The sequence below is a fragment of the Vitis vinifera genome, chromosome 10, assembly GCF_030704535.1.
Source record: "Vitis vinifera cultivar Pinot Noir 40024 chromosome 10, ASM3070453v1".
Lineage (NCBI taxonomy): Eukaryota > Viridiplantae > Streptophyta > Magnoliopsida > Vitales > Vitaceae > Vitis > Vitis vinifera.
In genome coordinates, this window is record NC_081814.1 from 3046629 (window position 1) to 3183522 (window position 136894).

The following is a 136894-nucleotide window of genomic DNA, read 5'->3' on the forward strand; positions in this document are numbered from 1 at the left end:
GACAATCGTCCGATAGGGGCAGATGCGGTAACAAAGAAAAATGCAAGCACCAAGTGTACGTTTAACAACATACAACTTATGGTTTTTCGATCTAAAGTTAAACTACAGTTCAACAATATCCTATCTGAAATATGAATTTCATATGGCAATCATGATTAATGCAGATAGATAGATTTGTTTACATATTTTCTTTTTTTCTTGTGATAAATTTTCTAGTTGGAGGTACTGATCCAGGTTCACCAAAAAGATTGCGCTTAAATCATGTTAAACGTCTTGCAAGGGCAGTACATTCTACAGTGAAGGAGAGTGCTAGTCACAAAAGCAAAGAGTGAAAAAGAAGGTACAGATTGGTCATCTGTGAAACTATGTTAACTTTCAACAATTGTGTATGCATTTAATGGTAACATTGAGAATAGTTTGGACAACTCTGGATTTATTTTAGCTACTACTTGCAACTTATGATTCCATTATGTGTTGCTTTTATGAACAACTCTGGATGTTCATTATTATTATTTTTATTTTTTTTCATTTTGTATATTTCAGGATGAACCAACCTCTCGTGCTAATGTAAAAAAAGACAGCCTTTTAGGGCTTACACATCATGAATGACATTCTTCATATCTTATTCCAATAAATGTTGGGTTCAAGGTATGTAGGTTACAAAAAGGTTTGTCTGATTTCCCCAGAATTATCTATGCTTGTCATCCTTTGCATATCTTTATCTCTTTCTTTATATTGCATTTCTGAAATGCGAAATCAGAACCGCAAATTATTATTATTTCTTTTATTCCATATACCATCGTGCTGTTGTTTCAGATAAACTAGACCTGTGCTGCTGAAATCTTTAAGCAAAATTAAGATTGCTGAAATTTATTAATAAAAGATATAAAGTTATGTAATCTCATTCTTGCATTCAAAATGTTTTTTGAAGTTATCTTTTAGTTTGGATGCATTGAATTTGTTAATATAACACCAAATTTTAGGCATGATACTTGATCAAATGAATGAATCTTTTAAAAAGTTTCAATGGAAACCATTGACTGCATGAAGACTTGTATGGTTCAAGTTGAAGGTGTTACAAAGCACAACCCTGAATGGTTGGGAAAAGATTTATCTGAGTTGCAGTTTATGATAAAATAGCATAACAGTAGGTTGGTCTTTCTGCATGGCATCTCTTTACCTTTGATCCATAACAATAGCTAACTACTATCTGCATTTGATGTCTCTTGCTGCACTTTGTGAGCTCTGATACTACTTTGGTTTGTAATATATCTACCCTATATCATGCATTTTTCTTTTCCTTTTCCTTTCTCTGGAAAGCAAGAAAATTTGACTTGCAAAATGGTCAGTGATTACCCCCTTTTTATAAACACTGTACCTAAACTCTTTCTGTGGACTAATCCTCTTTTCCCTCTTATGTTTGAAGATGTAGGATGGAGAAAGCTACGGTTACTAGCAAAGGGGACGAGGCTGATGAAGATAAAAACAATAGTTGAGACTCGATTACATTTAGGACTTCACATGATACTGGACAAATCTAAACTGAAAGTGTCCCCCAAGATGCGATGTGTTTGATATTGGTTTTGCTGGAACCTGCATGCATTGTTAATTCAAATTTTAAATTGATACAGAGGGACTCCCAACTGACAGTTGGGATGAATACTTGGAAGATGTTGATTGATAGAGAGTGTGAATTTTTACTGATTTGTTGATGATTGCTGTTCAGCACATTCTCTTGCTTTGGGTGGAGACATCAATGGTAGGGCTTTTTTCAATGGAGCCCACACTCATTCCTACATATGCTGAGCCATTGTGGTCGCCTGGCCCAAAATCCTGGGCTTCCTCCGGGCCCGCATTAAATCATTCAACCGAAGGTATTCATGCAGGATACTATTGGTCTCCGGAAAATTCAGAGGAAAATGTGAAAATAAATAAAGAGGAGAAGGAAAATTAAGAAAAGATAAAAAATAAAAAAATAAAAAAAGGAAAAATTTTAAAATAGATTTAAAGATTATGTGCTACTTTAAAGGAGAAATTAAAAGGAATGAAAAAAACAAACAAAAATAAAAAAGTAGATTTAATGTTGCTTCAAACTTATTTTACTTTCCTTTTTAACAAAAATTAAATAAGTCTCACTTAATTTTAATTATATTTGATTTGATTTGATTTTATATTTTTTATAAAAAAATTATTATTTTTAATATTTATTTTCTTTCCTCGAGAGAAGGTTAGAACTTATATTTTTTAGGCAATTTATTTGGAATTTTGGATAAGTAGGAGACTATGTGCTTGTTTGGCAATGTTTTTCTAAAAAACTTAGGCTCGTTTGACTATGTTTTTAAAATTATTTTTAAGCCAAAGAAAAAAAAAATTAAGTTTTTTAGTATTTTCTTACACTTTTTTTCAAAGAACAAAAATCCAGAAAATTTTCAATAAATAAATTTTAATTGTTTTTAAAAAATAAATTTTTCATTTTGATTTTATAAATTCAATTCATTCAATATTAATTAAATATAATTCAAAGTCTTATTAAAGTTGGAACATAATTTTGTTTGCACATAAATTAAAAAATGATAGTAATCATTTTTAATAAAATATGAATACTAATATAATAATAAAATTATAAATTATAATTTTATTAAAAATCATACTATTTATATATATATATATATATATATATTAAAAGTGAAACTCATAGATCAATTAAAATAGATTCTTTTTAGAATTTGATTTTATTGTATTAAGGAATTAATAATAAAGTGTTTTAATTTAAAAGAAATTAAATTTTATAATAAAAAAAGTTCAACAATAAAAATTATTATCTTATAAAAAAAATATAAAGGTGGAATAAAAAAAATATCATAAGAATTTATAATTCATTGACCGTGTTTTACTATAAGTGATTAGTTAGATCTCTATTACTAAATTAATTGAGCAGATTTTAATTTTAAATAGTTTGCAATTTGTGTTATAAAACACACTTAAAAAATAGAATTTAGAATTTACTAAGTTACTAGGTTTTATAATGAATCCAATATATGAATAAGTCTTATTTGATGTAGAATTTATTTACCTAATTTGGAGGAAACTATAATTTTGAGGAAACTATAATTTTATATAATAAAATAAGAAACTTACAAAATCATTAAAAATAAGTTTTCATCGATAGTTAATTCAACGACTTTGAGTTTACTGATTTTTTAGTTACCAATTGGATTAGTTTTTGAATTTCAAATTATTTTTAAAAATTAAAAATTCAATATCAATAAGATAAGATAAATTATATTTGAAGATTTTTTGTAGTGGGTGCTGAAGAGAGATGAAAAATAGTATGTTTGGTTATGTGATTTGAAAAACAGTTTTCTAATTTTAAAAATAGAAAACTGTTTTTAAAAATTCCTTAACATTAAAATAGAAAACTGTTTTTAAAAAATTTCTCAATATTGTTTGATCCTTATTCTTTGAAATTAATTTTTAAAAATAAAGTGAAATAGAAATCAATTTTTTTAGAATAATTAAAAGTTGTTTTCACCAATTTTTTTTTTTAAAATATAAACATATTTGACCATATTTTTTTAAACTTGTTTTTAAAATCATGGTCAAACAAACCCAAAATTTTCTTTTCGTTTTTATAACAACTTAAAACTTTTATTTATTCTTCAAAACAATTTTCTACTTCACTTCGTTTTTAAAAACGATTTATAAAATAATAATAATAATAACTACCAAAGAGTATAATAAATTTTTAAAAATAACAAATTATTTTTACATCACACCTGGAAGTAATACTATGCACTTATGTACCAAACAAATATAATTCTTAAAAAAAAATTGATTAAAATTTAAAATAAAAATATTTTTAACTGGATAAAGATTAAAAATATATATATTTTTTTAAATATAATTTTTAAACTATATAAAATCATTATTACAATCCTAATTACAATGAATCACTTACATGATTTGAAGCAGCGGCCTGATACAAGGTTTCCTAATCCGACCAGGAGGCTTCTTGGGCTTTCCTATTTCAAAACAAGTTACTATTTTTCAAAAGCAATCAAAATTCTGATTTATTGTGGATTCTCTTCAATTTCTCTTTATATATGTATATGTATCCTTGTACTACCCATGGAAGGATCCATGCAAAAAACTCCATCTTCTTCTTCTTCTTCTTCTGTGAGCGGTTGCTCTTCTTCAAGTTATTGCTGCAGCATGAGCGGTTCAAGGAATACTGTGAACGCAGTACTTTTGGCTGGTTTCCGAGAACTTTTCAATAGAACTGAAGATCAGAGTGGTGACGACTCTGCAAGTTCGTCTCAGAATCAACCAGTGCTCCCAACTGGATTGGAGCAGTCTGCAGTGCCTGACGCGCAATTCTCCACATCATTCAGTCCAAATAATATATGGGCATGGCCTGGTTTAAGGAATGAAGGTATAACTCTTTTAAACTTTCTCTGATAATTTTCATGTTAACAAGTTTCCATTGAAACAAACAGATATGGGTTACGTTTCTGGGTCTGGCTAAGATTGTGTGTTCTTAACATCTATAGGAAGTTATCCGGGGCCAAACGGACAAAGCTTTGTTACTGGAAATCCTGATTCTTCTGCAGCACCAGCCACCACTAATTGGGGGAATCAGTCTGAAGCAAGGACTGACACGGGTAGTAGCCAAGACAATGTACTACCACAGTCTTTGATGATGGTTCACCATAACTTGAACCCTACTCTACCACGTGAAGACTCTCCGCCTGACCCTCATCCCCCAGAAACTGGAACGGATTATTCTGCACAGATTCAGTCGATGCAACCTTGTCAAATAATTGAAATGGCTCTGAACTTCTCTGGTTCATTCTTATTGCGCAGTGCCTTAGCGGAGAAGAAGCCAGAGTCTAAAAGTACTATTTTTGAAGGGCTTATTGCACACATTGTTACTCTGGCGGTTCACCCATCTGGATGTAATGTATTTATAAGGCTAACTGAAGCATGCGATGCCAACCAGTTAAGCCAAATTCTAAGCAAGTTGATTCTGCCACCGTCAACAATTATTAGAGTATCACACGACCCAATTGGGTAAAATCTTTAATATCCCAAACAATGATCAATTAACTTATTTTTTTGGTCCGTGTTCTTTGATTAATCTGTAATGTGATTATGCTGGTAGCGCAGCTTGTTTGATGGGCATTCCTGTTTGTGCAGCTCAAAATCGATTCAGAGGCTAATCCAGGTGCTAAGGAGATCACCCTTGGTTGTCCCTGTGGTGACAGCTCTAGCTGCTGGATTCTACGAACTGATGAAAGATCAACAAGGAGCCATGGTAATCTCCCGGTGTTTAGCCCTACTAAGCAGTGAACAGAATGAGGTAATTCTCTTGTTTCCTCTTAATACAGCAGCCTGGTTTACAGTTTATGCCAACCCCTTTCTGTTTGATCTTTCCATTATTGTCGTATAGAATCTATCAGTAAAATCGCTTCTCAAAGCTTTTCAGGATAGTTTGATGACAATTCAGTATTTGAACTCTACAGGAATTATATAGAGCAGCAATACTCCCCTGTGTGGCATTGGCCACGCATGCAAAAGGATGTATAGCATTGAATAGTTTCATCAACAACGTAATAGGTCCATACAGAGACCTTCTCCTGCATAAAATCACAGACAACACGGTGTTTCTCTCACAAGACCCAAGAGGGTACCAACCACGTTTCCTAATTCTATGTACATGTCATTCTGATTTTATGAAGACTTGGTTGCTGAATTCATCTTCTTTTCAGGAACTTTGTTGTCCAGCACATCCTTGAACTTCATCACCCTGTTTTCACAAGCAAGATATGCCATCTTCTCCAAGGGTACTATGTACGACTCTCGGTTCAGAAGAGTGGCAGCCATATTGTGGAGAAGTGCTTGAAGTCTCATTGGATGAGTTTTGCAGTTAAAGAGCTTACAACAAGTGGGAGACTTCCACAACTTGCCCACGATCAGTTTGGCAATTATGTGATCCAAACAGCCCTGAGGGTCACAAAGGTAATTTGATTTACTCAACTGGATGCAAATGAAGACTGCACATATAAACATATTACAGAGATTTAACTCACTGTTTGACAATGATTGCATTATTCAAACAAACTTACACCAATATCATTTTTTTTCCCACAGGATGCTAACATACAGTTGTATAGATCTCTTCTGGAGGCACTTGAACCATATTTGCCAAGTCTAGCATCCCATCTGCATGGCAAGAACTTGTTTAGATTGATCAACAATAGAACTCCCATATAGACAGCTCAAACTTGTTGTCTTACCTTGTTTGTGAATCGCATCTCTGTAAGTAGTAGCTGCTGTTTAGTGAATGAGTTGTAGTAAAAAAATTTATAAATACAAGGGGTGCAAGCTTTCTGTACAAGTCTGGTGGACGGTTTTAGGATTATAGGGGTCTTTTTTCTCTTCTATGTTACCATAATCTGGGATGATTATTGTTGTTTTCCTCTCAATTTGTGTGATAAATTTCAGTAACTACAATTTTGCTTAGTGTTCTGTATTTTGACAAATTACATGCTTATCATTTTCTGAGCATGATTCACATTATATTACCATACCAGTAATTGTGACTTTGATGATTATCTTATGTATACTCAATAAAACAACACAATTACACAACGGAAGATCATGCATGAAAATTGAAACTACTATAATTAATACTTTTTCAAGCCCAGTGTAAATGAAATTAACATTTATTTGAACACAAACTTGAAAAACATGCATCTGGAATTAGATATAGGAAGCATACACAGCCAAGATTCAAAAAGGACGAAAAAAGAAAAGTAAAGTCAATAAACTAATTGTAAGATATGTTACCACAAGTTTGGACAATGGGAATTTTTCTTCTCAGCATATGTCTTCAACATCTTCTAATTCAACCAACTTTAAGATTCATTTGAGTTGATGAATATCGGCTATGGAAGTTTTTTCCAAGCATTCGGACCCAGTATTTCAAAGAGGTGTAAGCTTGGGTACAAATCTCTTAAAATGGCAGCAATGCAATCAACACCACAAACTACTTTGAAGTGTCTATTCCCCTAAAAGAAATCTCAGCTACAACTGCTTTTAGAACTCCTCCAGTCCGCATCAGCACACTTCCTCTGAGATAACAAGCATTTTCATGCAACAAATTCCTAGTAACCAATGACCGATCCAATTAATGTGCACTCGGGAGCATCAGAAAATGAAACAATCAAAGGTTAATTGATTCATATTTGGTTGAAAGAATTCTTAACTTCAGGTATCAGCAAAAATGATTGGCCAAGCAACTTTTTATAAAGCTAAACTAAACCAAAAGATAACTTGTCATTCTTCAAAAGCCTACACTTCCTTTCAGTGACTGACTTAGCTTGCGATAAGGTCTAGAACTCTTGGTCACCTTCTTTAATGAAATTGCTGACTAATATATACCATGTCACTTCATTAGGTATGAACCCACTGTCCACGCCTCTGCTTAGAAGCAAATGGGCATCATCAAACATGCCTTCTTTGCAATGCCAACTAATCAAAGTATTGTAAGTGATAGCATCAGGACAAATTCCTTCAACTTGTAATTTGTCAAAGAGGTTCAAAGCCTCTTGAGCACGCCCTGTCTTGCATAGACCATTTATCAGGCTGTTATAAGTTACTATGTCCGGAGTCAAACCACGATGAATCATATCCCTCAGAAACTCAAGTGCATGTTGTATATTCCCTGTTCTACAGAGGCCATTGATCAAAATATTGCAAGAAATATTATTGGGATTAAGTCCCTTACTCATCATATCTTCAAACAATGCCAGTCCTTTCTCAATATTCCCAGCTCTGCAGAGTGCCTTTATTAGGCCATTATAAGTGATGTCATCAAGAGGGCAGCCTCTAAACAACATATCGTTCACAAGCTTAAGGGCTTCTTGCATTGCACCTCTCCTCAGGAACGCATGAATCAATGTATTGTAAGTTATAGTGTTGGCAATAACACCTTCCAACAACATGTCTTGATATAATCCCAAGGCCTCCTCAAACTTATTAACCTTGCATAGCCCAAATATTAAAGAATTAAATGTGAAGATATCTGGCTTGCATCCTTTACTCGACATGTCACCAAACATATTTAGAGCATCCTGGACCTTCTCATCCTTGCATAAAGCAGATATTAGACAATTGTAACCCACTGCATTTAGAGCAAGTCCTTTTCCTGACATCTCATCTAAAACATTCCTAGCTTCCTCTAGTCGGCCTTCCTTACAGAACCGATCAATCAAAATCGTGTAGGTAATCACATTGGGCTCACAACCCTTGATTTGCATCTCATTCATCAATTCACGAGCTGAAACCAAATACCCCTTCTTGCAAAGACCAAGGATCAGTGTGTTATAAGTAAAAATATCAGGGCCACATCCAACGCTTAACATGCTTTCATGCATAACAGCCTTGGCTTCATCCAACCGGCCTCTTGACACGTAACCGTTTATCAATGTATTAAACAGCACAACATTCGGGTTGGGCACCTTGTTCAATAACATCCTTGCTTCATCAACTTTTCCCATTCTACATAAACCATGCATCAAAACTCCATAAGTAAAAGAATTAGGGGTAAATCCCCGGAGAAGCATCCGATCAACCAGTTTTGCAGCCTCATGAATCCGCAGCATCTTACAAAGGCCATGGATAGCATCATTGAAGGTGTTCACATCTGGGATGCAACCCATCAAAAGCATTTCTTCCAAGAGTTTCAGCACTTCATTCACTCTGCCTACCTTCGACAGGGCATGTATTAGAGTTTGATAAACTATTGCATTCGGGACACACCCATGCCTCGTCATATCCTTAAGGAGTGCACATGCAGAATCCACCTCGTTAACCAAACAAAGGGCTTTCATCACCACACCAAATGTATAAACAGTAGGAGAAATTCCTTTACTCAACATCTCATAGAAAACATTGGGAACAACCTTAGGGCAATTCCCAGCCAACAGAACATCCAATACAACATTATAAGATCTAAAAGTAGGTTCACAAGAATAAACACCTCTCATATCCAACAACAATCTAGTGGCTTGCCCGGGCAAACCAGCTCTGCCATAGTGTTTCATAATCAAGATGAAAAGGGATTCTCTAAAAACAATTCCTTCTTGTTTCATCTGCATTAACAGCGCATCTGTGGTTTTGAACTCCCCAGCCGCCCCAAGCTTATCGATTAGCATATAGTAAACATCAAACATATGGCAATACCCCTTCTGGGTGCCTGCCCACTGGAATAGCTCCATGGAAGTGGGCACGTCCAGAGGAAGCTCAAGCAATTTACAGAGCTGATAAGGCGTAATTCGGGTGAGTGAAGTTCGTAGCTCGGGGAGGTCGAATGGTTTGAGCAGCCGCTCCCACTCGGTCCCCGAATCCAATCCATTTGTATTGTTGAAGACAGTATCATTATAAAATCTGTTAAACCCAGATGGGGAAATTGAAAAACTAGGGGTTTTGAAAAAATATTGCAGATTTTTGGTGAATTTGGGTATTTTAAGCATAACTGTAAACGGGTAGTTCAGGAGCATGGGAAACTAACCAAACAATCAGAGAGTTGGCTAATCTGAGTAGCAAAAATGCCATCAGTCCTTGCTGACCACATCATCCCTGTAAAATACCCACCAATCGGTCTGTTCTGAGCTTTAAGATTCGCAGCTTCAGCTTCGCCTCCTCTTCCAAAACCTCTGTAGCCGTTTTGGAGGCAAAACCCCCTTATTTTCTTGATAGAAGTTGATAGGTATTCATCTAGGATTCAGGGGGATGATTCTTACTCCACGCCCATCACAATTACAATCATTTTTGCAACTTTTTTTTTTTTTTAAATAAAAACTTATTAAAAAATAATAAAAATTTTAAAATTATGAGAGGGTATTTGGTTCAAGGGTCTCCAATGGGCCGGGCCGGGCTCGGCGGGCGGGCGCTTAGATAAAAATTAAAATGCCTTTTAAGTTTTAAAGAGAGGGAGATTCAAACCCCTTCCCTTATAGATTTCAAGGAGAGTCAACTACCAACTGAGCTAACCCATTTTTATGTAACTATTTTGCATTAGTTATATATATATATTAGAAATATTGTATGATTTTTGAAAAAAAATAAAAGTGAGTTGACTGTTCACTGGTCACATGACCGTTGAACAGGCCACTCACTTCAAATGTTAAATTTCAAAGTATATGATTGTTAAACAGTCATCTTGACATTTAAAAAAAGAAATTAAATCCTAACGGTCACATATCTCCCTATAAATATTAAATACCCTCAATTTATTCTATTCTTTCAACTCTCAAGCTCTCTTCCATTCTACAACATTTTTAATTATTGCATTTTGTCTCAAATTATTCAATATTATTAGTGGTAAAAAATAAACATTGGTGGCTCAAAGAGTTCGAATTTGAAGGAATTTCTACTTCGGTTCTCCAATTTAATAACTTCACCTTTTCTTTTATTTATTTGTTACATTTTAATTTTACATTTATCATTTTTAGCATAATATTTTATCAATAATTATAATTATGGCAAGTGGTTCTTGTTCTTCATCGAATGCATGTGATAGCAAAAAAATTACTTCAAATATATGGAATTTTTTTGATAGAATAGAAATAAATTTAGAAAATAATAAAAAAGAAATAAAAGCAAAATGTAAAATTTGTAACAAATTTCTTAGTGGTGGCTCAAATGCAGATACAAGTCATTTAAAAAGACATCATGAAAATTGTAAAACTAAAAATAATATAGATATTAGAAATTATATGCAATTAGGTAAAGATGAAAGTGAAAATTTAAAAATATTTTCTTATGATGAATCTTATTGTCGTGAAGAAATTATTGGTTATATAATAAGAGCAGAACAACCTTTCAATTTTATGGAAACTCATGATTATACGGGAACAATGCAACGAGTTGTTAATCCTCAGTTTTAAGGTTGCTCTGGAAATACAGTTAAAAAAAGTCTTATAAAAAATTTTGAAACACAAAAAAAAAATTAAAAATTTTTTTTTTGCAAATTTTGAAGGAAGAATTTGTTTAACATATGATATTTGGACATCTTTAACTCACAGTGGTTTTTTATGTATAACTGCCCATTATATTGATAATAAATGGAAATTAAATAAAAAAAATATTTCATTTAAAATAATAAATGCTCCACATAATGGTAAAAATATAGCATCTTTAATAAACTTGCCCAAGTTACAACCCTAAGCAAAATCAACTTAACTTGAGATTAAATTAGGAATTTTTAATTTGATTGAACTTAAAGGGTAACTTAGGTTCCTAGGGTTGCCAATCATTATCAATTTGGTTTCGTTTTCTTGTTGCAAAATGTTTGTAAATAGTTCAAAAACGAATTTTCTCAACAAATGAAACAACTATTTCAAACCTATAATATAAGATTAAAATTTAAACATGTCTCAATATCATAAAATTTAGGTGCTTTTAATTACTAATTCAATAAACGTGATAGTCCTCGAACTAAAGTTTTAAACATTTAAGGATGCTTTAACAATATCTCATATTAAATAATAATAATAATAATAAATAGATAAATAATAGCATAGAGGGTGGAGTTGGATGGATTCTGTACACCCTAAACCTATGCCAACCAAATTTTGTTAAGTTCACGTTTTTCTACCCTAAACTCGAACTTATTTCTTTTATACCTTGCTCATGCCAACCCTAACCACTCAAAGGGTTCGATTTGAACCTTTTAACTTGCATTTGAATCCTCTGTATAAAGTTATATCATCTATGTGCTTTGATCGAGTTGACCTAGAAAAATTGGAAAATATTTAAATATCATCAATTTTTCGGCGATTTTTTATCGAATTGATTTTGTATCGACCACTCCCAAATTTTGTTGATATTTCAATAAAATTTTCCAACATCTTCATCCATACCTCAATTTAGGCGTGGGTTTAGCTTAACTCAAGTTGTAGTCCTAAGGTTTAATAATTCAACTTAATAATTTAAAATAACTAAATGACTTAATTTAAGTTATTATATAAATTAAATATATTTGGTAAAATAATTTAATAATATTCAAGAAATAAATAAAAATAAATTATTTTTTATAGAAAAAATAAGCCTTATTTGAAAATTTTACCTAAAATTTTTCTTTCTTAGGTTCTATCTTTACCAATATTCCATATGATCTTTTCCAAGTGTAATCATTAAGGGAGCTAATTGTTAGCTCCTTAACATGGAGCAAGCGAACACTAAGGCCTCATGGGGCAATACCTTGGCCTTATGAGTGACCTATGACAACAAGAAAGTGGCACAAAGGTACAATATCTTGTGTAAGGAAATGACTTGGTAAACCATAAGTGTAATGTCATGGCACCTTACAGTACCAAGAGTGACTTGGACAAAGCATATTGATGCAACAACAACGATGTGAACTTAGATACAATGCCTAATATAAGGCCATAATGCTTATGCATGGGAGAGTAGTGGGCACAATGTCATAACATGTTGTTGCATCAAGAAGAGGGTTCGAGCAAGGCATGGAACCACAACAACAACAAGATGAATGTATGAGCATGTTGCCTCAACATGGATCGATCTAGATGTGTAGGCCAACAGAAGGTTTGGTATGCACACGAGCCACATAGATAAGTAAACAGAAGCAACACAAAGAGTTTGATTCAAAGCAAAATTGCAATTTTATGTAAGTAGGAGCTTAGATTCCTATGATAATTATAGTTTTTAAGTAAGACTATAATTATTTGTCCTTACTCCAAATAGGAGCGGTTGGTATCATGCTGTGAATAAGAGTTTGAGTAGAACTAGTATTGTATACTCTTAATTTAATAAGAAGTGGATGACAGCATACCTATAAAAAGGACAATTGAAGAGCCTTCTAGCAAAGAGTTTTAGAGTAAGCATGAAGCCACCAAAGAAATTAGGAGAGTTTTATTGAAAGTCATGTCTTGTATTAATATTTAGGTAGAAAATAAAATACAAGTTAGGGATTGGGACCTTGTAAGCCTTGTGGGTTATTCTTTATTACCATCTCGCGTGGGATGGTATGGAGTAACTTAGGGGGCTTCTAAGCTTCGTACCAACGCGAAAAATATTGTGGGAATTTCGTGCCCATGATACTAGCCGCCTAGGTCTCTCAAATAATTTACAGAATTAGAACCTTATGTCTTGGTTAGACAACATCACCACTTGAAGCTGACCATCATTGCCCGGTATACTAATTTTGTACAAAACAACAAGACAAACACAACTGACCTCCAACTTCACCCAATAAGTTAATAGAACTACCACCTTGACAAGGGGACACTGTCGGCCACCTCGCCACATTATGGAATTGCTTACCTAACCAGAATGTTCTACCTATCTAATGCAGGTGATCTAGGTAGTACTATTCCTAAGCTACCCCTCCGAGGATACCATATAAGGGAACAAAAAAATGAGAAATAACGGTATAACCTCTCCCCTCTAAAAAGGCTCTCTTTTTTACTTCATTTTCTACTCATTCCTTCTTTCTGCTTGAAGCTTAATTTGACCATTGGAGTGGCATTTTCGAGGTCCTCTCAGATCGTCCTCACGTGATAGGTGATCCTCAACAACTAAGTAAAGCAACCTAAGAGTAAGGGTTCAACCAAAACCCGTGTATTCGAATCAACCCAACTAAAGTTGTCTAAATACTCAGCAGCAGAACCACTAAGAAGCAAAGGTTTGCCAGGTGCACAAATGAGTAAACTCATCCAATTAGACTTTTCAATGGCAGAACCACCAAAGAACATAAGTTCAGACAACATCCAGTGTCTAAATCCAACAAATAATCATTGTCCCAACAAGTTGTGCCATCTATGGGAACCACAACAAAAAGCCTTAAGTAGCATCGTCATGGTCACAACCTATTCCAATCTTAACATTGTGAAATTCAATGATCCTCCAATCCTAACGATTGAGGCGCAATTTATGACCTTGCATTTTAAGCTGGAAGCCCAGCAGGCAAAGCATTACAAGTAATTGGAAGGGTTGTTCCACATACTCGGAGCAACTATGGAGGAAGAACGAGGTGCTTTGAACCCAGATGATGATCATCCCTTAATCCAACCGTAGGGAATAAAAGATTGTTAAGCATGCTTTGCACAAGGCAAACTAGCAATTGGTAAAGGCTTGCACAAGACATGTACCCGATAGAGCCATGTCACCCACCCTATCATTCAACTGCACTAAATACATTCACAATCACCCGCGTCATGTCGTGCTAGTTCGGGTATGAGCTACAAAACATCCCCTGAACATGTAAAGATGAGGTCTCAATTGGCTTAGTCCAAGTAAGACCTTCAAAACGCTCCTCAGGCATGTAAAGATATGGTGTTAATTGGTTTAGTTCGATTAGGAACTTTAAGCACCCCCCAAGCAACTAAAGATAAGGCCTTAAGTAGCCTAGTCTGGGTAAGAGCTTCAATCTCCTCTCCGACATATAAAGATGTGGCCTCTAGTGGCCCAATCCGAGTAGAAGTTTCAAACCTCCGGTCCCATCCTCCCTCCCTCCACCCCTCCCCATTCTTGGGAACATAAAGATAAGGCCTCAGTTGGACTATTATGGGTAAGAGCTTTTGAAGCCCTCCGAACATGTAAAGATCTCTAAGTGGCCCAGAATGGGTTGTGGCTCAATCTAGGTAGAATCTTCAAACACATCCTGCATCCCCCCCTTCCCCCGCCCCCTACCCAAGTGCCCCAGTTTGGGTAGGAACTTCAAATGCTCCCTGACCAAACACATAAAGATAAGGCATTAATTGGTATAGTCTAGGTAAGACCTTCAAGACGCCTGTTAAACATTTAAGCCTTAATTGGCCTAATCCAAATATGAGCTTTAAACGCCCCTCAAACACATAAAGATGATGCCTCAATTAGCCTGGTTCGGCTAGGAGCTTCAAACACCCCTTGGGCGCATAAAGATAAGGCTTCAAGTGACCCAATTTAGGTAGCATCCAAAGTATTAAGAGTGCTAATAAAAAGAAAATGATTCAAAGCATTTTTTTTTCTTGCCCATTGCTCCTCCATCATGGGCATTGCACAGAAAAAAAAAATGAAACAAGCAATTGAGGGAGCTGACCACCTATGTCTTCAGAACAACTATAAGGGAGCTGACACCTAGGTCTTCCATGAGCCGACCACCCAAGTCTTTCGAGCAACTATGGGGGAGCAAACCACCAAGGTCTTCTAGACAATTTCCAAAATCTGAACCATATGTCTTAGTTGGACAACATGATCAGGAATGACTAGTCGAAGTTGACCATCATTGCCTGGTGAATTGACCTATACAAAAATGTCAAGGCAAACACATATGCCCTCCAGCTCCTTCTGATAAGGCAATAGAACGGTCGTAAGGGTGTCCCCAAGTAGGAATTGTCGACCACCTCTCTCTTTACTTCACTTTTGATTCCTTCTCTCAACCTAAAGCTTAACTTGACCATTGAAGGGTAATTTCCAAGGTCCCCTCCGATCTTCCTTTGTGGCAGGTGATCATAAATAGCCAACTGGAGCAACCTAAAAGCAAAGGTTTGGCCAGCAACTAGTGTTTGAAACCAATAAACAATTGGTTTCTTCAATCCTTTGAATTTTGAGGTCGTAGCCATATTCTTAGGAAAATTATGCAAGTGACATTGGTGGGCCTTTAAAAAATAAAAAAATAAAAATAAAAACCTCAAAATCTCATCCTTCACATGATTAGAGTCACCCAAATAATAATAATAAAAGACCCGTGCAACTCAAATGACCAGCATGACCCACTATAAGAGCACCAAGGGGGGAGTGCATTGAAGTTGAAAAGAAGCAAGACTGTTCCAAGGGTTGAAAAACAACAAATCCAATTTTTGCAAGGTAAAGTGGGTAACTTTTATGAGAATTTTAAGGCTTAAAATTTTCAGAGCACTCATGATATGAGGACATTGTTGAAGGTCAAAGTGAATACTCCTGTTAGAACTTGATAGTCAAGTGGATGATATGTGTGATCTATTATTTTAGTTTCTTATGTAAGGTAGGGCAGTTCATGTCACACCACAACGTCTGAAAACCATGGCTAAGAACAATCCACAATCGCAGATCTTGAAGTGTGAATAACGTCTGAAAACATTATCAGTGCTTAACCACACGTCGTTTCTAGAACTATGTTCATCCCATGATTCTCGACCATACATGTATATACTCATAAAAACTGGAGTGATTGAGTAACAAAAGGTCATGAGTATCTTGGAAATTGACACAATTTCGTAGACATTCTTGATGAGATATCACAAGTTCTTGAAGCCAGCATTGCCATGTTCTGCAGGACAAACAAATCTCTAACAGACTAGCTTAAAGTAGATCAGGAAAAGCCAGATATCCTACTACCAGTGTAAGAGGAGGTACTATTTTTCGCCACACTGGACCTTCTGAGATTCAAGGACAATTCTTGTAGCTTCTTCTATGACCACTTGTCCACTGACATAATGTTGTCGACACACAGGCATGTACACATCAGCCCCGCCAATCAGTTCTGTCTTTTTCTCCGCTGTCTTCCTTAGGGTAAAGAAAGCCCGTTTCCCACAAATCTCACATCGTGCAGTTAGCTTAGTAACAGAATCAGCAAGGGGAATAATATCGAGCACAGAACCAAAGCTCCTTCTGCAAACAGTGGTTGAATTAGAAATCAAAATGGATTTCATAAAACTTATGGGTGGATTAAGAGGTGATATATTTCAAATGAATGCAGTACAGGATGCCGTGTTTCTTAAAATTAAATCATATTAATGAACAAGAAGAAAATTTCACAATGATAAGCAGGTAACCAAGAAGAAAATCTTGATATGAATGAATAGCCAGGTGGAGTGAACCTCAAATAGTCGCCATCCAGGCCAGCAACTATAACAGTTTTGCCATCATGATCAGCAGCTTTACAGCAAAATTCATAGAGGTCGCCAAAGAATTGAGCTTCATCAATACCAATCACATCAAGCTGTTGAGAAAATATCATAGAAGATGTATTCAACAAACTGAGAAGGCATATACCTAGAAGGTTTGCCAGCATAAGAAAAACACAGACAAAAGTAAGATGCTTTACAGCACTTCTCCTAAACATACATGAATTGGTTCTGGTTTGCAGTGCAAATTGGTGACTACTTATTTTCATAGAGATAAAAGCATAGTAATTCAATATTTTAATAAAGCATTGATGATCATCATGCATATCAAATTTTGGCAGTGAAATACCTCATCATAAGCATCGGAACCAAGCTTTTCCCTGAAAGATGACAAATCTGCCAATGCCCAACATGGCAACTTCACTCCATCATGAGTCACAATGGAATCCAATCCATATCTTGTGTCCTTGTTTGATTTTATTATTGCTACCTTTCTGCATTTCATTGACATACAAAAAGGAAAAACTCAATATTAAGAACAATTCCAATAATGCTTTATTTTTGTTCAAAGTCCAACATGATTCTACATGCTCCTATGCAATTAACAGCACAAGATTAATTGGTGCAATAATTGTGTAATCCCTGATACCATACAGAAGATACAGAGTACATGCAAATGAAAGATACAGAAGATAGGGTAAACATAGGAGAACTATATTGAGATCTCAGGATGTGGGTTCTGAAAGAAAAGACACTTGTCAAAAGTCAGCACTAGATCAAGAGTGGACCTGAAGTCAACCATAGCACAGGTACTTAATCCTAAAATGCCCAAATCTACCATTCTTCTGGAGTTGGCATGCAAAGAGAGATATCATGCCAGCAAATTTTGGGTCAAGGATTCAATGACTTTGACTGAAGAGAGTCAAAACTCCTTTTGCAGGTTACAACCCTTACCCTGAGGCCTTAGTTGAGTTTTATGAAATTGAGAATATAAGGGAAGGCCTGATGAATTTCAGATGCAGACAAATAGGGTTGGAAGGGGAAAAAAAACCAATGCAGAGAGTAACTAGAGAGATTTGGAAAGAAGGAGAAGAAACAGTTCTGAGGAAGATGTAGAGGGAAGGTTGAAAATCTGGGTTGGGATCCAGGGAAATTAGGGTCATGCAACTTTATTCCCTATAAATCTTGCTCAAATCAAATAATCACATAACCATGTTCAGAATCTGATTGTACATGTATCTTCCCAGCCTTCAGATTTGCCACTAAGCTGAAAATGAAACATTACCTGCCTTCTAAACATCTGATCAACAGCCTGGCAACAGATGCAGATACAAAGCTTAATGCACATTCTTCAAACTTCAACTTGGAGCAGCCATCCATTTAGTGATACACTGTAAGTTTCCCATCACCCCAACAATATTATAATCCATGCAAAGCCCAACATATGGGAAAGAATAGATTGCAACCAGCCCAATTGAGTCACTATTCCTGAACTAGAATCTTGCTGTCACCCTAGAAGATAGTCCAACAATTCTAGTTGGAAAACTTTTTACCTTTCTTGCTTATGATGCCTTCAGTGCTTGGAATACAAGGCAAAGGGGGGACTTAGCTTGAAGCATTCATATGCCCATGGCATGTATTTTTCTGCGATATTTCTGGCACATATTTATAGTTAAAGCAGATTTTCTCTTTCTGTCAGCAACATTAAAATTGAAGTTTGACAAATCCAAGACTTGCACAAAATTTTCAATAAATGAAAAATATCAGAAATATGAGCCACTTTCTGGAAAAAGAATTAGCAGCCACTTAAATCAGGAACATAGCCAGCATCTTTCAGAATGCAAGTCACTTCTTTGATCACCTCGTATATCTGCTCAGTCTGTTTGTGGGATTTATCCCCCATAAGGAAGAAGTGCACCTCCCTTTGGACCTCAATCCTGCTATATCCAGGATCCTTTCTCATCCCTGATTCCCTCATCACTCCTCTAACCTCAGCAACATTGTCCCACAATCCAAAAGTGGCATAAGCATTAGACAAGACAACATACTTTCCAGCATTTTCTGGCTCCAAATCAAAATATTTCTTTGCTGCAAACCTCAACATGTCTATGTTTCCATGCACCCTACATGCCCCAAGCAGAGCACCCCATATCACTGAGTGTTCCCCAAAAGGTGAGTTCTGAACAAACTCAAAAGCCTCGTGTAACCTCCCAGCGCGTCCTAAAAGGTCAACCATGGCAGCATAATGTTGCCCTCTGGGCTGAATACCATAATCTCTCGTCATTGACATGAAATATTCCCAACCTTCATTGACCAGACCTCCATGACTACAAGCAGAAATCACTGCCAGAAAAGTAACATAATTTGGCCTAAAACCTTCAGTTTTCATCTTACTAAAAAACACCAAAACCTCTGCAACTCTTCCATGTTGACCATACCCAGATATCAAAGCCGTCCAAGTGATAACATTCCTATTCAATGATTTATTGAATACCCGATGCCCATCATAGAGGCTGCTGCATTTAAAGTACATATCCATGAGGGCACTATTAACTACAACATTTTCTTTAATTTGGCTCTTTATCATGACACAATGGGCTTGCTTACCCTTTTCAAGGGTCGCTAAAGTAGCACAGGCTCTGAATACTGAAGCAAATGTGTATTGGTCCGGTGTTAAACCACTTTGCCTCATCTCATCATAAAGATTCAAGCCCTCCTCTTCAAGGCCCTTTTGCACATATCCAGCAATCATTGCATTCCATGAAATCAAGCTTTTCTTTGACAAATCATCAAAAAGAATGTGGGAAGTGTCTAGATCCCCTGTTTTTGCATGTAAAATCAATAACTTAGTCTTAAGATATTCATCAGGATAATATCCAACAACAATCATTTGTGCATGGATTCTTCTTCCTGTCTTAAATTCTTTCTTGAATATGCATTCTTGCAATAGAAGAGCATATGTTGCAGGTTCAACTAGCAATCCTGTTCGACACAATAGCCCAACTGCTTCCATCACTCTTCCAGAAAAACAAAGACCTTTTAATGTTTCATCCAAATGGAAGGAGTTTCTTGGGGGCTTCACCTGAAAACTGGGAATATCTGTTCGGTGATAATCGCATTTGATCAATGGAACAGAAACATCGGGAAATTGAACCCATTAAATATAGATGAAGATGGAGCTCAAACTTGAAATTGAAAATTGAGATGGCCTGATACAATTATGATTATATTCATCTGGAAAACTGTGCAACCAATCACAGACTCAAGGTCACAGGAAATATTTGAAACTGTTCCATTAAAACATGTCATCACAAAGACCAAGACTAAATTTTGTTCTTAATGATGAGAATTTCCATCTTGCGAGCAAAAGAAAATTTCCATCCCCTCATGTGCCACACTAGAATCTAAGCCTGAATCATTATCTTGTATCCCTATTTGAGTACCAGTTTGTTGCAATTCCATGTAGGGTTGACATGATATAGTAAAAATAGCAAACCATTTCCTCACTTTTTTTTTTTTTTGGTTTTAATTCAAATTTCAATTTAGTCATATGCCTCTCCAATATGATCAAACACGATATTAGCATAAACAAGTATTGAAAGTCAACTTCATTCTGATCTCTACACCTTTTAAAAAAAAATAGAAAATGGGGATAAATATAAGTAGCTTCAATCCTCAAAGAATGTCCAGCTTAGCCCATTTCCAACACTGAACCCTATGCTCCACTTGGTTGCAGGAAAAAAATGTAAGATAATTGGAAAAATAAAATCTCATTATTTAGGGCTGGAGGGGAAAAAAATTTCACCCAATTGAACTTTGCTTACTTGAGTTCTATATTTCAATTATCATTATTTTTTTTTTTTCCAGAAACAAAAACCACAGAAAACACGACTCAATTTCTTTTTCTCTTTTCCTACATTTTCCCCGCAGTCAAATGGAGATTAGATTAATATCCAAACCCACAATGTAACAAAAAGTACGAACTTTACAAAAACAACATCAAGCCTAAAAAGTATCATATTATAAGCAAAAAACCTAAATCATATATTCATACAACGTAAGGGGCAAATGACGTCAAAAAAAGCTCCAAACCTGCCATTACTGGTTTCGAATTGGATTCGCCGAAGGAGAGTGGTGGTCTTGCCGGCAAACATGGGCCCGACAATCACGTGAATTTCTCCGGAAGAAGACTGGGACGCCTCAATCTGAACCCTACGGCTTTGAATGGAGTTTGAAGACATTAAGGGTTTCATGGAAGATATTGTGGATTTTATGTGGAGACAGTCAGGGTTTTTGAGAACTTGGGAGTTGCAGTGAATGGATTTTGAAGCCAGAAAATATAGAGAGAAAGGAGTGGTTTTGGTGATATGTGGAGAGAGGGTTGAGAAACTTGGAGAAAGAAGCGATTTCATTCTTAACATGTATTACAGTTTGTGTCAATCTTGGGTTTAGGGTTCTGTTCGGCTCGGAGGAAAAAACGTAGGAAAATTTGGCGGAACAACTGTTCAAGGGTTTTGTTTGGAGGGAAAACCAGGTCAGATAGCACTATAGCAGTGTAAACCCTCACCCAAAAAGTCATGTACACGCGACCCAGGCTTTTACACTGCACATGCATGATCAGGACCGTCGAAATCTCACCCCACCTTTTGATTACTCATTTAATCAAATCAAAATCCTCTGGACAAGATCAAGGGCCATCTTTGAAGCATGGATGGACCCGCATGTCGACGACGAACCAGCCGTCCAATGAAGGCGGTCCGCCAATCTGCCTATGGTTCAAAGAATATATGATAAAATCATAGTTGTCCCCATTTAATGAATTGTCACATGATTGGCTCCTTCTTCTTCCCATCATCCAGCTTCTTAATTTGGTGGTTTAGCTATTCTCACTGCCAAACACCTTTTTCATGGTTTGATTCGTAATCGTGTATTTATGGGCCGCTTCCCCAAAAATGTATCCAATCACAAACCATCACCTCCCATATTTTTATTTTTATTTTATAATAATCATTTTATTTTATTTTTGTAAACTTATGTGGTTACTTTATATTTATATCTTTATCCATAAATCCATACTTATTCATAAATTTCAATAATTTCAATTCGAGAGTTCCGTGTTGCTTCTTATTCATATCTGCATTCAATCTAAGTTGATACGTGTAAAATAAAAATATAATAAATACATAAAAAATATAAACATAGACACGAAAAAATACAATATGCAAAATAAAAATATAAGAAATACATAAAGAACATAAACATGGGTACGAAAAATATAATTACAAATCCAAAATGACGAAGAATTATAATTATAAATACAATATGAAAAATTAATTCCGATCAAGTTACCAAACTTTAAGGTGAAAAGTGTAATAACCATGCCCACCTCAAAATAGGGCCATCCTCAAGTTGTGAGTGTTGAAATTTTTCCATGAGGTTTTTTTCCCTAGTCGGTATATGTTGAAGTTGGTGGGCAGTGGGGGCCCTTTTCTTTTATAGATTTTGGGGTTGATCACTTTCAATGTTCCAAGTAAAGAAGCTTAACGTGCAGGGAGAGAAAAGGTGTACATAATTGAAGATTAGGAGGGGTGTGATTATTAATTGTGAAGAGGGCGGTTTAGCCAAAAAAGAAGGGAAAAAATCGGCATGCTTTGGTCATGGAACACTAAGGCAAGCAACGTCACACATGTGATGTGACCATGGACCATGTTTAAATAAATTGCATTCTTCGTATTCTATTCCATTCTTTGGATTAGATGAGTGGCTGCACAAGCAATCCCTTCTGTCCTTCACACATCTCCCACTTTTTTTCTCATTTTTATATTGGAAAGTTGCACAAAAAGTTATATTTTTGCAATAAGTTAGTAACCATCTTATCTATTCAAACATTAATCCCTGTATCTAAACCACTTGCTATTGTATTTTGCAGTTTCACCTATCCACTTCTACACATTCTGCAAATGGCACCAAACCCATTCACAAATCTGAAAATCCCCCCATCCTTTGCCTCCACAGGAAGCAATCATGTGGTGGGTTTGTGAATAAAAAATCTAGCTCGACTGTCCACCATATCATTATTTGAAAGTACCCCCTACTTAATTGGATTCTTTAATCTCAATACAACATAGCCCATCAAGGGTTGACATTGTTTTTACATTTGTTTAGTCTCTAAGAGAAAGGGTTTTTAAAGAAAAATGGATGGAGATTTAGATGATTTGATTGTGATGAGGATGACCCACAAGGTGTAGAGAGGAAGAAAAGATTGTTTGGGTGGAGGTAAATACACTCATACGAATACTTTTTGTTAATGCTGTCAATCTAATGGTAGAACAGTGAAATGAGGTGGTTGTGGAAGCAAGTTTGGCCATCAATATAAATTGACAAATTTTTTATGATGACACCAAATAATATGATCACCCAACCACATACTCATTTCATAAGCTTCACAAAAATGTTTGTAATTTTTGTAAAATCTGGTGTATGACATTGGAAACCAGACAAATATTCTCCATCTAAAATTAAAAACCCCTAATCATTGAAATTGCTTCATTTTCTGTCCCAATTGGATGGATCTTGAGGGGATGACACCCAGCTTCAAATTCATACTATGCCTATCTATATATCAACATTTCATAGGTTAATTTTCTCTACTTGAATCAAGGCATGTGGGCACAGTTGTTTCTTTTGTTTTTGTTCAAAAGTTGGAGAAACCAGTAGCTTCACCTGCATTAATCCATGAAAAACCAAAAGTTTTGGCCCCAACCCATGAAAATGAAACATTCTAAGTCAATGGAGGTGATTAGAATATACAAAACAAAAGGGGCATTTGGAAATAATCTAAGGTGAAAAGTAGAGTTTACAGAGAAAAAAGGTGGAGAATGCTATAATTTTATTTTATTTAAAAAAAAAAAATCAAACTTAGGAACTGGCAAGTCACCATCTTCCTTGGTCTCCTCTTGTAAATTTCTCAAACAAGAGGATAGCCAAAGCCTCTCTCTCTAAGCTATTTATATATATATATATAAAATATTTATATAAGTTTTACCTATATGCAGATGCAAATCCATCTCTTCTTGCACATCTCTTCATCTTCATCTGTCTTTCATACATAAACATCCATTCATTACATAAAATATTTACATATATAGATATTCTTTTTTTTAATAGAACCAAAACACTGATTGTAAGAAGAAAGAGAGAGGAAAAAGGAGGGCCTTTTGCCCTCTCTTCTCACCATGCCTCCTCTCAGATCTTAGAGTCTCTCAATTTTCCATCTGCCTTCCCTTCATTTGGTATCATTTCCATCACAAATTCTTTGTTTTTCCATCTCTGCCCACTGTAATTCATTTTGGGTTAGCTTTCATTCCAGATTTTTTTATTTAATTCTATTGGGTTTTCAGGAATCTTGGATTGTTGGTCTGTCAATAATTGATCGGTAAAGATCAATCTGAGAATACCCATTTGTCACCTAATCAAAAACCTATCCGGGTTTCGTGTAAATTCTTTGATAAGGTATGCTTCTTATTGTTCAATCCACATTATGATGGTTCGTATTGGTTATCCACGAAAGACTGGATTTTTTTATCTGATGAAATATGAGAAAATTGAGGATTGAATCGTGGAATTATTTATTTTCGGCCAACTCTGTGTTGCCGATTAGATCCGGTTTATTCTTTTAATTGTTGAGTGATTAGTTTGATTGATGGCAGAAGGGATTGATTTGTCTTCTGAAAGCTGAATTTTGTTGATTTTAATTTTTCTATTTTATTTTGATGGATGGGAATTTACGTGATGGATTCTTGGAAATGGAATTTGTAGAATGGAAATGGAGCTTGGCAAGCTATTCATTGGCGGGATTTCTTGGGACACGAATGAAGAACGTCTCAGAGAGTATTTCCAAACTTTTGGTGAAGTTGTGGAAGCTGTGATAATGAAGGATCGGACCACTGGACGAGCCCGGGGTTTCGGTTTTGTTGTTTTTGCTGACCCTGCTGTTGCAGAAAGAGTTGTTATGGAGAAGCATATGATAGATGGTAGAACTGTAAGTCTAATGTTTCAAGGCAAAATTTCTTTTTAACACTACGGATTTATAGAAATTTTTATGGTAGGCATGATGGATATATCCAAATCGCTTTGAAATGAGGATGCTTTGACATTATCAATTAACTTAATGAAATTTAGGTTAGCAGCTTTGTCATTTGATATCTGTGCATTATGTCTGTATTTCTATATAGAATTGGATTGTCAGAAAGTTTATAAACAAAACATTTACCCATGTTGATTTGAGAAATAAAATGATGCCACTTTTGTTCTCTTGGAACCTCATTCAATGTAGTTGGTATGTCTTAATTAGTAGCATGTCACAGTTGAGTAAGAATGAGTCCAGTAACTGTGGGTTATATTTTCATAACAATTAATCTTGATGTATAGAAGGTGGTTGAAGTACTGTCAGCATTAATGTGCTGTCTTAAGCAACTTTAAGCGCCCTTAGGAAAATGATGAATCTGTGAGAAAGAATTCAGCTATGATTGGTGCCCATAAAATCCTGAAAAAAACAACACACTAGAAGAAAAATAATGGTCTCAAAATATAGGACAAATGGTCCCTGGAAAGTAAATGGTTTGGAAGGCTACGTTGGGGATCACAGAAAAGGACACTATATAGTTATTGACTTTAAATATGGAAACCATTTCCACAGAGATCAAACCTATTGGAAAAATAAAGGAGGGGAGCATTAGGGCCTTGAACAGGAATTTTAGCATCCTGAGTAGCTATTCATTTGATGATTTACGATGGTTTTTCAACTGGTCCAATGTTGTTTGTTGTTCTAGATACCACATGAATTATTAGAACCTTTTATAAATGGTGATGTCAGAAGTAGCAGAAACCAAAATGTTTTAGAAAGAACGGAGCTTTATCAAAATTCCTTTTTAGTTTTTCTCATAAGTTAATGAACTCCTGCTTTCCAAGTTTTTCAAATCTCTAGAAAAACTCATAATAAGAAAAAAAAAAAGGCACAGAAGATCAGACTTCTGTTAGACTTCATTGGTTGTTGATTTCAATTTTTAAGGTTCTCAAATTCATATTTACAAACATAAGATATTTTATTTAGTCTCTGGTTTTATTATACTTTACATGAGATTTAAAGTTTTGAAATTTTAATACTTGTTTTTATTGTAAATGTAAAATTGTCTCGAGTCCATTTTTTAAATTATTTGGATCTCTATTCGCAGGTTGAGGCAAAGAAAGCTGTTCCTAGGGATGACCAAAATATTCTCAACAGAAGCAATAGCAGCATTCATGGGTCACCTGGTCCTGCCCGCACAAAAAAAATATTTGTTGGAGGTTTAGCATCAACAGTCACAGAGAGTGACTTTAAGAAGTACTTCAATCAATTTGGGACAATCACGGACGTTGTGGTGATGTATGATCACAACACACAAAGGCCAAGAGGCTTTGGATTCATTACTTATGAATCAGAGGAAGCAGTGGACAAAGTATTGCTCAAAACTTTTCATGAACTCAATGGTAAAATGGTTGAGGTAAAGCGGGCAGTCCCCAAAGAATCATCTCCAGGACCAAGTCGGAACCAAGTGGGTGGGTATAACTTTGGTCTAAATAGAGTCAATAGCTTCTTAAATGGCTACATTCAGGGTTTTAATCAAAGTTCGGTTGGAGGATATGGAGTTAGAACAGATGGTAGATTTAGTCCAGCTACAGTTGCTCGGGGTGGATTTCCTCCATTTAGTCCTTCTGGTTATGGTATGGGATTGAATATGGAGCCAGGGTTGAGCCCAAACTATGGGGGAAGCACAAACTTGAGCTCTAATCTTGGCTATCGACAGGGATTGAACCCTTTGTATAGTGGAAATGCAAACAGGTATGGCAACCCTGTTGGATATGGTGGGGGTAATGGAGGAAGTGGTTCAATTTTAAGTTCTACAAATAGGAATTTGTGGGGAAATGAGAGTCTTAATTTTGCCACAAACTCTTCAAACTCTAATGCTTTCATGGGATCTGGAATTGGAAGTAGTGGGGTGGGTGCTTTTGGCAATACTGGAGCAATTTGGGGCTCCTCTCCTATTTCTGGTCAAGGTGGTGGAATTGGTTCTACCTATAGTAGTGGCAATCTTAGTTACAGCACCGGTGATGTCAATTTCGGGTCAGGAGGGGGTGGACTTGGGAGAAACATTGGAAATAATGTGGCACCAGCATCACCATATGCTGCATCAGATGGTGGCTATGATGGGGCTTATGGAGACCTTTATGAAGGTAGTTCAGTATATGGGGATCCCACTTGGCAATCATCATCTTCAGAGTTAGAGGGGTCTGGCTCATTTGGTTATGGGCTTGGGAATGTGGCTTCAGATGTTGCAACAAAAAACTCTGCCAGTTATGTCGGTGGTTATGGTGTTACCAATAGACAATCTAATAGAGGTAAGATGTTTCTCCTCTTCCATTTTTTTTTTTTTTTCATTTTTGGCATTTTAATATCCTCAAGAACCTCAATGTTGTTGAAACTAATTTGTGTAGATAAGCTGTCACCACAAACCTAGGCTTCCTATGTGCATAAAGATTGATGACTTTGGCTTTGTACCTGCTCTTATCCTGCACATCCAATAGATGTTCTTTTGTATCTTATCATCAATATCATGCCACGATCAAGTCCCATATGTGTGACAACCTTATCTAAATGTCATTTGCCAACTGCATGTCGGCCATCCTCAGATGGCCAGGTTGAGCACATTGGTTTGGAGGTTTTGCACCTGACATGACCACCAAAAATGGCCAGGTTAAGCATTGGTTTTGATGTACATTCAACATGAGATTATAATTTTACTACATCAGCCATTCGATAATTAATACTGGGGTTTAGGATGTAGTTTAATAATTTACTTTCTGGCAATTAAGTGCAAGTTTATGAGACAAACTTTAATTAAATTCTGGGTTCAAGTTTATAAGATAAACATATGCTAAACTTTTCCTTTGTTGCTCGCCATGAGAACTAAAGTGAAAAGAAAAAGAACTTGAAGAATACTAGATCAATCTATAAGTGGTTTTGTATATCTGATTCAAAATTTCTTTACAGCCATGCATGTAGTGCCATCTGGTAATTAAGCTATTGGAAAAATGCAACAATTGGACCTCATATTGCAATATCTATTAGACTTCAAAATGAATCTGTGTTATTGGATTAATTTTATCTGCAACACACACTTGAGATATGCAAGTTGTACTTTGCATATGCAGGCAAATTGTATATTAGAAGGCACCATCCTGTTTTGTCATAATCTCTCATTGTAATGTTGAGAAATATTGCTTATTATCCTTCTATAATGTTAGTTTTTATAAATGATGACACAAGAATGATCAGATTCTTGAGATATAGACATACCCCACAGCGATTTTACTCTGGACTTATCAATCCAACTAACTTGAAGAAACACCTGGAAGAAGCCCTGGTTTTATTGAAGATACGCATTTTTCCTAATTTGATCATGCCACTGACCAGGGACATAGAGAAGGAAGAAAGAGAGATTAGGTTGGCTGTTCTAGGAGTGTCTGGAAGTTGGAGCTAGCATGTCGAATATGTGTCCTACAACGATTTTTCATAATTTGACCCATTTTTAATTAGTTGCTTTGGTCGTGAAATAGTTTGATAGTGTTAGCTAAAATGCTACATTGTGGTACTTACATGCTTTTGGTCATTATGTGCTGCAGGAATTGCTGCCTAGGAAGATGCTTATATGGATTTCAGAAGGTTATTGTAGGTGGAGAACACACTGTATCAAGTGAACGACTGTGAATTCATACGTTTCCCCCATTGAGATAATTTCAGTTTAAAAGAGAATTTGATTAGAGTTAATGGAGCGCCTGTTTTGAAGAGCTCATCACAAAGAGCAGTTACAAGGTATTTTGTGTAAGGTGAACATGAGTTTTTTAATATAGGTTTTCATTATTGGGATTTGATTAAGATGTAAAATCAGATCGCGGGATATATCAAGCAATACTATTATCATGCATCTCTGGGGACATGGCGACACATAAGGAAAAAAAATGTGGACTATTTTTTTACTTCTTCTATTCCGCTGTAATGTCCAGCAAAGTTGCTAGTTCTTGTCAGGCATGTTGTTTTACGTTTCTTCCCTTTTCTGGGATTTGTTCTCTGCAGATTGTACCAAATGTCTGGTTGATTTACTTAGTGTGAAACTCTTGAGGGATGCTCATCTGGGGTCCCGAGAATAAGTTACAAAATATTGATTCATTTTCCATGACAATTTTTTCTCTTTTTCTAGCAAAGTTAAAGCTTTAAATGTGTAAGGTTGTGTGTCTCTATGACCATCCTGTAAACTCAAAATCTGCAAAACTCTTGTTAGTCTTGACCAGATGTGAACCGCTTATCCTCATTTCTGGCTTTAGAACAGTTTTAGAGTCTGATTTTGAAGTTTGTTTGAAAGGGCGGATAATGGGAATGAGTTAATCTGTGGATCATTGGGAGCAAGCAGTAGGGATTATTTGGCTGAAATTCTAAACTATGTTTTGTTAGGAGGGTGCTCCGCAGACGCTAATAGATTTTTGATCAATGAAGAAATTACATGTGGTGTGTTCCCGATTCATCTGTATTTAGTTTAGTGTTCTGAGGTTGAAACGTTTTCTTGCACAAAACTCTCTCCAACTAGCTAGGACAGCGGAGGGCATTGTCAAAAATGGGGCCAGCCATATTTGGGAGAAGATTTGTTGTAATGATGAGGGTGGGTACCAAATGGAACATAGTGGCCAGACTCACACAGCAATACATAGCATGAGGCTTGGTATGGGATGAATGGCTCCAAATTTCCGAATGTGTGGTCGGTTTGACTCTTATCCAAACTTCCATCAAGGATAGGGTCCCGTACCAGCTTTCATGTCGTAATCACTTTCATGGGTTTTTGTTGCTCCATCTATGTCCAAATTTGGAATATCGTGGGGAGAATCTGGGTGGTCCAATCTCCCTTTCCCTCTTTCCCAATGGGTCAACCTTTCCTTGCCCATTGGGATCATCTCCATTCTAATCAATTTATATATCTATATATTTTTTTGTTTTCTTTATATCCCTGCGGTCATCCTGAACACAGCCCCTCCTTTTATTTTTCTATCTTTCCTTCCCTGTTTATAACCAGGAAAACTTTGCCACCATTATTATGAAAAACAAGATTGGAACCATGTGTTGACAGTGTGTGAAGAGCATTAAAGAAACGTACACAAGGATAAGGGGACAATGGGCAGTTGGAAAACTAATAAGCAGGCAAAACACAGGATAGGCCCAGCAACTAAGATTCCAATTTGAGATCAGCTGTTTACCCATAAAAAAAAAAAAAATGTAGTGTTTCAGACCTATTCCAGTGGGCCATTCAAAGCCAATTCTTCTTGAATTTGGCTCCCAATGTGGCCCATGACTAATGTTGTATGCAGCAGTATCACAAATGACAAGAAAACCACCACCAGCATTTGAGCTTGTCTGTAAAATGTAGTCTTTTTTCATTACCATAAAATTGGCCAAACCTGGTGTGACTCCATGTGATGGCAACTAGTTTCTTCAGAATTGCAAAAAAAATTCAATGCCAAGAAAGAAAAAACTAAAATATAGAAGGTCCTAATATACATTCAGTATCATGCAAAGGTTGCATGAGCTACTAACATGGCAGTCTTCATTACTTCCTTATCCAATTTATTGTTTGGTAACCAAAAGGATGTCCTTAGCCAAGGTTGCACCAGCTGCGACAAAGCACCTCCATTCTCTTCCTTTTCCACATGAATACATGTTCAAAGCATCACCAACCCTCCTTCAACATCCGCTCCTTCTCAAGGATGAACAGACCTTCCTTATATTTTTCGCTCTCCTCATAAGCCTTCTCCTAAGATGACAATCACAAAAAAATTACACAAAAAGAGTTAGTGCTGAAGCCAGTTTTTATCTTTATATCCATATAGATCACAACAACATTCAACTCAAGAATTAACCAACAAGATCAGAAATGGGGCAATTCTCTTTGTCCTGTATCCAGTAACAGGAGGGGGATTCATTCACCAACAGGAACCAATACTTAAGTAAATATTGTTAGGTATCATTCTGTGATTTATCAGTACTCAATTGGTTGAGAAATTAACCAGAGAATAAAAATATACTGTTTCAGTATGAAATGACACTTGCCCTAGGGCAGCCGGGTTTCATGAGCGAATGACATTTCCAACATGACAAATCTGTTTCCTGGTCACACACAACCAGGCCACAGATGGGATCAGTAATATATGGAGATCCAAATCTACATACGCACTCTGTAAAAGCACATGAACTTGCAACCAACACAATGAGTATAAAATATGATCAAACTTACATATCTCCAGCCCAGTATCTGCTGGCAAGAGCTGCAATAAATGTCATTCACAGTGTGTAACCCACTCATAAGATGCCGGTCTTCATTCGGCCCCAGAGATATGTTCACCCTGAAATGCAACCATGGAAATTTTAATAAGCTCTCACATAACCAACAGTTTTTCCGGGCATGTGGCACCATATGAGGTCCTCAAGAAAAGGCCATGGCAAAACAAAGATTCTCTATGATCATGCGAAACTGAAATCAATAAGATATCACCATACCATCTCTACAATGGAACACACAATTTCCTTTTCTTTACAATACAAAAGAGGTCAAAATCTTATAGATGCAGAATGTTACCAGATTAGAGTCAGAAAGGTTGTACTTTCAAAGTTTATTAAGCAGCTGGGGAAAAACAATGCAGCAACTATCTTTGAATTCATTCCATGTGATTATCACTTGGAAAAATAATTCACAACCAAATTATCCAACAGCAAGTCTGTAATTCAAGCCAGAAACATCAAACATGCAATTCCAAATCGACCGACTGTTAGAAGCTAGCATATGGGAAGAAAAGTAAGGCGATGAATACATGGTGGGATGCTTATATGTGACAAATAAAACTTCAGAATCACCAGAAATCCACGTACTGAAGTGATGGGGGAAGGGGCAAAAACTGAATCCTAATCGAAGGAAATTCAAAATTAGAGAGAGAATCAGTGTAAGGTGAGAGAAAAGAGAAAAAGGGATAGAGAAGAGAAGGAGGAAGGGAGAAAGAGCGTACACGTTCTTAAAGAGATAAGCACGGCCGTAGCGGCCCTGAAAATCCTTGGAAATGATGTCGTCGTGAGAAGCGGAATCAACCTTGCAGCACTTGCATTTGAAGATCTTAGGACCATTCAGAGACTCTATGAACAGGCGACCCATCAGATTCTACACTCTTTGTCACCCTGCAACTCAAATCAAACACACAGAAAATGCCCTAACTGGGATTTGGGGATATGCCTTTGTCTTCTATACTCATTGCCACAGGAGTAACCGAAACCATGCTAACCGATTGACCTGGCGCCACGTCATGGCATCCAGGGGTATTTCCGTATTTATGTCATTGTGCTCATCAGTGAAAATTGACGGAAAATGTATATATTATTTTTAAAATATTATTTTCAACTTATTTCATTTTTTTTTCTCCTCTTCAAATATCAAACTGAATTACCAAAAAATTTGGAGGGAAATAAATTTGTTTTGCATTTATTTTTTTTCTCTTTTAGAAAAAAATTAAATAATTTAAAAAATAAATGAAAATTTTACAAATTTCATTTTCTAAAAACAAATTTTCACTTTTCTTAAACAAAACCCATCAAAAATAGATAGCATCCAAAATTTTTCATGCCGTTGTTTCCATTAAAAAAAATAATTAATAAATAAATAAATAAATTTAATTAAAAATTTACATATTTTAAAATTATTTAATTTTTATAAAAGAGGAAAAATAAGTAAAACATATTTGAAGTAACATTTAAACTAATTTTTTATTATTATTATTATTATTATTTATTTCAGGACCAAAATTCTTAAAAAGGATTGTTTGAAAACCAACATTTAAGGAGATTGCCTGAAAACCAACTTCATATGATGCATGTAAAAAATAAAATTCAGCAATCACAACTAAAAGTTAAAATGGTCTCTCAAGAGGAGACTTATATCTGAATTCCTCTGGTGGACTCAATTTATCAAATTAAACACATGGGGTTGGGAGCTCCTTCACCCATGTACCCAATGTGTTGAACTTCAATGAAGGTAAGAATCAATACATATCTTCTGATAAGAACAATGCACAAAAAAACAAAGAGAAAAAAAAAAAAAAAATTCAGACGCATACAGTTGCCAAGCAAAATTTTCAACATTATATATATATCATAATCTTTTTTCCTTAAAAATTCCCATCAAGTCATTTACACTTTCTACTCCAGTTTCTCTTCTCCAACCACCATTATCCCAGAAAGTCGACAAACAAATGTAATTTCAAATCCACATTTCAACAATGGCAAGAAATTCAATGCATGGGGAAGGAAGATATATCTGGACTTCGTTTGGGAAAACAGCAAGGATATGATCGACCCAGGCTTTAAGACGAACAGCACCAACCCTTACTAGGTTCCACATCTGCTTCACGGTTGCCCTCTCCCTGTATAACCACAGTCTTTCCATTCCCCAACGACACAGTATCATGCTTTCTGAGTTCTTGAGATTGCATAACTTTCCGGCTTAATATATTGTAAATCTCCCGAACAACTGTCTGAAAGGCAGCAGATACATTGGATGAATCAAGAGCTGAGGTTTCCATGAAGAACAAACCCTGTGCCTCTGCTAAAGCCTTGCCTTCAGCTGTGGTCACCTCCCTGGCATCCTTGAGATCAGACTTGTTGCCAACAAGGATTGTAACCACATTCATGTCCGAATGAGCTGTTCAACAAATAACCCATGAAAAACTAAGCCCCATTTGATGTTGGAAAACTACATTGCACATCAATTTCCTACAACTAGTATCATTCTAATAGGATAAATACACATTTCAATGTCTGATGGACCTGAAATCACATTATTTCTTTTAATAACCAAGATATATTAATCTTGAAACAACAAATATGATGTTAATAATAATATAATTATCAGAACTAGGAGTGTTCATTAAGCTGCCATCATTCACAACCCATCAAAATTATGTTGATAAAAACAGATCACTTGCTTACCGACAGGAGTTAGCATGAAAACAAACATCAAGCAAAATTGTTAGTGTCTTACTGTGGAGTTCATTAAGCCATCTGCCAATGCTATCGAATGTCTGCCGTCTACTGATGTCATACACCAGAAGAGCTCCAACTGCTCCCCTGTAATAGGCAGATGTCACAGCCCTGAACCGCTCCTGACCTGCAGTGTCCCAGATCTGTGCTTTAACTTCCTTCCCATTGATATCCATCTTCTGGGTTTGGAACTCTACTCCTATAGTTGATTTGGAATTAGGGTAAAACTCATCTCTCGCAAATCTTGCAAGCAAGTTTGATTTCCCAACTGCTGAATCGCCAATTAAGACAATCTTAAAAAGATAATCTTCAGTTTGTTCATCCTCAGAATAAAATGCCATCTTCCAGCCTTTGCAGAAATTGTCACTCTATAGAACCATGTTAAAATGATTGATAGCCTTCTGGTTTGTTGGCCTTTTAAAAAGTTACCTAAGAAACATCAGATTTTTCAATATTCAAGATGAGAAAATGAAATTAGAGGATACAAGAAAAGGACAACTTGGAAGGCAGGGCAGGAATAAAAGGACAAAAGCAGCAGTTCATTGATAAGCTAAACGCAGCATAAACAGAATCTGAGAAAATACCTAATATGCTTCAGTGTGATCAGAGATAGTAGGTTAGCCAAGTCCACCCCCTCCTTCCTGCCACTTCTGCAAGCTCTCCAGAATTTTCTATGTCAAATGCCAGTCTGGCCTTCCAAAAAAGTGAAACAGGTTAAGGTACCTGCAGCATCAAGAAAGCATCAGAATCCAGACATCTCTACTGAACGACTTAATATGTTATGATATTACTTCATTAGATTAATAAAATCATATTACAAATCCTGTAGGGAAAATTGTATTTAGAAAAATGGGTATAATATCATGTGGAGTGACTGTACTAAGATCTGAAACACCTAAAATCAAAATAATGAAACTGTTCAAAAGTTATCACCAGGTGTAGAACTTATTCTTACACCCTTCAAATCCAGACTTCCAAAGCATACCGTTAGGTAAGGTGAGGTGCTACTCTTCAGCGTTCAGCCTTACTTCCACCCTGCTCCTGCCTCTGCTCTTGCTTGGTACTTCTGAGCTCAACTCTGGAAATAATAATTAGTTAGATACTCGTTGGAAAAATTCGTATCATAAGCAAGTAGTGAAAAATATAAAAAGCCTTAAAATTTAAATTCAAGCATAAATTAGAAGTCTCATGTAAAACCAGATTGCATGATTAGATGAGAAAAAGGTCCAATGTGCATCAAGTTTCCTGCATAGTTAAATACATCCCAGATGGAAATAATTCAACACTTATGCATTCTAGACTGGTTAAGATGGCCATGTGAAATACTATAACCATTTTCATGTCAAGTACAACTCCACATTACACTTATCAAAAGTGGCACTTAACAACCTCGCTCTCATGGTTGATCCAACATTTGTTGCTCATTCCAAAATGTGTAAAAGGAAAAAGCTTTGAAGCAAAAAGTATGGGAAACAAATCCCTTAAAGCATATGAGCAAATGAAAATCAGGAATTCGTTAATGGCAACAGAACATAAATCTCTCTACTCTGACAACCTGAAAACATGCAATTCAACCAAATGATCATTGAACTTGACTTTATATGTGCATGTGTGAGTGAGTGAGAGAGACAGAAAGACAGAGAGATTCAAAATGAGCTTTGCTCTCTCATTGACTGTCCAGGGATTCACAATCATGTAACTTAAAAGAACTCAACAAAGCATTAATCCTAACTAATTGCTGAGAAATTCATAATCGTACAAGTATAGAATAAATTAGTATGGTATGTATAGTTATTTCCATCTCATGTATTATGATATTCAGTGCAAGAGAGTGGCATTGGCCACCCCTTTAAGAGAAAATCAATCTTCATATGACTAACCATCTTAATAAAAAGAAAGCGGAAGAGAATTAAACATGTTATGCAACTCTCTGCAAGCTTAGATCTGAATTGTTGGCCTTTTGCAAATATATGTTTGAAACATCCTCCAGCTTTGTTCGTCTGGAGGCCCAAACCGCCCATAGAAGTGCCAACCCAACCTATGATTAGCATTGAACTATGCCAAGAATTCACAAATGAGTACTACCTATTTCAGTACATATCAGGCATATCTAACCCGACATGTCCACTTCTTTCCTGGAATGGAATTCATGCTCCCAAGTGTCAAACTAAAACAAGTCAAAGTACTCTAAAACCCCCATTTCATAAATGAATCTGCCATATGCACCTCAATTTTTTTTTTCCTTTTTTTTTGTTAAAAGGATTACAAACCCTAATAACACTTCAGCAGACATGAAGTAATGCATGCAAATGCGAACATGTATATTTAACCTAATCAATTTCAAAGGCGAGTATAATAGAGCAAGACTAAAAGAGAGCATGTAAAGAACCTAAATTGGGACTTAATCTACAATTAAATTAACTATATAAGTTAGCCGAGGCACCTCCTAATTGAAGTAAAAGGAGCCCCATGATCGGGGTGTGAGTTTTCAGCCTGTCTCCAAAAAAGTCCAATGATTGCCTTTGGAAGAAGATGGGGATGATAATTCCCCTCTCAGTCTGCCAATCAAGGAGTAGAAGTGAATGGGAGCCGTTTCCCATGACTTTAGCACTAAGCCTCTAAAGATTGATGGGTCAATCCACTAATTTACGTACAGATATTAAGAAAACATTCCACATTAAACATATTTAAAATCCAGAAATCCCAAGATGACCCAAAGCGCCAAGACCCTATTTTGTCTCCATTTGCAGAGAGTTAAACATCATGGCTTTACACGTCTAATCAATGTGCTTGAATCACAATAACAGATGCCAAACGTCTCAATCCCTAGTTTTTACATCAGGGTCAATGCTGGAAGAAAGAAGATCCACGGATGTCCCCATACAACAAAGGCATTCGCTCAGAGTTGTATGCGTGCGCATGAAAGGAAGATCATAAGATTCCTATAGGACAAATCATTCAGACCCACGTATTAACCAACAAAAAACTTGAACCAACACAAGCATAAGAAGCTAATTCTCGGGTTTGAATCTGTACCAAGAAAAAAAAAAAAAACCAAATAAAACTAGAATCTCCCCAAACAAAAACCAAAACAATAATGTACCCCTTCCTGAAATCCGTAAACCAACCCATTTTCAAAAGGCATTGCCTAAAATCTTGATTTCCCAAATCATTAAAAAAAAAAAAAAAAACATTTCAAATAAGAACCCTAATTTCTTCAAGCAAAGGCATAATAAGACAGAAGAAGAGGAAGAGAAGCAGAAATACGAAATGAAAAAAAATATATAGAATTAAATTGTCAACGTACCGACTTTTTCTATCATGGAAGGTGTCCTTTTGCGATCAAATCAGGGACGAATAGTGGATCGAAGAAAAGAAAATACACAATTGAAAATGCATTAATTCGACAATGCATTCAAGACCAGACCCAAACCCACAAATGTAACGCTCCTTCTGAGGAATTAGGGTTAGAAGAGAGAGAAAGTGAGAAAGAAAGAGCGATCTAGATACACAAAGCCCGAGCCAAACGGGCTGGCTAGTGATGATTGGGCCTCATCCGAAAGCCTATTAGGGCCCAACGGCCCCTACCGCTACAAGTGAATGTGTGTTTAGACCCATCATACCATGCTTTGAAAATACCTTAAACCCTAAATCCTAAATCTCAAAATCAAGATATTTCTGGATTTGAACTCATTTTGGACCGAGTAAGATAAAAATATGACTAAGGTATTAAAAATATAGCGAATGTACGAAACTTGAGGTTATGTTTGACTCACCAAAAAAGTTTTAAAAAAAGAAGAAAAATGATTTTATTGTGTTTAATTGTATTATGAAAAATATCAAATAAAATCAAATATAATTAAAATTAATAAAAAGTTTAGAATTTATTTGACCATGTGATTTAAAAATAATTTTTTGTTTTTAAAAATTTATAACACTATTTGACCACTATTTTGATGAAAATAATAAAACAATTTTTAGAAAATAAATAAAAATTATTTTTCATTGGTTTTAAAAACAAAAGAAAAACATGAATCCATTTGATCATATTTATTAAAACTTGTTTTTAAAAATTATTTTTAAATTAAAGAATAAAAAGCAGCTTTTAAAAACATATTTCAGACTACATAATCAAACCACCCTTATTTCAAAAAATATGGTAAAAAAGCTTTTATATATCTTCAAATTATTTTATTTTTATATAATAATATTAAAATAAGTTAGATGAGTTTGAAATAGTATATAAACATAATTTATTGAATTTAAATCTTTTTATTTTTCTCTTTTATTTTCTTTTCCCATGCTCCCTCGTATTTTCCAAGAAACAAACATAGCCTTAGAGTTATTACCCGAGCCTTCCATTTAGATATAGTTCCCTCTTAATACGGGCTTTTCATATATTGTGTTAGTTTAAGAAAGAGAAAGATGAAGGATGTGAGTAGTGAGGAAGGGAATGATATGAATGGCATAGACCGCAGGGATAATGGAACATTTATCAAAATGCAGAGAAGGGGGTTAGTGCAGACTGCAGACCCTTTTCCGGATAACAAGGAGGGGTGACGGTGACACTCACCAAGGCTAAATGAAGCAATGGGGGAGTGGGGGGGGGCCTGGGGGGAAGGTGGTCATGGGATGTGAGCATTGATTTGGATGATGAAGTTTGTCTGCATTTATACACACAGCAGACACATACAATCCCTTTGTTTGTTAGGTGAGGCAGTGGTGGTCTAGACCTCCAACCCCACCATATCCATGTCCTTCCTTCACCGCTCTAAACCTTGGCTCTGGAGCCGCCTGTACCCATATTCAGACTCTTTAATCCATCTCTTTTCTCTCTTATTTCAAAGTCTGGTCTGGAATAGAAATTAAAGTGAATGTACTTGATAGTTGGTGTAATTTAGTTTTCCCAAAAAAAAAAAAAACACACAAGAATCTTTGTCCTTCCGAACACAAATAATAAAAGTTGTATCTGGCTGATCCGATATACTATGAAATAACAATAACAAAAGCGTAAGATACCATGAAATAACAAAAGCATAAAATCGAATTTGGATGATCAGATTTACCATGAAATAAGATAAGAGAATGGATTACATATCTCATATCATGTTTAATTAATGATGGAATTTATCATATATTCTACTTTTTGATTGAATATAAGATATGAAATAACAAAAGCGTAAGATTAAATTTGAATGATCAGATATACTATGAAATAAGTTAAATTTGTAGTTAAAAATAACTAAAAATAATATATATATATATATATATATATATATATATATATATATATATATTTTAATTGAATAATATAATATAATTTTTTTCATTTATATTTTTAAAATATTCTAAACATGAATATTTTTAATAGATAAAATATAATTATTTACCTGATTTTAAATTATTGAACAACTCGAAATATTCCATATTTTAAAAAAAAGTATTATAATACAAGATAATTTTTATTTTAATCAAATATCGTACATTGAAAAATAATATAATTTTTTTTTATTTTACAAATTAAATATAAATATGATATAACATATCTCAATAAATACAATATCTCGAAATATCATATTTATTAAATATAATATCTTAAGAGTTTCATATCTAATTGGATACTTATCTTAAATATAATATTTTAAAAGTCTCATATCTGATCGAATACATATTTTATCTTATCGACTAAATATAGTTTAAGGGTTAATTTTATTTGCATCCATTGCATGCCTTCAAATTTGTAAACATATTATATTGTATCTTGTTCCATCAATCAAATATAGTTTAAAAATTAATTTTATTTGCATTCCTTAATGTTTACCATAAATATATCGAGTCATTATAACTTTCAATTTAGTATTTGTGTAAATTTTTTTAGAGAATAAAATATTAATTTATCAAATGAGTCAACACAATGTCAAGATGGCCGAGTTGGTCTAAGGCGCCAGTTTCAGGTACTGGTCCGAAAGGGCATGGGTTCGAATCCCATTCTTGACATTTTGATTTTTTTTCCTTGGCAAAAATTTAAATTTATATATTTATTCTTTTTATATGTTATTTTTTTTAGAAAAATTATATATGCATGCAATTTCTTATTTGTTTCCTTTTTTTTCTTCTTTCCTTAAAAATGGCATAATTTAACCTATTTGTTTTATATTAATATTTATTAATTATGGGTTTTTAAAATTCAAATTAGATTCTTGAGATTCAATTTTTCTTTTTTCATTGAACAAAATGGAAAAAAATTAATTAATTAATTAATTAATTTTGTATTAATTATGTGTTTTTAACCTATGTTATTCTAATGTATCCCTTATTCTAGAAGATTTATTTTTCCTTTTTTTCATATTTCTTTAAAAAATTGTAAAATTTTATTTATTTATGTATTTTTGTATTAATATTTATCAATTACAAGCTTTTCCACATAAAATTTTATTTATTTATTCATTTTACCTATGTTATTTGTCTTTTAGAAAAAAATTATATTTATAGGTGATGTTATTTTTTATTTTATCTCTTTAACTAAAAATAACGTGTTAATATAAACTAATATAACTAAATTGAATATACTTATAACAAGTTATTTTAATTAGATAGATTGATATCAATGAATTACTTTTAACTTAATAAAAAAAGTCAAATATTTTAGTTTTTTTTTATTCAACCAAAATCACCATATTTTTTTTCCCTTTTTTCCTATTTGCTTAAAAAAAATGGCAAATTTTTATTATTTGGTTTGTTATATTTATTAATTATACTTTTTTTTTCACAAAAATGTATTAATTTATTCCTTTTACTCATGCAATCCTAATATATTCCTTGTTTTAAATTTTAGAAAAATTGTATATGTAGCCAAATTGAATTATGGCTAAATTTGTTTTTTATTTTTTGCATGACGTGTACCTTACATTTGTATTATTTGAAATAAAAATATTTTATTAAAACTAATTTATTTATTTTTAGAATGTAAGTTGGATGCAAAATATTTAATAATAATAATAATAATAATAATAATAATAATAATTTTTATTAAAAATTTTAAAATATTTAAATTATTTATCGAATATTCACATTTATCCTCTTTTCTTGTGTTGATGTCTGAATTTATCAAAAAAACCATATAAACTCTTATCCTAATTTTTCTTTTTTTGGTATAATAGATAAACAGAAACAACTAAATAATACATTAACAAATCATTTTATAGCCCTAATGAGATGGCATTTTAGGTATGATTTATCAACAAAAAAACAAATTTTGGTTTTTTGGTTTTTTGTTTTAAAACCAATAAGAGTTAGCCATATTTAGCTAAAACTTTAAGAGAAAGAGTAAAATTAACTTAAGTGATCAGTGAGATGAGCCCTTACATTTATTTATTTTTATTGCAAAAAAATGGGGGATTAATTTTATTTTATTTTTATCTTTTTGTTGTGGGGTTCAAATCAAAATGTGGCAAATTATTTTGAGCTTTGACTGAAAAATATGTAATTTAGGAAGGAAGGGTGGAACTTTTCCCTTTTTTTAAGCAGATAACTTATGATAATGAGTCCAAAACAGATAGAAATTGGATCAAATGGAGGGAGAGAGAGAGAGATAAGAATTCCAACTCACAAAGGAGATGGGAAGGCTTTTGCATGGGCATCCTTGATTGAAGTCTGAAAATATTTGGATGCCTCTGAATATGACACCCGAAAAAAAAAAAACAGAGGTGTCGTAAAACTCGGACGTTTTGTTAGGAGATGTGATCTGGAGATTCAGTGTAATTTCCCAATTAAGATAAAGCTCTTTCCTTTTTCTTTTCTTTTCCAGGATTTGGCTCCCGAAGGATTCGGTTTCCAAAGTGAAAATTGGTGGATGGTTTTCTATATAAGTGTTGCCTTGGGCTGCCTCTTCTATCTATCTTTCTTGTCTTTTGTGGTTAAGGTTGCCTTGCCCCAGAACTTGGTAATGTTTCTTAGTCCTTAATCTCCATCATCTTGGAATATTCTCATGCCAATTCTTTTATTTGTCTCAGTGGTCGTGTAGAACAAGGTTATAGGTGACTGAGAATGTTACAATGCTTTTAGGTTTTGATAATTTTGAAGTATGGATTTGATTTCAATCCTTTCTCTGATGGGTTTTAAGACCAACCCATTTTTTGTTTTGTTTTGTTTTTGTTTTTGGTTGTGTCTGGATTTGAAAATAACAGAGGGGAAGGGAAAAGGGTAAAGGTTGGAGAAAAAAAAATGTTCGTCTGAGGAAATTTCTGTTTGACATGCAGAAAAAATGGGCAAAATTTGTTCTTTTTTCTTTTCTTCACTTTCTTTTATCCTCTACCCACAATTTATGTGGAAAAAAAACTGAGAATCCTTTCAGAGTCTTATATCATATGAGTCGATCTTGGATTTTATTTCAGAGTCTTAGATATAGACAGTCATGGATTATAGACTTGTTAATCAGTATTTTTTAAATGGTTCAGGGAACTCCCACCTCACTCTCAGCTTTGTTCTCAAATCCAAATGCAAATCTTTAGTAATTATCCACTGGGTTTTTGGTGATGTCCTTGTTCATAAACATTTTGAAATTTTGTTTGGAAAGCAATGGACTGATTGAATTCTTGTGGGGCTTCTGAAGAATGCCATTCTGCTACTATCCTGTGGTTTTCAAAATAAAACCTGCTGGCCATTATGAGATATGATCAGGGAGGACCTAGTGATCTTTTCTATTGATCAGTAGCAGTCACATGAACATTGGGAAATTCTATTGTTTTGATTCTGTAACTTTTGTTTTATAACTCTTACGTTTCTATGGCGGTTCGCCTGCCAGATATTATGAGATTCTAACCAAAGTGTCTTGTTCAGTTTCTTCTCTTTGCAGAGAGACATTTAGTCTTCCAATTTGGACAAAATGGTGGAGGGGGGCATCATAAAAGCCGATAAAGTTGAGTTTACAGAATGCTGGCAAACAATTTGGAAAACGCCATACATTATGCGTCTAGCTCTATCAGCTGGCATTGGAGGTCTCCTATTCGGCTACGATACAGGTAGCACAACAGTTAATACATTCCTGTTCACTACTTTGTACAGATATGTATGATGCAGTTACAAAATATGTTCATAATTGGCTTTGTTGGTGGGGTGTAGGAGTTATTTCTGGGGCCTTGCTTTACATTAGAGAGGACTTTGATGTTGTTGATAGGAAAACATGGTTACAGGTATGCTATTCTCATTTGCTTTCTTTATGTTTAAATGAAAATCTTGATGTCTGTATCCTGGACTTATGAGTTGAGTTGATTCTTCATTTCATCAATCAATCTGCAGGAAACCATAGTGAGTATGGCTGTAGCAGGAGCAATTGTGGGTGCTGCAGTGGGAGGATGGGCAAACGACAGGTTTGGGCGGAAAATGTCAATTTTAGCAGCTGATGTATTATTCTTTGCTGGGGCAATTGTCATGGCTGTTGCTCCAGCTCCCTGGGTGATAATCCTGGGAAGAATATTGGTGGGATTCGGAGTGGGAATGGCTTCTATGACTTCGCCTCTTTACATTTCAGAAGCTTCTCCTGCTAGAATCAGAGGCGCTCTTGTTAGTTCAAATGGTCTGCTGATTACAGGAGGGCAATTCTTGTCTTACCTTATCAATCTAGCCTTTACCCATGTATGTTGTAAGCTTTAACTGTTTGAAGTTTTGAGAGGAAAAGAACAACATAGTCTTGTCAGAATCAATTTTGTTAACAAGGTTTGCTTTTAGGCACCTGGAACGTGGCGATGGATGCTCGGGGTAGCTGGACTTCCTGCTGTTGTTCAGTTTGTATTAATGTTGTCGCTTCCTGAGTCTCCTAGATGGCTCTACAGACAGGTAAACATTAAACAATTTCGCCCATCAACTTACCTATGAACTTGTTCAAAGCAGACAATCATATCTAATAGTGTTAACCAATTGATATTTGTTGATATCAATCAGAATAGGGAAGACGAAGCCAGGGCCGTACTGGAAAAAATCTATCCAAGTGACAAAGTTGAAGAAGAGATGAATGCCTTGCAGTCATCAGTTGAAGCTGAAAAGGCTGACCTAGAAGCCCTGGGAAGCAATATTTTCCAACGAGTAAAGCAAGCTGTAAAAAATGATGTCGTCCGGAGAGGGCTATATGCAGGGGTCACAGTTCAAGTGGTTCAGCAGTTTGTGGGCATAAACACTGTCATGTATTATAGTCCCACCATAGTTCAGTTGGCTGGATTTGCTTCTAATAAGACCGCTTTAGCACTTTCTCTCATCACTTCCGGTCTAAATGCTGTTGGCTCCATAATCAGTATGATGTTTGTTGATAGAAAGGGAAGGAGGACATTGATGATTATTTCCCTGTTTGGGATCATCACTTGCCTTGTGGCATTATCTATCATTTTCTTCCAAGCTGCCGCGCACTCTCCATTAGTTGGTAGAGTCGAATCCAATAGCTATGGAGGAAATTCTACGTGCTCAGCTTATCTGAGAGAGCAACATTCATCGTCATGGAACTGCATGGATTGCTTGAAAGCAACTGACTGTGCATTTTGTACTAATTCAGCAGGCAAAGTATGCTTTTTTTTTTTTCTTTTTTCCACTTGTTCTACTAACTCAATTCTCAAGGCGGCTGAGCTTCTAAGTTCTAACAATTTAATTTACTTTTCATTTCACTCAGTATCTACCTGGAGCCTGCCTAGCTTCAACAGAAGCTGTGAAAGATACTCTGAGAGCCGAATGCCGTGCACATCATGGGACATGGTACACCAATGGATGCCCGACCAAATTCGGAGTTGTGGCAATTTTGCTGCTGGGAGCATACATCATAGCGTACTCACCTGGGATGGGGACAGTGCCATGGATTGTGAACTCCGAGATATATCCATTGAGGTACAGAGGCATTGGTGGAGGAATTGCTGCAGTTGCTAACTGGGTATCAAATCTTCTAGTGAGTGAAACATTCTTAACATTGACTGAGCATCTGGGGTCTGCTGGGACATTTCTCCTGTTTGCTGGATTTTCCCTCATTGGACTTGTGGCCATTTACTTTGTTGTGCCTGAAACCAAAGGGTTGGCCTTTGAGGAGGTGGAGAAGATGCTTCAGAAAGGAATCCGTTCCAAAAAGAGGAAGGGCTCTGCTGATGCTTCTTCTACAAAAGATCAGGACACACAATGACTGACTTGAAGACAAGCTTACCTATAGAAATTGCTTCTTCTGTGTTTTCTGTTCAAATAAACTTTCCTCCCTAGTTTCATGTCATACTAATAGCAATCATTTGTTCCAGACTCATGGGAATACATTGAAAATTATTTATAAATTGCACCTTCTCAGAAGTGGAACATTCTTTATTTGAATCTGGTGTCAAATAGTGAAATCCTCAGTCATTTTCTAAAGCTGTTACTCACTAGTCAACTGATCAGACTCAGGGATATTGAAAAAAGGGTACAACAGAGAAGGGCCCCTTTAAATCATTATTACTCCATGCATACAAAACTATGATGGGAAACAGTAGTATGGAAGTGGAGACCAGGCCCCTCTAAAATACTGGCATTTCTACAATAATGGTAGCACACTACTCATTTCTTCCTTTATTCCGTCCCCATACACCTTGCAATGGGATTTTCAGGGGTGGCAATTTTTACAAATGAGGCATTATGGTATTCATAGAGTTTTCCTTTTCATCAAAACAAAAAACATCTTAGTCTTAGTCAAAAACTTATGTTCGAATTAACCTTTTTGGTTGCAGGTAAGAGCCATGTAACATGATGACTAATTTATTTTGTTTAAATTTATAAAAATTTAAAATATTTTTAAATTATGAATACCATATAATTAAAAAATTAAATAAATTTTTAAATATGGATACATCATACACTTGGAAGACACCTTTTAGGGTTTCAATTCACTTCATCCTCATGAGAAAATCAGTGATTCCTAGTTTACATGCATTTGCTTGGAGGAATGATGAACCCTAAAATTGAAGGGGTCGGAATTACCAACTATAAAAGGGGTGGATGTGCATTACCGACACCTTGTTGAGAGAGGGGCTCAAGGCTCCTGCAAAGTTCGCAGGGAGCCTGCAACCATCCAAAATACAAAGCTATAGGCACCTGCTCTCTGCCAGCTATTGCATTATTAATAACGACAAGTTAGGATAAAGAAAGATACTGTACCAGTTACCAAATCTTTGGTGGGGCTGCCCCTGGTTGGTGGGTGGCCAGTGGGGCTGCAACTGGCGTCTATGGTATTGGTATCACACTGTTGATGAGACCTACTTTACACCAGCCGCAACGTGATTCGGTAACCAACCCATACACCAGATTCACCCACCCTACAACCCAACTGCAACTTGTTTGAGAAGCCCACCCTTTCTTGCTTGCCAATCATCCACACTCCATTATCAGACGGACAATGGACCCTTGCGAAGTTGGGAAGTTCATGCCATTGTTCATTAGCAGTCTCTCTCTGTCTCTCATGATCTCATCCCATCACCCCCAACACAGGAACAATAATATCATTGCTGTGTACAAAAATCTACAAGCAAAGGTAGCTTTCTGATTTTTACATCAAACCCAACAGAAACCCACCATCATACCATACATTAAAAATTTCAAGCCACATACCATACAAATGATAGTAGTATTCTAATGGCAATTGATTGCAAAACCTTACATTTTATGGCTTAAAAATGGTAATATATTAATGTCAAATGCTGCCATTTGGATGGAGGTGCAGTAAACTAACTGAGACTTGCCACCTGAGTCACTATCTGAAAGGCAGGAGATGTTAGGAGCATCATGTTCATGTCTCTCTGGGCTCAAACTGTGAAGGGGAATTTTGGGTTGTCAAGTTTTCCACACTGATTTTCAAATCCTTTCTTTTGGTTTAAGATGCTCTTCTTCTTTATCCAACAAAAAGAAAAGAAGAAAAAGGAAAAACAATCAAGCCATAATCTATATTTTTCACATATAGAAACCAGACAGACAATTATGTAAAACTTTTAACAGAATTTGGATCACCCAAACAAATATAAGGATTATAACCCAAATCCTCATCAAAATAAAACCCACAAAGGCAAACACGTCTTACCCCCTGCAATAAAAAAAAGGGAAGAAAAAAAGAAAAAAAAAAGCCCCAAAACCTAGTCAAAATCATACATCTAAAAAGTCAGATGCTAACACTAGCTTCATCTAATTTTCTCCCTTTTTATCATTCATTCTCAAGATCTCTCAGCCACACTGTACAAATCATCAAAGCACTCCCTATATACAGTCATGAACCAACCACTAGGTGATACTAACACCTCTCAAAATAGTAGGACTAGGAAGAGTAAAAAAAAAAAATACTAATAATACCACTCTTAAGGACTTGAAGTGGAAGCTTCCTGTCTTGGCTCTCTCAAATACCCCAGAAGCGTTTCAGCCTGCAAATGCACCCACAGATACAACAAGATTAAAATTCGGCCATAAATGATCCATGCATTCACACTTATTATTCGTACTACTCAGACTGGGATCCTAATTAGCAGCCACTAAAAAGTGAAAACTACAGTGTGGAACAGGCGACATACGGTTGTAAGTTGTAGTCCATTCCTTGATGGATATTGTTACAAGTCACAAGCATAATGCAAGATAGTGGCTGGACTCTAAGACTCTATATGGAAGAACCCATAACCAAATCAAAGGTTTTGGCCGTGTGTAACCATCACTCAGATGCCCAGAAGACTGATTAAGCTGCTAAGGCGCTATTCAATCAGATAACAAGGAAATTTTTTTTATGGCAAACAATTTATAAGTGGAAAGCAGAGACCTTAGGATTAGAAATGACTCAAATGAGTGAGGTAGAACAGCAGAATCAACTCCCTATGAGAAGTCTATTCAGCTCAAAAAATGGCTCACCTTGTGCTTGGCTCGAGCAGTTCCAGTCTGGGAAAGCGCAACAAGAGGAGGTATGCCACCCTCCCTCACCAGCAAACCCCTGTTCCGCACACTATCGGCACACAATAGCAGAAGGGTCAACACTGCAAACTCCTTCCCTTTCACCGACCCGTCCTCGATGGCTTCAACGAGTGCCGGAATACCCCCTTCCTCCACAATTGCTGTTCTTCCCTCGGGTATAGCAGCCAAACTGCTCAGTATCACCATCGCCTTCTCTGCCAAGCCGGTTCCCTGCTCCGCGACCAATTCCACCAACAGTTTCACCGCTCCAGCGCTCACAGCCCTTTCTTTGTTCTGCTTCATCGAGCAGAGCTTGTAGAGAGTGGTGAGTGCGTCTTTTTTGCCTCTATTTGATCCGTTCAGGAGAAGCGAAACCAACGGCGGGATCGCACCGCAGGCGCCGATCGAGATCTTGTTGTCGTCGATCAGCGAGAGGTTCAGTAGAGCACAAGCTGCGTTTTGCTTCGAAGTCTCCGTCCCCGTTTTGAGGACATAAACCAGAGATTTGATAGCACCGGCGTTCGTAATCAACGTTTTGTTCTCCTCATGGAGGGAGAGATTCAGCAGAGCCGTGACGGCGTGTTCCTGCGTCCACGGATCGGTACAACGAAGAAGCGGAATCAAAGCAGGAACAGCACCCGATTCACCAATCAAAGCCCGATTATCCGCGCGATTCTTAGCGAGTAGGCGTAGTTTAGCGGCCGCGGACCTTTTCACCGCAACAGACGGCGATTGAAGGCCGTCGACACACATCTTCACCGTGGGCTGCAGATCCTCCGGCGAAATACTCTCAATAATCTCAGTGGAAAAGTTCTCCCTCTGCAGAAACCCCAAGCAAGGCTCTGGCTCCGGATCGGAGCTCTCATTCTTGGCGACATCCTCGGAGGGCGGAAGACTCGCTAGCCTCTGCAACTCCCCCGAAATATCGCTGCTACAAGCCGAAAAATCGCTGAAAGCATGTGAAAGATCCAGATATTCCTCATCTTGGGAGGGAGACTGGGCAGACTTATTGCTGCGAGAGGCGAGCTCTCCGAGCCGCATATCGATGACGGAATCGGTCAAGTTCTCAGACACACATGAAGACTTATCCGCGAAAGAACAGCTACGGTCTGTCTGATAGAGATTGGAGCGGATGGTCCGCATGGAACGGCCGAGAGATCTCTGAATCTTGATAGAAGAGGTTGAAGACGTATTGTATAGCGTCCGGGATGAAGCCAGGACATTGGAATTGGAGTGCGATTCTTCCAGAGAAACCATTTCCGGGAAATGTTATTTCTTTTTAAGCTCAGCAGTATAAAGTTTCGATCTTTATTCTCATATCATTTCATGGTGATATGATTACAGAGGGGGAGCTCACAGAATGGTAACAACTGAGGTTTATACAACAAGAAAGAAGTTGATGATGATGATGCTTTAGATGCCGAGCCAATGGATTTTGGTATTAGAGCAGAAGCTAACGTTACGTGGGGGTGAGAACATTGCGGTGACGGTCCTCAGAATGACCGCTGACGGGTCTTGTATGTCGGTCGATTGTGAGTGAGTCTGACGTCTCTGAATTAATCGGAGGAGATTTGAATAGAAATCGGCAAAAAAAAATCTCACTTATAAATCAAATTTCACATCAGAAACTAACATCAGAAATTAAATATGTGAAAAAATAAAATAAAATCAATAAATTATTTTTATTTATTACTTTAAATTTATTTTATTATTTTAATTTTTTATATATAAATTAGCTAATGTTTTATAAATACCTTTAATTAATTTTAATTATAAATTTCTTTTTTTATATTTTTATAATAAATTAAATATAAAAAATTATATTTCTTATTATTATTATTTTTAAATTTAAAGATATATTTATATGACTATTTTGTGATTTTACATATAACTATGAAGCGTTTTCAACTTATATGTTCTCATAAATATAAAAAAGTGAAATATGTTATCATAAACATCATATTTTCTATTCATAATTATAAAAAATAGTTTTTTTTATTATCAAACCTATTTTTCAGTTTTTTTAATTCTAAAAAATAGAAAAATATTATCGATTGTCAAATATTCAAATCATTTTTATTATCTAACTATCTAATTATTTAATTAAGAATATTTTAAAACGATTAAAATATGTTATTTAAAAATATTATATTCTCTATTTTAAAAAATAAAGGACAAAAAACAAAAAATTAAAAATTAACCCAATGGTACCGTCACTAAAGACACTCCACCACCCATTCTCAGTTTCACATCATCACACGGTGGGAGATGTTTCTCTTTTTTGATGGTCCACAATATTATTTGAAATTTCATAAAAAATAAATAAATAAAAAATACCGGGCGCGGCTGCAGGACAAACCAAACCCAACATTTGAAATTTTCTAACAAAAAAAATGATTATTTTTATTTTTAAATAACGTTATCCCTTGGTCTTATTATAATAAAATTTAAGGTACAAGCATTTAGGGATTATAATATTTGGAGCACTTGAAATAAAGCAAGGTGGTCAGTATGTCTTAATTGCCATGTTCCAATTGAATCCAACAGGCTGAGTTGTTCAATTACATTAATCCCAATTCTTAATCTCGTAACTTAGATTAATTGCAAATTCTAAAGAGATTGCTTGTCCCTGTTTAAGAAATCAAAAAAAAAAAAAAAAACCCTAAATTTGTATAGCCCAGAAGGCAAAGACAATATCGTAGCAGTGACTTAAAATAATTATAGATTCTATATAGTCCCATGGTTGAAAAACCCAATAGGATTCTGACACGATTAAACATGGGTCAGTTTGGTAATGATATTTTAAGGATCAAGGGATGGAGGTTTTGGGATTAAAGTAAGATTAGGGTTTAATTGTATGAGGGGGGGTGATGATGATTTTTGCTTTTTGGGTAAAAAATGGTGGTCCATGGGGTTTGTTTTATAATCATTAGCATTTGCAAACAACACTTGGGCGGGCGGGCTTTTTGTTCAGTCATCAGCGTTATTAATTAGTAAAAGTGGTGCATGGTAGCCAGCTTTGAATGGGTTGTTGCTTGTGATGGTGAGTGGATTTTGACACCGGCGTCGGAGTCATTGGTGTAGAATCTAGAATCTACATCCCGTGGCCTAATTTGACTTGTTCATTTTATGTGGGGGGTAAAATGAAGTCAAATGCTGTGGTGTACCAACTGCCAACTGCGCCACCCATGCACGTCTGTTCATTCTTTCACTTGATTTTGAGATGGCTCTTTGGCCTTGTTTGAATTTGCTTCCATAACATTGTTTCTACAATAATCTTTAATAATCCTAAATTCATAAATTTGACCCTTTTTATTTAAATATGTTATTTTTGACATAAATGTCTTTTATCATTTTAATTATTTATATTTAATTTTTTTTTAAATAATAAAAATATTTTTATAAAAAAGGAAAAAATGAAGAGTTAAATTTTCAAATTTGAATTTTTAATTAATTTTTTAGTCAAATAACTTGATTTCTATTTAGAAGATAATTCTTTGTTACTTAAACTTTTATTTATTTTGGTTTATTTGAAGTTCTATTAAGCTCAAAATAAGCAATATTCACTTATAAATTTAAAATTATACGTGTTCAATTTTTTGTTTGATAATTTTTTTTTTTTTGAGAATTTTTGTAAAAATATAATAATTCTCTAAAATAAATTTAATTTGTCTTTTAACTTTTTTTTTTCTTTACAATATTTTAAAAATAACTAAAAATATATAAAATGTGTTGAATTCTTAATTTTCCTAAAAATTTAAACTTGTATATCATACTTCTTAATACCATCATTTACGACCTTCTCATGTCCACACTCGAAAAGACAAACATAATTTGATCTCATTAAACTAAAGTCTGATATTATATTGATTTATCAATTTTTTTAAAAGATTAAATTTGTAGGATTTGAATTTAATTTGCATTATATGAACTTACAATATCTCTACGAAAAATAAATTAAGAAAACGATTTTTTAGATTTAAGAAAGTATTTTTAAATGTGTTGACCAAAAAGCCCCTAAACTTGGACAAATATGCCAAATGAATGACTTCATATTTCACCTCCTACGTGACTACGTCCCGTAGAAAACGTAGTAGTAGATATGGGGAATCCAGAGTGAACCATAAAGTAAGTAATCTTTGGAGTCACAATCATCTTTTGGAAGGAGTCGTCATCCCAAAGTGCCATATGAAACCAACTCTAATTGACTTTCTGTCCAAATTATTCAACTAACCCATATATTAAATGTGGCCGAGGTTGCGTGATTTAGAATATGGGGCGGTCATTTCAAAAGCGCTGAGTTGTTGCCCCCATTATTACTGGCCTGTCCCATACTGTGCCACGAGGCTCAACATGAAACCACACCCCATTGCTCGCAGACATTGCCAAGTGTGTGGAGGTCGCCACCACCCTTTTTCCTTCACACAATTTCATTTACCGAAAGCCTAAGACCTTGGAAACCATGCAGACTTTACTATGATCAACTTTGTCGGCAGCTACTCTGTGCATGAAATTGTGATGAGACATCTGAGTGAGTCTCTTGGCTTCATCCTAATTTTGCCATTATATTTGATTTAAACCCCTAAAAAGATTTATCTAGTTATGATCACAGTGATAAATCATATATAATTAAAATCCTGAACGATTTAAAGATTCGATTACAAATTCATTATGATGCCGAATCAAGTGTTATAACATTTTTCTTTCACGGGTTAATAACTAAACAACCTAAAACACTACCCTCCAATCATCGAATCATGTCACTGCCTTGGGGGAACAGGCATACCCAATAACTTAATGTCGAAAACTCTTAGAGATGCCTTCAAGCACCTTGAAGCTCCTCTAAAGGCAAGTCATGCTTCACTCCAAAATCCCTTAGAGATGAATAAAAATTCAGTGACTCACAGAAGATTCTCGGCATCTTCAATCCCTCTCAAAGACTCAGATTTTCAAACAAGGAACTGGCATGGTTTAATTAGAGATAATGGTAGATGGGGTAGGGGACAATGACTTTTGGGAGGGGAGCAAACTAAGGGCCCATGTAATATGGGCAATAAAGGAGGGTGGCCCAGTTTATTATAGGTTCCATTTGGTGGCGAACAACGCACCATTCCCTGAATCTGCAACATTGCCTTTCATTTTTTGCCTATTGGTTAACCATCATCCTTCAAATAAAATAAGGCTTATCTTCATCAAATCTCTCTCGTATCAAATGGGTCGGGTCCACTGTTTCCATTCTTGTTGTGGGCAAGGCCTGCCCTTGTGTGAACCAGGGCTAGGCAGGGTCATGAGTTGAAACTGTGAATGAGTTTCTCAATCTGGGATGGCATGTCTTCAATTTTAGACCCTTTGTTGTATACGATTTGGGCATGGGTGCGTGGGTTGTTTATTCCCCGTTTGATGCAGACAGATGGGGCACTGCTGAGTGTTTGGGAAGAAAGAAAAGATGCCCACCTAAAAAAAAGAACACGCCCTTAGCTGTAATGATCCATCCACCAGCAGCAGCAGTGCTCCAAAGCCATGAAATTCACCCAGTTGATTGACACCTAGTATCCCAATAAAGCAATTGATCCTACAATTAAAAGCCTAAGTAGGTTTTCACTTACTTTTTTATGGTTGGATGTCACACTCATTCTACTTATTATCCCTATACATCCATTCTAGAGCTTCCATCAAAGCGTGCTGTAAAACTTAGTTTTACCATCTTAAGGCTTATAACGGTGTCTAAGTTTCTAACCATTCATCCCTGATAGTGACATCTTGGTCTGTCATTTGAGTTTGCCATTTTCAATTGGGGTTCAACCCAGAAAGGAAAACTGGCAGGGACTACTCCAGTTAAGCCCATTTCCTTAGAACTTTTTTGGGCTTGGTTTGGTTGGCCTCGAACCACCCCAGCTCAACTTAGAGCTAGAGCTTGAATGACAGCATGACATATATATGATATGTCAAATAAGCAAAGTTAGGTGAGATATTATTTCCAATTCAATTAAAAAAGATAAATAGAAAAAAAAAAAAAAAAAAAAACCAGGGTTCAATTTATTGGTTAGAGAAGGTCCAGAGGGTGGCAGTAGGTGATGAGTTTAAATCCTGATTAGATTAGGGAATGGAGTGTTGGAGACAAATACAAGACTTGCAAGGAAACTCATTTGGCTACTTTTTATTAAAGAAGCTGCTGATGCTCGCCCTACCATTCCATCTCCCCTCAAATTATTTTAAAGCTAGCTTATAAGATTTAACTAAGATTCTGATTAGTTGCAGACATTGGTTCCATTAGCCATTAGGGCATCGAATTGGTACATTTCGAATGACATAACTTATTTGGTCGCGAATGCATACATTAGATCTTTGTTTTTGTATCGATTAATCTTATTATTTGATACAAATTGTTTTTGTATCGAATTGATACCCTAATGCATACATTAGGGTATCGATTGATCTTTTTTACCTTAATTTTATTATTTATATTTTAGTTTTGTTTTTCTTACTTTCATTCAATTATCTATAATTTATCTTATTGTATACTTTCAAAAGTTTAAGACTTATTTGATAAATTTTTTAAGAACAATTTTTTATTCTTCAAAACAATAAACTGGGAAAAAAAATATTAAAAATAAGTTAAAAATATTTTAAAATTTTAAACAAACTCTTATTTTATAAAATATTAGAAAATGATTTTCAAAAATTATTTTGAAAAACTGTTTTATAGAACTTTTTTCAAAAGCAGTTATCAAACCAACCCTTAATTTATATATACAACACTTATCAATTAAAAAATAATCTTAAAAATTATTTTTTAAAACTGTTTTTGAAGACAATTTTTAAACAGATTAGTTTATATATACGACAATTTTGAATTCGATACCCCGTTACTTTAGCATTATTAATTGGAAAGGGAATCCAAGAGTTTCCGAGTAGTTTTGAAGCTATGCAATGTAGGAGTCTAAACCTATGTGGTCCAATGGATTCCATCACTGCATTCATGTACAATAATATAAAAAAAAGCAAACAGAGTCCACGTGTTGTCATTTTATAGCACTTAAAATAAAATAACCTAATTTATTATTTTTGGATTAATGATTTATGAGGTTTTAATATAATATGGAACGGCGCCACGTGGGTCCGTTATGATTATGCCAGCTGTTTGACTGTAAGCAAATGACTTAGTTTGACCTATAACAGTTCGTGATAATATGATAAAAAAAAAAAAGGCATTTTAAAATAAAATATATATATATATATATATATTTTAAATTATTTTTAAATAGATGAAAATAAGAATGATTTAAAATCTATTTTTCCATTAAAAAAACTCGTCATTTTATAATATTTTTAAATTTATCATTTTCTTGAATAAATTTCCCTCGAAGTGGTAACGCATCATTTATAATGCGTTAAAACCATCCAAGAAATGGGAATAGATTCCATCTTGTTTGTCAAGACTTGGTATAAAAAATTAGGGGGCATCCATATTTAATTTGAACCCAAAAAAAACTCCATAGAAGTAGGAGTTGAAAGCTAAGGGCAGAGGGAGGCGGGCATGAGAAGGGATGGTTGTTGAAAGGCATCTGAGAGAAATGAGTAGCTCCACAAATCCCAAACCCCAGGAGAAAAAAACACTTGTATTTTTCTGTCCACAGTATATAGAACCTTCCGCTCACCAAACCAACCAACCAACCAACCAACCTAACCGCCACCACATCTTATAATAACTCATTCCCTGCCAGTTGCCAACCCCCAGCACGCTTTCAATTTCTACCATAACTCATACCCCCCATCTTAGGAATAATCATATAACCAAAAACAACTATATAAAACACTTACAGGTGGTCTTTGCAGTTTCTACCCTCTCCCAACTCATTTCTTGTTGAAACCCCACCCTTTTTATCCTCCATTCCCCAGGCAGGACCCATAATCGTCAGGTTTCAGGTGGTGCAGAGGACACCATCGTCATCATGGATGGAATGTTGAAGCTTTTTGTTTCATCATGCATTCTCATGTCCATGTTGCTGACTTCCTCTGCACAATCCTGCTCGAGATATGCCTTCTCCAGCAACCGGGTGTTCAGTTCCTGCAATGATCTTCCTTACTTGAACTCTTTCCTTCATTGGAATTTCAATTCGTCTTCTTCCGGAGTCCAGATTGCTTACAGACACACCGGAGTCACCTCCTCCATGTGGGTGGCATGGGCCATCAACCTAGACTCAACCGGCATGGTTGGTTCACAGGCTCTGGTTGCTTACCGCAATCCTGATGGAACCATTAAGGCTTACACTTCATCGGTCGACTCTTACCAAACCGCATTGTCTGAGAGCAACCTTAGCTTCCCAGTTTCGGATTTATCAGCCACATATTCCAACAGTGAAATGATTATTTACGCCACCTTGGAGCTTCCAAACAATAGCACTACTGTTAACCAAGTCTGGCAACATGGTCCACTTTCTGCTACCACCAACACTCCTGGGGTTCATGCCTTCTCCGGACCAAATGTTCAATCCATGGGGACACTGGATCTTCTGTCAGGACGATCTGCCACAGCCCCAGTAGGAAATTCAAGAACGAGAAATCGGAATGTTAGTAACCAAGCATGCACATATATATTTTCATATTTTTCTTTGTTGTTCAGTTTTCATTTTGTATTTGGTTTTGTCTTGTGGGTTTAGCTTCAGTTTTCTTTTTGTTTTACTGTCAAAAGGAGTAAGTATGGATATTCACTGTGATTGTAATGAAACTACAGATTCATGGAGTGTTGAATGCAGTGAGTTGGGGTATCCTGATGCCTATTGGTGCGATAATAGCAAGGTATATGAGGGTATTCAAATCCGCAGATCCTGCATGGTTTTACCTTCACGTAACATGTCAATCCTCGGCTTACATCATCGGTGTTGCTGGATGGGCAACTGGCATCAAACTTGGCAGTGAGTCTTCTGGTGTTCAATACACCGCCCACAGGGCCATTGGCATAGTTCTATTCTGCCTTGGAACGCTCCAGGTATATGCAAATGGTACTCATGTTTTTCGTTTTATTCTAGCTGACTCTGGTATGCTAACCTAAAGCAACTGATTGTGTTATGCTAACCTAAACGTTGCTTGGGATGTAGGTGTTTGCTTTGCTTCTAAGACCAAAGAAGGATCACAAATACAGATTCTACTGGGACATCTACCACCACTCAGTTGGGTACACAGTCATCATCCTCAGCATCATCAACATATACAAAGGTTTTGACATCTTGGACCCTGAGAAGAAGTGGAAGAGAGCTTACACTGGTATCCTTGTGGCATTGGCCTTAAGTGCTGTGTTTTTGGAAGCTTTTACATGGTATATAGTTTTAAAGAGGAAGAAGTCAGCAAGATCTGGAAAGATGAATGGAGCAAATGGGGTTAATGGGCATGGTGCTGAGACACCAGGAACGGCCTAGATGAAATTACTTGCTTTCGTCTTATTTTGCCTTGAATTAAAGTTTTATCATCGTTCTCACCCTCATTTATACACCCTTATTTATATTTACCAATATACACGAGGTTTAGATGTTATTCTTTGTTAGAGCGGTTTTGGAATAACTGTCTGAAGATGTTTTACTACATGTATAGATTCGGAGCTAGACACATCTGTTCTCGTATATTTGTAATTATATATATGGGTTTGTATCATGTTTTCTCTTCCCTTGTTTCTTCCTACTTCATTCCATTTTTCTTTTAAACAGAATATATAGGGACGTATATTATTCTTGTTATGCACATAAAGAACTCCAAGCTATGACTAGCAAGCAGAGGCAACTCAAGATATAATCTACCAAGCAGAACGCCTAATTCTAGCTATGAAATATTAACTAGAACAGATTGAACTCTTTCAACATGCAGTATTATGCTTTGCCCAAATCCAAACTTGAGCTAACTCTGACAACATATTGAGTTTGCCATACTATATGATTGTCACTAATGCTACTGCTGCAATTTCACAAAGTAAAAGAGACTGTTAGACATTTGAGCACACTCTTAATTCCCCAACCTTTAACTTCAGAATGCTTTAAAACAGAATGATCCAACTTCACCAAGTATGAATTAAAGAAGCAAGCATGCATCTATGTACTGCATATGTGTGCACGTTTTTATTGAGGGCCTAATATAGGCCTCTTTAAATAGAACATCAAAACTTTCAGGAAGCTTCATGCAAAAACATACATCCAAATAGATCGAGCCAGCAAATTCATGCTGAGTTGTCACTTCTCATTCCAATAGGATTCTACAAGTAATTTTGGTGCTGTTAAAGGTCATAAGCTAAGGATATTCCGCTCTTAGCTACTAGTATTTGAAGATCTTATTACTGAATCAGAAGCCCACAGCCCGATGTTGCTCAAAAGAACAAGAATGATATAAATAAATGAAGAAGTCTAGTTTCTATAGTTTATTGTCTCATACAGATTGTCCCAGGACCTTGACAAATGCATCCTTGAGATGAGGGTTTGAGGCAGCTACTCGCTGAGATATTATGTCAAAATCTTTTCCAGACCTGAAACCAAACAACCACTGTCAAAATCTTGATATAAGCAACACCTTCTGAACAAAATCTTGAATATGTAGGCATTCTTTAATATTTCTATTCTAATTTTTTAAAATTGAATTCTTAATGTTATGGCTTACTAATTTGTTGTTCAAGAAAACAATTTACAATCCACATTGATGATAGAAGTGTAGCATGCCACCTATTAGTTAGGAAAAGGAAATGAACTATCATAAAAGTCACAGTGATTAGGTCCTCACGGATCATATACTAGTCCTCCAGCTTCTTCAACAATCAGAGCACCACCTGCCACATCCCTGACACAGGAGCAGACTGTCAATCGTGTATCACATCAAGCTTCACTGGAGCTATGTGAAAAAAAACATACCAAGGACCACCAAACCCAAGTTCATAAAATAGATCAAGCCTTCCACAGGCAATGCCACAAAGGTTCAACGCACAGGAGCCACTCATGCGAAGGGATCTCACCTGATCAAAGAAATTGATATTAGTTATAGATTTCTAATAACTATGAGTCAATAGCTTCATCATCAACACTGGTTTTACCTCAAAAAGCAAGCCATTAATTCTATTTGTGGTGGCATCCACAGTTGACTTATCACGTTTTGTTCCAACCTGCATTCCCAGTAGGACAAAAGTCAAATCAACTGTTTAAATGCTTGCATGGAAGGTAAACTTCAATTAGTTCATCTTTTTTATTTTGAAATAAGGCTTTCAATAATAGCTGCAACATATTGGAATCTGAGAAGTATTTTAAAAGCCTTTATTGTACTCTTATAATGCAGGAAATTGGATGCCAGGTGTTTGTGTGAGAAGATCAACATCATCCAGTTATAATGGGAGGAAGGCAGAGAGTGCACATTCACAAAGATGACACATGCTAGGGAACACTCAGTGCTACTTACGGTGGAGGTTTTTACAATTAAGGTTGACCAGTGAAAACTATACCATACAGGATCGCACAGATTCCAACCCCAGGCAAAAAAAGTTGGAAGTTAAGACATGACATTCATGTTGCACGAAATATGCTATCCATATAACTAGTACCTTGATCTGGTAATATAGCTAACCACTACCCACTGGTATTATTCAAAGAGTCCGCTATACATATGATTAGTACTTGGTCTAATAGTATGGTTAACATAAATGTCAATGAAAATAAGGGGAAGTGCTTAGAAGTTAGATTTTGGGAAGAGTGTGTGTGCGTGTGAGAGAAAGAGATAGAGGGAGAGAGAGAGAGAGAGAGAGAAACAAAAAACCTTCAAAAACTCATATTGTTCAATACAGTTACCCATCAAAATATTATAACTCATGTGAGGCACAGGAAGCCTCTTCCCAATTCTGAGCTTGCTGGAAAAAAGGTCCACACTAAAAATAATCAAATTAATCTACATCGGTAAGTTTAAATGCTAAAGAATCCACTCCCTCTGAACTTCCTCTGATTAGGTTCATAAAATACCCACGCAAAATAAAGTTCTGACTGTTTGGTCATTGTAAGAAGAATAAAATTGGTAATACTAGATTCATAATTTGATGACTCAGGCAATGCATTTTGTTGATGCAAATAGTTGGGATACAGCATAATTTTGATTGATTGATCGAACCTTTCAATCAGAATTTCTCTCTGAACTTATCAGCCCAAGTAAACTTTTGTTTTTCTTTTGCGCTTTTTTCTTAATATTTGTTTTCTAGTTTGCAGAATCTAATCAACCTGAAAATAATGTTCCTACATAACAATAACAAGAAGAAGGGATTGATAACCAAAGGAAAGCTGTGTTATGTTGGATATGAAAGAGGGTATTTTCTGGGTTCAGCAGAATATTTAACCAAACAATCAAATCAATCGGTTGCTCACATACCTCTGTTGCAAGAAGGGACTTGACTAGTTCAGTTTGAGATGATACTGCATAATTCCAAAACATAAGCATAAGGTAGTTTGAGAATCAGAGCAAGGATTGGTGGTGAAGAAACACCAAGACATGAGATTGAGAAAATTATCCTCACCTTTTATAGGCTTCCCATTCAGAAAAGCACCCTTTCCACGGATAGCAGTGAAAAGCTACACATTGCAAACTCACATTTTATACTTCACTCAACAAGCAATACTTTTGAAACAAAATTTTGGACAAAATCAAAATGAAGGTATGCATAAAATCTCTAGCCTTCCATTGATCAATATGGCCATGCCAAAATCAGAGTCAACATGGGCGAAAGAGGAAGAAAACAACTAATCATTTTACTGCCTAGTAACAATCAGATTCAACAACCCAATTAATGTACAAGATCAGTCAAATACCACAAAGGTGGCAGAGACCAGCCATCGTGGATATTATGCAGGTAGGTGGAACCCATGGGTTACACCTTGAAAACCATCCCAGGCCACATAGAAATGCAACTGGAGGATCCTCTAGATATATCTATTATGATTTAAGGCCAGGTATAATTCTCTGCCTTCAATAGCAGCAGGACACCTGTTATGGCAAACCATTTGTAATACATGCTTGGAGCACAAATTCTCACCTCATCAAGTATTGGATTGTATACAACACCAACTGCAGGAACTTTTCCAATTGTAAGTCCAATAGAGACACAAACAAAGGGGAACCTACAGAAATAATGTTGTGCAATCACATCAGCTGAAAAATGACAATCAAAACTGAAGTCAATTACTCACAACATGAAGAATTGGTATTTACCCATGCACAAAGTTAGTTGTGCCATCAAGGGGATCAACTATCCATGTGGGAGAGTCAGTGAGCTCCATTGTACCACAAGCAGCAGTAGTTTCCTCCCCGATAAACTAAGGTGAGAGCATCCAGTTGAAACAAGTTAAAATTTAAAAATAAAAAATAAAAAAAGAAAAAAGAAAAATAAATCCAGGTCAACCAAGTCCAAATGCTACACTATAAGCTCCAACCCTGAAATCTATCAGCTGTATATAGTTATAAAGAAAGGAAAGCAAGAGTTTACCTTGTGTTCAGGGTAATGCTGTTGGAGATGATTAAATATGAGATCTTCACATGCCTTATCAGTTTCTGTAACCAAATCCACCTGCATTTTAAAACATGAGTCCTCTGACAACCTGAGATGTATTAATTCTCAAATATAAATTATCACATTACCATAGTTAGCCTTTCCCCACACTTTATCATTTTTGCATGCTTCTATCTTCTGTTCTGTTTGCAAAAAGTTTGGAGTAAAAATGGAGTTTGCACTTGAGGTTGCAACCTCAAGATTCCTGAATTCACTGAATTCATGAAAGTTGTCCTTCCCTTTCAAAGTATTTATCTTTGGTGTAGTTACAGTAATGGAGTCTGATATTGGGTAATTCAACAGCTTCTATTTAAGTAGATCATGTTGAGATGATGTTCTAATGGATTCCAGAGTATTATTATGTGTTCACTATAGAGCACACTCAATTCTAAATACTTAAATCCTAACAATTTCATACTTGAATCTTAACATGTTCTTCATATTCAAAACCAGTAGATGATTAAAAATGTCAAGATTACAATCTCTTCCTAGTTTCCAATCAATAACCAAACAATACCAAAAAACACTCATTAACTTTGAATTGATTCATTCTCTTTTCCAAATCATTGGAAATGAGTTCTAATTTGATAATTTATGAGGATATAGTTTTTGCAATTTTGTATGAAGAAAACATCTTTTGGGATTTTTCTTGTTGCAATTGAAGTTTCTAATTAGCTATTCCTTGTCCAAAAAGGAATTTGAGCTTGGAAACATATAAACAATTGTCCAAAAGGAACTTTGAGCTTGGAACCATATATACAATTCATTTTTGCACCAATCTTTAAGAGTAGGGCCTCCCTACTCTCAAATTTTGAATTGATTAATATTTTGTAGCTAATCAAGAGAGTTTTTATCTAGGGTTTGTAACTTTTGGGAATGCTTTTTTGATGGACCTTTTTGTTTGTTTGTTTTTTGTTTTTTTTTTTAAATCCACAGTATTGTAATATCCAAGACCTATTGCAAAGGTTTCTTTTTCCCCTTTTACTTTTAAAATCTTCTTGGCAGATCCTGATTGGATGAACTAAGTTCAATCCTTTAGGTATTTTTTTACCCTAAAAATCCCCACTTAATTTTCTGCCAGCAGAATAACCCTGCTTTTGGAAAGCTTCTGCCGCATCAAATTAACAAAGCTTATAGCTTTCATGAATCACTAATTTCCTTTCCAAAAACCAGTCATCACACAAAATTCAGTATATTAAAGGACGAAAAATATCAAAACCCCCAAAAGGTATTATTTTTATATAAAAAGAGGGAAAAATACTTGGCCTTTATGCTCCACATTCTTGGTCTGGTAGAATCCCCTGCGGATTATCTGTGTATCAGAATTCAAAAAGAAAAGAAAGAAAGAAAGAAAGAAAGAGACACGAAGTGAGGAAATCAGGCAAGGAAACAACGATGAAAGAACTGGAAAACATAATCAGGGGGTTTAGATGAGTCTACTTCGCCAGCTCGCTTCGCGGCATCCACTGCAGTTTCAAGGAACTGTGAAAGTGAACCTACACACAATTTCAACCAAAAGTCCTTCAATTGCCAAAGCAGAATGTAGATTCATAGTAGAATGCACCAAACAGGATTCAGAATGCCCAGATGGAATCAAGAAAAATGAAATGAAAAATAGAAATTTAAAATTAAAAAAAGAAAAAAGAAAACAAAAGAAAAAGGAGAAAGAGATTAAAGGGGGGTGGTACCATTTTCAGCCATTGTTGAGTTGGGAGAGAGGATTGGCAGGGATTGGATTTGGAGAGTGGGTCTCTTCCTACACACTCTCACCCCTTCACGTAAAACCTGACAAGGACAAAAATCAACACCTCCTTATATTATATACACACCAAAACGCGAAAATTCCCCTCTATTTCCTTCATGCTCGGAACATTTTACTCACTCACTCCACACAAAGCGACGTCGTTTGGTGAGTTTTTTTGTTTTTTTTTAATCTCAGAGCCAAGATCAGTGATTTAAAAAAAAGTGAAAAAGATGAGCAAACACTAGTTATTGATTGAACCCTTGGAATAGTAAACAAATGACGGTGAGGAGGATTCCAGAGTAGGGAATTTGAGGAAGGGAAAAAAGGGAAGGATTATGCAGTGGTATATTCCAGATGCTCCTGCTCAATACCATTATTGATTGCCTTATGCCTTTTTCAGTCACGAGACTTTATTTGGGTCCTCCACCTCCACAGACTATTACTACGTATATTCGAATATCATAAATGCTGCTCAAGTCGGAAGTTGGAACCTGGAACCTGAAACCCCCAACCCCACCCTTTCCAGTTTATTCTGCTTCGAGGACTCTGGCTCTGTTTCTTTCATTGGTTGGCAAATGATTTTTTTCATTGTTTTTCTCAAATATGCTTATCAGAAACTAATTTCTGGAAGTGATTAAAGAATCACACCCTATTTGCACCTTTTCACAGGAGTCTGTCACAAAGCAAAGTATGTCCCTGCATTTAATATTACATAACCTTGAGGCTTTTTATTCTTCAGATGTTAAAACTTGAAATGGCTAATCTTGGAAATCAGTAGCACTTAAAGAAAATTAAAGAAGATGCTAGTTCCATTATTTTGAGCCAGAGAATCTTAATCCATGAATGCAGACAACTTATTGATTAGATGGTGGGCTTAATCGCCCAAAAATCTGCAACATGGTTTCATGCTGGCATGAAATCTTCTTCTGAAAATAATAATAATAATAATATTTTTCTTTATACAAGTATATTCATATTTAAAATACACAAAAGAAGCATTTGTAGAAAGTGGCATCTGTTGCAGGCTATGATTCACAAATGGAAGTGTTGTGGGGGGCGGGGAGGGAGAACATCTAGATGAGATTACACATTCAACAGAAAGCACACTCATGGCCGGTCTCTAGGTTCCAGGGCAGCAATTTCTCTCACAACTTGAGCTTTGTCTGCCTCAAACTGTTCATCCTCTGTGACAGTTCAATTCAGGATACTGTTAAAGATTGCTATTGAAAATTATTAATCCAGAGTCTTTTCTTTTATACCTTTCTCGGTTTTGAAATCAGCAAACAGTCGAAGAAGCTTGCTTTTATTTGCAACTAATATGCTCACGATGTCTGGGGGCTTGTTTTGATTAGCAGCAAACAGCTGTAGAAATTCAGAGACAAATAAAATTACCAAGGGCGTCCTTGAAAATAAGCAAGGTACATTGTGTGCTGTAAGTGAATATTTAGATCCAATACCTTGAAAACATGAAAAGCTTCAATCTGAATACTCTTGCTTGACTCCTGAAAAGAAGATAATCCACATTTATCAAAGCTTTGTTAAAATGTCTCATTAGTTTAGTAGTTACTAAAATTTTTAGTCCTTCATACTCGGGAAGATGGTCACCAGAAGGGAGATTTATGTGGTTCAAAGTAATCCCAATACCATCCCAAAATGCCAGTGGCATCATGTACAGGATAAAAAAATTATCATTCCAATAGCCAGTATCTGAAAATACATATGTTTGTTTGTTTGCTTGTACAATAAGTTTCAATTCAGACACTATATGGACAGAGTGGAAGAGAAAAAAAGATTGAAAGAGAAGGAGAGGGAGGAAGGTTCCTTGTTAGGACACAAAATATGAAGCAAAGTAAAAGAGCACCATACTCTGAGTAGATTCATAAGAATCCTCAAGTTATCCCTTGAGCTCACATATCTTGTCATCACAACAGAATTTGAACGATCAAGTAATATGTCTCCCAACAGCTGAAACAAATTAAAGAGGATTTTTAAGGAAAAAATAAATAAATATAGCTATCGCTATTTACACAAGTTTCTATCATGCCAAATGCAGCTCCAACATTAATTCTATGTTCAAGAACATGTTATACGGCCAAAAAATGCATTTTAAAATACTATTATATTTCAGGTAAAGTCTGGATAAAATTATGGTTTTTGGATTCATCCAAACTAGAGCTGAACTAAAAGAAATATATCATTACAACCTATTGCAAACCAATTAAAAAGACAATTAACATATCAATAACCAAGCCCAAAGTAATCTCTGAGATGTTCTTCAGGTTTACATGAACAAGTACAAGGGCATCAAAAGAGAATAATTTATTGCAGTCCTATAAAGAATAACTTTAAAACAAAGACCCAGTTTTATAACGAAAGTAGAAATCAACAGAATCAGATGTCTGCATGTCCAATCTTTTCATGAGCCCTTCAACAGAATGAACAAAATCACAAGTATCATTTTTACCTTCACAGCTTGTCGTCTGGTAATATAATTGGTAGATTCCAATAGCTTTGAGTTGTACTCTGCAAAAAACTGAACAGGGAATAAAGTTGAATAATGAGTGACAGTGAATCAGACACATATGAAAAGAAATATAACAGATTGAGAAACAAATATCTGGGATATAACCATTTATATCATTTGGAAACTATTAAAGATCCAACATATAGACTCAACTCAACCAAAGGCATACCCCAACTACTGGATTGCCTACATGATTCTTCTTCCAGCACTCAAACCTACATGTGGCCATATTCTCCATGCAATTCTGTTGCAAAATTTATGTTTGTCCCAAAAAAATTTGATCCTAAATGTGTTGACCAAGCTATTGTGCAAGAAATGATTAATAAAGATAACTAAATTGTGAAGATGCAAATGCAGATGAAACAAGCCATTGGTCTAAAATTTGATGCCTTTCCAACAGTACTATCTAGATGCTACAAACGACTATTTTTTCGCCTCACAGTATTACTATGTATGAGGCATTATACATTTTCTTCATTCTTGTGTGATATACTTCTCATTTAAGGATCTGGCTTTCCTTTTCTTTTCTTTTACTCTTTCATTATAAGAAAAAATAAATTGAACACCAAGACCCTAAGAGGGAAGAGGGAGGGAGGCGCAGGGCGCAACCCGGTTACAGAGCTCATTCAAGGATCTTACGAGCACTAATATGCTTCTTCAATCATGTACATTACAAATGCTTCTAAACCAGAGTGTGCACATGCTTATATACGAACCATGAGAAAACCACTTACCCAGTCATAGTTCTTAGAAAGAAATTCAGCAACCGTAGATTTATGCCTCGTCAATAGTTCCTGCAAGCAAATGTCATAATCAAGGTTCATATTAGAGCAATTGCAAGCATGCACACATAGCAGAAACATAAGATCACAAAATATCAGAAGCCATAAGAATAATTCTCAACCACATTACTCACAGTCCCTTTCTAAAAACAGATATCAGCATCCCAAAAACAAAAATTATTGACTATTTTAAATCCTAGAAATTAGGCAACCTTCAACACCCTCTTTAATTGCCAACAGGCAAAAATTATGAATAAACGGTTGCAGAATCGGAAGTGATTCAATAACGAAACAGTCAAATAACACATGTATATATATATTTTTTGATAACCGTGGATGTCCGGGCCAGCTTACGCGCACCTCGACTAATCCCACGGGGTCCTGAAGTTAACGACCGGGTAAACCTCCAGTGGCCCTGAGGGGACTCGAACTGGTGACCATTGGGGAGCAAACCCAAGGCCTGACCAACTGAGCTACCCCTCAGGGTTAATAACACATGTATATATGAATAAACAGTTGCAGAATTGGAAGGGATTCAATAACTAAACAGTCAAATAACACATGTATACACGTGGACAGGATGTATTACATGGACCCACCAAAACCAAAGAAATTTTAAAAACCATCTCAAGCAAAATTCTATTTCTATTTGAAGTAGTTGGTCATAGCATCAAACAGTAACTTGTAAGAGCGAAAAGCATGAAGTATACAAGAGACCCAAAGTCTATCAAAGACTGTTAGTTAGATTTGTTGATAAAAAAAATGGTGAAATCATGTGTATGGGTGTCATTGTGTGCCAACTTGAGTGTGTACCCATGTGTGTATGTGTGAGAGAGGCAGTGTCATTGTGTGTGTGTGTGTGTGTACCCGTGTGTGTGTGTGTGTGTGTGTGAGAGAGAGAGAGAGAGAGAGAGAGAGAGAGAGAGAGGCAGTGTTCTAAAAGTCATTTAACAATTTGGTCAGATCCACAAACCTTAAAAGTTGCAGCAGCATCTGCAGCAATGTCAAAATTTGGAAGTTGAATATAATCAAAAAACTTCTTCATGTGCGCTGATTCCAGGACGTACCTGTCAGAAAAAAAACCATAAATTAGAAAATTCAACTCAGTTAAACCCATATAATAATAATAATAATAATAATAATAATAATAATAATAAAAGATATTGTCAAACTGCCTTTGGACAGAGACTATCAAGAAATCAGCTCAAAGGATATCGAAAATATTAACCAGAAAGGTTACAGAATTATTTCATCGCCAGGAAGGACAAGGAACATGCCATGAAGTACAATCACATCAAATATTAATTCTAACAGCCATTTCTATTGAATATACATGCTTGAAGATATTGTTAAGGATCCTATTTATTGCATGCAACTATAGATGAGGAACTTTGACTCCACAAAACTAGGTCCTGGAGTCTAAACTAAATACTATAAACATAAGTACTTTGAGGAAAAGATATAATAAACTATTTTATGTATTTCCATGCACAGTTATGCAGAGGCATGCATCATAAAAAGGCATGCCAATATATCAGTATGAGAAAGTACTAGATCAATAACAAGTCATTGCGTGCCAAGTCAACAAGCAATAGATTTTGGGAGGCAGTCATAATCATGAGATTCATGAATCAGCATTTGGATGTGACAATGAATGAAGCTCCCACAGAAGTAGCATTGAGGGAAGCTTTAGCAACCGTTATTTTCTCAACTTTTCTGGGGTATACTAATTCATTAAAAATCCTTTTAAGGGAGAAGCATCTTGGCATATTTAGAATGCATCATTTTTGGGGTAAAAATTTGTATCAAAATAGAAAAATGCAGCTCCAAAACACAATAACATGCATGATTGTCATTCATTGGAAAAATAGGAAAAGGTATCCTAGATATGGTTGAGAAGCCTGACTGTTAGCCGGTAACTATTTAGGAAGATAAAGTAATTTCATTTCTTGTAAAAGTTCAATCTTTAAGAATGGAATTACCAGATGATGTCCCTGTTCATTTTAGCTTACCTGGCAACAGTCTGATGGCGTATGCACTCTCTCAGCATTGCACCATAATGTAAAGCCATGTCTGTGTTGTCATAACTAAATAAACCAAAATTTGAGAATTAGAAGAATCCGATTAGAATATACACCAACAAATAGCATTGATAGAAGCCTTAACAAAAATTTTCATACGACCTAAACATCCCTGTAAAGAAGGCATCAGGCAAAACAATAAAATCCTACAAGTATCTAAAAATAATGAAAATTGCATGCAAAAAGAATTAATTTAATAAATAAGAAATGCAAACTAGTGAGGAGCTGTCAAACTGTCAGCATTAAGAATTAACCAGTAGATACGATTTCAGAACTCTACCACAAAATTACCAAAATTTACTTCAAATTTGCAAGGAATAAAGAAAAAAACATTTTGCTTGAATTTCACTAAAAAAGTATCCTAAGAAAGTGTATTTTCATTTATGCCTGCCTTCTCAAAGCATTTGATGGGATCTAGTGATTCTAACACACAAAGAAATCCTTCTGATATATTATTCCAAACACCTCCAGTAGCCAAAATGCAGTATGGGACATGATTAATTAAATGTTAGTTCGAACTTCAGTAGTACAGTGATTGATAATAATTTCAAACAAACTACATTTCTTCAGATTCTTCCATTGATAGGAAGCTAAGCACACACTAAAGAAAGATAATCCAAACAAGAGAGTTCAGACACTATCAAACTCAAAGACAAGTTGTCAAGCTGCCAATGATTAGACATCTCAAACCGACCTACCGAGAGGAAAATCAGAAAATGAAAATCACCCGTTTTGAAAATCTTGAGCATAAATAGCTTACCCTGAGATCAAAACATCCATAAGATCAATATTAGCTTCCAAGTAATCAGAAGCAATCAACCTTGAGTGGACTTGTTGCCTTTGCAAATTTGCAACTACTTGAGTGGCATCTTTGCGGGTCTGCAAAAATTGATCCTTGTAAAGGTAAGCAACATGAGGATAAAAAATCACCATATAGAAAAAGCTATTGCTGTTGGGAACTCCACATTTTAAAATTCTTAAGAAGTTAATAGCATTCATAAAGATATTGGACACAAGAATAAAAATTGCTTTAGTAGTTTGGAGTATGTGAATGTAAAGAAAAACCCATAACAGATGGTCAGCCAATTCGAATTAACATGAACATCTATAGTATTTAAACAAAAAGTCCATGTACCTCCAAGTTTAATTTGGGCAGACAAGTGATTAAAAGTCGCAGTGTATTTTCTTTAAAGAACTCCTGGGTTAATTGACAACAAGCTTCTGCTTGTGGCTCAGCTTCACTATTTCCATAAAGTATTGATTTTAACTCTCGGATGAGCTTACTTAACTCTGACATCTGTCAAAAAAAGGGAAGAAGCAATATAAAATTTAGAAAGCAACAAAGACCATATAAAATTATAGGGCAATAACAATATAAATTTAGAAATTAAAAAATAACCATATAAAATATAGGCCAAAACACTCCACTAAATAAGACAATTAAGGACACAAATATGGAGTATAAGAAGCCATATTTCTTCAAAAGTCCATATACATGCCGCTTCCACCCCAAACTTTTGAGAACCAAAATGCAAATTACAACAAAGGAATATGGAATGCAATGGCATTGATTAAAGATAAATGACACACATTTGGCTCACAAATAACATACTTTTCCTTCATAAGTTCTAGTTCTAACCTACTATCTAATTTTTTTTCTTATTGAATCTCTCTCTCTCTCTCTCTCTCTCTCTGCATATATATATTTGTTATCTGCAAGTTTTCCTTATTATCAGAAGCAAAATCGTAAGAAAGGTCGGGTTTTTCTACAATGTCATCTAGAGCCACACTTCCAAACAAATTAACACAAACTGATACGAGTTTCACTATGCTCGTTGGGTTTTTGAGAAAATTGGAGGAAAGAAAAGAAACGAATCAAATTTTGAATCTTTTAGAATTTTCATCACTCAACTTCCATCAGTCTAATTTAACAATCTAACATAGATAATGTCATTCCATGCTTTTCATAAGCCAAACACAACATCAAACATGAGATTCAACATATATTTCCTTCCCTTTTCCTTAATTTTCTCAAGGACCATACAAAAGCTCATAGAAACTACGAATTCCACACTGGACACCACCGATCCAGATCCAAAAATAAAACATTAAGTCAAACCAGGAATCTGTGACGGCCCCTACTGAATCGGATAAAAAGACAACTTAAAGAACGGAAACAAAACCAAATTGTGCTGGATGCAAGAATAAAAACCTTCTCCTCCCGCTTGCTTTCGCGAGTATCGGAACTGCGGTTCGCATAGATGAGGAGATCACGCGTTTGACGGACGACTTCTACCGGAGTCCGGGGCTTGGACTTGAAGAGACCCTTCATGATGACACTAGCCTTTGGAAGCAACGCTTGCAGCGACAGCCCCCGCACCACCGATGAGAGTCCTGTGAGATAGAGCTAGGGTTCCGCCTGATGCTCCGCTCAACTGATTCCTCGCTCGCCTAGGGTTTCAGTCTCACACAACACTGATCCAGAGAGAGAGAAGGTGCCAGTTGCAGAGGATTTTTACCCCTTTTCCTTGTATTTCGCTTGAGATTTTGTGTGTGCTGTATTTATTTTAATATAAGATAATTATTATTCTTTTTATATATTTATATATTTATATATTTTCTGAGATCTAACGGCCCTCCTTGATCCTTCCCCAAACGGTTGGTCGTTAACGTTCACTAGGAAACGATCAACTGGACTTGACTGCAGAGATTGCACGACTGAAATTGGAAAGAGTCAAGTGTTAGCACACAAGTTTGAGTAAACTTTCATCTGAACCAACAGATTCTTTACACGTGTTATCATATTATACATCAAACAAAATCCCACCCTCCAAATGTTGACCATTTTCCTTTACTACCAATAGTCAATGAATTGAAATTCGTTACTGTCCGTACAATCTAACATTGGTGAATCTACGTCATAAAAGTCACTTATAGACCACTATAAATGGCCACATTTTCTAAAAAAATTTATTAGTTGATATCTTGAAAATATTCTTATTCTTTGGTATTTAAGTCCTTAATTATTTAAGTGTTTCAGTATTTATGCAATTCATATCATCAAAATACGAGACAAAATCTAGATGGTCTGATGATGTTACAAATAATAAAACTAAGATATAAAAGAATGAAATTATATATAAATAATAAAATCGAAATTAATACAAAATAATAAGACCTAAATACATATTTGGTGTAATCTTAATGATGATGTTTTTCGATATGTATCGATTTGGTATGGTAAAGGGATTCTATTTTTTATTACTCAGATCTGAAATTTTTTCTTAAAATTTATTGATTCGTATCTTTATTAATTGATTCAAATTTAAATACATACTATAAGAGTCTAGATTATGAGATGGATATGATACCTATTTAGTACCATAATTTTTAATATAATATACTAAGTATGTCATACCTTTATTATACAACAGTCTATAAATTAATCACATATAGCAACGGTAATTTATTTATTGTATAGGGTCAACCCAACCCCATAAACCTATCTAACCAATAATTTTGATTAGGATTAGTTTTTGCGGTTGTTGCTTATGCAATTTCACTTTCATCATAATAAAGTAAAAATATGATTAGGACATAAAATATTGTCGAAGATATAAAAGAAATCATGTCACAAAAATATGATTAGGATATAAAAAATACGACAATAAGATTGCGTTTGATAGTGATTTTAGAAAATATTTTTAATATTTTTTATAATTAAAAAATAAAAAAAAAATTAAGTGTTAAAAAGAGTAGAAACACTTCCTAAAATCATTATTATCTAAGTTAAAAACAAACAGGGATATTAGTATATAACTAATTTCACTAAACTAATCCCTTTTTTTAATCCCCTCTAATTATAAAAATCATCCCTATATGAGTAACTAGGGACATCTTTTATAATTATTTTTCCAAAGGTGGTTGGGAAAAGGATGGGCTAAGTGATCAGCTTGGTTGGGAAAGAGTTGAATTAGTAAATTTTAATGGTTTGACCCTTGGGTGCAGTAGAGATAACATGAAACCAGTCTGTATCCTCCACTGGAGCCTGGAGGATGCATGAAGAATCAGCTTTACAATTGTACCATTGGTGGGGTGTGCCCTTTTTTTCTCTTTACATCAATGTCTGCCTTCATTTTTTTCCCTACTGGGAGTTGAAAGGAATAGGCATGCGTACAGCTAGCCCACTTGCCCAATCTGTCCAGCCAAGACCATCCTCCTTTCCACCTCCACATTCACATGCCTTTCCCTCTCATCTAATGCTTTCCAACCACAACCCAAGTCCCTTTCTCTTTTATATCTGAGCTTGATCAACCAAATTAAGTGATTAACCCTTTGGAGCACTGGGTCTTTTGGGAGGGCTGGAAGGGAATGTTGGAGGGATGATTGGATTTACCAAGCATATTCTTCACCAATATAGGAGGAATATGAAAAGAGGGTCTAGCTAGAAGAAGTTTCAGCATTTGGGATGATTAGGAATGGAATATGGACAAATTAAAGATGATCATTTTGGAATATGAAGTAGAAGGTAATGCTGATCTGAAATCCAAAAAGACCTGCTAATGACTGGTTATCATGGCAACAGCTGCTAAAATTTCAGTGGTTCTGAATTGAGCCAGCTGTGTGGTTGGCAACCACTCAAACTGAAATGCTGAAAAGGCATTGAGAACCAGGATACTACTTTCCTCATGTGTGTTTGCTAAGTGTGCTATTAGCACTGGATACCAAACCTAATTTTTAAAATTTTTAAAAATATTTTTTTATATTTTGAAATGTATCCAAATATCATATCATTTATTTATTTTGAGCAGGAAATATTGTAATTATTTATCCCACACACCTTGGGTTTTAGGCTTCTCTAGTATTTAATATTTGATTGTGCCTCTGATTCACCTTTCATATATATAGAGTCAGTGATTGTATATTACTTAAATTCAGAGGGGTATCAGAGAGGCTATTTTCTAATCACTTGGCTGCCATTGGCCAACTCTTGAGCTAGCAACATATGAGCTATTAATTATCCTTTCTTTAAGTCTATACCTTCAATTCATTGGTTAATGTCTTCAGAATATATTTGATTGGAAGAATATGATACGTTTAATTGATATGATAAGATATATTAATTTTAATGAGATGCGATATTCTAAGATGGTATGTTATATTATATTTATATTTAATTTATAAAATGAATAAAAAATGAAATTAAAAATATATCATTTTTCAATATTTGATATTTGATTAAAATAATAATTATATTGTATTATAATATTTGAGATTAAAAAAATATGAAATTTCTTTTATATATATATGTTATTTGATATATAACCACAAATTTAATTTTTTAATGTAAACTTTTTTTACAAAATAATTAATATAAAAAAATATAAAATTGAAAAAGAAATAAATTTATGATATATAATGTGTATATCCATATATGTTCCATATTTTAAACTAGGATTAATATATATGGATGTATTAAAATCAATGATAAAGAATATATTTCACCACTTATGTTATCATACATGATGAGATGATTTATTGTATTTCATTATCAATCATATATGAAATATATTATGATTTTTTTTTTTTTTTTGTTATCATCACCTCCCATGCCATATCCTACAAATCAAACATGAGCTAAAGGTTTTGTCATGGACCATATCACCAAGGAAGTGAAGCTGGGTACGTCTCTCTTCCACTCAAAATCCCACCAACCAAATTTTTTTTATATGAATTATTTCATGGCAGATTTTCCAAAATTTTCATGAAGGATATCTACTGTGCATTCACTGCCTAATAATTCACCCTGCTGTCAAAAGAGAATACAAATAGAATCCCTCCATCCACTTTCGACTAAAAATGGAGCAACCAGAAACAAAGCAATATCAAGGCTTACACTAACTTTTTCCAATCATCTTATTCCCACTTTTACCTTTACCAGTACTTCCATGTGAAGACCCACTTCTGTTTCAAAACCACCTTTGCTGTCCTCCATAACCTGTTGGGTCCTGACCTCCAATCTGCAGGTGGGAAGCAGATCGGGCACCAAGATGTGTGTCCCAATTCCAGGACCATGGGTTAGGTATCCTTGAAAAGAACATATATAAATATTATAGTTACAGAAAGTTGAGTCCAAGTCACTGCATTGAGTTATGGCATCACAGAAGTGCTCTGACAGTGTTAGGAATCTTTGGTTTCTTTTTGAAAACTGCCATCTGTCTATTCCTGATCCTTTATGGCTTTTGCCAGACACTCTACTGACTTAAATAAACTCATCCAACCTAATCAGCAGAGTATTTAATTCAGGGATATTATATAGAGCAGAATAAGAATCCTCAGACCAGCTCCGTTCCTTTTTATCCAAGCAAGCACAAGGTCTGAAGTTCACACATTCTGAACTATGACTGGAGGGCCCATGGCAACAGGAAAGAAAAATTATAGCTAAATGAACAAAATGATAGTAGATGGACAAAATGGCAAAAGAAGAAAGCAATCTCATCAGGTGGCCACACAAATTTTGGATTCCCATCTGGGATTTAGATGGAAGATTGAATGTTCCAAATCAATCAACATTATTGCACCAGAAAACAGAAGCGCCAGAATGTGAAAAAGCAGGTTCATATGAATTAGTACCTAGAATGACCATCAAAAGTTTGTGGAAAAGTGATTGAACTTTTTGTTTCATGCTAAATGCCTGGTCATTAACTTGGCCAAGTCAAACTTGGCAACTGAAGTTGGACTCTTTTTCAGCTTTGGAGTGCCAACCATGAAAGATACATATTGATCCAAGACAAGCGAGTAACGATAAAGCTAAGAGGAACCTTTTTCTCTTTGATTTCTAGTTTTTCTTCGAAGCTATGTTTCACCCAACAACTCCTTGGGGGCTAAATGTGGCATAAGGGTAAGGGGAGCCTAGAAAGGTACAGAAATGACTGACCACTGATCAAAGCTGTAGTTTATGAAACAATAACAAGTTAGTTATACAGAAATAACTGGAAGTTCTGATCTTTATGACACTAGATATCAACATACAAAGCCAGGCAACAATAAGCATGTAGTATGCAATGGTCCCCTCACAGTCACATATCCATGACGTTCAGAACCAGGCATGACTCTTCTTCCCTAGTCTGGTTCATGGCTACCATCAATTAACTGCTGAACCTCAAACTACACAAAAAGGTTTGATAAGATATTTTAATTCCCAAAAGCTAAAAGAAAAAGAACATATGTACTTTGAAGAATAAATTGGAAAATGAATGGTCACAGTTCTTTGGGATTTTTAAGACTACTGATTGTTGCTACACCTTTAGTTTATTTGAGAAGGCAAAATGGATAAGGTGTTTGGCTGTATGATAAGAACAGAGGAAAGAAAATTACAGATTTTGATCAGTTGGAAGAGGTGATGCCTCCATGGAAATGCGCTTGACATCATGATCACCAAGTGTTTCGCCTGCTTGACTCCCCTCATGCCAAATAGGAAGGTTGTCAACACTCTTTAACAAGCTTCTTAGATGGCATTCAGGGAGCCAGGCAGAACAATATTCCGAGACGAAATCATAGAAGTCAGTCAGCCTCAAGCTCCATCTCCTGCAGAAATCCAGAAAATATGCATTACTACTACAAATAAATGCATTGGGAGATTGATTTGATCTCCTTATTTGATCAACAATGAAACTGAAAGTGATGTTTGATATAAAATGTGATTGACCACTCATGACCTCCTTCATATAATTCAATCAGAACAAGACAAATGCATAGAAATAATTATTAATTTGAAAACATAATTAATTGGTAAACCCCAAAACTCCAAATAGCTAATTTAAATAAGAAAGCTTTGTGGTTAGTAAATTGTTGGAGAAAGTGAGTGCTAACAGTTTGGCAGAGGAGAACTAAATTTAGAGACACTTACAGTTCAAAAGTAGCACAGGTAATTTGCTAGAGGAAACCCAGGGGAACTGCTTGTGCAGGGGATCTGTATCTCTCAATCCCAGTAGTCTTCTTATTCTTTATGTCTATATATCAATTTCAGCTTTCTAGGACTCTCTCTTTCTCACTCCTTCAAAGTTCAGAGCAACAAGCAATGAGGAGTTGGATTTAAGGAGTTGTTAAAATAGGAAAAGTAGAGGAGCCCAAGACAGAAGAAACTCCATGGAAGGAGAAAGACAGGACATGGAGAAGGCGGCAGGAAAGGCTTCTTTCTTACAAATAGTTCCATAGATAGAGCCAAAGTGCCTGGGTTTTGCAGGTAGGCAACTTTGGCTTATCTGTCATTGGAAAAGGCGGACCGTCTCCCATTATTCTCTTCTATTTTCAGGGGTGTTCAAATTAACATTACCTGTTTATGGGCCAGAACAATTAACAGCTTTGATGAGTTCTAGACAGCGCCAAAACCACTACATAGGACACTGCTACTGTCACCTGTTGGGTTGGTTGGTTTTAGTTTAGGCACCCTGCTTCTCTGCCGTATCTAAAGTTAAAAGGATTGGGGCATTAATGAGACAGATTTTACTGAACATAACGAAATTTTAATCATCAAAATTCTCTGGACAAAACCCCTCCCACATGTGATTTGGAAAAGGCTGATTGGTGATTAAATTTCTGAGATGTACTTCACTAACCATTCTGGCATTTGACTAGTGTCCAAAGTTAAGTCATGAATCAAACTGGGCATCTTTATTAATTATATTGGATCACGTTTTTTCAATGATAATTAGGTAGACCATCTGACTTATCAGATGGCAATAATGGGCTTCTATCAGGAACCAATCCAGCATCAAGTGATCCATTGTTCAGATTTGAAGCCTCATCAGTGTCTGGTAAAAGGTTGGTAGATTATAAGGCAGTTAAAGGTATAATTTGAGAAAGATGATGAAGCCCCCAGCATTGACAAAGACAAGGAAGTGGTTTTCCATCCCTGCAACTGAAATGAACCTGCAGGATGAATGAATAACAAAAGCAAGATATTCAATGGAATAAGTTCTCAGTCTTGACATTACCCCTGCAACAGTATGCCATTGATGATTCTAAGTCTTCATACAACACCTACTTTGCATTACCTAGAAGCTTAAAAGGGATACTGTCGGCAAGTTAAATACTGCCTTACTTTTACAGCAAATGAACTGAAGTAAATTTAACAACGTGGAGACATCAAGAATTGATGATATCATTTGATAGTTGAAATTCAAATTTTGTAATTCACTAGAATAGCAGGTTCAAAGACTAAATGCTTGCTTGACATTGACATGACAAGAAGTGGGGTTAATCAATTTTTTTGGAAGAACTCATTGACTCGGTTGAATTTTATTAATGTTGTGTTGTTTTTTTATCAACTTTTAAGCTGGATGTTGAACCAGATTGTTTTTATCCCTCAATAATTGATGATTTTGGGGGTCTTTACAGTGAAATAGTCTATTTAAAAAGGGAGTGCATACAAAAATGTCTGCCTCATTAACCATTAGTTTTTGACTAGTAACAGAACTAAATTGAATACTCCAAAGGAGTAGGCTACTCACATACATGAGATTGATTGAAACAAAATTAGAGAAATTTATATGGTTAAAGAGAAGCTTAAGAAATCTATGATTCGATATGTCGTTTTTTTTTTCTTTTAATGATTTACAATTTTTCATGAATTAACATCATTAATGTTCTCTAGTAGGACCTTCCCTCCTTTCCAATAACCTTCACTTGGAGGGCCTTCTGGCCTCATTGTAATCCCAAAAGCTATTTCAGGGCACACTGGTTTTGAATCATCTTCAGCAGAAAAATTGCTTCACTTGGAGAGCCTTCTGGCCTCATTGTAATCCCAAAAGCTAATGGATAGGCAATAATAGTCAATAAGAAGCACAAGAATCAATTTTTTACTCCTACACACATCACATAAATGGTTTTTCTGCTGTCCTAGAGGATGAAGAGGCGGCAGAGCTCTCAAGTACCATGCTCACACACAACAGCAGCTATTGATATTTACATTCTTTTAAGCACCATAATGTTTCTATATTGTGTTTTGAACTCAGAGCAGCCTGGAGTTGTAACTGTTTTCTTAAACCAGTAACATGAACTGCAAACGACTAGGTCTTGGGAGCTTCTTGGACTAAAGAGAAATGGTGAGATTCCAGCAGATTCTATCTGGGTTATAAGGCGAGATTTGGTGAAGATATAATTATTGGAAACCTAGACACTGGTAATCTTGATCGCTTACCAGCTTTGAGATTTGGTAGGATATTGAAAGTTACTCTTTCAATGAGTCATCTCCATTCAGTGGCATTACTCTTTTGAAATATTTCTTGGCTTGCCTATCAGAAAAAGATTGAGGAATCAACAAGCCAGCTAGTGTTATTGCATTTATACAATGTGATCAATATGAATTACTTCCCTGTAGCTTATACTAATGAAATTTGTCTTTGATATAAAAAGACTTAAAGTTTTAGCAAGGGGGTATATTTCATTATTTATAGCTAGTGGCTTAAATCGATCTATTCACAGCTGCCTAGTTAAGTGATTAATGGGTTAAAATAACTTAATCGGTCAAAAAAATTAGACTCTCTTGTGTGGCTGTGAAGAGGAATCTATAAATCACATTCTCATATACTGTATAGTGGCAAAAGTCTTGTGGGAAATGGTCTTTGTTTTGTTTGGTATTCAGTGGGTTTTTCCAGAAACTATAAAGGAGGTCTTATTGAACTGGAAGGGCCCTTTTGTAGGGAAAAAAAGGAAAAAGATATGGAAGTCTATTCCGTTGTACATTTTTTGGACGCTTTGGAAGGAAAGAAATAGACTAGCATTTAGGGGGGGAGTGATAGCAATTCAGAAATTAAAAAATAATTTTGTTTGTAATTTATGGTGTTGGGTTAGATTGTATAGTGGTGAGAATTCGCTGTTCCTTATAGGCTTCTTGGAGTGGTTAGCCTCCAGCTAAGGGTTGGTTGGGTTTTTTGGCTTTCTATTTGGTTGTGAGGCTTAGCTGGTTTGCATACTCCCTGTATATTTTGTGGCTTTTTGGCCTATTTTTAATGCATTATGTGCTTATCTATAAAAAAAAATTAGACTCTCTATCATTTGCCCTCTCATAAATTTGACATCATCCACCCTCATTAATCAACTTTGGTTTTCCTTTTTCCTTGGCCTAATGGTTTTCTAAATCCATGGTGGTTGTGGTAGGTGTTTGGCCGGAATCAGAAAGTTTCAATGACCAAAGTGGAAAGGTTACTCACGTTAAGTGCAATAGGTTTTCCCTCTTCGTCTGCTCTCAACCTCAACTCCACAAGAGACATTATATGCAAAATTTTCTTGTGTAACTAATCGAAAGGGAAAACAGAACTTTCTTGACCAGGGTTCAAAATCTCGGTCGAGACCGGTATGACTCGGCCGAGTCATATCCGCCTCAACCATGGCCGGTACCGGACCGATACCCGAGTTGGAGTAGAAATTGTGGAGAAGATCAGATGAGAGGATCAAAACCCACGAAAATGAAAAATACAGAGTTAGAACCCTGCATCTTGGAGTCGTCGGCGAGGTCGAAGAAGCACGCCTGCTTGTTCGGATCGCCCAAGTTCCTGTTGGAGATGGAACTGAGCAACATCAAGAGTAGAGTCGCCGGACTGCTGTTATCATCAATGGAGAAATGGGTATCTTTGATACAGGTGTTTGACCTCCGGGTTATGAGTATCTGTGATGAGGATTTAGGTTTAAATAATATGTTTTTATTTTTTAATTAGATTATGAGTAGTTGGTGGGGATATGGGTTTTAAATAATTTGATAAAAATTATAATGATAAAAAATAAATAATAAATATTAAACTTATATCAAATAAATAGGAAATAAAAATTAAAATTAATGAATATATTTTATAAGAAAAATTATATTTATTTTTTTAAAGATGAATCATGGTTTTATTTTTTAATAATTGAAAATATTTAAAAAAAAAATTCAAAATATTTAATTTTAATAATTTTTTATTAAAAAAATTTACTTTTTATTATTTTCATCTTCAATAAGAAACATTTATCATCAAGTGATTAAATTAAAATATTTTTAAAGATTTTTAATATTATTATAAATCATCCCAAAAGTATGCTTTTATTATAATTTGAATAATTTTATTATAATAAAAGTTTATTTTATTAATTTTTTACTCTACTTATTTGTATTTAATTTTTTAATAATTTTTATAATTTTTTAAAATTATTTTGAGCTCTTAAATTAGAATTTTTTGCATATCACTCGATACCGATCCGAGATACCGATACCGATGTGCCTCAGGACCTCCCGAGTCAATGATCGATACCGCGACTTTGAATTATGTTCTTGACATTCAGGGTAACACGATAGATGTTTCTTATTTTTGGTTTGTGCGTGAAATGTCAAATGAATGTTGTAATGATTAGGAAGAGAGTTGGGGATCCGCTCAATTCTTCCTACCGAACTGTACGAGATACAAGTGGGCATGGCACGCATACACTGTCCACAGCTGGTGGTAGATTTGTTGGTGGAGCAAACCTCTCGGTTCAGGCTATGGAACTGGAAAGGGCGGCTCTCCTAGTGCTCGAGTTGCTTCATACAAGTCTTGTTGGCCAGAGTGCAATGACGCTGATGTAATGGCTGCCTTTGATGCAGCCGTACATGATGGGGTTGGCTTCCTCTCACTTTCAATTGCCTTCATATCTCGCGATTATTTCTTGGACAGCATCGCAATTGGATCCTTTCATGCTGTCCAGAATGGAATTGTTGCTGTCTGTGCAGCCGGGAATGAAGGTGTTGAAATTGATAAATGATATTTTTTTCATTCATATTTTCATTCATTCGTGTACAGAGTATATATAGAGGGTGATCACCATTCTAAGAATGAGAAAAAATGATACAAGGAAAGAATGATATAAGGAAATAACAATTAATATCCTAATATCTCAACTTTCCTAATATCTCAATATTCCCAATATCTCAATATTCATAATATCTCAACTTTCCTAATATCTAAACATTCCTAATATCTCAACACTAAATGATATAAGGAAACAATGATATAAGGAAACATTCCTAATATCTCAACAGAAGGACCCACGCCTGGAAGTGTTAGAAACACGGCACCATGGATTATAACTGTTGCAGCTAGTACAATTGATTGGGATTTTTCACGCAGGGTAATAACAAGCAATTCAAGGTGGGTCCTTTAATTCTACCAATTGAGGAAAATACATTTCTTTTAGTCTTCATGGTCTATGTGTAAGCTTGTATATTCTTCTGTATTCAACTTTTTTGATTTGTTTTTATTCAGGCAGGAGCGTCTACACCAATAGTTTACCAGCTGAGAAGTTTTATCCCTTGGTATATTCTGTAGATGCTAGAGCTGCTAATGCTTCTGAAAGCGATGATTAAGTAAACTGATACTCCATCCAAATTCCATCTCCAGTTTGTTAATTGACATCACCAACTGTATAGCCATGACTGGTAACATGTGCTTTCTCTGGATGTTGTAGAGACAACTTTGCTCTGTTGGATCGCTGGACCCAAAGAAGGTGAAAGGGAGTATACAATATTTTTCCTGTAATCATCCTTGTCGCTAGTAGATATTTTTCCAATGCGTGTGCTTTGACCCGGAGGTCCCATCAATAATGGGAAAGCGCTCAACATGTGGAGAACCGTGCTCCAAGTCAAAGCCAACCCGTAATAGAATAAATAAAGAAGTAAGGTAGAAGTAGTTGCCAGGTATGGTTCGTCCTTTTAGGATGAAGCCTACAGGGCTCACTGTAAAAATTTTCAGGGTTTATGTTACTAGGACAACTGCACATTCAAGCCTGGCCCGCTGCTGAACCTAGTAACTCATGGTACAATGCTGGCAGCCTTTGGCTCAAGGCAGCAACACAGTTGGCTGGTTCTGATGATTCTTGGACCAACTACAATGGACCTGCAGGATGAAGAGACACTAGAGCCTCATCAGCAAGCACAGGAACGTATAACGAAAGCAACAGTGCTACGCCATTGACAATTCAAGTCTTCATACGGCACCAGCTTTGCATTACCTAGAGGCTTAAAAATGATATCGCCATCAAGTTAAACACTGCCTTAAACACAGCGAATGAATTAAAGCGAGTTTCACAATGTGGAGATATCAAGAATTGATGATATCATTTGATAGTTGAGTCATATTTTTTAACATGATAATGTTCTCTAGTAGGACCTTCCCTCCTAGGGACTTTCCGGTAACCTTCACTTGGAGAGCCTTCTGGCCCCATTGTAATCCCAGAAGCTATTTCAGAGCACACCGGTTTTGAATTATCCTCTTTTCTACACTTTCTTAGTCTTCCATGCTTTGTAAATCAACGCCAGACAACATTATCCTTTACCATGACTAAACATGTAAAAGATGGCCAAATTGTTGGTATGAAAAGACCATGTTGAGTATTTCCTTTCATTTCATTTTCGATCAGATGCACCTGCAACAAAGTGGTAAAGCCATATTGATAAATTTTTTTCATGTAGTGGAGCCGGTTTTTCTAGGTATCGGTTTTAGAACAGTAGAAACTTATGAACTGTGATCTCCAACTTATTTATAAATAGGTGATGACCATGCTGCCTCAAGAATGCATATCGATTACATATATCGATATTATACCTTTTCAATACGAGCTTAATCATCCATTTAATTTCTCTCATTTCACAATTCTTATCTGATTTTAGTTTAATTATACATGCTGGTGAGGGTCTATGTCAAGACCCCCATGTGATAGGGTAAGGATATAAGATTATTTAAGATTTTCTTATTATCTTGTGACTTAGGATAAGCTTGAAAGAAAAGAAAAGGTACTTAGAAAAATTTTCTAGAGGTGTACAAAAGCTTCCTATTGACTATTATTACCTATCCATTATACATTTTGATAAAAATAGATTAATATTGAATTATGCATACAATTTGAGGTAGCAAATATTTTAAAAGGGATAGCAGAGATCCCCCCTTAAATCTTAATTGAAGAACATATAGCAGAGGTTCTAAACCCAGAGATCTAGGGGAATCAAATGGGGATTATGAATCTTCCTCTTTTCCTTCTCTCTTTCGTTCTCTTCTCTGTGATGCAGTGTCCGACACTGGCTCTCAAACGGGTAAGCATTATTCTCTATCTCCCTCAATTCTCTAAGTGGCTAACTACCTGTCTTAATCTGTTGTTACTTGATTTTTCTGTACCCGTATTCTTCAGTCTTACGTGGTGTACCTAGGTGGCCATTCACATGGATCTCAACATACTTCTGAAATGGATCTCAACAGAATTACTGATTCCCATCATGATCTTTTGGGTTCTTGCCTGGGCAGGTGATAAACATTGATATTACTAATCAATCCCACACTACTGGCTACTATATTATTTGCTTTAGATCCATTCTATTTTTATTGCTGCAGCAAGGAGAAAGCACAAGAATCAATTTTTTACTCCTACACACATCACATAAATGGTTTTGCTGCTAACCTGGAAGACGAAGAGGCAGCAGAGCTCTCAAGTACAGTACTCACACACAACAGCAGCTATAGATATTTACATTCTTTATGCTTCGTTTCCTTCCCATAGTTCAATCTTTTTAAGCACCATAATGTTTCTACATTGTATTATGAATGCAGAGCGGCCAGGAGTTGTATCTATTTTCTTAAACCAGAAACATAAACTGCAAACGACTCGGTCTTGGGAGTTTCTTGGACTAGAGAGAAATGGAGAGATTCCTGCAGATTCTATCTGGGTTAAGGCAAGATTTGGCGAAGATATAATTATTGGAAACATAGATACTGGTAATCTTGATTTGCTAACCAGCTTTGAGATATGGTAGAATATTAAAAGTTACTCTTTCAATGAGTCAACTCCGTTCAGTAGCATTACTTTTTTGAAATATTTCTTAGCTTGCTTATCAGAAACAGATTGAGGAATCAACAAGCTAGTTAGTGTTATTGCATTTATACAATGTGATCAATATGAATTACTTCCCTGTAGCTTATACTAATGAAATTTGTCTTTGATATAAAATGAAATTAATTAAATAGAAAAAGACTTAAAATTTTAGCAAGGGGGCATATTTCATTATTTATAGCTAGTGGCTTAAATTGATCAATCCACCCTCATTAATCAACTTTGGTTTTTCTTTTTCCTTGGCCTAATGGTTTTCTAAATCCATGGTGGTTGTGGTAGGTGTTTGGCCTGAATCAGAAAGTTTCAATGACCAAGGAATGGGACCGATTCCATCAAAGTGGAAAGGTTACTGTGAGCCCAATGATGACGTTAAGTGCAACAGGTTTTTCCCTCTTCACCTGCTCTCCACCTCAAGTACTCCACAAGAAGCATTATATGCAAAATTTTCTGATGTAACTAATCAAAAGGGAAAGCAGAAACTTTCTTGACATGCAGAGTAACATGATAGATTTTTCTTATTTTTGGTTTGTGTGTGAAATATCAAATGAATGTTGTAATGATTAGGAAGCTGATTGGAGCGAGGTACTTCAACAAAGGGGTTGAAGCAGAGTTGGGGAGTCCGCTCAATTCTTCCTACCAAACTGTACGAGATACAAGTGGGCATGGCACGCATACACTGTCCACAGCTGGTGGTAGATTTGTTGGTGGAGCAAACCTCTTGGGTTCAGGCTACGGAACTGCAAAGGGCGGCTCTCCTAGTGCTCGAGTTGCTTCATACAAGTCTTGCTGGCCAGATTGCAATGATGTTGATGTATTGGCTGCCATTGATGCTGCCATACATGATGGCGTTGACATCCTCTCCCTTTCAATTGCATTCGTATCTCGCGATTATTTCTTAGACAGCATCGCAATTGGATCTCTTCATGCTGTCCAGAATGGAATTGTTGTTGTCTGTGCTGGCGGGAATTCTGGGCCCACGCCTGGGAGTGTTACAAATTCGGCACCATGGATTATAACTGTTGCTGCTAGTACAATTGATAGGGAATTTCCCTCTAATGTCATGCTGGGTAATAACAAGCAATTCAAGGTTGGTCCATTAATTCTACCAATTTAAGAAAACACATTTCTTTTAGTTTTCATGGTCTGTATATCCACATTTATATTCTTCTTGATTCAGCTTTTGTGATTTGTTTTGAATCAGGGCCTGAGCTTCAAAACCAATAGTTTAACAGCCGAGAAGTTTTATCCCCTGGTATATTCTGTAGATGCTAGAGCTGCTAATGCTTCTGCAAGAGACGCGTAAGTAAACTGACAACCTATCAAAATTTCATCTTGATCTTGTTACTTGGCATCACCAACTCCTAGGTCTCATTCTAGAGGCATCCGGATTCTTCTGGTTCGATGCAGATAGACTCTGTTTGGTAACCAACTATATCTTACCACCATAAAGGGACTGGTAATAACAGCCTTCTTGGCCCTTTTAACTGCACAAAATACAAAACTAAGGATTTTGATAATTGGGAGTCAGCAAATAGCACCAATCCATACTTTGTAGAGCAGGTTTGACTAGCTGTTGCTGTATTTGCTTTCTGTCTGTGTTGTAGACAAATTTGCTCAGTTGGATCCCTGGACCCAAAGAAGGTGAAAGGAAAGATTGTATACTGTCTGGTTGATCCGAGTGGTCTCAATGCACTTAATGTTGAGAAGAGCTGGGTGGTTGCTCAGGCTGGTGGCATTGGGATGATTCTTGCTAACCATCTTACTACCGCTACTTTGATTCCTCAAGCCCACTTTGTTCCCACTTCACGAGTCTCTGCAGCTGATGGTCTTGCCATTTTGTTATACATTCACACTACGAAGTAAAGAACTTATTTACTTCCTGACACCGTGTAATATCCATTTTCTGAGATGACCCATCTTAGTGTTTGAGGATTTTTTTTTTCTTTTTTTCTTCACTTTCAGATACCCTGTGGCTTACATCAGTGGTGCAACTGAAGTGGGTACAGTCACAGCACCAATCATGGCTTCCTTTTCTTCTCAGGGTCCTAATACGATCACTCCTGAAATCCTCAAGGTGGTGTTTTCTTTCTTCTATGTAAATGAACTAATTGTTCCGTGGAGCATTTTTTTTTCCTTTCACTCCTATTGGAAAACTAAGCTCCCGCAAGTATCAACAGTAGTGTTTGACATGAAACCCAACTGTCCATTGAGTGAAAAAAAGTACCTAGACTAGTTAAGGATCATACCACAAGTATGCCACAAAATCTGAGGCAAGGAGTGTCAGTTGCTAAAACCGTTTCCTTAATTTTCTTAACAATAATGTAAGATCCAACATTATTTGATGTCCATCTACAGCCTGACATCACCGCACCCGGAGTGCAAATTATAGCTGCTTACACAGAAGCAAGGGGGCCTACATTTCTCCAATCAGATGATCGTCGTGTTCTCTTCAACATCTTATCTGGTACTTCAATGTCATGCCCTCATGTTTCTGGAGCTGTAGGCCTTCTCAAAAAAATTCACCCTAATTGGAGCCCATCAGCCATAAGATCTGCAATCATGACCTCCGGTCAGTACCATATGTTAAATTTTCATCAGATCCGCATTCAGACATATGTTATACAGTAATGATGTTTTAAGATTATTATTAACATGAACAACTGTTGCTTAACATTGACTACCATATGGATCCCAGCGAGAACCAGAAGTAATTTGAGACAACCTATAGCAAATGGCACACTAGCAGAGGGAAACCCCTTCAACTATGGTGCAGGGCATCTCTCGCCTAACCGTGCAATGGACCCAGGCTTGGTCTATGACTTAACCATCACTGACTACTTGAACTTTCTGTGCTCTATTGGCTATAATGCAACACAACTTTCAACATTTGTGGACAAGAAATACGAATGCCCATCAAAGCCCATGAGACCTTGGGATTTAAACTACCCCTCAATAACTGTCCCGAGTCTCTCAGGAAAGGTAACGGTGACTCGGACCCTAAAGAATGTTGGAACTCCAGCTACATACACGGTTCGAATTAAGGCGCCTAGTGGAATATCGGTGAAGGTGGAACCTAAGAGACTGAGATTTGAAAAGATAAATGAAGAGAAAATGTTCAAGGTGAAAATAGAGGCCAAGAGAGATGATGGGGGAGGTGAGTATGTTTTCGGAAGGCTCATATGGTCAGATGGAAAACACTTCGTCGGAAGCCCTATAGTGGTCAATGCAACCACTCTTCATATGTAACCATGCTTTTGATTGAACTTTATGTAACATCAAGCGTAAGTACCATAAATAGGTCTATGTTTACCATTTGGAATCATTGTTAAGGAAAAAAGACAGAACTTGAATTTCATTTTGATCTACGTGGAAAACGATGAGCTTATAAACTCATATCCACCATAAAACAGTATTATGGGTGAGGCCTGATTTCTAGATATCAAAGAGCCAATATACGATTTTCATTGCATTGCCAGTTTCAAAATGTACTAGTACCGGAGATGGTTGCATGAAATAGTAACATTGATGAAGCAGAGTTGGACTAAGACTGATGAAACAGGACTGATGAAAAAAACAACATTGAAGAAGCAGAATTAGAACAGGAACCGTGAAACAAAAACATTGATGAAGCTGAATGGGACTAGAAGTCAGGACTCTCTTTTCCTTCATTACCTTGATTATCCATTTTCTCTAATTTGCAACTCTTATCTGATTTTAGTTTAGTCACACATACTGGTATGGGTCTATGCCAAAGCCCAACTCGACATTGGTTACTATGGAGAAAGGGATATGTATATGAATATATTTACTTAATCAATGAAGACTATTTAGGATTTTGTAATTTTTTTATGTGGAGTTAGGTTGAGCATGGAAGAAATCAAATTTGCATATCCAATGGTTCTGGATTAAATTTTCTAGATGTGGACAATTCAGTAGCAGAAGCTTCCTATTGACTAGTATTACCTATCCATAATATATTTTTAACAGAAACATATAAATAAAATAAATAAATGATCCAAGCAATTTGAGGAAGCAAATCCTTTATAAGGGATAGTAGACCCTTTGAAGAACATGTAGCAGAGGTTATAATTAACCTCAGAGATACAGGGGGAAGTAGATGGGAATTATGAGGTTTCCTCATGCTCATTATAGGTGTTTCTCATTGTGTAATTATTAGGAAGCTGATTGGAGCGAGGAACTTCAACAAAGGGTATGAAGCAGCCTTGGGGAAGCTCATTGTGTAGATATTTTTCCAATGTGTGTGCTTTGACCCGGAGGTCCCATCAATAATGGGAAAGCGCTCAACATGTGGAGAACCGTGCTCCAAGTCAAAGCCAACCCGTAATAGAATAAATAAAGAAGTAAGGTAGAAGTAGTTGCCAGGTATGGTTCGTCCTTTTAGGATGAAGCCTACAGGGCTCACTGTAAAAATTTTCAGGATTTATGTTACTAGGACAACTGCACATTCAAGCCTGGCTCGCTGCTGAACCTAGTAACTCATGGTACAATGCTGGCAGCCTTTGGCTCAAGGCAGCAACACAGTTGGCTGGTTCTGATGATTCTTGGACCAACTACAATGAACCTGCAGGATGAAGAGACACTAGGGCCTCATCAGCAATCACAGGAACGTATAACGAAAGCAACAGTGCTACGCCATTGACAATTCAAGTCTTCATACGGCACCAGCTTTGCATTACCTAGAGGCTTAAAAATGATATCGCCATCAAGTTAAACACTGCCTTAAACACAGCGAATGAATTAAAGCGAGTTTCACAATGTGGAGATATCAAGAATTGATGATATCATTTGATAGTTGAGTCAAATTTTTTAACATTATAAATGTTCTCTAGTAGGACCTTCCCTCCTAGGGACTTTCCGGTGACCTTCACTTGGAGAGCCTTCTGGCCCCATTGTAATCCCAGAAGCTATTTCAGAGCACACCTGTTTTGAATCATTCTCTTTTCTACATTTTTTTAGTCTTCCATGCTTTATAAATCAACGCCAGGCAACATTATCCTTTACTATGACCAAACATGTAAAAGATGGCCAAATTGTTGGAATGAAAAGACCCTGTTGAGTATTTCCTTTCATTTCATTTTCGATCAGATGCACCTGCAACAAAGTGGTAAAGCCATATTGATAAATTTTTTTCATTAAGTGGAGCCGGTTTTTCTAGGTATCGGTTTTAGAATAGTAGAAACTTATGAACTGTAATCTCCAACTTATTTATAAAAAGGTGATGAACATGCTACCTCAAGAATGCATATCAATTACATATATCGATATCATACCTTTTCAATATGAGCTTAATTATCCATTTAATTTCTCTGATTCACAATTTTTATCTGATTTTAGTTTAGTTATACATGCTGGTGAGGGTCAATGTCAAGACTCATGTGATAGGGATAAGGATATAAGATTATTTAAGATTTTTCTATTATCTTGTTGACTTAGGCTAAGCTTGGAAGAAAGAAAAGGTACTTGGCAAAATTTTCTAGAGGTGTACAAAAGCTTCCTATTGACTATTATTACCTATCCATTATACATTTTGATAAAAATAGATTAATATTGAATTATCCATACAATTTGAGGTAGCAAATACTTTAAAAGGGATAGCAGAGATCCCCCCTTAAATCTTAATTGAAGAACATATAGCAGAGGTTCTAAACCCAGAGATCTAGGGGAATCAAATGGGGATTATGAATCTTCCTCTTTTCCTTCTCTCTTTCGTTCTCTTCTCTGTGATGCAGTGTCCGACACTGGCTCTCAAACGGGTAAGCATTATTCTCTATCTCTCTCAATTCTCCAAGTGGCTAACTACCTGTCTTAATCTGTTGTTACTTGATTTTTCTGTACCCTTATTCTTCAGTCTTACGTGGTGTACCTAGGTGGCCATTCACATGGATCTCAACATACTTCTGAAATGGATCTCAACAGAATTACTGATTCCCATCATGATCTTTTGGGTTCTTGCCTGGGCAGGTGATAAACATTGATATTACTAATCAATCCCACACTACTAGCTACTATATTATTTGCTTTAGATCCATTCTATTTTTGTTGCTGCAGCAAGGAGAAAGCACAAGAATCAATTTTTTACTCCTACACACATCACATAAATGGTTTTGCTGCTAACCTGGAAGACGAAGAGGCAGCAGAGCTCTCAAGTACAGTACTCACACACAACAGCAGCTATAGATATTTACATTCTTTATGCTTCGTTTCCTTCCCATGGTTCAATCTTTTTAAGCACCATAATGTTTCTATATTGTGTATTGAATGCAGAGCGGCCAGGAGTTGTATCTATTTTCTTAAACCAGAAACATAAACTGCAAACGACTCGGTCTTGGGAGTTTCTTGGACTAGAGAGAAATGGAGAGATTCCTGCAGATTCTATCTGGGTTAAGGCGAGATTTGGTGAAGATATAATTATTGGCAACATAGATACTGGTAATCTTGATTTGCTAACCAGCTTTGAGATATGGTAGAATATTAAAAGTTACTCTTTCAATGAGTCAACTCCGTTCAGTAGCATTACTTTTTTGAAATATTTCTTAGCTTGCTTATCAGAAACAGATTGAGGAATCAACAAGCTAGTTAGTGTTATTGCATTTATACAATGTGATCAATATGAATTACTTCCCTGTAGCTTATACTAATGAAATTTGTCTTTGATATAAAATGAAATTAATTAAAGAGAAAAAGACTTAAAATTTTAGCAAGGGGGTATATTTCATTATTTATAGCTAGTGGCTTAAATTAATCAATCCACCCTCATTAATCAACTTTGGTTTTTCTTTTTCCTTGGCCTAATGGTTTTCTAAATCCATGGTGGTTGTGGTAGGTGTTTGGCCTGAATCAGAAAGTTTCAATGACCAAGGAATGGGACCGATTCCATCAAAGTGGAAAGGTTACTGTGAGCCCAATGATGACGTTAAGTGCAACAGGTTTTTCCCTCTTCACCTGCTCTCAACCTCAACTCCACAAGAAGCATTATATGCAAAATTTTCTTATGTAACTAATCAGAAGGGAAAGCAGAAACTTTCTTGACATGCAGAGTAACATGACAGATTTTTCTTATTTTTGGTTTGTGTGTGAAATATCAAATGAATGTTGTAATGATTAGGAAGCTGATTGGAGCGAGGTACTTCAACAAAGGGGTTGAAGCAGAGTTGGGGAGTCCGCTCAATTCTTCCTACCAAACTGTACGAGATACAAGTGGGCATGGCACGCATACACTGTCCACAGCTGGTGGTAGATTTGTTGGTGGAGCAAACCTCTTGGGTTCAGGCTACGGAACTGCAAAGGGCGGCTCTCCTAGTGCTCGAGTTGCTTCATACAAGTCTTGCTGGCCAGATTGCAATGATGTTGATGTATTGGCTGCCATTGATGCTGCCATACATGATGGCGTTGACATCCTCTCCCTTTCAATTGCATTCGTACCTCGCGATTATTTCTTAGACAGCATCGCAATTGGATCTCTTCATGCTGTCCAGAATGGAATTGTTGTTGTCTGTGCTGGCGGGAATGAAGGACCCACGCCTGGAAGTGTTAAAAACATGGCACCATGGATTATAACTGTTGCTGCTAGTACAATTGATAGGGATTTTCCCTCTAATGTCACGCTGGGTAATAACCAGCAATTCAAGGTGAGTCCTTTAATTCTACCAATTTAAGAAAATACATTTCTTTTAGTCTTCATGGTCTGTATAAGCATGTACATTCTTCTGTATTTAAATTTTGTGATTTGTTTTTAATCAGGGCCGGAGCTTCTACACCAATACTTTACCAGCCGGGAAGTTTTATCCCCTGGTGTATTCTGTAGATGCTAGAGCTGCTAATGCTTCTGCAAGTGATGCGTAAGTAAACTGATACTCCATCCAATTCCATGTCGAGTTTGTTAATTGGCATCCCAACTCTATAGGCATGACTGGTAACATTTGCTTATTCTGGATGTTGTAGACAAGTTTGCTCTGTTGGATCCCTGGACCCAAAGAAGGTGAAAGGGAAGATTGTATACTGCCTGGTTGGAGTCAATGAAAATGTTGAAAAGAGCTGGGTGGTTGCTCAGGCAGGTGGCATCGGGATGATTCTTTCCGACCGTCTGTCCACCGATACATCGTTTTCTGAGCCCCACTTTGTTCCTACATCACCTGTCTCTGCATTTGATGGTCTTTCAATTTTGTTATACATTCATACTACCAAGTAATGTTCTTTCTGCCCCTAAATGCTTAATTCCGGCTGTTAGCTTCCTGATACCATGTAAAATCCATTTTCTTAGATGATCATCTCAGTATTTAAGGAAAGTTTTTTTTTTTTTTTTTCATGTTTCCACTTTCAGGTACCCTGTTGCTTACATCAGTGGTGCAACTGAAGTGGGTACAGTAGCAGCACCCATCATGCCTTCTTTTTCGTCTCAGGGCCCTAATCCAATCACTCCAGAAATCCTCAAGGTGGGTTACGTATTATAGTCCCAAATAAATTAAGTAGTAGTTCAGAGGAGCTTCAGTTTAGTTTCCTTTTTATTCCACCCCAGCATTGGAAGGCTAAACCCCTGCTAGTATCAAGGGTTGGTGTTTGACATGAAACCCAATTTACTAGCAGCGATCATACCACAAAATCTGAGGCAAGGAGTGTCAGTTGCTAAAACAATTTCCTTAATTTTCTTAAACATTAATGTAAGATCCAACAATATTGATTTTAATCTACAGCCTGACCTCACTGCACCCGGAGTGCAAATTGTAGCGGCTTACTCACAAGCAACGGGGCCTACAGATCTTCAATCAGATGATCGTCGTGTTCCCTTTAGCATCATATCTGGTACTTCAATGTCTTGCCCTCATGTTGCTGGAACAATAGGCCTTCTCAAGAAGATTCACCCTGATTGGAGTCCATCAGCCTTAAGATCTGCAATCATGACCACCGGTCAGTACCACATATTAAATTTTCATCGTACATATATTGTATAGTTATGCTGTTTTGAGAATATTATTAAGATGAACAACTGATGCTTAACGTTGACCACAATATGGATCCCAGCGAGAACTAGAACTAACGTGAGACAACCTTTGGTGAATGAGACACTTGGAGAGGCAAACCCCTTCAGCTATGGTGCAGGGCATCTCTGGCCTAGCCGTGCAATGGACCCAGGTTTGGTCTATGACTTAACCACCACTGACTACTTGAACTTTCTGTGCTCTATTGGCTACAATGCAACCCAACTTTCAACATTTGTGGACAAGGGATATGAATGCCCATCAAAGCCCATGAGCCTTTTGGATTTAAACTACCCCTCAATTACCGTCCCCAGTCTCTCAGGCAAGGTAACAGTGACTCGGACCCTGAAGAATGTTGGAACCCCAGCTACATACACAGTTCGAACTGAGGTGCCTAGTGGAATATCGGTGAAGGTGGAGCCCAATACGCTTAAATTTGAAAAGATTAATGAAGAGAAAACATTCAAGGTGATATTGGAAGCAAAGAGAGATGGTAAGGGAGGTGAGTATGTTTTTGGAAGGCTCATATGGTCAGATGGAGAACACTACGTCAGAAGCCCTATAGTGGTCAATGCAACCACTCTTTAGATATAACCATGATTTTGATTATTATTATTATTTTTGTAATGTCAAGCTAATTACCTAAAATAAATCTATATTTACCATGTGGACCCACCATTAATAAAAAAGAGACCTTGAACTTCATTTTGATCTAATATCATCCATTTAAATATTACGAGGTTCTAAACTTCCATCCATAGTAGAATTGTAATATAGATGAGGCCTAAATTCTATATATTAAAAAGGTTGAAGCAAATTTTAAGTCTTGATATATGAACTACATGAAGGGTGATGATTAGGTAGTCTATGAATTAATCTTAAATTCAAATTTTATTATTAATTTTTTATTAAATAATTAATGAAAGTACATTAATTTAACGTATATGTAATTAATATCAATCTCACACGGTGATAGGAAATATAATATGGAAAAACTATCTAGCACCACGAGATGGTGTCTCAATTGCAAGTAATTTATTAAACATGAGAAGATGGTACATAGATTTATCTTATCAGGGATATCTACTCTTACAAGAAAATGTTTTTTAGTGGATTGCTCAAAAGTTTTTATCAAAATTGAAACTTTTCAAGTCCAAAGCTTTTTGATATTTGAATAGTAACTTAAAAATGAAAATAGAAAGTTTGAGAGATGGAGGTTCAAACTTTGGATGATATAGCTATTGTTCTCTTAATGTCTTTATTTTCCCATATAATAAGACTTTTTATATTTGAAAAACTCCAAGCCTTTAAAATTACATATCTAGTAACAATAATCATCAATAAGCTAGCACATAAGGGGAATGGATAGGTGCTCAGACCAAGCTATGCAACAACCCAAGACTCCAGAACTACGAGTGTAGTATCAATGCATTGAACATGAGCCTCTATTGCTACAATCCATGAAACAATGTCCTCAATGGAAGCAACAATCCTTTGCAACAAGTGCTTCAGGCAACCAAAGATGAGGAGCATATAGTTACACCCGCTAGAGTTCCCTGCACCTCGAATAGCAACCCGATGACATAGAGAAGGTCCTTGAACATCATTGCCTACTCCGCAGCTCGAATCTCCCACTCCTAATCATCCTTAATTTTTGAAAACCTTGATCAATTTTAAATTTGCATTACCTAGAAGTTTAAAAAGGATATAATCATCAAGCTAAATACATCTTTACCTTTACAACAAATTAGTGAAAGTGAATTTAACAATGTGGAGTAATCAAGAATTGGCAATATCATTTAATAGTTGAAATTCAAATTTTGTAATTCATAAAAATTGATGGATCAAAGACTAGACCCATGCAAGACATTGACATAACAACTAGTGGGGCTAATAAAATTTTTGGAAGAACTCATTGGCTCGATTCAATTTATTAATATTCCGTTTTTCTATCAATATTTAAGCTAGATGGAAACTAGATTGTTTTGTGAACTTTCAATAATTGATGACTTTGGAGGTGTATACAATGAACTTGTCTATTTAAAAGGGAGTGTAGACAAAAATGTCTACCTCATAAACCATGAGTTTTTGACTGGTAAGAGCATTCATTCAATATTCCAACATGGTGGCTAGTCATATATATGTGATTGATTGAAACAATTTGGAGAAATTTTTTGGGTTAAAGAAAAGCTTAAAAAATCTAGGGTTATTTGATTAAAAGGGTTTTTGAAAACCCAATTTTTTAAATTTAACCTCTATCCATTTTTTGGTCATATTTGGACAAAAATGTTTTCATTATTTTCTTATAAAAATAACAATCTCTTTTAAAACCTATATGTAAATATTTGAAATGGTAAAAGACATTTGTGTCAAAGGTGAATTACTTTTCAAGAAAAAAAATACGAGAATGGTTAGATTCATAATATGAGGATTATTTCACTATTTTTAACCAAATATTTCAAAAATGTATAATTTGATATATCGTTTTCTTTCTTGTAATGATCTATGATTTTCCATGAATTGACATTATAAGAGTCTTCTGGCCCCATTGTCATCTCAGAAGTTATTTCAATTCCCACTTGTTCTGAATATTCCTGTTTTCTAGATTTTCTTAGTCTTCCATGCTTTATAAATCAACTCTAGGCAAAATTTTCCTCTTCTATGACCAAATTTTCCTCTACTATTGCCTTTCATTTCATCTTCAATCATGTGCACCTGCACATGGTAAAGCCATATTGATAGCATAAATTGGAGCCGGTTTTTCTAGCTATCAGTTCTAAAACAGTAGAAAAATGTATGAACTGAAATCTGACTTATTTATATCAGTAATGACATTTTTTTTAAGGTGGATGGAGTGAAGAAAATGATGAACATACCTCCCCAAGAATGCTTGTCAACTACATATATGAATGTAATACCTTTTCCTTACTAGCTTAATCATCCATTCTCTCTGATTTCACAGCTCTTAATTTTAAGTCAAGCATACTGGTGAAGGTCTGTGTCAAAAATCCCCCTTGTCATTGATTACACTGCAGATAGGGATATGAATATAAATATATTTACTTGATCAATGAAGATTAATTAAGACTTTCATATTTTCCAGCAGAGTTAGGCTAAGCTTAGAAGAAAACAAAGGGTACTTGGTTCAGTAGCGGAAGCTTCCTATTGACAATCATCACCTATCAATTATATATTTGATGAAAATATATAAATATATTAAATAAATTATCCATGCAATTTGAGGTAGGAAATCCTTTAAAAGGGATAGTAGAGACCCTCTTACTTGAAGAACATAAAGCAGAGGTTCTAACCACAGAGATCTAGGGGAATCAAATGGGGATTATGAGTCCTCCTCTTTTCCTTCTCTCTTTCATTCTCTTCACTGTGATGAAGTGTCCAACACTGGCTCTCAAACGGGCAAGCATTATTCTCTATCTCTCTCAATTCTCTAAGTGGCTAACTACCCATGTTAACCTGTTTTATAGAACCTCATGTCATGTGGTGTAATATGATTTTGTTGTACCCTTTTTCTGCAGTCATATGTGGTGTACCTAGGTAGTCATTCACATGGAGCTGAACCTACTTCTGTACTGGACTTTAGCAGAATTACTGATTCCCATCATGATCTTTTGGTTTCTTGCTTGGGCAGGTGATAAACATAAATATACTAATCAGTCTACACTACTGGCTACTATATTAGTTGCTTTACTTCCACTCTGTTTCTTTTTCTTTTTCTTTTTTTTTGCTGCAGCAAGAAGAAGGCACAAGAAGCAATTTTTTACTCCTACACACGTTACATAAATGGTTTTGCTGCTGTCCTGGAAGACGAAGAGGCAGCTAAGCTCTCAAGTACTATGCTGACACACAACAGCAGCTATAGATATACATTCTTTATGCGTCATCTCCTTCCAATGGTTCCATCTTTTAAAGCACTGCGAGTAATGTTTCTATATTGTGTTTTGAATGCAGAGCGGCCAGGAGTTGTATCTGTTTTCTTAAACCAGAAAAATGAAATGCAAACGACTAGGTCCTGGGAGTTTCTTGGACTAGAGAGAAATGGAGAGATTCCTGCAGATTCTATCTGGGTGAAGGCAGGATTTGGGGAAGATATAATTATTGGAAACCTAGACACTGATAATCTTGATTGCTAACCAGCTTTGAGATTTGGTGAAGTTTAAAATGTTAATACTCTTTCAATGAGTTATCTACATTCAGTAGCATTAACCTTTTGAAATATTTCTTGGCTTGCCTATCAGAAAAAGCTTGAGGAATCAACAAGCAAGCTAGTGTTTCTGCATTCGTACAATGCATAGATAAGACACTCCTCAACTACGCTAGCACCAAATCATATTAGCTGCAATCCTAGTTTTTATGTTTTTTGACTTAGTAAACAAGATTTTTAATCATTTCTTGGACTTTACATAGGTGCCGGATTAATTGGGTGCTAATTGACTTGAATAATCAAAGTAGACCAAATGAATAATTAGTTTCCTTGCGTAGAGATATGATCAATATGAACTACTTCCCTGTAGCTTATACCACTGAACTAGTAGTCTTTGATATAAAATGAAATTAATTACTTAAAAAGACTTAAAATTTTAGTTAGGCAGTATATTTCATTACTAATTACTAGTGGCTTATATTAATATATTCACAGCTGCCTAGTAAAGTGATTTTTGAGTTGAAATAACTTCATTGGTCAAGAAATCAGATTCTTCATCATTCGCCTTCTCATAAGTTTGACATCAATCAACCCTCATTAACCAACTTTGGTTTTATTTTTCCTTGGCCTAATGGTTTTCTAAATCCATGGTGGTTGAGTGTAGGTGTTTGGCCAGAATCAGAAAGCTTCAATGACAAAGGAATGGGACCAATTCCATCGAAGTGGAAAGGTTACTGTGAGCCCAATGATGGTGTCAAGTGCAACAGGTTTTCCCTCTTCACATGCTCTCAACCTCAACTCCACAAGAAACATTATATGCAATTTTTTTTTTTGAGTAATTAAGCAGAAGGGAAAGCAGAAACTTTCTTGTATAATTAGGCCAAAGGTGTTTCTTATTTTTGGTTGGTGTGTACGGAATGTTAAACGATTAGGAAGCTGATTGGAGCGAGTTACTTCAACAAAGGGTATGAAGCAGCCTTGGGGAGGCTGCTCAATTCTTCCTACCAAACTGCACGAGATACATATGGACATGGCACGCATACACTGTCCACAGCTGGTGGTGGATTTGTTGGTGAAGCAAACCTCTTGGGTTCAGGCTATGGAACTGCAAAGGGCGGATCTCCTAGTGCTCGAGTTGCCTCGTACAAGGTTTGCTGGCCAAGTTGCTATGATGCTGATATATTAGCTGCCTTTGATGCTGCCATACATGATGGGGTTGACGTCCTCTCTGTTTCACTTGGAGGTCCTCCTCGTGATTATTTCTTGGACAGCATCGCAATTGGATCTTTTCAAGCTGTCAGGAAGGGAATTGTTGTTGTCTGCTCAGCTGGGAATTCTGGGCCCACGCCTGGGAGTGTTGAAAATTCGGCACCATGGATTATAACTGTTGCAGCTAGTACAATTGATAGGGAATTTCCCTCTAATGTCATGCTGGGTAATAACAAGCAATTCAAGGTTGGTCCATTAATTCTACCAATTTAAGAAAACACATTTCTTTTAGTTTTCATGGTCTGTATATCCACATTTATATTCTTCTTGATTCAGCTTTTGTGATTTGTTTTGAATCAGGGCCTGAGCTTCAAAACCAATAGTTTAACAGCCGAGAAGTTTTATCCCCTGGTATATTCTGTAGATGCTAGAGCTGCTAATGCTTCTGCAAGAGACGCGTAAGTAAACTGACAACCTATCAAAATTTCATCTTGATCTTGTCACTTGGCATCACCAACTCCTAGGTCTCATTCTAGAGGCATCCGGATTCTTCTGGTTCGATGCAGATAGACTCTGTTTGGTAACCAACTATATCTTACCACCATAAAGGGACTGGTAATAACAGCCTTCTTGGCCCTTTTAACTGCACAAAATACAAAACTAAGGATTTTGATAATTGGGGGTCATCAAATAGCACCAATCCATAATTTGTAGAGCAGGTTTGGCTAGCTGTTGCTGTATTTGCTTTCTGTCTGTGTTGTAGACAAATTTGCTCAGTTGGATCCCTGGACCCAAAGAAGGTGAAAGGAAAGATTGTATACTGTCTGGTTGATCCGAGTGGTCTCAATGCACTTAATGTTGAGAAGAGCTGGGTGGTTGCTCAGGCTGGTGGCATTGGGATGATTCTTGCTAACCATCTTACTACCGCTACTTTGATTCCTCAAGCCCACTTTGTTCCCACTTCACGAGTCTCTGCAGCTGATGGTCTTGCCATTTTGTTATACATTCACACTACGAAGTAAAGAACTTATTTACTTCCTGACACCGTGTAATATCCATTTTCTGAGATGACCCATCTTAGTGTTTGAGGATTTTTTTTTTCTTTTTTTCTTCACTTTCAGATACCCTGTGGCTTACATCAGTGGTGCAACTGAAGTGGGTACAGTCACAGCACCAATCATGGCTTCCTTTTCGTCTCAGGGTCCTAATACGATCACTCCTGAAATCCTCAAGGTGGTGTTTTCTTTCTTCTATGTAAATGAACTAACTGTTCCGTGGAGCATTTTTTTTTTCTTTCACTCCTATTGGAAAACTAAGCTCCCGCAAGTATCAACAGTAGGTGTTTGACATGAAACCCAACTGTCCATTGAGTGAAAAAAAGTACCTAGACTAGTTAAGGATCATACCACAAGTATGCCACAAAATCTGAGGCAAGGAGTGTCAGTTGCTAAAACCGTTTCCTTAATTTTCTTAACAATAATGTAAGATCCAACATTATTTGATGTCCATCTACAGCCTGACATCACCGCACCCGGAGTGCAAATTATAGCTGCTTACACAGAAGCAAGGGGGCCTACATTTCTCCAATCAGATGATCGTCGTGTTCTCTTCAACATCGTATCTGGTACTTCAATGTCATGCCCTCATGTTTCTGGAGCTGTAGGCCTTCTCAAAAAAATTCACCCTAATTGGAGCCCATCAGCCATAAGATCTGCAATCATGACCTCCGGTCAGTACCATATGTTAAATTTTCATCAGATCCGCATTCAGACATATGTTATACAGTAATGATGTTTTAAGATTATTATTAACATGAACAACTGTTGCTTAACATTGACTACCATATGGATCCCAGCGAGAACCAGAAGTAATTTGAGACAACCTATAGCAAATGGCACACTAGCAGAGGGAAACCCCTTCAACTATGGTGCAGGGCATCTCTCGCCTAACCGTGCAATGGACCCAGGCTTGGTCTATGACTTAACCATCACTGACTACTTGAACTTTCTGTGCTCTATTGGCTACAACACAACACAACTTTCAACATTTGTGGACAAGAAATACGAATGCCCATCAAAGCCCATGAGACCTTGGGATTTAAACTACCCCTCAATAACTGTCCCGAGTCTCTCAGGAAAGGTAACGGTGACTCGGACCCTAAAGAATGTTGGAACTCCATCTACATACACGGTTCGAATTAAGGCGCCTAGTGGAATATCGGTGAAGGTGGAACCTAAGAGACTGAGATTTGAAAAGAAAAATGAAGAGAAAATGTTCAAGGTGACAATAGAGGCCAAGAGAGATGATGGGGGAGGTGAGTATGTTTTCGGAAGGCTCATATGGTCAGATGGAAAACACTTCGTCGGAAGCCCTATAGTGGTCAATGCAACCACTCTTCATATGTAACCATGCTTTTGATTGAACTTTATGTAACATCAAGCGTAAGTACCATAAATAGGTCTATGTTTACCATTTGGAATCATTGTTAAGGAAAAAAGACAGAACTTGAATTTCATTTTGATCTACGTGGAAAACGATGAGCTTATAAACTCATATCCACCATAAAACAGTATTATGGGTGAGGCCTGATTTCTAGATATCAAAGAGCCAATATACGATTTTCATTGCATTGCCAGTTTCAAAATGTACCAGTACCGGAGATGGTTGCATGAAATAGTAACATTGATGAAGCAGAGTTGGACTAAGACTGATGAAACAGGACTAATGAAAAAAACAACATTAAAGAAGCAGAATTAGAACAGGAACCGTGAAACAAAAACATTGATGAAGCTGAATGGGACTAGAAGTCAGGACTCTCTTTTCCTTCATTACCTTGATTATCCATTTTCTCTAATTTGCAACTCTTATCTGATTTTAGTTTAGTCACACATACTGGTATGGGTCTATGCCAAAGCCCAACTGGACATTGGTTACTATGGAGAAAGGGATATGTATATGAATATATTTACTTAATGAAGACTATTTAGGATTTTGTAATTTTTTTATGTGGAGTTAGGTTGAGCATGGAAGAAATCAAATTTGCATATCCAATGGTTCTGGATTAAATTTTCTAGATGTGGACAATTCAGTAGCAGAAGCTTCCTATTGACTAGTATTACCTACCCATAGTATATTTTTAACAGAAACATAGAAATAAAATAAATAAATGATCCAAGCAATTTGAGGAAGCAAATCCTTTATAAGGGATGGTAGACCCTTTGAAGAACATGTAGCAGAGGTTATAATTAACCTCAGAGATACAGGGGGAAGTAGATGGGAATTATGAGGTTTCCTCATGCTCATTATAGGTGTTTCTCATTGTGTAATTATTTGGAAGCTGATTGGAGCGAGGAACTTCAACAAAGGGTATGAAGCAGCCTTGGGGAAGCCGCTCAATTCTTCCTACCAAATGGCACGAGATACAAATGGGCATGGCACCCATACACTGTCCACAGCTGGTGGTAGATTTATTGGTGAAGCAAACCTCTTGGTTTCGGCCTATGGAACTGCAAAGGGTGGGCCGCCTAATGCTCAAGTTGCTGCCTACAAGGTTTGCTGGTCAGGGTGCTATGACGCTGATGTATTGGCTGCCTTTGATGCTGCCATACATGATGGGGTTGACATGTTGGGATTGAGCCCTATGGGCCCACCATGGCTGGCGCTTAGCACTTCCGAAGGGAAGGCTAAAGGCCCAGGACCGTGGCCCCTCGATCACACCAACTGTTTATTTGTTCCAATAAAAGAGGCGTCCTCAGGAATTGAACCTAGGACCCATAGGGCTCAATCCCAATATGACATCCTTTCTATTTCACTTGGATTCCCTCTTCGTGATTATTTCTTAGACGCCATCTCAATTGGATATTTTCAAGCTGTCAAGAATGGAATTGTTGTTGTCTGCTCCGCTGGGAATAGTGGACCCACGCCTGGGAGTGTTCGCAACTTGGCACCATGGATTGTAACTGTTGCAGCTAGTACAATTGATTGGGGTTTTCCCTCGTATGTCATGCTGGGTAATGACAAGCAATTCAAGGTGGGTCCTTTAATTCTAACAGTTTAGGAAAACATATTTGTTCTAGTTTTCATGGTCCGTATATGCGCTTGTATATATTTTTTTTTATTCTACTTCTGTGACTTGTTTTGAATCAGGGCTGAGCTTCTATACCAATAGTTTGCCGGCTGAGAAGTTTTATCCCCTGGTATATTCTGTAGATGTTAGAGCTGATAATGCTTCTGAAAGAGAAGCGTAAGTAACTGATACTCTGTCAAAATTTCATCTTGATCTTGTTAATTGGCATCACCAACTCTTAAGTCTCATTCTAGAGGCATTCGGATTTTTCTGCTTTGATGAAGCCATTCGCTATTTGCTAACGACCTATATCTTACCACCAAAATACAAAACTAAGGATCAGGTGATCAAGACTCATCTGGTCATGTTGATTCTTTGTGCCTTCAGACTTTAAGAAGAGGGGATCTCAAATAGCAACAATCCATAATTTGTAGAGAAGGTTTGACTAGCTTTTGCTGCATTTGCTTTCTGTCTGTGTTGTAGACAACTTTGCTCTGTTGGATCCCTGGACCCAAAGAAGGTTAAAGGGAAGATTGTATATTGTCTGGTTGGTCTTAATGCAATTGTACAGAAGAGCTGGGTGGTTGCTCTGACAGGTGGCGTTTGGATGATTCTTGCTAACCATCTGACCACCACTGCGTTGATTGCTCAGGCCCACTTTGTTCCCACTTCACACGTCTCTGCAGCTGATGGTCTTGCCATTTTGTTATACATCCAGACTACGAAGTAATGTTCTCTCTGTCTCTAAATGCTTACTTCCAGGTTCTTTGCTTCCTGAAGCCATGTTAAATTCATTTAGTGAGATGGCCCATTTTAGTGTTTGAGGATTTTTTGTTTTTGTTTTTCTCATTCAGGTACCCTGTGGCTTATATCAGTGGTTCAACAGAAGTGGGTACGGTACCAGCACCAATCATGGCTACTTTTTCGTCCCAGGGCCCCAATCCAATCACTCCAGAAATCCTCAAGGTGGGTTACATATTATAGTCCCATGTAAATGAACCTACTTGTTCAGAGGAGATTTAGTTTTAGTATTTTTTTTTCCACTCCTGCATTGGAAGACAAAACTCCAGCAAGTATCAAGAGTTGGTTTTGACATGAACCCCAACCGTCCATTGAGTGAAAAAAGTGGCAAGACTAGTTAGGGAGCATACCACAAAATCTGAGGCAAGGGGTGTCGGTTGTTAAAACCATTTTCTTAATTTTCTTCTATTAATTTAAGATCCAACAATATTGATGATAATCTACAGCCTGACATCACCGCACCAGAGTGCAAATTTTAGCTGCTTACACAGAAGCAAATGCGCCTACAGGTCTTCAATCAGATGATCGCCGTGTTCCCTTCAACATTGGATCTGGTACTTCAATGTCATGTCATCATGTTGCTGGAACTGTAGGCCTTCTCAAAAAGATTCACCCTCATTGGAGTCCATCAGCCATAAGATCTGCAATTGTGACCACCGGTCAGTGCTATATGTCAAACTTTCAGTAGAGTTGCATATTATAAAGTTTGTGCTGTTTTAAGGTTATTATTTACATGAACAACTGTTGCTTGACGTTGACTACAATATGGATCCCAGCAAGAACCAGAAGTAATGTGAGACAACCTATGGCGAATGGTACACTTTCAGAGGCAAACCCCTTCAACTATGGAGCAGGGCATCTATCGCCTAACCGTGCAATGGACCCTGGCTTGGTCTATGACTTCACCACTGACTACTTAAACTTTTTGTGCTCTATTGGCTATAATGCAACCCAACTATCAAGGTATGTAGACAAGCCATACAAATGCCCATCAAAGCCCACGAGCCCTTTACCCCTCAATTACTGTCCCAAGTTTCTCAGGCAAGGTAACGGTGACCCAGACCCTGAAGAATGTTGGAACTCCAGCTACATACACGGTTCGAACTGAGGTGCCTAGTGGAATATCGGTGAAGGTGGAACCTAAGAGACTGAAATTTGAAAAGATTAATGAAGAGAAAACTTTCCAGGTGACACTGGAGGCAAAGAGAGATGGTGAGGGAGATGAGTATGTTATTGGAAGGCTCATATGGTCAGATGGAGAACACTACGCGCAGAAGCCCTATAGTGGTCAATGCAACCACCCTTCATGTGTAACCATGCTTTTGATTGAACTTTATGTAACATCAAGTGTAAGGACCATAAATAAATCTATGTTTACCATGTGGAAGCATCGTTACTAAAAAAGACAGACCTTGAACTTCCCTTTGATCTAACATCTTCCATGGAAAACAATGAACTTATAAACTTATGTCTACCAGAAAACTGTAATACGGGCGATGCCTGAATTCTAGATATTAAAGAGCCTGATATGAGATTTTCATTGCATTGCCAATTTCAAAAAGTACCAATACTGGAGATGGCGGCATGAAACAACCACATTGATGAAGCAGAATTGGAATAGGAGACTTGAAGGCATGAAACAAAGACATTGCTGAAGCAGAATGGGACCAGGAGTAAGGACTACCTATTTTGGCAATATACATATCTAAACCAACCATGTCTGCTGTGTAGTTCTACTTCTAGGACACCTTGTCTGATCTATCTATCAGTTCCACAACATAAGAAAAAATGTATGAACTGAAATCTCCAACTTACTTATATAGTAATGACATTTTTTAAAGATAATGGAGTGAAAAAGATGATGAACATGTATCTTCTATAATAAACCTTTTCCTTCATTTGCTCGATTATGCATTTCTCAAATTTTGCAACTTTTATCTGATTTTAGTTTAGTTATACATATTCATAAGGGTCTCTTTCAAAACCCCACTTGACATAAATATATTTCTTTGATCAATGATCATTATTTAAGGTAAATTTATTTGAAGAGTTAGGTGGATCTGGGAAGAAATCAAATTTGGACATCAGATAGTGCTGGGTAAAATTTTCTAGAAGTGGACAATCATTTGCAGATGGTTCTTATTGATTAATATTACCTATCCATCATACATCTTTGATAAAAATAATTAAAAATAATTAATAAATTATCCATGATTTGTGGAGGCAGGCCTTTTATAAGGGATAGTTGAGACTCTCTTACTTGAAGAACATATAGCAGAGGTCCTAATTAACCACAAGGATACAGGGGATTAGATGGGGATTAGTAGAGACTCTCTTGTCTTTCTCTCTTTCATTGTCTTCTCTGTGATGCAATGTCCAACACTGGCTCTCAAACAGGCAAGCATTATTCTCTCTCTCTCCCTCCCTCAATTCGCAGTGGCTAACTACCTATCTTAGCTTGTTTGTATAGAACCTCATGTCATGTGATGTTACTTGATTTTTGTGTACCCCTTATTCTGCAGTCTTATGTGGTGTACCTAGGCAGTCATTCACATGGGGTTGAACCTACTTCTTCATTGCACTTCAGCAAAATAACCGATTCCTATTATGATCTCTTGGGTTCTTGCATGGGCAGGTGATAAAGCATTAATGTACTTATTAATTCCATCCTACTGGCTACTATATTAGTTGCTTAATTTCCACTTTGTTTTTGTTGCTGCAGCAAGAAGAAGGCACAAGAAGCAATTTTTTACTCTTACACAAGTTACATAAATGGTTTTGCTGCTGTCCTGGAAGATGAAGAGGCAGCTGAGCTTTCAAGTATTATACTGGCACACAACAGCACCTAAAGATACTTGAGTACTTTTGACAGTGATTTTAGGAAGTGTTTTTAACATTTTTAATACTTAAGAGGTAAAAAATTTCAAGTGATAGATATACTAGAAACCCTTGCAAGAATCATTGTCAAACACACTCTTACATTCTTTATAATTCAACTCCTTCCCATTCTTTGATCTCTTTAAGCACTATAATCTTTCTATATTGTGTTTGAGTGCAGAGCAGTCAGGAGTTTTATCTGTTTTCTTAAACCAGAAAAATGAACTGCACACGACTAGGTCCTGGGAGTTCCTTGGACTAGAGAGAAATGGAGAGATTCCTGCAAATTCTATCTGGGTGAAGGCGAGATTTGGCGAAGACATCATTATTGGGAACCTTGACACTGGTAATCTTGATTGCTAGATAGCTTTGAGATTTGGTGAAGTATATAAATTTATTGACTCTTACAATGAGTTATCTTCATTCAATAGCATTGCTGTTTTGAAATATTTCTCGGCTTGTCTTTCAGAAAAAGCTTCAGGAATCAATAAGCTAGCTAGGATTATTGCATGCTTACAGTGTAGAGATGGGGACTCCTTAACTAAACTGGCACCTAATCATATTAGCTGCAATCCTAATTGTGATCAATTTTGACTTAGTAAACAAGATTTTAACCATTTTAAATAGGTGCCTGATTAATCTGGTGCTAATTGTTGAGATTTCAAACTAGACAAAATAAATACTTTAGTTCGAGATGTGATCGATATTAATCAATTCCCTTTTAGGTCACTAATGAAGTTAACATTTGATATAAATTGAAATTAATTACGTAGTAGGTCAACCTTGAGCAATTACTTAAATAGAATTAAAAATTTAGCATAGGGTTATATTTATTCATTATTAATTACTAGTGGCTTATATTAATCGATTCTCGGCTGCTATTTAGGTGATTAAAGGGTTAAAATAACTTTATGTTAAAGAAAATTTGACTCTTGATCATTTTCCTCCTCACAAGTTTGACATTAATCCACCCTTATTCATCAACTTTGGTCTTATTTTTCATTTTCCTAATGTTTTTCTAAATCCATGGTGGTTGAGAGTAGGTGTTTGGCCAGAATCGGACAGCTTCAATGACAAAGGAATGGAGCCAATTCCATCCAAGTGGAAAGGTTACTTACTGTGAGCCTAGTGATGGTGTTAAGTGCAACAGGTTTTCCTTCTTCACATGCTCTCAACGTGAACTCCACAAGAAACATTATATGCCAAAAAAAAAAATTGAGTAATTATGCAAGAGGGAAAACAGAAACTTTCTTGTGTAATTAAGCAAAAGGTGTTTCTTATTTTTGGTTGGTGTATGGAATGTTAAATGATTAGGAAGCTGATCGGAGCAAGGTACTTCAACAAAGGGTATGAAGCAGCCTTGGGGAGGCCGCTCGATTCCTCCTACCAAACTGCAAGAGATACAAATGGGCATGGCACGCATACACTGTCCACAGCTGGTGGTGGATTTGTTGGTGGAGCAAACCTCTTGGGTTCAGGCTATGGAACTGCAAGGGGCGGATCTCCTAGTGCTCGAGTTGCCTCGTACAAGGTTTGCTGGCCAAGTTGCTATGATGCTGATATATTGGCTGCCTTTGATGCTGCCATACATGATGGGGTTGACGTCCTCTCTGTTTCACTTGGAGGTCCTCCTCGTGATTATTTCTTGGACAGCATCGCAATTGGATCTTTTCAAGCTGTCAAGAAGGGAATTGTTGTTGTCTGCTCAGCTGGGAATTCTGGCCCCACGCCTGGGAGTGTTGAAAATTTGGCACCATGGATTATAACTGTTGCAGCTAGTACAATTGATAGGGATTTTCCCTCTTATGTCATGTTGGGCAATAACGAGCAATTCAAGGTGGCTAACAGTTTAGGAAAACATATTTCTTTTAGCTTTCATGGTCCGTAAATCCTTAAGTATATTTTTCTTGATTCAACTTTTATGAATTGTTTTGAATCAGGGCCTGAGCTTCTATACCAATAGTTTACCGGCTGCGAAGTTTTATCCCCTGGTATATTCTGTAGATGCTAGAGCTCCTAATGCTTCTGCAAGAGACGCGTAAGTAAACTGATCCTCCATTCAAATTCAATCTTGATCTTGTTAATTCTCATCACCAACTCCTCCATCTCGCTATGTAGGTATGACTAACTCTTACTGTATTTGCTTTCTCTCAATGTTGTAGACAACTTTGCTTTGTTGGATCCCTGGACCCCGAGAAGGTGAAAGGGAAGATAGTATACTGCCTGATTGGCCTCAATGAAATCGTTCAGAAGAGCTGGGTGGTTGCTCAGGCAGGTGGCATCGGGATGATTCTTGCTAACCGTCTGTCCACTAGTACATTGATTCCTCAGGCCCACTTTGTTCCCACTTCATATGTCTCTGCAGCTGATGGTCTTGCCATTTTGTTATACATCCACATTACAAAGTAAAGATCTTTCTGTCTCTAAATGCTTAATTCCAGATTGTTAGCTTCCTGATACCATGTAAAATCCATTTCTGAGATGGCCCATTCTAGTGTTTGAGGAATTTTTTTTTATTGTTTTCTCATTCAGGTACCCAGTGGCTTACATCAGAGGAGCAACTGAAGTAGGTACAGTAGCAGCACCAATCATGGCTTCCTTTTCGTCTCAGGGTCTTAATACGATCACTCCAGGAATTCTCAAGGTGGGTTACAAATTATAGTCCCAAGTAAATGAACTAATAGTTCAGAGGAGTTTAATTTTAGTTTTATTCTTCCACTCCTGCATTAAAAGACTCAACTCCTGCAAGCATCCAGAGTTGGTGTTTAGCATGGTTTGGTGTTTGGCATGAAACCAACTATCCGCTGAGTGAAACAAGTAACAAGACTATCTAAGGATCATACCAAAAAATTTGAGGCAAGAAGTGTGAGTTGTTAAAACTATTTTCTTAATTTTCTTAACATTATTGTAAAGAACCAAATATACTGATGTTAATCTACAGCCTGACATCACCGCACCCGGAGTGAACATTTTAGCTGCATACATAGAAGCAAAGGGGCCTACGTTTCTTCAATCAGATGATCGTCGTGTTCTCTTCAACATCGTATCTGGTACTTCAATGTCATGCCCTCATGTTTCTGGGACTGTAGGCCTTCTCAAAAAGATTCACCCTCATTGGAGTCCATCAGCCATAAGATCTGCAATCATGACCACCGGTCAGTACCATATGTTAAAATTTCAGCAGAGCTGCATATTATATAGTTTGCGCTTTTTAATTATTGTTAATATGAACAACTGTTGCTTAATGTTGACTACAATATGGATCCCAGAGAGAACCAGAAATAATGTGAGACAACCTATGGCAAATGGTACACTTGAGGAGGCAAACCCTTTCAACTATGGTGCAGGACATCTCTGGCCTAACCGTGCAATGGACCCAGGCTTGGTCTATGACTTGACCACCATTGACTACTTGAACTTTCTGTGCACTATTGGCTATAATGCAACCCTACTGTCAAGGTTTGTGGACGAGCCATATGAATGCCCACCAAATCCTATGAGCGTTCTGGATTTAAACTACCCCTCAATTACTGTCCCCAGTTTCTCAGGCAAGGTAACAGTGACTAGGACCCTGAAGAATGTTGGATCTCCAGCTACATACACGGTTCGAACTGAGGTGCCTAGTGGACTATTGGTGAAGGTGGAACCTGAGAGACTGAAATTCGAAAAGATTAATGAAGAGAAAACATTCAAGGTGACACTGGAGGCCAAGAGAGATGGTGAGGGAAGTGGGTATATTTTTGGAAGGCTCATATGGTCAGATGGAGAACACTACGTCAGAAGCCCTATAGTGGTCAATGCAACCACTCTTCATATGTAATCATGCTTTTGATTGATCTTTATGTAATACATATGGGTAATTATAACAAATAAATCTATATATACCATGTGGAATCAACAATAATAGAAGACAGACCTTCGACTTACCTTATCTAATATCTTCCATGGAAAACGACCAGATAATTAGCTTATATCCTCCCTCTGAATTCTATTTATTGAAGAACCTATTTGTGATTTTCATTGCAATGGCCGCCCCAAAAATACCAATACTTGAGATGGTGCATGAAACAATATATTGATGGGAGGAATTGTAATAGGACGAACAAAAAAAATAACATTGAAGAGGCAGAATTGGACGAGGACCCATGAAACAATACCATTGATGAAACAGAATTGGACAAGTAGTTAGGACTCTTGGAAAGTCAAACCTAATTTTTATTAAAATTAGAATTAGAATTAGATTTAATTTCCACAAGTCAAAGAAAACATTTTATTTTTTGAATGTTATTCGTCCCACATGCTCTTCGACATCCGGACAAGTTCAGAGCGATCAGTCACCGTTCTCCCAAGTTCTTAATCGTTTCTCGGTCCACTAGTAATGACATTTTTTAAAGATAATGAAGTGAAGAAGATGATGAACATGCCACCTCAAGAATGCATATTAATTACATATATCAATATTATACCTTTTCCTTTCAATCCTAGTGAGGGTCTATGTCAAAACCCCTCTCGACTCTGTTACACTGGAGATGGGGAAATGAATATTAATATATTTACTTGGTCAATAAAGGTTAAGATTTGGAAATTTTCCTGTAGAGTTAGGTCGAGCTTAGAGGTCAAATTTGGAGATCAAATGGTGCTGAGTAAAATTTTCTAGAAGTGTACAGTTCAGTAGCGGAAGCTTCCTATTGACTAGTATTACCTATCCATAAATGATTCTGCAATTTGAGGAAGCAAATCTTTGTAAAGGATAGTAGAGACCCTCTTACTTGAAGAACGTATAGCAGAGATTCTAATTAACCACAAAGGTACAGGGGGAAGTAGATGGGGATTATGAGTCTTCCTTTTTTCCTTCTCTCTTTCATCATCTTCTCTGTGATGCAGTGTCCAACACAGGCTCTCAAACAGGCAAGCATTATTCTCTATCTCTCTCAATTCTCAAAGTGGCTAACTACCCACCTTAACATGTTGTATAGAACCTCATGTCGTGTGATTTTTTTCCCCTTTTTCTAGAGTCTTACGTGGTGTACCTAGGTGGCCATTCACATGGAGCTCAACCTCCTTCTGCATCGGACTTCAGCAGAATTACTGATTCCCATCATGATCTTTTGGGTTCTTGCATGAGCAGGTGATAAACATTAATAACTAATCAATCCCACAATACTGGCTACTATACTAGTTGCTTTAGTCCCATACTATTTTTGTTGCTGCAGCAAGAAGAAAGCACGAGAAGCAATTTTTTACTCCTACACACGTTACATAAATGGTTTTGCTGCTGTTCTTGAAGACGAAGAGGCAGCTGAACTCTCAAGTACTCTATTGTCACACAACAGCAGTTATAGATCTCCATGGTTCAATTTTTTAAGCACTATAATGTTTCTACATCGTCTTTTTGAATGCAGAGAAACCAGGAGTTGTATCTGTTTTCTTAAACCAGAAAAATGAGCTGCACACGACTAGGTCCTGGGAGTTTCTTGGACTAGAGAGAAATGGAGAGATTCCTGCAGATTCCATCTGGACAAAGGGGAAATTTGGAGAAGATATAATTATTGGAAACCTTGACACTGGTAATCTTGATTGCTAGCTAGTTTTGAGATTTGGTCAAGTATTAAAAGTTCATACTCTTTCAATGAGTTATCTCCATTCAATAGCATTACTCCTTTAAAATATTTCCTGGCTTACCTTCCAGGAAAAATCTTCGGGAATCTATAAGCTAGTTAGTGTTATTATATTGCATGTATGCAATGAATAGATAGAGACTCCTCAACTGCACCAGCACCAAGTCATATTAGCTGTCATCCTAATTGTTATGGTTTTTTACCAAGTAAACAATATTTTTAATGATTTCTCCGACTTACTGGGCAAAAATAACTTAATTAGTAAAGAAAATCAGACTCTTAATCTTGTCCTAAATATGGCTTTCTCATGTTGGTTGAGTGTAGGTGTTTGGCCAGAATCAGAAAGCTTCAATGACCAAGGAATAGGACCAATTCCGTCAAAGTGGAAAGGTTACTGTGAGACCAATGATGGTGTTAAGTGCAACAGGTTTTCCCTCTCACCTGCTCTCAACCCCAACTCCACAAGAAATATTATGTGCAAAATTTTCTTGCGTAATTAAGAAAAAGGTGTTTCTTATTTTGGTTGGTGTGTGGATTTCCCAATGTTAAATGATTAGGAAGCTGATTGGAGCGAGGTACTTCAACAAAGGGTATGAAGCAGCCTTGGGGAAACCGCTCAATTCTTCCTACCAAACTGCACGAGATACAGATAGGCATGGCACGCATACACTGTCCACAGCTGGCGGTGGATTTGTTGGTGGAGCAAACCTCTTGGGTTCAGGCTATGGGACTGCAAAGGGCGGATCTCCTAGTGCTCGAGTTGCCTCATACAAGGTTTGCTGGCCAAGTTGCTATGATGCTGATATATTGGCTGCCTTTGATGCTGTGAACACACAATTTCATTCACATATAAATATTACAATTTTAGGCACATTAGTGTTAAGTCAGTACCAAACCCAACTAACACATCTAGCTTTTTCAAAAACAAATTCCACAAAATAGGGATCTTCACACCTTTTCAACTAATTCTACTGTTAACAAAAGATACAAAAGATTTCTTAAAGTATCTAGAAAATTCTCAAATTCCAACAGATGCTGCCATACATGATGGGGTTGACGTCCTCTCTCTTTCACTTGGATTCCCTCGTGGTTATTTCTTAGACAGCGTAGCAGTTGGATCTTTTCAGGCTGTCAAGAATGGAATTGTTGTAGTCTGTTCCGCTGGGAATTCCGGACCCACGCCTGGGAGTGTTGAAAATTCGGCACCATGGATTATAACTGTTGCAGCTAGTACAATTGATAGGGATTCTCCCTCTTATGTCATGTTGGGCAATAACAGGCAATTCAAGGTGGGTCCTTTAATTCTAACAGTTTAGGAAAACATATTTCTTTTAGTTTTCATGGTCCGTATATCCACAAGTATATTTTTCTTGATTCAACTTTTGTAAATTGTTTTGAATCAGGGCCTGAGCTTCTATACCAATAGTTTACCGGCTGAGAAGTTTTATCCCCTGGTATATTCTGTAGATGCTAGAGCTCCTAATGCTTCTGCAAGAGACGCGTAAGTAAACTGATCCTCCATTCAAATTCAATCTTGATCTTGTTAATTCTCATCACCAACTCCTCCATCTCGCTATGTAGGTATGACTAACTCTTACTGTATTTGCTTTCTCTCAATGTTGTAGACAACTTTGCTTTGTTGGATCCCTGGACCCCGAGAAGGTGAAAGGGAAGATAGTATACTGCCTGATTGGCCTCAATGAAATCGTTCAGAAGAGCTGGGTGGTTGCTCAGGCAGGTGGCATCGGGATGATTCTTGCTAACCGTCTGTCCACTAGTACATTGATTCCTCAGGCCCACTTTGTTCCCACTTCATATGTCTCTGCAGCTGATGGTCTTGCCATTTTGTTATACATCCACATTACAAAGTAAAGATCTTTCTGTCTCTAAATGCTTAATTCCAGATTGTTAGCTTCCTGATACCATGTAAAATCCATTTCTGAGATGGCCCATTCTCGCTATGTAGGTATGACTAACTCTTACTGTATTTGCTTTCTCTCAATGTTGTAGACTACTTTGCTTTGTTGGATCCCTGGACCCCGAGAAGGTGAAAGGGAAGATAGTATACTGTCTGGTTGGCCTCAATGCAATTGTTTAGAAGAGCTGGGTAGTTGCTCAGGCAGGTGGCATCAGGATGATTATTGCTCATCGTCTGTCCACCGGTGCAATTATTCATCGGGCTCACTTTGTTCCTACATCACATGTCTCTGCAACTGAAGTGGGTACAGTAGTGGCACCAATCATGGCCTCTACTTCGGCTCAGGGCCCTAATCCAATCGCTCCCGAAATCCTCAAGGTGGATTACAAATTATAGTCGAAATTAAATGAACCAATTGTGCGGTAGGAATCATATAAATTGTTAGACCATTCTCTTAATTTTCTTGGCATTAATGTTAAGACCCAACACTATTGATGTCCATCTACAGCCTGACATCACTGCACCCGGAGTGAACATTTTAGCTGCTTACACAGAAGCAAAGGGGCCTACAGATCTCCAATCAGATGATCGCCGCCTTCCCTTCCACATCGTATCTGGTACTTCGATGTCATGCCCACATGTTTCTGGAATTGTAGGCCTTCTCAAAAAGATTCACCCTGATTGGAGTCCATCAACGATAAGATCAACAATTATGACCACCGGTCAGTACCATATGTTAAATTTTCATCAGAGCTGGATTCAGTCATATATTGTGCAGTTGTGCTGCTTCAAGATTATTATTAGTATGAACAACTGTTGCTTAATGCTGACTACCATATGGGTCCCAGCCAGAACCTGAAGTAACGTGAGACAACCTTTGGCGAATGAGACACTTGCAGAGGCAAACCCCTTCAACTATGGCGCAGGGCATCTGTGGCCTAACCGTGCAATGGACCCTGGCTTGGTCTATGACTTAACCACCACTGACAACTTGAATTTTCTGTGCTCTATTGGCTATAATGCAACCCAACCGTTAAAATTTGTGGACAAGCCATACGAATGCCCACCAAAGCCCCTAAGCTCTTGAGATTTATGTTGGTATAAGATTAAATACTTATACAGAATATATATTTTTGGGCTGCTGGAACTTTTTTTATTGATTGAAGAATGCTGAATTTATACATGAACTTGTAACTTAAATGACATTAGAATAGCAGAAAATCAAGCTACTAGATGATGAACAACTACTTCCTATAAAATAGAAACCAAATCTTGACCAAATAAACATAAGAAAATATCTAGATGTTGCAGATTTTGTGCAAGACTCCAGCTGCAATATTCAAAATTCAAATTCCAGCAAATACTAAGTCAAAATTCAACACTCCTCCTTGACTTCGTAGATGCAAACTCCAAGTCTTGCACGTAGACACTCAAACCAAACTTCGAAAGGGGTCTGCTTCTTTAACACTTTTGTTGGCAATATGTTCAGAAAATATACTGCTCTACTTGCAGTTTTAGCCCAAAATTGTTTGCATTCCATTTCAAGGATGACATTTTTTGAGATCCACCAAACATTGTTTGCATTCCATTTCAAGGATGGCATTTTTTGAGATCCACCAACATTAGTATGCACCAGTTGCAGTTTTTGGGTTGCTCTCCAGGATATTTTCTTTGGAAAGGGAAGTTTAGTTTGCTTCCCATATTGACAAGTAGCACATATAGGAAGATCTTTTTCTAAGTCAGGAAGTCCTTCAACTATTTGATTTTTCTTCATGTAGAGCACATCATCATGATGAAAGTGCTCGACCCTTCTGTCCCAAAACATTGTTGTGCTATCTTGTTGTAAAATAGCAGTATGATCATCTTCCAGTAAATTCAAGGCAAAACTTTTGCCCTTCATTTTTATGTTGAACACCTCTTTGCCTTCAGCATCCTTGATAATGCAATTCCTATCTTCAAAATAAACTTTAAATTCTTTCTCAACGAGCTGTCCAACACTGAGTAAGTTTTGGTCAATGTCAAGCACAAACAAAACATCATAAATGAGTTTCAAACCTGTTTGGCTTTCGATAGCAACCGTTCCCTTGCCCTTCACTGGAATATACTCACCATTTCCAATTCTGACTTTGGAAATAGTTGTTCTATCAAGTTCTCTAAAGAGATCTTGATTATTTGTCATGTGGTTTGTACAACCACTATCCACAAGCCAGCTTTTAGAAGTGCTTTTATTAGCAAAACACGTTGCTGCAAACAATTGCTCCTCCTGACAATAGTCAACTATTGCATTAGTTTCTTCCTGCTGTTGATTTTTGCAAATCCTCTCCACATGTCCTTGTTTACCACACTTGTTGCATTTCACATCTGGTCTCCACCAACATTTTTGTGGAGAATGATTTGTCTTCTTGCAATGAGGACAAGGTGGAAAAACTCCATTTTTCTGGTTGTTGCTGCATGGCTTGTTGTTGTTCATCTTTCCATTTTTATGGCCTGCATTTTTCTGCATTCTTGCTTGAAATGCTCCTTCTGTAGTATCTCCTTGTCTCATGAGTCTTCTTTGTTCCACAGCCTCCAAGGAATGTAATAATTTTGTCAAGCTAATAGTTGACAGATCTTTTGAATTCTCCAAAGAGGAAATTGTAGCTTCATATTTCTCAGGAAGTGTAACCAATATCTTTTGAACAATCTTCTCATTGGAAAATTCTTTTCCAAGCAGCCTAACTTTGTCTGCTATTGAAAGAAGTTGTGCAGCATAGTCTTTAACAGCATCAGACTCCCTCATTTTCTTCATTTCAAATTCTCGAATCAAGTTCATCACCTGCATGTTCTTGATTCTTTCATCTCCTTTGTATTCCTCCTTGAGATACTCCCAAATTTCTACAGCTGAATCAATTTTCATGATTTTGATGAAAATTGATGGTGAAACTGCAGCAAACAAGCAAGCTTTCGCTTTAGCCTTTCTTGTCCTTCTTTCTTTATGCAACTTCATTTGAGCCACAGTTGGATTGGCTCCCAGGGGAGGAACTTCATAATTTTCTTCCACTGCTTCCCAAACATCAAGTGCTTGTAGATGAACTGTCATTCTAACAGCCCAAGTTTCATAATTGTCTCCATCAAGAATTGATGGTGCAACTGTGAGACTTGACTCTTCCATTGCTATATGATTTTAGAAGGTATTTGGGTTCTCACCTCACTGGCCCCTCAAGATAACTATGGCTCTGATACCACTTTGTTGGTATAAGATTAAATACTTATACAGAATATATATTTTTGGGCTGCTGGAACTTTTTTTATTGATTGAAGAATGCTGAATTTATACATGAACTTGTAACTTAAATGACATTAGAATAGCAGAAAATCAAGCTACTAGATGATGAACAACTACTTCCTATAAAATAGAAACCAAATCTTGACCAAATAAACATAAGAAAATATCTAGATGTTGCAGATTTTGTGCAAGACTCCAGCTGCAATATTCAAAATTCAAATTCCAGCAAATACTAAGTCAAAATTCAACAATTTAAACTACCCCTCAATTACTGTCCCCAGTCTCTCAGGCAAGGTAACAAATGTTGGAAGTCCAGCTACATACACAGTTCGAACTGAGGTGCCTAGTGGAATATCGGTGAAGGTGGAACCAAATAGACTGAAATTTGAAAAGATAAATGAAGAGAAAACATTCAAGGTGACATTGGAGGCAAAGAGAGATGATGAGGATGGTGGGTATGTTTTTGGAAGGCTCATATGGACAGATGGAGAACACTACGTGAGAAGCCCTATAGTGGTTAATGCAACCACTCTTCAGATGTAACCATGTTTGATTGAACTTAATGGAATACCATGCATAATTACCTTTCAGAATAATCGGAAAGATTTCATAAATAAAGCTTCAAAAAGTTGCAGATTCAACATTTAATTTGAAGCCCAATTGGAGTCCAAATCAAATTTAGATCAAATGTGTTGAGGTGTCTTAAATTTCATTTTGAGCACACTTTTAATTGTTTGATATTTACTATTTTGATAATATTTTTTAAGGAGTATTATATTATGAGATTTTTTTTATATAAAAATGGGTTATGTTGTGTATAATATCTCCATATGCTCACAGGAAGGAATTTTAACAGAAAGAAATAGTTATTTTGAGTGTAATTGAAACTCTTGTATTTGAAAGTTTTATGATGACAACGGCTCCTTTGAATATAATGAGTTAGATTTTTTTAATGGATATAATCAAATGATTGAACCAGAAATATAGTGAGTTGATCTCCTTTATTTTATGGATATAATCATATTAAAAAATGTTTTTTTTAATAATTTCTTATTTTCTTTTTTATTAGTTACTTGATTCTATATAACAATTTCGTCACATAAAAAAATCAAATTGTAAAATATTTAGGCCAAATACAAAATAATAAGATTTTTCAGAATGGTTTCCGGTACAAATCATAAATATAGATCATACTTTCATTGTAACTCGACTCTACAATTCTCACCTTGACATAGATATTGGTTGAATTAGTTCACACCCCCTCAAACCTTTGACCTACATTTAGATTGAATTAGTTACCATTGGCATTAATTAAATCAAATTAAATGTCCTAAAAAGAATTTTTAGATAATGTACACCAACATCAATTTTCATGTTTTGTTACAGATTTTTAATATCTAAAAAACATTGTATGGTTTGATTTTTCCAATTTTGAAATTTCTGATGTTTGGTTAATGTCATTGAGATGGAATTTAGAAAAGAAAGTGTATAAATGAAACATTTTTAGCACATCTTATATTTAATACCCTCCAATATCTCATTAATCCATTTTAGGAATGCTTTTTCATTCTTTCAATCCAATATTTGTCTATATAACAAAAGAAAAAATGCAAGATATGTGATAAAGAGGTAGCAAATTGTGTGTGAAATATTGTTACTTTTAATGGGATTAATTAATTATTTATTAATTTTACATGTATTTAATAATTTGGCTTGCTACTTGGACACTATATGAGAAGCCTTTAGTGGTTAATGCAACCACTCTTCAAATGTAAACATGTTTGATTGAATTTTATGCAATGTCATTACCCTAAATTATAGTATGTGGAATCACCATTAATGAAAAAAGACAAGACCTTAACTTCATTTTGATTTAAGATTTTTCATTTTTTTTAAAATAGCAAAAATATATATATATATATATATATATATATCCTCATTAGAAAATTTTTAATGATTAAATTTTATAGAAGAAATTAATTTTTTTTAACAATTCCACAATTTCCCTAATAAATTTTAACATTTTTTAAATAATTAATATAAATTAGTTGAGAGTGATGAAGCATTTTATTTCAAAATTATATATAATATAAGAAGTGTTATTGAAAATTTACAATTATTCAATAAAATATAAAAAATAAAAAGTTTTAGAAGTTTCAAAATGGAGAGAACTGATTATTAAAATTTAAGAAAATAATTTTTTTTTTTTTTTGAATCCTAATGTATTTTATATAACTTTGGATTATTAAAAACCAATTAAATGAGAGTTAGTCTATTGAAAAATAAATAAATTTACAAGAGAAGGTTTTTTTTTCTCACTTGATATAAGCACACATAATTTTTTTTTTTTTAAATTACAAAGATTATTAAAACTTATATTCATAAATTATAATTTTTCTTATCAAATTAATTGTCTTATAAAATTAATTTTTCATAAAATTTAAGAACTTGCTTTCCACACAATATAATTTAAATTTTTTGCTATTTTTAACTAATAGGTATTTATTTTAAAAAAATTATCGTTTATTGTTCATTTTTTATTTTTTTTTAAATTTAAAAGTATATATTGTTTATATTTTTTTTTTTTAAAAAAAAAAAACCACCTTATTATGTTCAAGTACTTGCCTCAATCAAACTCCCTTCCCCATACTCCAAATAGACCATCATCTAAATAATTATTTATTTTGTAATATAATATTTTTATTTTTATTTTTTATATTATTTTTCTTAATAATACCATATATAAATAAATAAATAAATATATATATATATATATATATATATATATATATATATATATATATATATATATATATTTCCTCTAATTTTCCAAATATTATAAATTTTCTCTTAATCCTTATTTCTAAATTTCTACCACATTGGCTAATAAAGACCATTTTTAAAACTTTTACAAAGAACTAAAATATAATCGTCACATTTTCAATATATTTGAGGAGATAAATATGAAATAAATTAAGTCATCTAGATTTATACCCGTGGGAGTTTTGAAGCAAAGCATGGTCGGTTCATCTCCCAATATCTTTTTATTTGAATTTTATAACCTACCGAATTGGATAACGAAGACCACCTTCAAAACTTTTACACTCAACTATATAATATAATATAATATAAAGTTCTTGAGAAGAGAAATATGTGATAAATTAATCCATCTAGACTAATACATGCGGGAATTGGTAAGCAAAGCATGGTTGGCTCAAATCCCAATTCCATTTTCATTTCAATTTTATTAGAGACTGATATTTTCATGATATTGCTTTTTCTCATGATATTTTCATGTTTTTCAACTTGTTGAATTTTTGTATAATTGCTTAGTATATAATTTCGGAAGGATAATATTATTGTATTTTTTTTAATAAAAATGAATAAATAATTAAGATATATACATATATTAAACTTCTAAAAAAAGCCTTCTCATGTTAGGGTTATTTCTTTTATAAATAAAGGAAAAAAAATTCTTTTTAAATTTAACTATGGATAAATAACAAGGAAGAAAATGTCGTGTATCGATCGACACGATATTTCATGGAGATCGCGGGTCAACGAAAGTCAACGCGCTACTGTGTCCTCCCATTTGCTGTTGAGGGGATTTGAACCCCAACACTTACCATCTGGGCTAACTAGTCCTTTAATATATAATGTGCAAAAAATGTATATATACTTAAACTCATTATATAAAGAAAATATTAAAAGAATATTTTAAAAAGCAAATTAATTATAATTATTTTATAATTAAATACAAAATCTTTTAATTAATTACCAAAAATATAAAAATTATATAATTTTCTTCATAATGTTTTTAATATCATTAATAATTAATTAAATATTAAAAAATTATATATATATCATAATTTATTTTATATTGTTTAATACAATTGAATTAAATGGATCATATTTAAATATTAATATATATTTTAAAATTAGACGTATTATAATCAAATATCATAATATTAGGTGTAATTTAATAATAAATGTACACTTATAAAATTCATATTTTTGTCGATGCATACGATATTATTATCAAATATGATAAATCATGTTATACATATATCAAAATTGTCAATAAAATAACTTTGAAATGTCTATTATACTTCTAATTATATTATTATAAGGTTTTTTTTACATTTTCATGAGTTTTTAACAATTTTAAGCTTACCGATATTTTTTTCCAAAATATCTACCGATATATCCGTAAAATCGAACTACCGATATATCCGTGATTACCGATATTTTCATTATTGCTTATAATACTAGGTTCTTTCTCTTATAAATAAAGGAAACCTTTTATAAAAAAAAATGTAAAGTTGAAAATTGTTGTCCATGTTTGAAAGAAAGCTTTTGTAATATAGAGTGCACTTGAAGTGTAGGTGCGATGTTTTTGCTTATTGATGAAGAATTCATAAATAAATATTTATGGGTATCCTTGAATAATGACAATATTCAGGATGGTATTATCAAATATCTAAATATTTATGACTACAAGCCTCGACAACTCCAAAGTATGGAAATATTATTTTTTTCTTTTTTTCGAAGTTATTAATTAATTTATTTTAGGGTTTTAGCTATGGAAATTCTTTTTCAAAGTTGTTAACATGTATCTTTTATGATTTGATTGATGAAAATTGTTTTACAAAAAAAAAATTGATATGATTTTTTAAAATAGCTTTTATCACGAATTTAGGTGTTTTCTAAACTCACATGCATACTTAAACAATTCATGTGTATATGTTGCATGTGAGTTTAGGAAATACACAAGTCTCATTCAAAAAGTGTTACCCTTGAAAAACACTTAAGTTTGTGATATCATGCTAAATATTCTTTATATGATTTTTTAAAATATGTTAAAATTATTTATGTTAAATATTTTTCAAAAGATTTTTTTATGATGGCTCTTCAAAAGAAATAGTTTTATATTATATTAATAACATTAGTACACTAAATATTTTTATTAATTTACAAAAATTGTTATTATAACTATATTTTTCTTTACAAAAATTGTAGGCGTGGCTTTTAACCATAAACTGGATTTCTTTACGTAAGAAGCATTTTAGAATAAATGGACTTACTAAACAGGACTCTTGGAGGGCTTCTCAAAGTTCCACTCCATGTTAGATAAGGATGGAAACAAAAAAATTGGTACTAAGAGGCACCTTCTTTACCATATGAATGATGGTAAAAAAAAATGGTTTTAAAATTGAATGGGTCATGAATGAATAAATATTAATCAACCAATTATACAATTTAGTACTCGACTATTACGGTGGTAGCACATATGGTACCGCAAACCCCCTATCTAAGAAGTTGAGGCTAATTATTGACCAATAATTCTTGTAACCCTAATCATGATAATCATACTTATATGGTGGAATATTTGTTTGATATAAATTTTTTGAATATTTTCAATAACCCCCAACTCAATTTGAAATCAAATATTATGGATGTGAAGATGTATCTATTAAGAATAAGATATTGAGTAAATCATTTACTTAAAATGGAATACAAGAAAGAAATTAATACCTTTATCAACCTCTTATATTTAATATCCTCCAATATCTTATTAATCTATTTTAGAAATATTTTTTCATTATTTTCACAAATACTTATCTATATAAAACTATGATTCTGATGAAAGTGATAAGATATATAATAAAGATAAAAATGTAAGATATGTGATGAAGAGCTAGCAAATTGTGTGTGGGAATATTACGGTTTGTCATGAATTATTTATTTATTAATTTTGCATGTCTTTAAATTTTATAATAGGTTGCAGAATACAACTTGCTTGCTACTTAAGACTTTTTTGATTCAGTATGATTGAACTCATTGAAATGAAGGATAAGGCAGGGAATGAATACCAAACCATAACCAATTTTCAAAATGTGCTTAAAAAAGGATAAACATTCAATCAAAATATAGTCATATATACAAATAGAATTTTATTTTTTTTTCTTTTACTTTCTTCTCTTTTGCCATGGGATATTCTCTTTTATTATTCAATTAATTTATTAAAAAAATAAATTAACTCACAAAATACCTATTAAAAAAATAAAAAAAAAGGATGAAATTAATATTCAATTTTTTTAAAAAAAATCTTTTGTTGTCCATGTCTATCCTTTTTTATTTAATAGGTTTTGGCACTTTATCCATTACAAGGAGTAGTGAACAAGATTGATTATTATTAGATATGACTATTAGAAGGAGAAGCATAGCATTCATGATTTTTAGGGTTACAATTGATCTAGAGGAATTTGAGAATGGTAGGTTTCTAGTGTTTTTATATATATGCTTTTTTTAAAGTTATTTTTTATTTATTAAATATATTTTAGGTATTATGAGGTGGTTTAATAAGTCAAATACTCTCTATATCAATTATATACCAATTTTTATGTCTTGTGTTTAATTATACATTATTTTCAAAAGAATTGGAACTGAAACTAGGCACTTAGGGTTTGTTAAAACAAGCAACTGTTTTAAAAAAATAATTTTTGAGAATGATTTTTGAAAATTGTTCTCTGAATTTTGTAAAACCAATAATAGTCTAATTGGAAATCTAAAATATTTTTAACTTGTTTTAAATATTTTTAAATATATTTTAAAAATAATTTTCATATCCAATGTTTTATTTTTAATCATTCTACATGTTTGTATAATTATTTTTTAAATTAGCCATCAGAAATAAACAATTCCCAAACGGACCCTAAGGTTTCTTTTCACTCCATTTTGAAATCTTTATAAAACTAAAGAAATACGTTGAACTGCATGAAAGTTGATTCAAAGTTTAGAGTAATTGAAATGGAGGAAAAACACCCTAAAAGTTAAAGTTCGTTTAACAGTGATTTTAAGAAGAGTTGTTAGTATAAAAAATGTTTTTGAAAGAAATAAGATGTTTGACAAAATACTTTCAAAATTTTGAAAAATTACATATAGTTTTAAGAAATCACTTGTAATATTTTCTAGAAAAAACATTTTATAGACGATTTTCTTAAAAACAATTTCAAATATAAAAGTAGTGTCAAACTCACTCGAAGGTTTACATGCAATGAGCCCAAGGGTAAGGAATGAGTTGAATCTATATTACTTAAAAAAGTATAAGTTGTTTTTCACTTTTTTATTTCCTGAAATACTCTTATCAATACTAATAATCTTTTCAAAATAATTTAATATTTTCATTTTATTACAATTTTAATTATTTGACTTTAACGCAAACCATTCTTAAAATTACCATTGCAAACCTAAAAGGTAATTCAAAATTTAAAATTTTTCATACTCATAATCAACTTAAATGAAAATTTAATCTTTTCATTTTCTTAGGGTTAGCAAAAGTCATTCCTAAACTTGACATCACAAACCTAAAAAGCTAATGGAAAATTTAATATTTTCATTTGCCTCCAATTTCTATTTCATCAATTGTTATAATGGAGATTTAATTTAAGGTTTTAATTACTTGACACAACCGAAATATGTATGTTCATAATTTCATCTTGATTTTATATTTAAATTCAATACTTTATTTTAATTTTATATTCAAATTCAATCCTGAAAACTGCTCTCAGGAAATTATAAAAGAAAATTTTAATATTTGTGGGAAACCTCTCAAACTAGGCATCAATATAATATTTATTAGTTTCAACCATTGATTCTGGTTTATTTATAATATGTATGTAGAGAAGTCAGGTTATGGTAGAAGATCATCACAAAGTGTTTTTCCATTTTGGATTTAGAATTGAGATGAAAAACAGTTAAGTTTTGTTTAAAACTCTCCCATAAATCATGATTTTTTTTCTTAATAACAAATTTGAAGTATTTTAAATCATATTTAAGTGTGTTTTGGGAAAATAAATAAAGTGTATTTAATACTTATATTTATTATTAATTTTTTCTTCTTATCCTAACTTATATTTCATTTCTTCAACGAAATAAATTAATATTTTTTTAAAAAAAATTACATAAAACTTTTTACTTTTTATAACCGTAATAATAATGATTTCCATTTATTTTGAGATATTTAAATCTTTTAAACTTTTATTTTTAATTAAATAATAGTGAATTAATAATAACACTTATTATATTATAAATAATTATTGAATAAAAAGTTTAATCACTCATTTACATTATTTATTTAAACAAATTTAAATTAATTAAGAAAATTACTACATTGTTTTAAAAATATTAAGATTTTGATATAAAATTTACCAAAATGATGAAAAATTTTCTATTGAGATTTTAATTCTTGTTATTTAAAAAAAAAAATATTTTTAGAACAAAATGTATTTTTATTTTATATATTTTTTGTTTGATTGAATAATTTGATATATTATATATTTTTCTTTGATATAAAATTATTTAATTTAATTTAAAATTTATTTTATAATATAAAACTATTTAATTTAATCTAATTCTATTTTTTTATCTTTACAAACAAAAAATAATAATAATTTTTACAAAATATATACTGGTTTTTAAAAACAAATTAAAAATATATTTTTTAACAATGTAATATAAATCAATGATTTTTTTATAAGAGTTTTTAAATTTAATATAAATTTTTTATTTTATTTCTTTAAAAGAAAGTGTATAGAAAATCATTAATTTTTTAATTTACTTTTCACTTTTTTCATTCAAAAAATATCTTAAAGTTATAAATTTCATTCTCTTTAAAACCACATTATTAATATAATCAATGTTATAAAAATTACATATAGTTTTAAAAAATCATGTATACTATTTTTTAGAAAAACATTTTATCCTTTTTTTAAAAATAATTTCAAATTTAAAAGTATTGTCAAACTTACATGAAGGTTTATTATATTCCCTTTATTATATGTAATGACCCGAAGGGTAAGGAATGAGTTGAAGAGTAATTTTATTTCGAAAAAAGAATATTTTTTAGTTTAGACGAAGTAGGAGATTAGATTTGTGATTTCTAAGGTTATTTTATCCATTTTAATAAAATAACACTAATTGTCCCAAATGTTAACAGCATGAAAGAAGATAGGACTAACTCATGAAGCAATCAACCCAAAAAATCTCATGTTTGTTGTGTGCACTACCCTTTTCTCTCCTACTGATGCCTGATTTTTAGAGTGAAGTTATAACTGATATCATACCCAGAAAATGTGATTTTTAAATTTAAACAACCAACAACTTTTCTAGTTTACTAAGTCACTCTATTTTCTAGACTACTTGTGATAACAAATTAAAAGTGCGTTTGGTAGTGATTAGTGGTTTAATAGTGATTGAAGTGTTTCTAACGTCTATAACACTTGAAAATTTTCATTTTTAAGTATTAAAAATGTTAGAAATATTTTGTATAATCACTGTCAAACGTACTCTAAGAATCATAACGGGTCTTTAAATAGGACTCTTGGGGTTTTTTTTCCAGCAAATTACCATATCTTAATTACATTGTTTTCAAACCAGAGACTACCACTGTCCAAAGCAAGATGTGGTTGCCAAGGCATTTAGTTTTCCTTGTTCTGTTCCTTCTTTTCTCTGTGTTACAAACACCCACTTCTGCCATAAGCAAGGTAAAGTTTAGCTTTCTTTTTTGCTTGTCACTGTGTTTTTGAACTAATTATTTTCACTGGCGTTGGTACTGCTATGGCATAGTCTTATGTAGTCTACTTGGGGTCCCATTCACATGGCCTTCAAGTTTCTGAGGCTGATTTCGACCGGGTGGCTGACTGTCATCACCAGTTTCTTGCATCATTCTTGGGAAGGTATGTGATTTTCTGTATTACATTTTCACAGTTCTCTTTCCTTGGGCAAAATCAATGTTTGTTGGAATTGTTTTTTGGCAGCCATGAGAAGGCCAGAGATGCCATCTTTTACTCGTACCGAAGGCACATCAATGGTTTTGCTGCCATCCTTGAAGAGGAACATGCTGCTGAAATTGCAAGTATGACATGTTGGTTTCACCTCTAGTCCTCTTTCTGATCGGTTTTAATGAAACTCTCATCATATTTTCATTTCAGGGGATCCCAGTGTGGTCTCAGTTTTCTTAAACCGAGAGAGAAAATTACACACAACCCACTCGTGGGATTTTATGCTTATGGAGCACAATGGTGTACCCAGACCCTGGTCGCTCTGGAGAAGGGCCAGATTTGGCATGGATACAATCATAGCAAATCTTGACACTGGTAATGCTTAATTTTATCTTTTTTTTACAATTTTACCCGTTTTCATGAAGATCCTGCATGGGTTCATACAGATGTTTGAGTGGGCTCTTATATATTGGGTGCTGTCAATTCTTTGCTGGCTCATTGCCAAAGCATCCAGTGATCCTTACCACTTCTACCATTTTTATTAAAATGTGGTAATGGTGTTGTAGGTGTTTGGCCTGAATCAAAGAGCTTCAGTGATCGATGGTATGGACCGGTTCCGGCAAGGTGGAAAGGAATCTGTGAGAATGACACCAGAGAAGGAGTCCCCTGCAACAGGTCAGTCTATTCTATCATTCAGCAGATTTGCTCCACCAAAAAGAAAGCAGGAGTCTGCTAAACCTTATTTGGTTTTTCTGATAATTATATGCAGGAAGCTCATAGGAGCAAGGTACTTCAATAAAGGCTATTCTGCCAATGTAGAGCCTCTCAACTCCTCCATGAACTCTGCGCGTGACTATGATGGCCATGGAACCCACACACTGTCTACAGCGGCTGGGAACTTTGTTCCTGGGGCTAGTGTTTATGGTGTGGGCAAAGGAACTGCCAAAGGTGGTTCACCTCATGCCCGGGTGGCCGCTTACAAGGTATGCTGGCCATCCTGCTACGATTCTGACATCATGGCAGCCTTTGATATGGCCATACATGATGGTGTTGATGTGGTTTCGATGTCGCTTGGTGGGGATCCTAGTGACTACTTCGATGATGGCATTGCAATCGGAGCATTCCATGCAGTAAAGAACAACATTCTTGTAGTATCTTCAGCGGGTAATTCCGGGCCGAGTGAGGGAAGTGTTTCAAATACTGCACCCTGGATGTTTACTGTTGGAGCAAGCACCATGGATAGAGAGTTTCAAGCAAATGTTCAGCTCAAGAATGGGACCTTTTTTGAGGTTCAGTTTTTTGTCTAGTTCTTCTTCCTCTTCTCCCTCAGCTTTCTTCCTATTTGTTTTTTTGAATTGGTTGAGATCTTATACATCTCTTTTTAATACCAGGGAATGAGTTTGTCTCAACCACTACCAAAAAATAAATTCTATTCACTAATTAGTGGAGCAGAGGCTACAGCTGCAAATGCTACTTCTGCTGATTCGTAAGAACGAACTGCTGCAAAAGCTCTCTCGTACTTACACATAACCAAGGGTGTCTTTGTTGTAATCTGCCTCTTTTATGCAGTGTCCTCTGTTTGGAAGGAACACTGGATCCTGAGAAGGTGAAAGGTAAGATCTTGGTCTGTCTTAGAGGAGTAACTGATAGAGTTGAAAAGGGCCTGCAAGCAGCTCGAGTTGGCGCAGTTGGGATGATTCTTTGCAATGATGAGTACGATGGTAATTCTCTTGTTGCTGATCCTCACTTCCTTCCAGCAACACATATCAATTATACAGATGGTCTTGCAGTCTTGGCCTACATCAATTCTACCAAGTATATCTCTCTGGACACTGCCTATACCTCACCAGTGCCTCTACTTTTTATTAGTTTTCTTATCAGTTGCATTTTTTAACAGGAATCCACAGGGTCTTATCACACCCCCTAAGGGAAAAATCCACACAAAACCTGCTCCAGTCATGGCTGCTTTCTCCTCCAGGGGACCCAACACTGTCACTCCAGAGATCCTCAAGGTTTGAAATGAATTATTGATTTGTGTTAAATGAACAAATGATATAAACTAGTACCAGAGAATCCATATATTGGTCGACAAGACTCATTACTTCTTCCTTTGATGTTCAGCCTGATATTACAGCACCAGGAGTGGATATCATAGCTGCCTTCACAGAAGCACAAAGTCCTACAGAACAGGACTTTGACGAGCGCAGACTTCCCTTTTACTCATTATCTGGTACATCTATGTCTTGCCCACATGTCGCTGGAGTTGCTGGTCTTCTCAAGACAATCCACCCCCATTGGAGTCCATCTGCTATTAAATCTGCAATCATGACAACAGGTTACAACCTCAGTCTGATAGTGTGGGGATGCAGGCTATATTTAGTCTGAAAATTTGATGAATTGGTCTGAACATTTTCTCTAATTTTTGTGCTAAATCTTTTGTTTCTAATCATTCCTCTTTCTTCATCTACAGCTAGCACAAGCGATAACACTAAGAGTCCAATGAAGGATTCCTCCTCTGATAAGGCCACACCTTTCGCTTATGGTGCAGGACATATGCAACCAAACCAAGCAGCAGATCCTGGCTTGGTCTATGACTTAACTGTCAACGATTACCTGGACTTCCTCTGTGCCCTTGGCTATAACCAAACCATGCTTAAAGCCTTCTCTGACAATCCTTACAAATGTCCTGCTTCAGTCAGTATCCTGGATTTCAACTATCCTTCAATAACAGTTCCCAACCTCTCAGGTTCAGTCACTCTGACTCGAAGGGTGAAGAATGTTGGTTTTCCAGGCATATATGCAGCTCACATCAGTCAACCAACCGGAGTTTCAGTGACTGTTGAGCCCAGTATATTGAAATTTTCAAGAATTGGTGAAGAGAAGAAATTTAAGGTGACTCTGAAAGCCAACACAAATGCTGAAGCTAAAGACTATGTATTTGGACAACTCATCTGGACAGATGACAAACATCATGTGAGGAGCCCAATTGTTGTTGCAGCTGCTGCCTAATAGAGAGACCTTTTTTCTCAACGGTTTTTAACAATTGGATAATGCAAGTTTAGGGCAGGCTGATTAGATTAGAAAGAAAGGAATGTCTTCATTACATTTGTTAATAACATTACTATTTTTATCTCCAAAACAATTGTTAATAAAGTGATATGCAAGGAACCATCAAACACTGGAAATGCTAGAAACTCCTTTAAATTAAGAAGTAAATTAAAAGAAGGTTTGCTATCTTCTGTTTGATGTCAGAGTAATGCTGAATGGTAGGTTGTATATAGATAGATGGTGCAAATGCTTTGTACTTATGTAGAAATTTACATTATGATACCATTGCCGCTATCGGAGAGCAAAGGAAAGCCTTGTTTCTGGTTGCGGTGGCAGAGTGGTCCAAGCAGCAAAAAAACAAGACTAGGATGATGACAGAAGTAAAAAATGTGGCCAATAATGATGATAATTCCCATCCTCACAGCCAAGTCAGTCCTCTTCTATCAACTGGGAATCAACTAAGTTCACAAAAGTCCTTGTGAGGCCTCCCCTTCGAATTTGAACCTTAAAACCAATAGACACACACACCCCTGACTTTACCATCACCATGGCGCTGATCCCCCCATCGCTCGGGTCTCTGCAACTTAATGCCCCTTTTTCTTCATTTCTATCTCCAAAGCACACTATCTTTACATCTCCACATGGGCATGGCTTTGGCTGCGTGTGTCTCCATAAGACTTGGAGGAGACCACCCTCCATGTTTCTTACCAACAAACCTGTTATTAAAGATGGGGTTCTGAGTATCAACGGCAAGGATACTCTCACTGGCGTGCCGGACAACGTGGTCGTCACCCCATTGTCGAATTCGTCTGCTTTTGTGGGAGCCACTTCCACTCTTCCCGATTCTCGACATGTGTTTAGGCTTGGACTTATTCAGTATGCATTTCCGTCTTCTGTCTCCAATTTTCTTACTTCTTTTGGTGTTTCTTCCTCTGGATTAAGGAACCTCATGTGTCTTTTTCTCCTGTCCAATCATATTAAATGGAAATCCATCTACAGTAACGGAAGCAATGTCCATGTTTGTGCTTGTTGCAGGGATATCAGATTGCTATGTCTGTTCAGATTTAAGCTTTGGTGGATGATACCTCGGATGGGAAATTCTGGACAGGACATTCCCATTGAAACTCAGATGCTACTTCTGGAAGCAAAGGAAGAACCTGATGGACCTGCCTCTTATATCCTTTTCTTGCCGGTGTTAGATGGTGAATTTAGAAGCAGCCTGCAGGGGAACCAATCAAATGAACTCGAATTGTGCGTTGAAAGTGGTAAGATTTCATTAGATTCAGCTTCAAATGTTTCACATCTTTTCGGTTATTTTATTGATTCTGATGAATACCCTGCAATCTGGTATGGACTATAGTCCTAGCCCCTGCATATCCAGTCTCTGGTTAAAATTCTGAGATGAAACATCAAAGCCATTGAGGGGTGATATTCTATCACCTCAATAAACTAGAAAGGAATAAGCCGTTACCCATGAAATCTGGCTTCACTTCAGAATTATTGGAATGGAACCCTAATTAGCAGCTCTGTTTTCTCACCCATTTTTCTTTTGTTGTTTAAAGCTAATCTTCAGCTTAGTTAATTCATGTGGCCTTTCTCATGTTATTATGATAGGTGACCCAGCTATAGTCACGTCACGGTCTCTAAAAGCAGTTTTTGTGAATTGTGGGGACAATCCATTTGATCTGATGAACCAATCTATGAAGTAGGTCTGAGCAAAGTTTTGAGTTTCATCCAGTTTTGGTAACTTTAGAAAATTGTTCAAGGGGCATGAATTGCATTGCTGTTCCAGTATCGCATTGTACTGTGGGGTCTCTTGCAGCAGGCTTGGATTTCAGTTGCATATGCTGTCATGATTCCCAAGCCTGCTGCATGGGTTCCCAATCTACAGTTTATTTAACCACCTATGGACTTCTGCCCCTATGCAGGACACTAGAGAAGCATCTTGGAACCTTTTCACATCGAGAGACCAAACAGGTCAGCTAGCCATTTTAACTTAGAGAGCCATTTTATTTGGCTGCAGATTTAATACCATGCTCTCATGCAGATGCCTGGAATGTTAGATTGGTTTGGTTGGTGCACATGGGATGCTTTCTACCATGGGGTTAATCCTCAAGGAATTAGAGATGGCCTGAAAAGGTAAATGTAGTCTCTTTTATCTTTTGAAAGTCTTTCTCAACACAGTTTCTAATAGCTCTCCCTCTATCTCACACACAGCCTATCTGAGGGTGGGACTCCAGCAAAGTTCTTGATAATAGATGATGGATGGCAAGATACTACTAATGAGTTTCAGAAAGAAGGAGAGCCATTTATTGAAGGGTCACAGTAGGTTTTGTCCATTCATTTTCTTGTTTGTTCAGAAAGCACATCTGTCTCTTCTGATTTCTCCTGATTACAGGTTTGGAGCCAGATTAGTCAGCATCAAAGAAAATAATAAGTTTCGGGAAACTGCGAATGAAGATCTAAATGAGGCACCTAGTGGTCTTAAAGACTTTGTTTCAGATATTAAGAGCACTTTTGGCCTTAAGTATGATCTATGATCCCCTGTTGCATTTTTTTCCATTTGACATGAGATAAGGAAATGCTGAATAATTCTTCCATAACTCTCCTACATATTTACCATGTATACAATCACCGGCATCATATTCATCTTCGATGCCAAATTTAGGAGGTTTCATCTTCCTTTTCTTCCTTCAAATTCTCAGGTATGTTTACGTATGGCATGCGCTGTTGGGGTACTGGGGAGGATTTCATCCAGATGCTCCAGAGGGTAGAAAGTATAATCCAAAATTAAAATTCCCAATACAGTCACCAGGGAATCTGGCAAATATGAGGGACATATCAATGGATTGCATGGAGAAGTATGGTATTGGAGCAATTGATCCAGCTAAAGCATCTGAATTCTATGATGATCTACACAGTTACCTTGTGTCACAGGATGTGGATGGGGTTAAGGTTGATGTTCAGAACATACTGGAAACTTTGGCAACAGGTTTAGGAGGCAGAGTCTCACTTACCAGAAAATTCCAACAAGCTCTTGAGAAGTCAATTGCCGCCAACTTCCAAGACAATAGCATAATCTGCTGCATGGGTCTTAGCACAGATACCCTTTACAAGTAAGGAACTTTTCACCCCCACTCCTTGCCAATTCTTCTTTCAAAATCAGATGTCCTTGGGCATGAAACACCTTAATTTTCAGGCATCTTCCAGTAGGATCAAATGAACTATACAGTTATCTTAGCAAGCTACTCTTTAGGGATCAGCTCACTTAACATGTCATGCCTTCTAGTTGAAAAGATTACTGTATTCCTCCAATGTTTCTCCGGCCAAACCATAACTCTGCTTTACATTATATTATAGTGCAAGAAGAAGTGCAATTACGCGGGCATCTGATGATTACTATCCGAAAATCCCAACTACTCAGTCACTGCACATAGCTGCTGTGGCTTTTAACAGCATATTTCTCGGAGAAGTTGTAGTCCCAGACTGGGACATGTTCTATGTATGAAATGACCTTCTCGAGTATTATTTCCTGCTTCATGTTTCTAGTCTAGGCATTTTGTATTAACCTTTTTGAATGCCTTTCAGAGCCTTCACAGTGCAGCTGAATTTCATGCAGTTGCTCGAGCTGTTGGGGGTTGTGGGGTCTATGTTAGGTAAGTTAGTTTTATCCATAGAAGCAAAAAAGCTTCTGCTTTCTGTCTCACCTCATAATACTGTCTTTATAATATGCAATGGTTGATCACAGTGACAAACCGGGGCAGCATGACTTCGAGATACTTAGGAGACTTGTACTCCCTGATGGATCAGTGCTGAGAGCCAAATACCCTGGAAGACCATCACGAGATTGTTTATTCAATGACCCAGTAATGGATGGAGAGAGGTATTTCCCCCACTCTTTTATCTGTATATGGTTTGATTTTCCCGTTTTTGTTTCTTTCTTTTCCTTTGCTCATCACCTTTCTGTGTTTCCTTTTAACTGCAGTCTTCTGAAGATTTGGAACTTGAACAAAGTCACAGGAGTTATAGGAGTCTTCAATTGCCAAGGAGCAGGAAGCTGGCCTTGTCTGGACAATCCTGTTCAGAAAGATGTCAGTCCCAAGCTCTCTGGGCAGGTCTCTCCTGCAGATATTGAATACTTCGAAGAAGTTGCTCCAACCCCATGGACAGGAGATTGTGCAGTTTTTTCCTTTAAAGCAGGTAAAATTCATCTCCTTCACCATATCACTGAATACAGTTATATTGTAGACGCTTTTTATTGTGAGCCTCACCCAAAGCAACAATATCTATACAATTAGAAACAAATCATTACAAATTTTATCAGAGTCGATCTTGAACTTGTAAGAGTTTATTTGACCACATAATCTCATTAGATACAATAACGACGTTGTGTCAGCATGAGGTGATTTTGATATCCCACTTGAATAGGGAAAGGAGTTCCTAGACCTATATATACATATATGTTTGAGCTCCCCGTAATCTCATAAATTGTGAGAACCCTTTAGCTCAAAGCAAATCAAAACAGATATATCTACACTGTTGGGAGTGTATGGTTATAATATTAGTCCTGAACGTCATTTTTGTACAATTTCAGGGTCTTTGTCCCGATTGCCAAAGAGAGGATCATTTGATGTCAAACTGAAGATCTTGGAGTGTGATGTGTTCACTGTATCTCCCATTAAGGTTGGTGGTCAATCCTTCAGCTTTGTTACCTCCAGGAGATGATCTAAACCCCCTTTTTTTTTGTTATTATTTCTGCAGGTTTACCATGGAAAGGTCCATTTTGCAGCAATTGGGTTAATAGATATGTACAATTCAGGTGGAGCAGTTGAGACAGTTGAAGCTTTGGATGCTTCTAATAATGGTGGAATAAGTATCAAGGGAAGAGGGACAGGTCGGTTTGGGGCATACTCCAATGAAAAGCCAAAGCTTTGCTCTGTGAACTCAAAGGAAGAGGCGTTCACATTTAGGGATGAAGATAATCTTTTGACCATAACAATCCCAAGTGGCACCAATTTTTGGGAAATTGTTGTTTCCTATTAAGGCCATATGACTAGAGAAAAAGCCTACCCTCTCATATCTAGCCAAGTATGGTATGATTTTTGTAAATAGTCATTTATATAGTTATTAATCATATATGTAACAACCCACCTATTTTGGAGGAGAGAAGGAGATGGGTATTGAATATTGATGCAAGTGCAAGTGTTGTATGTTTATGATTGAAAAATGACTATACTCCCCCTCTTGCAATTTTGCTTAGGTTTTAAATTCACATATTTTAGTGATTTTTTTTTTTTAGTTTAATAAGATTTTTTATATTTACAAATTTGATGTAAGTTTTTAATTCTAGGAAAAAGTGTGTTTTATACTCACTTGAAAATAAAGTAAAAAAGGTGAATTTTTAAAATTAAATTTATTTTTATAAATTTAAAAATATTTAGAATTTCATCTACTCTTGCATGATTTTTTTACTTCATAAAATACTATTATTAAGTTGATGAGATCATTTTTAGAATGGAGGTGTTTGAAAAAAAAAATTATACAAATATTTTTATTTTTTAAAATAAAAATATTAAAATACATTTTAATAATTAATATTTTTAAAAAATAATGAAAAAGCTCTTATTTTACATCTTTTCTCTCTTTCATTTTTCACTTGACTCTTCTTTAGTTATATTTCTCTAATTTTAAAAAAGATAAAAAGTTTTTTTTTTCATTTTCTTATTTTATATTTATAATCTAGGTTTATATTTTATATTTTCTTCTATGCATTAATCGTTTCTTATTAAGAAATTTTTTTAGTGTATAAAAAACAAGGAAAAAAAAATATCAAGTTAAAATAAAAAGAGAATAATTTTCATAACATATTGATTAAATTAAAAAATTAAAAAATAATATAGTAAAAATTAAGCGATTTTGACTTAAAAGATTAAGATTTGACAATTTTATAAACATATATTATAAACAATATCAATAATTTAATTAATTATTAATAATTTATATACTTATAACCATTAAAAATAAAAAAAAAATAAAAATATCCCACTAATTTAAAACATATTAAATTTAAAGATAAAGACTCTATCAATAAAGAGTTGAGTGAATTATAATTGTGAAAAGTTTTAAAGATCTAGCCAAAGAAGGTGATAGTAGTCTTAATAGATTCATTTCATGGTTTGAATTTTGGTATCAGCATAGCATGTTCGAATTTTGATAATTAGTTAAAAGAAATAAAAATAATAATTGTTGACATAAATATCCTTAATTATTTCAAATATTTATATATAGTTTTAAAAGAAATAATTATTTTATTAGAAAAGAATAATGATATTTTTGTAAAAAGACAGTTAAAAAAATGATAAAGGGTAGATTTATAAAATTGAGTTTTTAACAATCTTTTTAATTAAATAACCCATTTTAAAATAAAAATCTTCTATATTTATTTAATTTTGAAATTTTATTTCCAATTATATTCAGAGTTAAATTCAGTTACATGTAATTTACATTTGCATTTTATCCTGATCGTGAGGACGAGGATGGTAAAAAGATAAAACAACAAGAACAAAACGGGGCGAGCGGCCAACAAAACCGAAGCAGCCTCCCTTCTTCTC

At 35.6% G+C, this 136894-nt stretch overlaps 18 protein-coding genes, 1 long non-coding RNA gene and 5 other non-coding genes across 36 annotated transcripts in view; 15 read left to right on the forward strand and 9 right to left on the reverse strand.

The window, feature by feature from the left end:
• Positions 1-1712, forward strand: part of LOC104878571 (hypothetical protein) — a 3658-nt gene extending 1946 nt beyond the window's left edge. For all 4 annotated transcript variants that reach the window (XR_009466772.1, XR_009466770.1, XR_009466771.1 and 1 more), the window contains 4 exons: positions 1-55; positions 217-340; positions 544-648; positions 1427-1712. The exon at positions 1-55 is cut by the window's left edge and continues 110 nt beyond it. This is a non-coding gene — a transcript (hypothetical protein). The remainder of the gene's footprint in view (positions 56-216; positions 341-543; positions 649-1426) is intronic.
• Positions 1713-3975: 2263 nt separating this feature from the next.
• LOC104878572 (pumilio homology domain family member 4-like) lies at positions 3976-5795 on the forward strand. Its single transcript, XM_019218670.2, has 4 exons — positions 3976-4432; positions 4551-5070; positions 5197-5359; positions 5523-5795. The coding sequence occupies exons 1-4, from the start codon at positions 4129-4131 to the stop codon at positions 5793-5795; spliced, it is 1260 nt and encodes a 419-aa protein (XP_019074215.1). The 5' UTR covers positions 3976-4128.
• On the reverse strand, positions 5507-9835 carry LOC100260361 (pentatricopeptide repeat-containing protein At5g64320, mitochondrial). Of its 3 annotated transcripts, none has more exons than XM_059740153.1 (3): positions 6850-9835; positions 6126-6222; positions 5507-6003 (listed from the first exon to the last, which is right to left on the reverse strand). In XM_059740153.1, exon 1 carries the CDS (start codon positions 9561-9563, stop codon positions 7395-7397), a length of 2169 nt encoding a protein of 722 aa, XP_059596136.1. In that variant the 5' UTR covers positions 9564-9835; the 3' UTR covers positions 5507-6003; positions 6126-6222; positions 6850-7394. The 3 variants fall into 3 exon arrangements, with proteins under 3 accessions (XP_059596136.1, XP_059596137.1, XP_059596135.1); XM_059740154.1 differs by having other exon boundaries at positions 6090-6222; XM_059740152.1 differs by having other exon boundaries at positions 6126-9835.
• A 6343-nt stretch (positions 9836-16178) lies between these two features.
• Positions 16179-21700, reverse strand: LOC100262452 (thymidine kinase). Of its 3 annotated transcripts, none has more exons than XM_002266262.5 (4): positions 20988-21700; positions 17245-17389; positions 16869-16990; positions 16179-16659 (listed from the first exon to the last, which is right to left on the reverse strand). In XM_002266262.5, the coding sequence occupies exons 1-4, from the start codon at positions 21314-21316 to the stop codon at positions 16404-16406; spliced, it is 852 nt and encodes a 283-aa protein (XP_002266298.3). In that variant the 5' UTR covers positions 21317-21700; the 3' UTR covers positions 16179-16403. The 3 variants fall into 3 exon arrangements, with proteins under 3 accessions (XP_002266298.3, XP_010647235.1, XP_010647234.2); XM_010648933.3 differs by lacking the exon at positions 20988-21700 and adding an exon at positions 18181-18298; XM_010648932.3 differs by lacking the exons at positions 16179-16659; positions 16869-16990; positions 17245-17389 and adding an exon at positions 18605-19984 and having other exon boundaries at positions 20988-21644.
• A 2125-nt stretch (positions 21701-23825) lies between these two features.
• On the forward strand, positions 23826-29173 carry LOC132254414 (heterogeneous nuclear ribonucleoprotein 1-like). The gene is made up of 5 exons (XM_059739950.1): positions 23826-24187; positions 24296-24407; positions 24714-24936; positions 26129-27332; positions 28617-29173. Exons 3-5 carry the CDS (start codon positions 24715-24717, stop codon positions 28628-28630), a joined length of 1440 nt encoding a protein of 479 aa, XP_059595933.1. The 5' UTR covers positions 23826-24187; positions 24296-24407; position 24714; the 3' UTR covers positions 28631-29173.
• A 1216-nt stretch (positions 29174-30389) lies between these two features.
• On the reverse strand, positions 30390-32319 carry LOC100253807 (putative yippee-like protein Os10g0369500). Of its 2 annotated transcripts, XM_059739951.1 has the most exons (4): positions 32037-32317; positions 31903-31935; positions 31271-31379; positions 30390-30790 (listed from the first exon to the last, which is right to left on the reverse strand). In XM_059739951.1, exons 1-4 carry the CDS (start codon positions 32177-32179, stop codon positions 30707-30709), a joined length of 369 nt encoding a protein of 122 aa, XP_059595934.1. In that variant the 5' UTR covers positions 32180-32317; the 3' UTR covers positions 30390-30706. The 2 variants fall into 2 exon arrangements, with proteins under 2 accessions (XP_059595934.1, XP_002268209.3); XM_002268173.5 differs by lacking the exon at positions 31903-31935 and having other exon boundaries at positions 32037-32319.
• An 817-nt stretch (positions 32320-33136) lies between these two features.
• On the reverse strand, positions 33137-37645 carry LOC104880478 (ras-related protein RABA5a). 3 transcript variants are annotated; one of them, XM_059740210.1, is made up of 5 exons: positions 37364-37645; positions 35042-35134; positions 34641-34779; positions 34058-34485; positions 33137-33718 (listed from the first exon to the last, which is right to left on the reverse strand). In XM_059740210.1, the coding sequence occupies exons 4-5, from the start codon at positions 34395-34397 to the stop codon at positions 33381-33383; spliced, it is 678 nt and encodes a 225-aa protein (XP_059596193.1). In that variant the 5' UTR covers positions 34398-34485; positions 34641-34779; positions 35042-35134; positions 37364-37645; the 3' UTR covers positions 33137-33380. The 3 variants fall into 3 exon arrangements, with proteins under 3 accessions (XP_059596193.1, XP_059596195.1, XP_059596194.1); XM_059740212.1 differs by having other exon boundaries at positions 37368-37562; XM_059740211.1 differs by lacking the exon at positions 37364-37645 and adding an exon at positions 36500-37337.
• Positions 37646-39972: 2327 nt separating this feature from the next.
• Positions 39973-40053, forward strand: TRNAL-CAG (transfer RNA leucine (anticodon CAG)). Its single transcript has one exon. It is a non-coding gene; the product is annotated as a tRNA-Leu (tRNA).
• A 1555-nt stretch (positions 40054-41608) lies between these two features.
• On the forward strand, positions 41609-45366 carry LOC100264123 (inositol transporter 4). The gene is made up of 7 exons (XM_002267946.5): positions 41609-41998; positions 42895-43076; positions 43177-43247; positions 43354-43689; positions 43783-43890; positions 43996-44604; positions 44711-45366. Exons 2-7 carry the CDS (start codon positions 42941-42943, stop codon positions 45206-45208), a joined length of 1758 nt encoding a protein of 585 aa, XP_002267982.1. The 5' UTR covers positions 41609-41998; positions 42895-42940; the 3' UTR covers positions 45209-45366.
• Positions 45367-46965: 1599 nt separating this feature from the next.
• LOC100854922 (U-box domain-containing protein 4) lies at positions 46966-49509 on the reverse strand. The gene is made up of 2 exons (XM_003635584.4): positions 47932-49509; positions 46966-47456 (listed from the first exon to the last, which is right to left on the reverse strand). The coding sequence occupies exons 1-2, from the start codon at positions 49225-49227 to the stop codon at positions 47394-47396; spliced, it is 1359 nt and encodes a 452-aa protein (XP_003635632.1). The 5' UTR covers positions 49228-49509; the 3' UTR covers positions 46966-47393.
• A 5912-nt stretch (positions 49510-55421) lies between these two features.
• LOC100246969 (cytochrome b561 and DOMON domain-containing protein At5g47530) lies at positions 55422-57618 on the forward strand. Its single transcript, XM_002267858.5, has 3 exons — positions 55422-56540; positions 56705-56959; positions 57069-57618. The coding sequence occupies exons 1-3, from the start codon at positions 55923-55925 to the stop codon at positions 57384-57386; spliced, it is 1191 nt and encodes a 396-aa protein (XP_002267894.3). The 5' UTR covers positions 55422-55922; the 3' UTR covers positions 57387-57618.
• A 544-nt stretch (positions 57619-58162) lies between these two features.
• LOC100241840 (inositol monophosphatase 3) lies at positions 58163-63608 on the reverse strand. The gene is made up of 12 exons (XM_010657121.3): positions 63211-63608; positions 62963-63018; positions 62784-62834; positions 61460-61540; positions 61186-61289; positions 61010-61094; positions 60494-60548; positions 60349-60392; positions 59036-59104; positions 58857-58957; positions 58729-58785; positions 58163-58477 (listed from the first exon to the last, which is right to left on the reverse strand). Exons 1-12 carry the CDS (start codon positions 63221-63223, stop codon positions 58381-58383), a joined length of 813 nt encoding a protein of 270 aa, XP_010655423.2. The 5' UTR covers positions 63224-63608; the 3' UTR covers positions 58163-58380.
• Positions 63609-64098: 490 nt separating this feature from the next.
• LOC100252109 (putative MO25-like protein At5g47540) lies at positions 64099-71247 on the reverse strand. The gene is made up of 11 exons (XM_002267625.5): positions 70866-71247; positions 69789-69950; positions 69414-69532; positions 68585-68659; positions 67546-67639; positions 66525-66584; positions 65731-65799; positions 65133-65231; positions 64724-64768; positions 64526-64628; positions 64099-64450 (listed from the first exon to the last, which is right to left on the reverse strand). The coding sequence occupies exons 1-11, from the start codon at positions 70983-70985 to the stop codon at positions 64374-64376; spliced, it is 1023 nt and encodes a 340-aa protein (XP_002267661.1). The 5' UTR covers positions 70986-71247; the 3' UTR covers positions 64099-64373.
• A 4635-nt stretch (positions 71248-75882) lies between these two features.
• Positions 75883-77072, reverse strand: LOC132254531 (uncharacterized). Its single transcript, XR_009466822.1, has 2 exons — positions 76563-77072; positions 75883-76240 (listed from the first exon to the last, which is right to left on the reverse strand). It is a non-coding gene; the product is annotated as an uncharacterized LOC132254531 (long non-coding RNA).
• On the reverse strand, positions 76093-76196 carry MIR160B (microRNA MIR160b). Its single transcript, NR_127744.1, has one exon. It is a non-coding gene; the product is annotated as a microRNA MIR160b (primary transcript).
• A 6426-nt stretch (positions 77073-83498) lies between the features above and the next one.
• On the forward strand, positions 83499-87896 carry LOC100250428 (subtilisin-like protease SBT5.3). Of its 2 annotated transcripts, none has more exons than XM_059739891.1 (11): positions 83499-83750; positions 83865-83958; positions 84046-84143; positions 84262-84426; positions 84821-84923; positions 85106-85628; positions 85743-85840; positions 86146-86400; positions 86504-86615; positions 86897-87110; positions 87237-87896. In XM_059739891.1, exons 2-11 carry the CDS (start codon positions 83900-83902, stop codon positions 87785-87787), a joined length of 2178 nt encoding a protein of 725 aa, XP_059595874.1. In that variant the 5' UTR covers positions 83499-83750; positions 83865-83899; the 3' UTR covers positions 87788-87896. The 2 variants fall into 2 exon arrangements, with proteins under 2 accessions (XP_059595874.1, XP_059595873.1); XM_059739890.1 differs by having other exon boundaries at positions 83500-83750; positions 83846-83958.
• A 2207-nt stretch (positions 87897-90103) lies between these two features.
• LOC100255614 (subtilisin-like protease SBT5.3) lies at positions 90104-94242 on the forward strand. Of its 2 annotated transcripts, none has more exons than XM_059739893.1 (11): positions 90104-90315; positions 90411-90523; positions 90611-90708; positions 90827-90991; positions 91386-91488; positions 91668-92190; positions 92303-92400; positions 92504-92746; positions 92883-92994; positions 93253-93466; positions 93581-94242. In XM_059739893.1, the coding sequence occupies exons 1-11, from the start codon at positions 90232-90234 to the stop codon at positions 94123-94125; spliced, it is 2298 nt and encodes a 765-aa protein (XP_059595876.1). In that variant the 5' UTR covers positions 90104-90231; the 3' UTR covers positions 94126-94242. The 2 variants fall into 2 exon arrangements, with proteins under 2 accessions (XP_059595876.1, XP_059595877.1); XM_059739894.1 differs by having other exon boundaries at positions 90105-90315; positions 90430-90523.
• A 2565-nt stretch (positions 94243-96807) lies between these two features.
• On the forward strand, positions 96808-101423 carry LOC100854364 (subtilisin-like protease SBT5.3). Its single transcript, XM_059739892.1, has 11 exons — positions 96808-96954; positions 97074-97186; positions 97289-97386; positions 97507-97670; positions 98363-98466; positions 98632-99154; positions 99269-99366; positions 99672-99926; positions 100030-100141; positions 100424-100637; positions 100764-101423. Exons 1-11 carry the CDS (start codon positions 96871-96873, stop codon positions 101312-101314), a joined length of 2316 nt encoding a protein of 771 aa, XP_059595875.1. The 5' UTR covers positions 96808-96870; the 3' UTR covers positions 101315-101423.
• An 894-nt stretch (positions 101424-102317) lies between these two features.
• Positions 102318-105281, forward strand: LOC104877405 (subtilisin-like protease SBT5.4). Its single transcript, XR_009466755.1, has 6 exons — positions 102318-102918; positions 103055-103151; positions 103419-103700; positions 103829-103940; positions 104222-104434; positions 104552-105281. It is a non-coding gene; the product is annotated as a subtilisin-like protease SBT5.4 (transcript).
• A 775-nt stretch (positions 105282-106056) lies between these two features.
• LOC100254828 (subtilisin-like protease SBT5.4) lies at positions 106057-110583 on the forward strand. Its single transcript, XR_009466692.1, has 11 exons — positions 106057-106172; positions 106298-106410; positions 106498-106595; positions 106834-106998; positions 107696-107802; positions 107967-108489; positions 108593-108690; positions 108815-109057; positions 109185-109296; positions 109594-109807; positions 109922-110583. It is a non-coding gene; the product is annotated as a subtilisin-like protease SBT5.4 (transcript).
• Positions 110584-111634: 1051 nt separating this feature from the next.
• Positions 111635-114186, forward strand: LOC100266876 (subtilisin-like protease SBT5.3). Its single transcript, XM_059740172.1, has 8 exons — positions 111635-111780; positions 111866-111963; positions 112055-112219; positions 112595-112697; positions 112828-113089; positions 113302-113559; positions 113674-113771; positions 113896-114186. Exons 1-8 carry the CDS (start codon positions 111635-111637, stop codon positions 114140-114142), a joined length of 1377 nt encoding a protein of 458 aa, XP_059596155.1. The 3' UTR covers positions 114143-114186.
• A 12565-nt stretch (positions 114187-126751) lies between these two features.
• Positions 126752-130412, forward strand: LOC100853051 (subtilisin-like protease SBT5.4). Its single transcript, XM_059740387.1, has 11 exons — positions 126752-126998; positions 127081-127190; positions 127272-127369; positions 127446-127610; positions 127802-127910; positions 128005-128524; positions 128627-128721; positions 128805-129050; positions 129133-129247; positions 129357-129570; positions 129706-130412. Exons 1-11 carry the CDS (start codon positions 126915-126917, stop codon positions 130242-130244), a joined length of 2295 nt encoding a protein of 764 aa, XP_059596370.1. The 5' UTR covers positions 126752-126914; the 3' UTR covers positions 130245-130412.
• A 339-nt stretch (positions 130413-130751) lies between these two features.
• LOC100251454 (probable galactinol--sucrose galactosyltransferase 2) lies at positions 130752-135536 on the forward strand. The gene is made up of 14 exons (XM_002269455.5): positions 130752-131159; positions 131319-131548; positions 131898-131988; positions 132212-132260; positions 132331-132422; positions 132501-132608; positions 132682-132810; positions 132989-133399; positions 133644-133785; positions 133872-133939; positions 134032-134166; positions 134269-134483; positions 134878-134966; positions 135045-135536. The coding sequence occupies exons 1-14, from the start codon at positions 130831-130833 to the stop codon at positions 135324-135326; spliced, it is 2370 nt and encodes a 789-aa protein (XP_002269491.3). The 5' UTR covers positions 130752-130830; the 3' UTR covers positions 135327-135536.
• A 1262-nt stretch (positions 135537-136798) lies between these two features.
• The window catches only part of LOC100243270 (ras-related protein RABB1c), a 3412-nt gene continuing 3316 nt past the window's right edge, over positions 136799-136894 (forward strand). The window contains exon 1 of the mRNA XM_059740295.1: positions 136799-136894. This exon is cut by the window's right edge and continues 179 nt beyond it. The gene's annotated coding sequence lies outside the window, so the exon portion shown is untranslated.

What these genes read in the sequence shown, in the direction of transcription:
- LOC100253807 (XM_059739951.1), bottom strand. Translation starts at nt 32,179, where the DNA reads ATGGGTCGCCTGTTCATAGAGTCTCTGAATGGTCCTAAGATCTTCAAA. An exon ending in GCTTATCTCTTTAAGAACGT is followed by an intron (nt 31,936 to 32,036) that starts GTACGCTCTTTC and finishes TCCTTCGATTAG; the next exon opens with GATTCAGTTTTTGCCCCTTC. An exon ending in CCCCTTCCCCCATCACTTCA is followed by an intron (nt 31,380 to 31,902) that starts GTACGTGGATTT and finishes GTTGCATTTCAG; the next exon opens with GGTGAACATATCTCTGGGGC.
- LOC100260361 (XM_059740153.1), bottom strand. Translation starts at nt 9,563, where the DNA reads ATGCTCCTGAACTACCCGTTTACAGTTATGCTTAAAATACCCAAATTC.
- LOC104878572 (XM_019218670.2), top strand. Translation starts at nt 4,129, where the DNA reads ATGGAAGGATCCATGCAAAAAACTCCATCTTCTTCTTCTTCTTCTTCT. An exon ending in GTATCACACGACCCAATTGG is followed by an intron (nt 5,071 to 5,196) that starts GTAAAATCTTTA and finishes CTGTTTGTGCAG; the next exon opens with CTCAAAATCGATTCAGAGGC. An exon ending in TAAGCAGTGAACAGAATGAG is followed by an intron (nt 5,360 to 5,522) that starts GTAATTCTCTTG and finishes TGAACTCTACAG; the next exon opens with GAATTATATAGAGCAGCAAT.
- LOC132254414 (XM_059739950.1), top strand. Translation starts at nt 24,715, where the DNA reads ATGGAAATGGAGCTTGGCAAGCTATTCATTGGCGGGATTTCTTGGGAC. An exon ending in ATATGATAGATGGTAGAACT is followed by an intron (nt 24,937 to 26,128) that starts GTAAGTCTAATG and finishes CTCTATTCGCAG; the next exon opens with GTTGAGGCAAAGAAAGCTGT.
- LOC100262452 (XM_010648932.3), bottom strand. Translation starts at nt 21,316, where the DNA reads ATGTTAAGAATGAAATCGCTTCTTTCTCCAAGTTTCTCAACCCTCTCT. An exon ending in TTCGAAACCAGTAATGGCAG is followed by an intron (nt 19,985 to 20,987) that starts GTTTGGAGCTTT and finishes AGATATTCCCAG; the next exon opens with TTTTCAGGTGAAGCCCCCAA.
- LOC100252109 (XM_002267625.5), bottom strand. Translation starts at nt 70,985, where the DNA reads ATGAAGGGTCTCTTCAAGTCCAAGCCCCGGACTCCGGTAGAAGTCGTC. An exon ending in ATGGATGTTTTGATCTCAGG is followed by an intron (nt 68,660 to 69,413) that starts GTAAGCTATTTA and finishes TGGTTTATTTAG; the next exon opens with TTATGACAACACAGACATGG. An exon ending in ATGCTGCTGCAACTTTTAAG is followed by an intron (nt 66,585 to 67,545) that starts GTTTGTGGATCT and finishes ATTTGCTTGCAG; the next exon opens with GAACTATTGACGAGGCATAA.
- LOC100854364 (XM_059739892.1), top strand. Translation starts at nt 96,871, where the DNA reads ATGGGGATTATGAGTCCTCCTCTTTTCCTTCTCTCTTTCATTCTCTTC. An exon ending in AGAGGCAGCTAAGCTCTCAA is followed by an intron (nt 97,387 to 97,506) that starts GTACTATGCTGA and finishes TTTTGAATGCAG; the next exon opens with AGCGGCCAGGAGTTGTATCT. An exon ending in GTAATAACAAGCAATTCAAG is followed by an intron (nt 99,155 to 99,268) that starts GTTGGTCCATTA and finishes GTTTTGAATCAG; the next exon opens with GGCCTGAGCTTCAAAACCAA.
- LOC100854922 (XM_003635584.4), bottom strand. Translation starts at nt 49,227, where the DNA reads ATGGTTTCTCTGGAAGAATCGCACTCCAATTCCAATGTCCTGGCTTCA. An exon ending in CTGCTCGAGCCAAGCACAAG is followed by an intron (nt 47,457 to 47,931) that starts GTGAGCCATTTT and finishes GTGCATTTGCAG; the next exon opens with GCTGAAACGCTTCTGGGGTA.
- LOC100241840 (XM_010657121.3), bottom strand. An exon ending in AGTCCCTTCTTGCAACAGAG is followed by an intron (nt 59,105 to 60,348) that starts GTATGTGAGCAA and finishes CTGGGAATGCAG; the next exon opens with GTTGGAACAAAACGTGATAA. An exon ending in CTTGGGTTTGGTGGTCCTTG is followed by an intron (nt 58,786 to 58,856) that starts GTATGTTTTTTT and finishes CTCCTGTGTCAG; the next exon opens with GGATGTGGCAGGTGGTGCTC.
- LOC100853051 (XM_059740387.1), top strand. Translation starts at nt 126,915, where the DNA reads ATGTGGTTGCCAAGGCATTTAGTTTTCCTTGTTCTGTTCCTTCTTTTC. An exon ending in CCACTTCTGCCATAAGCAAG is followed by an intron (nt 126,999 to 127,080) that starts GTAAAGTTTAGC and finishes GCTATGGCATAG; the next exon opens with TCTTATGTAGTCTACTTGGG. An exon ending in GCCTACATCAATTCTACCAA is followed by an intron (nt 129,051 to 129,132) that starts GTATATCTCTCT and finishes ATTTTTTAACAG; the next exon opens with GAATCCACAGGGTCTTATCA.
- LOC100246969 (XM_002267858.5), top strand. Translation starts at nt 55,923, where the DNA reads ATGGATGGAATGTTGAAGCTTTTTGTTTCATCATGCATTCTCATGTCC. An exon ending in CAAGAACGAGAAATCGGAAT is followed by an intron (nt 56,541 to 56,704) that starts GTTAGTAACCAA and finishes ATGAAACTACAG; the next exon opens with ATTCATGGAGTGTTGAATGC. An exon ending in TCTGCCTTGGAACGCTCCAG is followed by an intron (nt 56,960 to 57,068) that starts GTATATGCAAAT and finishes CTTGGGATGTAG; the next exon opens with GTGTTTGCTTTGCTTCTAAG.
- LOC100255614 (XM_059739893.1), top strand. Translation starts at nt 90,232, where the DNA reads ATGGGGATTATGAATCTTCCTCTTTTCCTTCTCTCTTTCGTTCTCTTC. An exon ending in TATTGGCAACATAGATACTG is followed by an intron (nt 90,992 to 91,385) that starts GTAATCTTGATT and finishes TGGTTGTGGTAG; the next exon opens with GTGTTTGGCCTGAATCAGAA. An exon ending in AATGCTTCTGCAAGTGATGC is followed by an intron (nt 92,401 to 92,503) that starts GTAAGTAAACTG and finishes TGGATGTTGTAG; the next exon opens with ACAAGTTTGCTCTGTTGGAT.
- LOC100264123 (XM_002267946.5), top strand. Translation starts at nt 42,941, where the DNA reads ATGGTGGAGGGGGGCATCATAAAAGCCGATAAAGTTGAGTTTACAGAA. An exon ending in CCTATTCGGCTACGATACAG is followed by an intron (nt 43,077 to 43,176) that starts GTAGCACAACAG and finishes GGTGGGGTGTAG; the next exon opens with GAGTTATTTCTGGGGCCTTG. An exon ending in CTAGATGGCTCTACAGACAG is followed by an intron (nt 43,891 to 43,995) that starts GTAAACATTAAA and finishes GATATCAATCAG; the next exon opens with AATAGGGAAGACGAAGCCAG.
- LOC104880478 (XM_059740210.1), bottom strand. Translation starts at nt 34,397, where the DNA reads ATGGCATTTTATTCTGAGGATGAACAAACTGAAGATTATCTTTTTAAG. An exon ending in ATGGCTTAATGAACTCCACA is followed by an intron (nt 33,719 to 34,057) that starts GTAAGACACTAA and finishes TTTGTTGAACAG; the next exon opens with CTCATTCGGACATGAATGTG.
- LOC100250428 (XM_059739890.1), top strand. Translation starts at nt 83,667, where the DNA reads ATGGGGATTATGAATCTTCCTCTTTTCCTTCTCTCTTTCGTTCTCTTC. An exon ending in CGACACTGGCTCTCAAACGG is followed by an intron (nt 83,751 to 83,845) that starts GTAAGCATTATT and finishes CGTATTCTTCAG; the next exon opens with TCTTACGTGGTGTACCTAGG. An exon ending in AATGCTTCTGCAAGAGACGC is followed by an intron (nt 85,841 to 86,145) that starts GTAAGTAAACTG and finishes TCTGTGTTGTAG; the next exon opens with ACAAATTTGCTCAGTTGGAT.
- LOC100251454 (XM_002269455.5), top strand. Translation starts at nt 130,831, where the DNA reads ATGGCGCTGATCCCCCCATCGCTCGGGTCTCTGCAACTTAATGCCCCT. An exon ending in AAGAGCACTTTTGGCCTTAA is followed by an intron (nt 132,811 to 132,988) that starts GTATGATCTATG and finishes TCAAATTCTCAG; the next exon opens with GTATGTTTACGTATGGCATG. An exon ending in AGCACAGATACCCTTTACAA is followed by an intron (nt 133,400 to 133,643) that starts GTAAGGAACTTT and finishes ATTATATTATAG; the next exon opens with TGCAAGAAGAAGTGCAATTA.
- LOC100266876 (XM_059740172.1), top strand. Translation starts at nt 111,635, where the DNA reads ATGTCGTGTGATTTTTTTCCCCTTTTTCTAGAGTCTTACGTGGTGTAC. An exon ending in AGAGGCAGCTGAACTCTCAA is followed by an intron (nt 111,964 to 112,054) that starts GTACTCTATTGT and finishes TTTTGAATGCAG; the next exon opens with AGAAACCAGGAGTTGTATCT. An exon ending in GATGGTGTTAAGTGCAACAG is followed by an intron (nt 112,698 to 112,827) that starts GTTTTCCCTCTC and finishes TTAAATGATTAG; the next exon opens with GAAGCTGATTGGAGCGAGGT.